This window comes from Leptidea sinapis, chromosome Z (genome assembly GCF_905404315.1).
Source record: "Leptidea sinapis chromosome Z, ilLepSina1.1, whole genome shotgun sequence".
Lineage (NCBI taxonomy): Eukaryota > Metazoa > Arthropoda > Insecta > Lepidoptera > Pieridae > Leptidea > Leptidea sinapis.
This window is the reverse complement of record NC_066312.1, coordinates 72,468-216,646: the sequence shown is the minus strand read 5'-3', so window position 1 is coordinate 216,646 and position 144,179 is coordinate 72,468. Positions and strand designations below refer to the sequence as shown.

The window sequence follows — 144,179 nt, the reverse complement described above, 5'->3', positions numbered from 1 at the left end:
GTGAGGCAGAGGGGGAATATAATACTATGTGGACAACTATGGTTAAGTTGTACACTTGTACATTAATAAAAATGTTAATGATAATAAAAGTAATGGAAAACTTAAAAGAAATTGATTTTAAAAATTATGCCTAAGACTTAGGTTTGATGACCGTCGTAGCCTGGCTGGGCCGGAATCCTGATGCACGCTGTGCAGGCCCCCGCGGGGAAAACACACACGGCACGAACTGCAACACACAAACACACACGATTAGCGTGCAGAATCGCGAAACACAAACACTGGTGCTAACTATCACGATCGTACAACCGGGAAATTAACACTGATAATAACAGCTACGTTATACGAAGGAACGTAGCAGGTGCGAGACTCAAAGAGTCCCGAACAATAGCGCGCGATAACAATAACTAGCGTAGGTAGCCTGAGCAGATAGTGCGATAACGCAGGTAATAAAATATTCGAAGGAGGACAGATAACGCGGCACGTGTGCTCGCGTTGCCTGTCTGGATCGAACTGTAGCGCATCGGCGTCACCAACCAACGCGGATCTTCTGCCAATGGTGGTTACTTTATGTTAATATGTTAAGTGTTGTAATTAAGGTAAAGAGAATTGATAAGTTGCGAATAATATTATGATTAATATTTTTTTCCATTCTAGATACGTAAAAATAAAAAAGCAATTAAAAGCTGAAATAGATGCCGAGTATAAAGAAGAGAAAAACTTAACAAGAGCACTGGATGAAAAAGGAAAACTCATAATAGAAATGAAAACTTCTTTGCAACAAATAAATCAGCTTTTGTCGAGTGTCGGTTTGTATAAACATATTGTATGATGTAGTCCAATAAACATATAATATGTCTGTCATCATTTTATCCTTGTTAGCTTCCGTTCCGCTAGTGCGGTATGGTGTTCCCCAGCCTGCCCAGTGTTCTTCAGCCTGCTCAGTGTTCACCAGCCTGCTCAGTGTTCCCCAGCCTGCTCAGTGTTCCCCAGCCTGCTCAGTGTTCACCAGCCTGCTCAGTGTTCTCCAGCCTGCTCAGTGTTCCCCAGCTTGCTCAGTGTTCTCCAGCCTGCTCAGTGTTCCCCAGCCTGCTCAGTGTTCACCAGCCTGCTCAGTGTTCCCCAGCTTGCTCAGTATTCTCCAGCCTACTCAGTGTTCCCCAGCCTGCTCAGTGTTGCCCAGCCTGCTCAGTGTTCCCCAGCCTGCTCAGTGTTTCGGAGATACGTAAGGTTCAACCTAGGAGCTGAAATTACAAATTATTATAAACACAGCTATTTTGAATTTCAAATGCATAATAATATATATAGAAACTTAGTGTCAGTAATAATATTAATATTATGTTACCAACAGGCGCCCCCAATGCACCCAGGCCGGATACTGTTCCACAGGCTATCAAGTATGCGGTAGAAGACCAGATACAGCCCATCCCTGATTTGGAATCTGATTGTTAGTGTTGTTATAATACGTGGTATAGCGAGATGCAGGTGATTGTCAAGTGCCAGTGGCTTCTTACCTGATCAAAAGTAAAGGCTTTGAGTATCTTTAGTAGATACATCAAACTACACAAACTGCAAATAAGTACAGTAGAAATACTTTTAAATTAATACAAAGTAGAATTGTTATAGTAACTTAGGAGAATTCGTAATAATAACAATTGCTTGATACCTTATGTATGATTGACTATCCGTACATGGCAGCAGCCTCCACTCAATATCCAAGTTTAATTATGCTGATACAGTAGTAGGGCCACGCTTACTTCCACATACTAAGAATTTAATACAACGTGTGCAAAACGCATGTGCACGCTACTGCTTCGACATTCCACGGCGTGCTCACGTAACACCTTATTTAAATAAAAATAAAATTTTAAAAATGGATTATCGTATGCATTTACACTTTGTTTCGCTTCTTTTCAATATAATAAAGTATAAAGTGCCGCTATATCTTTATAGTAAATTACATTGGTTGAAAGATAATAATAGTGAATACGTCACAAGAGCATCTAAGTATAGATAGATTACAAATGCCGTTACACAGGAGTGCAGCTTTCCGGGGTAGTTTCAAGTTTACAGCCACTAAATATTGGAATGACTTGCCACCTCCTCTCTGTGACCTGAAAACAACTTCGAGTTTCAAATTAAAATATAAGACTCTTTTATTTCAGAAACAATTAAGCAATCAATAACCCATAAGTATTAGAAAAACAGTAACTTCAATTTATAATACATAAAGTAGCATTACTTGAAACACCCTGTATCTTTACAAATTGAAATTACAATATTTTTCCCATGCAAACATATTGTACAAACCGACTATTATTATTTAAAATTATTCTGAAAATATTGGAAAATAAATTAATATTACCTTTTTGTTATGGCCAAATAACGTGTCTATTGCCAATTTATTTTTTATTTTTTCTTTCTTCTTATTCTCTTTATACCCTGTGTCCGCGAAGTTTACATTTTTCAACAATAAACTATGACTGTAGTTGTGTTATAAAAATTTATTATTTATTTTGCTAATATAGTTATAAAATTTTGCTTTTAGTGTAGAAATATGTATTTAAATTGTAATTTAAGATGTAGGAAGTATTTGTATACCGCAGTCGCTGTCCGTGCTGCGTAACACGGTGCCTACTGAAAATCAGTGTCGAGTCTCTGAAGGCTCGACGTATACTGAGTGGGCCTCCGATTGGCAATACTAAAGTGATTGCACTGCTCCTCAATCTAATTGTTTTATTTATTTTAATTTTACTAGGTCTGTTTTAATTATTTTTTAGTGGTTTTTATAGTTTAAGTTCATAATTTTGTTAACTTATAATTTTAATCTAATATTTTACGTTAAAATTACTTGTTTGTTAAAGTTATTATATTATAAACTATGACCTATTTTAGCAGTGTAATTATGTTGCCAATAAAGTTTATTATTATTATTATTATATAATATACTTTGTGGTTCAGTTTAAATATTATATAGGAGCCGAGGGCGACAGTGAAATCGACTTATGAGACCATGCAGCGCTAATACTAGAGCATGGCAGATGGCACATGGACCAATAAATATTATTAATGCGATGATGCTGCTCGTCCCACCTCCAAGTCACCCGAAAACATGTTTGAAGACAAAGCGAGCTCTTCATATTATGATACTGTCGTCGAACTATCTAGAATATAATATTTTGTAATTTACAAGTGACCTCTTAACATTTTTGTTGTTTGAACGCTGTTCTGTTTCAGTCGACAAGTTAATACTGGTGGCCCGCCAGAAGCTCACGGTTCTGATGAACGCCGTGTCCAAGATGGACGTCGGGCCCGAGGTGCGCCTGTATGCTAACAGCTTCTACCACAACATCCTGGCGCGCACAATGCGGGACAACTACAAGGATGAGGTGCTCGCTGAGGGAGGTGAGACGACGACCCTCATATAATATAATATATTATACACGTGCGACTTAAGAAAGACAGAACTCAGCCGCCTCCACTGCGTCCAGTATGTGCACCTGTTGTATGTATCACTTCACTATGTATTCATAAAATATTAGATATTTCATGGACTTATACTCTCTCTTAATAGTAAATATATTGATATGATTAAAACTAAACAGGGCGAGTCTCCAGAATTCATGCGTAACGCATCCAACGCAGATGGTCTCCACCTAATTGATCCTATCACGTCCACTGCAAAAGTATAACTTGCAGATCTTAAGTTCCAAAACTACCCGGGGCAATGACATTGTGTAGACTATGTGATGATTGATATGGCTTCAGTGAATTAGTCCATAATCAGGACTAACTGATGCCAAGTCATATAATAAAGGGGAATCCAAGTAATTTGAAGCAATAGCAATTGAAATCAACGATAACACATTGAAAACAGCACCTATGAAATTAATCTGAATATTTCTAACGATTCAAATATCAAAAATCTTGACTTGTAGCGTGTCGTGTGAAGGTTTAATTCGGCGGCAGGAATCAGTCGAAACAGCTCTTCGGAACACTCCGCGTTAAAACTGCGGTAGAAGACACATAATGAAGCGATGTCTCTACGCAACGCTAAGTGATCCAGCCGTTCACAGAACACTGGGTCACCGACAATTCGAGCTGCTCTGCGTTGCACGGGGTCAAATGGATCGAGCTGATACTGGGGTACTCCATATGTGGCCGTACCTGCGCTTTGTACACTAGAATGTGGGCCGACTTGAAGTATTGCCGTGCTCTATTTACGATGCTCAGTTTCTTCTAAGCCAATTTGGCTATTCTCTCCAGATTGCCGCGGAATTGGCAATCGCTCGAGATTTCGAGACCCAGTATTCCGATACTAGGCGAGGCTGTAAGAGAAGTATTGTCGAAGAGCGGTGATACGACAAATGGTTTTTTTTTGTGGTAAACGCGGAAACTTGAGTCTTCTGGGGGTTAAATTGGACAAGGTTCAATTTACCCCATTCCGCGACCTTCTCAAGAGAGGACTCGATAGAAGACACAAGTTTCCCCCGGAACTGGTTGACGATTTCCCTAGAGAGACCTGCATGGCCCATGTATACGGCATTGCCCGTGCTGTCGTCTGCATAACAATATATGTTGGAGGTGTCCAACATATCATTAATATGCAGAAGAAACAGTGTGGGAGATTGCACACAGACGTGGGGCACTCCAGCGTTCACGGGCTTAGGATTGGAGCAGTAACTAGCATTTAATTTAGCATCTAACCTACACAATCCAATAGGTGCCCATGGCGACGCTCGAGTAAATCCCTATTTAGTCTCTTGGGCTCCCATTATATAAATTGACATTATTTTGTCAAATGCTTGCCACTGAATCACAAATGCATAGATAGTGTTGATATCTATTAGATAACACTATATATACATTGTAAACCGCAAGTGTTGTGTTTATTAGATAGGTAAATATCTGCAACTTTACTCGGACATTGTGAATCAGCCCCTTATTCTTTGAATAGAAATATTTTCTATAATGAGATGACCAAACCTGTTGTTAAATTATCATTTTATTATCATGTGGGTGATGATAGTGCACACGTTCACTATCCAATTCTACATTCTAATACGGCACACCGAGTTAGTAATTAATAAGCTTGTAATAAAATTTATTAGTACCTAGGTAAGAGCAGCCTGTATAGTATGACATGCCAAGGGCGCTCGTGGAATGTTTGTAATTACGCTACTGGCTACGTACATTGCTAGTTATTGTTATAGTTCCATTGTTGATGCTGTCTAACCAATTAAAAACATTTTAGTTGTAAAAACATACTGAATTAGTGTACTCTCACACTTAGTGTAGTTTAAAGAAAAATGTTACCAAAACATAGACCTTCCCCTTTGATATTCTTATAAGGTTCTGTTGAATCAGCCTTCGTCTTTTTGTGACGACATCTGGCATTCACAACGCGCGGTTGTGGAGTACCAGACGTCAACATGATGCGGGTGGTATTTACTATTTTGACGTAATGTCCGGTGGTGGAATTTCGCCGCTAGAATCAACCCGAACACCTCCTCTGAGCACTCCGTGATAAATGAGATAGAAGATGCAAAGGGAACCCACATCCCTATGCAACGCCAAAGAATCAAGCTGATCGGAGATGATTTGATCGTCGATGATTGGAGCCGCTCTTCGTTGTATCAATGGCGCTCAAATGGAAGAAGCTGGTACTGATTAGCGCCCGCCCAGAGGTGAGAACAGTACTCCATGTGAGGCCTAATTTGGCCTTATATAGTTGCAGGCGGTGCCTGATAGTGAAGTACTGTCTCACCTTACTGAGTACACCAAGCGGGATGAACGTCGCTCGATATATCGACGCCAAGAATTTCGATATCGCTATACACTATATAGTTTGTGGCAGTTAGAGGAGTGATCTAGAATCGAAGGGAGACATCAGCTTAATTCATCCAGCAAATAACAGGTCTGCCTCCATGGGTAGGATGCAATTATTTACCGCATCTCATCCCGTACTCTGCTGACCTATAGTGCTACATGCGGAGGAAACTTCAAAAGCGAGGCCGTGCTAGGCGCGTGATCGGCACAGTGCTCCGGATCAGGCAGAGGTCTGACGACCAGAGAGGAGGGTCAACGGAAACTAGGATGTAAGGTCAAGAGAAGGTCCAATAGTAAAGGTGTATAATCTTCCACATCTGGGATTCTCGTTGGCGCAATAACCAATTGCATTAGACCATTAATAATGTTTTACAATAAGTAGTTATTGTTAGGTTCATACTCACACATTACGTAGCGGCAGCCAGCTGACCTCATACCGTACTCCAGCAACAGGAATATAATTTGCTGTTCAACAAAAATTATTTTATTATATTCATTTAATGTAATATTTTAGTTCTGCCGTATTTAAGAAAAATAAGTTGTGTTCATTTTGATTAGTTTAGACTTAGATTTAGACTTATTTAGAATAAGATTTAATGTAATTATTTAGTAGTTATTTCGTTGGCGATGCTAATAAATAAATAAACAGTATTGAGTGCGGTGCGGAATGTATGGCAGATGTAATACGACTACACTGACACGCCCTTGTCTGTTGGCAGGCCTGATAGAGTTCGAGATGGAGGACCCCAACGTGCCCAGCCACGCCGTCATCAAGTTGAGGAGCAAGCAGCTGGTGGAGGCCCAGGTCAGTGAGTTTGATGTGCCGGACGAGCCACGGAAGAAGTGACCTGGACTGTGTACTACGTCATTGAACGAATTTAATAAAACTATCAGCGGAACTGATTGTTGTATTATTAACAACCTATCAACCTACTAACTAGCCTACAAAAGATTATAAAATTTAACTTTACGAAGACCGTATGACAAAAGTATGTTAACGCTGAACAAATGGTCGTGGAGCTCACTTGAACGCAAGTGATCACCTCACTTGAAACTTATCCCAACCCGCCATTTTTTGGTCGGCAGAGGGCCATCATCTCTGCCGCGACCACGGAATACAAACTTATCACGAAAAGATGATGCCACAACTGTGAGTATTACCAATATGCCCCTGAATAACATGATTCCTGAATTCGAACCTTAAAAAGATAATATCAATGCCTGGCTTAATATTATACAATCATATTACGTTTAAAAAGCCTTACTCAGAAAACTTACAGTTTACACTAATACAGTTTTCACTTTGATGTATTAACAACAGCAATTGCAATGGCAATACGTTCATATTGTTTCTTAAAACATTGCTCAATTGTAAAAAAAATCTCATTCGTAAACAAAATTTTTCTGCGACTTATCTTTGCGTACCGCTTCAGTTTTTGTTTCTATTTTACCACCCTATTCTTCTTTAAATTATCAGTTAAGAAATGACCAGTACGTCTCCTATAGGCTACAAGTCAGAAGTCTTTAAAATATGCGACATGTTTCTATGTGCAATCTTCATTTCCTCGCGCCAACGTGGTGTACCGGTGAAATATGGCCCTAAGATAGTACGCATGCCTTCATCTTGAGAAGACAGAATATTATCAGTTATGTCAAGTACTGCGGTTATTGTACTACGACCTCTTTTGAACCCAGACTAACAGTTTTTTCTGTTCTATGACTGTAACTTAGGCAAAATATTAGAGGCGAGATAATCAGTCAGCTGAGAACACACACTTTTTCCAATAATCTTTAATAAACATGGTAAGATGCAGATTGGCCTTAAATCAGTCAAGCTAACAGAGTTTGATATTTTACGGATAGATTATCACTGTGTTAGAGTACTGAGTGACCTGTAACATTCACACATTCAACAGTTAATAAGAATTACAATCACCAACCTTAAATAATCGGCGATGATCATCTAAGAAGTTCTACAATCAAGTTACTTGTTATAAAATCCGATAAATACACAAGCAGCTACATTATCTTACAAAATACAAATACGACACAATAAACAATGCTGCATTGACTTGAATCTACAAATTGACGACGATATTCGATGTGAGGGCTATATCCTTACATATGAAATTGGCGTTTTGTATGGGAGGAACAAAAAGTCGAATATTTTTAAACATAATATTAATCAATATTATATTTAATTAATCAAAGTATGAACCATTGTTTTCTATGCACTTTTGCCATCTCATAGGAAGTTCATTGATCCCTTTACTAAAAAAACCAGTCGGACGGGAATCAATAAAATCCGTGAAGGCGATTTGGACTGAGTTAAATTTTTTCCCTTGCAAGAAGTTGTCCGAATTTCGAAATAAATGGTAATCTGTTGGAGCAAGGTCCGGGGAGTACGGAGGATGTCTTAGACATTCCAATTGAAGCTCTTCTAATTTGGTAGCCGTCTGTTGTGCAGTGTGTGGTCTAGCGTTGTCGTGAAGTAGCAGTGGCGTGGAGCGATTGACCAGCCTAGATTGTTTGGCCGCTAGCTTTTCCATCATGGTTTGCAATTGCTGACAATAGACATCAGCCATAATAGTCTGGCCAGATTTGAGAAAACTGCAATGAACAATACCGGCACTAGTCCACCAAACGCTTACAAGTAACTTTTTTGGGGTTAATTTTCGCTTGGGGCAGGATTTGGCTGGCTGATCAGGATCCAACCATTCCGCTGAGCGCTTCCGATTATCGTAAAGAATCCATTTTTTATCACAGGTAATGATTCGGTTTAAAATACCTTCATTATTGTGCCGGTTCAGTAATGTAACGCAGCAGTCGACGCGCGTTTGCCGGTTTGCTTTAGTCAATTCGTGAGGTACCCACCTTTCAAGCTTTTTAATCTTCCCAATTTGCTTCAAGTGAATTAAAACAGTTTTATCACTAACACCGCAGCCTGCAGCCAACTCGGACGTGGTTTGTGATGGATCCGCTTCCACAATAGCCTTCAATACTTCATTAACAACTTGGGTCTCAGGCCGTCCACGGGGCTTGTTCTGCAGGTCGAAATTTCCAGAACGAAAACGTTGGAACCAAAAATGAACTGTGTTTTCTTTTGCAACATGACCGCCATACACATCATTCACCCTTCGAGTCGTTTCCGCAGCACTAGTGCCACGGCGGAACTCGTACTCGTAAATAATGCGATACTTTAAGTTTTTCATTTTGTAAAATGAGTGACGCAAACAGAAAAAAACAAATGAATGAAGGTCATCGAAGCACAAATACATGAGTAAATAGCTGTGCAAATTTGAATTTGGAATTCCTTACCAAAGAGGAGAACATCGTGATTAAAGTGGCCAGTACGAAATACGCCAATTTCATATGTAAGGACCTAATATAAACTCTCTTAGAAAAAAGTGATTCACTCGATTATATGAAACGTGCAGTCATTGATAGATTATCATATGACGGCTATAATCTTGTAAAAAACGGAGATAGCCGAAATCCATTACATTTTAAGCAACTGTTCGCTTTCAAACTTTCCCATCCAGGGACCCCACCAAACTACAAGTACCTTGCTGTAGAACTACATTATTTCAGAGAAACTGTTTGTGTATGTGCATAAAAATCTATAATCACATCCCAAAAATAATAAGAGAGGTATCGTCAAATAGGAATTTCTCATCTAAATTGAAAATATACCTTAGTAAAAACTACTTATATTCATTAGACGAATATTTCCAACTAAAAACTTAACTATATACTATATAATACTGCTACTAATCTTTTGTTAAATTTATATTATTGTAACTAATGATTTTTTTTGTATTGCAAGGAATGTATTTTATAAAATTTGCACGTCATAAATGTGGCAAACATGTACTCAATAATATTTATATAACATCAATCTAACATGTTTATGCAAATAAAAACTTTGACTTTGACTTTGAAACTTAGCTGGATTATACTTTTTTAAACTTTTTGCTACTATTTTAAACTTAAGTCATATCACTGCAAGTTTCATACTGAACTAAATTTCAATTTTTACTCAGGCATTCTCCTCTTATTACGTAGTACTTACATCCTCTTTGACAATAGCGGTAATTTACGATCTCGTAGACAAAGTTGTTCCATGTCCAATACAGTGTTAACAAACACCTATAGACAGCGCTAATTATACCAAATATGTTGACACGGTAAAGAATAATCAATGGGAAACAATGTTGGTGACTTATTAAATCAAGAGGAAATACCAAATTTTGTAACTAATTAAGTCAATTATTAAACCAAATGCCCAGTCAGAAAATATAATGAAGCCATGCTTGCGTATTCGGCATATTTCTACAAATTAAAATAAATTAAATGACAGAAAATAAGCTTAATGAAAAGGTTCGAGCGGATACAAACCGCAAGTGAATACAGTTTCACTTCGTGTTTCCACAACATTTACGAATCGTAATCGAAGTATTTATACTACGCGAAAACTTATCATGAAAACGATACGATATGTTGTGATCATATCTTTGGCGCAATAATAGTAATAGTTCGATATGATGCATAATTTTAATTGATTTCAATTTTTGCTTTAAAAATTTATGTTGATGAAACAATATAAGTATTATTTCTGACTTAAAATTATAGTCCAACGATATATGATGATCATTAACTATTACAACCATTTAGCTGCGTCATGGACGGCCGCGTGTATATTGTAATGGCTTGTCAAAACAGAATCGGCATAGAGTAGGGTCATAGTATACATTGTCTAAGTATTATATAAAAAACAATATGGTACCTGTGTCTTTTCCGCGTAGATTTCGGGGCAACAGTTATTGCAGTAATGGCACTACAGAATCATTTGGACATACAAGCTGTCGTCTTTGTTACCAGATCATTCCAGTCCAGAAACTATCAAAAATCACGTCAAGTTGGTTAATTTTTGATAAATAACGAATTCCTAACGAGTGTCATGTAGAACTTTGAATCCGGATTGTACCGGTGAACATTTCTATTGCGTCTGTCAGCTCATTCTGCCATTTCTTTCAATTATTATTTACTTAATTTTGTCTCTTGTATTGACGGTTTTCGCCATGAGATTTCACATTAAAAACTGTCTGTATTTTTTTATATATAAAGAGGCTAACAAGTCATATCGAGTCGAGAAAATAAGACAAAAAATGAGTGTTTTTAGCGTACAAACTTGTATATTGTTAGGGTACAGCCGGACTAAATTTTGTCGGCCCCATTCAATGATACTATAGTATTAATATGATTGGGCCCATTACGAGACTTAAGCGAGACTTACGAGCGTAATCTCGATTTCAGACACGTATGTGTGATGGGGCGGACATTACTTGATCGATATTGGTATTCGGATATTAAAAAATAAAGTATTCGAAGACTTCGGATTAAATAAGTTTTCCGAATACTGCTTTATTTATTATCAGTAAGTTAAAAAAAACACATTTTTAGAACTTCAACATATTAATAAGGGACCATTTTTGCTTAATATAATCAACTAACTTTAACCATTAGTGGAAAAAAAATAATTTAAATTAATAAAATAATTTAAATAATTTAATTTAAATTAGCTAAAAAATACGATCAGCTTCACCGCTAGTAGGTCGAATGGTTTGTAAATGAAATGAAATGAAATTTTATTTGTAAGACACATTGTACTTAAGATGTTAACATAATATTATTCATAATCAAATATGTTTCGTCAATTGACATGCATAATATGTTATTAAATTGTCTAAACACCAACACACTACTGTTATGGCTTCAATAAGCTGGCTGATTGCATCAGGTTTAAGAGAGTTTAGCTGAAAATAAGATTGATTGAGGCTCGCAAATCTCTTCAACAGTAGCCCTTAAGAGAACTGGATAAGATGGTTCAAAATTAATATTTTAGAATTCGAAAAAGTAGTTTTTTCTTTGAGATTATATCAGCTAGGCTGTTCCAGTGAGTTTTGCAACCGAGGATCAATATCGAGCATATTGATTCATATTTGAACTCTAGGTATGAATTTCACATATTATTCATTTAAAGTAGGAGCCGAGCATTTGAAAATTCTTACTATTTTACACACTTTCCTTATCAAATCTTTGTAAACCAGTTTGGGAATTATTCTACGGCGGTCAGTTTCAAAAGTATTTGTTATGTTTGAAAAAACCATATAACTATATAGATGCTATTGGAATAGTATTAATGTAGCCAATATCCGAATGATATGAATATCCGGATATCCGAATTACATGCCCCCAAAACATGGCACTCATCAACGCTATCCTGACTAATATTATGGGGTCGAATATGGGCTTAATATTACCGAATATGCCGGAGGCATGTACTCGTATGTAGTTGGTGGTAATAATGTTGCGTAGCAACCCTTCGAAGTATATGACGAGAGTTGTCAAACTTCAAGACATTGTTAATTTCAACAGCTCCGTCAGCAATACTCGTAGCTCAGCGGAAAAGTGTTTACTTTAGACGATGTAGACCCGGTGTAAAGTAAAGACTCGTTCCTATAAGCGGAGTATTATTTCCAATATCTGACCCACTCCCGTGTCAATAAGTTAGTATTATGTGTGAACTCAATACATTCAATATTATTAAAATTACATATTATTATCATTTCAATTTCATCAAACTAAATGAACTGATTGAACTGAAATGAACTTACTAAGATGTGTATCATTCATTGGTCACCGCTTCTCCTATATATGCCTATACTTAACTCAAAAGTGTCTTTGTGTCGTTTGAGTCCTTTCTGCTTAACTACGTCCAATTTGATCAAACTCGGAATCTCGAAGTAATTCCGAAAAAACACTTTGTATGGAGCCATATGCAATTTTTAAAACTCTCCATATGCTTGGCATTAGTAAAATGTTTATGTACGGGCTATTAATGAAAAAGATCTGGCCGTCCACGTAGTGTGCGTTCGAAAGCTGGTCAACGGTAAGGGAAAGAATTCGAAGAAATCCTGTATGAAAACAAAAGATTTTATTTGGGGAGATGAAGATAGCACCTTGAACCATATCTCGTATTTTAAAAAATGACTTAAGACTTGCTGTCGAAGAGACGTACTGGTCATTTCTTAACTGATATTTTATAAATAAATATAATTTCTTAACTGGTAAGAATAGGGTGGTAAAGTTGAAAAAACAGAAAAAAATTTTTTACGGATGAGATTTTTTTTACAATTGAGCAACATTTTAACAAACAAAATGACCGTATTTATGCTCAAAGCTCTAAGGAATCTTCTCAATAAGTCGAAAGAGTGCAACGTGGGCACTATCTGACTTCAGTGATGGTTTGATGGGGTATTAGCTATAAAGGAGTGACTGAGCCATACTTTTGTGAAAAAAGTATCGTAACATCGGCACTAGTGCACCAAGATGCCATTCTTGAGAAGGTAGTGAAGCCCCTTAAGAACACCATGTTCAATAACCAAGAATAATCCTGCAAGATTCGGCGCCGGGTCTTAAAACTCGGTCTACGCAGTCTTGGTAAGAAACGAACGTTTCGGACTTCATCAGAGCTGAAGACTGGCCGTCGTCTAGTGCCGATCTTAATCCGCTGGGTTATGATTTATGGTCAGTTTTAGAGAGTACGGCTAGCTCCACGCTATGAAAATGTGAAGTCCATAAAATAATCTATACGATTTGCAGTGAAGAACTTTCCCATGGAAAGAGTACGTACTTCTATTGATAATTACTGGCCTCAACATTTAAAGGACTGTATGGCAGCCAATCGAATTAGCCTGACCACTTCGAATAAGCTTTTTATATTTTAAATTGTTTTATATTTATGTAATAAGCTAACACATTGTTAAAGTATTAAACGTTATTTGCAATAAAAAAAAATTTTCTTTGTTTCTTAAGTTTTACGTTTGTCAGTCTGACCCTATTTCCTGATCAAGATCTGTTCAGTCGGAGGTTTCTTACGTTTTTAATCAAAATCACACTCATATTCAGGCGAAAGTTTGTATGTTTTTTATTAGTTTTTGTGTATATTTGTTACTCCTTAACGCTCTAAATGGATTTATATGTTAAGGTAACCTACTCGTACGATGAGAGTAACAAACACTCAAATATAATATTTTTATGTACATAAAATAATTCGACAAACTGGTTTATATTAAAATGTTAAGCTCCCTGTAATAAATTGAATTTGAAACTTGTTTTTTTATACTTAGACATCTTTTCTTTTTGGCATAAATGTAGTGTAAGCGGACAACAACATATCCTTGTATGGCAGTTTTTATCAATATATAAATGTGGTAAATTGGACGTTCGTGTTAACGTAAATTTGACTAAAAATATCGACATTCGAAGGAGATTTCAATACTTTTAATGTTAAAAAAGTTTTAACATAATTTTTGAGCACGAATTTTTAAACGCTTAAATCCTTGAGTAGTGGTACATAAATCAGCCTCCAGGAAATGATTCAAGCAATTAATGACACTCGCCTTTGGATTGTAAAATTCTTCATATCTCTCTCTTGCTACCAACTGGGGCTAATTCTATTTTATTATCTCGTATACGGAAAAGCTGAAAAAGATAAGCTGTTACAGATTTGCGGTGTTAATAAGTATCAATTATCACTAAGTAACGATATATCTGTGTATATAAATAGCATTTGTTTGTAATTTTTCACGTTCTCGTAAGCCGTTCACATTTACCATCACTGACTTTTTGTATACAAAATTTCTGACTGAAAGCTGATCGGGTCCTTTCAACTTTCTCAGTGAGATAGAGATGTGATGACGCTGGGGTGCGCCAGACCAGAGATGACAGCAATACTCCATATGTAGCCGGACTTGCCGGGCCGGCTTGAAGTATTGCCGTGCTCTATTTATGACAGCCAGTTTCTTCGTAGCCAATTTGGATTTGCCCTCTAGATGACCACGGAATAGGCAATCGCTCGATATTTCGAGACCCTGTATTCCGATACTTGGCGAAGCTGTAAGGGAAGTGTTTATGAAGAAAGGTGATACGACATATGGTTTTTCTTTTGAGTTTGGACAAGGTTTAATTTACCCCATTCTGCGACCATCTCAAAAGAGGACTCGATAGAAGACACAAAGTTTCTCCCGGCACTGTTCTACGGTTTCCTGAGAGAGACCTGCATGGCCCATGTATACGGCACCACAAGTGCTGTCGTCTGCGTAGCAATGTATGTTGGAGGTATCCAACATATTATTGATACACAAGACACAGTCTTGGGGCACTTCAGCGTTCACGGGCTTATACCAAGAGCTGGCGGTTAATTATGATCTCCATGAATTTGGAGAGCAGTTAGGAAATATCTATAGTCCCGGAGGTTTGTTGGATCCAACTATCTCCTTGTTTTTTGATCGGATGGACAAGGATTGACTTCCATGAGTCAGGCACTACGCCTTTTGAATATGAGTGCCGGAATAAACGCGTTAGCACCGGCGTCAACTCAGGGGCACACGTTCTAGGCACGATTGGAGAAATGCCATCCGGCTTGCTCAACTTCCTGACGTCCAACGAAAACAGAGCTCGCCAAACAGTTTTCTGTCTGAACTGTACTTCAGGCATAGAGCTGTGACACTGCCGGATGGTTGGCGGTGCTTTCCGTTGTCTTCAAAAGTCGAGTTGGAGTGCACAGTGCTTATAGAAACAGGTTTCAAATTCGTCGCGAAGTTAATATTGCTGGGCGAACCAAAAACTATCCGTTTCCTGTTTATAGGAACCAAGCATTAGCGAATATTAATATTATTAATTATATTATAAATATGTCTGACCTCTAGTGGTTGCAATACAGCAATCCGCACGAACTATCGCAGTTATTCGCCAAAAATCTGTTTATTAGTTCCATTTAATATTTTTACCTTTTATATGAAACCATTTCTACCATTTGGTGTTGCATTTCGTTTTATTTATTCGAACAAATCTTTGAAGTCTTTCATTTTTTTTGTTTTGTGGTTAAGATTAAAGGAACTTTAAATGAACTGAAAACGATATGAATTACTGAAGCAGTATGATATTGATTTAAGCTTTGCCTTAGATGATCAAACTATATTAGTTCAAATATTAAAAAAAACTGATAAACAATTCAAGAAATAAAGAAATTGTAGATAAAGATACAAATAACGGAATGAAAATAAAAACCAAACACAATTTTAATTTCATCGCTTACATACTATAGTGTCAGTGTATTCTTTAACTACACAGATATGGTAGCACGTTGATATAATATGATATAATAATATAATATGTGAGGAGATGCCGTTCAAACGTGAAACGTCATGAGCTAGTTTGTTTGTGAGTCCACTTTAAAGTAGCTTCACTATGGAAAATAGATAAGGGCAAAATGAGTCAAGATATTGTTACACGTATCTATAAATGATAATCTTAAGTCTCTGATATCTGTGATATCGTTCAAAGTATAATATCGTTCATGCAATTTTATTACAATTAGACTGTTACAGTTTGACAGTGTTGTGTTTGCATTCCTTTAACGTTCACTTTATTTCGGTACTCGTATTACCAATTATTACATTTATATACAAGCACATTTACAAAGTCGGAGCTGTGTGCTGTAAGACATTCGTTATCGCATCGATCAGCTGCGTCGTTTGTCGTTCTTTCAACAAGTTATATTTTTACATTCAATTGTGGCCAGTTCTAGTTACCCCTCATTTGTACGATGATAACTTATCATAATAACATATTTCCAGATAAACTATTAGTATGGTGCAACAAGAGCAGTGCTAAATTGTCATGACCTACATCTATTTCATTTGAGTGAGTGTGAGTGAATTTAATTTATAATTAATTTGGAAATTGTTTTGGCTAGAATCCATATTTGTTAATGTTGTTTGGGCTTATACTTAAACATGGATAGGCTTAAACATAAAATCAAGAAGGAGAAATCCATTAAAGACAAAAATAGGAAAGATAGAAATCATGACTTAGAATCAGATGCTAAAAGTATACGCGAGAATCTTAAAATTAGAGAAATTCTTAGAAATGTTAAGATGAATAGTAGTATGCGATTGAAGGGACGACCGGGAAGTAAAATTATGAATAATAAAGATTTGAGTGACGGTGAGGAGTTTGAAGACAACTCTATAAAAGAAAATGTTGATATTGAGAAATTACCTAGTGCTACTAATACTGATGTTATAACTAGTCATGAGATAAAAGATATGTCGGATTATATTGATACCATACACGCTCACCAAGCAGATAAATACGAAGCAAGAGATCAAACCCACCCAGAGGAAATCCCTTACAATTTAAAAAAGACAGTATCAGATAGTGATATTACAAACATTCAACCACTAGGTGGCAGCTATTATGTAAATTGTCACCCCATAAGTCAAGAAAGAATCGACGAGTCGGAGGAAAGCATGAGAGACTTATTCGATGACGTGCCTACGTTCAGAAAACTATCCCTCGATCAATCATTATTGACTCGTCGGTTTGGTATCACTCAATCGGAGTTTGATTTGCACACCCTAGGTAAATCTCCATTAGAACGAAAATCTTCATTCTTTAGGAAGAAAATGGATAGTTTTTTAAGAAATACAACGGAAATATTCAGAAAGCAGTCGACGATCGGGTCCGAGAGGCCTGTTCAGAGGCGGGGCTCTGTGTCAGTGTCCTTACAATCCTTAGACGAGGACAGCTTGAGAAAGTCAATGGGACCCGTGAGTATATGTAAATATTATCAATATAGATGGAAAGATATTCTGTTCTAATGTATAACTAATATTTTTTTTAGTTTTCGACCAATTCCAAGTAACACTTATTATTTAATAATTAATATTTGTATGTCGTCATCCTTGTTGTACTCATATTGTTTTCAATCATCACTTTTCAACGGTTGCTTTGGGCACTAAAAATTTACAATTGATAAAATCCTGTAAGAAAGGAAGAAAAAACATTTATTCACTTAGTTCAAAGTGACATGAATGTAAAAGATTTTACCACCACTTCGGAGATTGACCTTTAAAGAGCAGAAGTAGCAAGAAACTCAATGCCCCTCTTATGTATTTATATTTACAGTTTCAGGATTTTACATTATATTTTATACAATATACTATGTAAAGTAATGCACCAAAATTACTAAAACATTTTGACTTACTTACATAGTATATTACCAATTAAAAAAAATAAAAGATAAACATTCCCGAAGACAGAACCGAAAAGGTACAACAAGCAGCGCCTGTTCACGAACAGCTATCGCTTCGAATATAGTGACCCGACCTACGACGCTGCCGCGAGCAATGCCATGCCCCGGGAACTCAACTAAATAAAACATAACAGATAATTGATATTCTTTCTCATGAAATACCTCTGAAATTCGTAAATTGCTATTTTTTCTTCTTTTCAATTTAAATTTTAAATGGAATGAATAATATATGTGATGCATTAAATAGATAGAGATATTAATAATAGAGATGATATTCTCTGAACACTGAATCACTTTTTATACGTAGTTTACAGAAAAATACGGTTTTTCTCGATTTCCGGTGAAATAACAAGTCCTATGGAAAAAAGTGAAATAGCAGTGTTGTAGGTTGTACAAATAGATCTACAACTTTTATTTATACACTCTTATCACCCTCTTATAATCTTATATTATATGAAAAATTCAAAAACCATATTTGTTGGTTTTTTATATTTACTTTTACAAAAAAAACTTTTCAACGCAATTTTGTGAAAAATTACTTTTTTACATCCCAAATACACTGTAATTTTTATGATTTCAAATACTTATTTTTTTTCCTTATTTAGATTTGACTATCGAATTTAGAAATTCAAAATGTATGTTTATTTTTATGTCAACGAAAAACGAAGTTTCCGGTTCCATTCGTTGAATAAGAGTCGACCGAGAGAACCCTAATTTTCAATCGAAAATGTGAAAGTGTGTGTATAAGTGTGTGACTAATTGTGTGTAGTGTTATTGTAGGTGTGTGATTTGTGATGTGAGTGTGAGTGGTGTTTAACGATTACAGGACGAGGACTATCTCGTCGGGCTTCTAACAAAGTGACAATATTTTGAGAACGTTGTAGGATCTTCTTTGAATGCCTACTAATTGCTATTTTAAGATAACTTATATATCTGAGTGACCTACGCACAATTTTAGCCTATCAAAAGGTATGATTCGGTGTTATATTATCCTTTTTTCATTTATAGATAGATTTGATTAATTGTTATCCATATTTTTTTCTGCTATGAAATAACAGGTATGAATTCGCTATTAAATACATTTTGAAGGTCCTAGGAAGCTTCCCTGATTTTTTCCTTTCATCGCGGTTGGCGCCATTCGAAAGGGCTTCACCAAACTTAGATTTTGAATACAATTCGGCGCGATTTGAACCGATAGATTTATAGAAATCTTAAAACAATTATTTAAAAAAAAATGGGAAAATGTTTTATTTTGGAATAGTTTTTAATTGGCTTTACCGATCGACTGAAAACGGCGTGAAAATCGGTGTATTCATTCAAAAGTAACTGTGATTTAAAAACTTATAAAATTGGGTTTTATTTAACTTTTATCACACTTAGTTTTTGGAGGCAATAATTGAGTAAATAGAGCTATATATACGTATGTATATAATGGTGCAATTGAGAATTATATATATAACATAACATACCGTAACGATTATAAACAGTTATTAATGTGTGGCGATCTTCCAGAGAGCGGTAACATTTTCCACGTAGTAGCACACTGCGGAGTGAGCTTCATTGCGGGTAGTTCCCAGGATGATACGATATGGGTAACTTCATAAATAACGCGCACACATCCATTTTAAAAGAAAGTGTATATCATATAGGTATCATCTATAGTATGTTAGTAGAACATAAGATCGTATAACTATGTTATTAAATCACTTGGCATCTTGCACTTAGAGACAAGACGTTGCTAGTTATGTATCCTTGTATCTCCCTGCTAGGTTTCAGGATAGAGTTGGGACTAGTTCACTCTCTGCAGAGCAGCGACGCAAAATTATGACGGACGATGGAGTGGAAACTGTCCACTTGCGTTTGTGTGTCCATACCAGAGGCACTGCACTGAACAGGGCAGCCCCACCAGCATAGCGCTGAGAGTCCACTGATTATAATACTTGACAATAATATAATTACTATAAACAGCATTATTTGAACGGGTTTGCTCCACCGTACAAACTTGCGTGCCAACATACTACGGGCCGCCTGCAATGGATCAAGGGACATAGTGGTTCGTTGGGTAATGATGCAGCGGATGAGCTTGCAAGGCGGGCATCGGCAAATACAGTGTCTGGTCCATTGCCACTTCTGCCACTGCCCTTCAGCCAAAGTAGACAGTCGAAGGTGGCGATACCTGCACTATCGCCCAAACTGACACGTAGACTTATGAGCCTCAACAGACATGACATCCGTATAATGGTGGGCACCCTAACGGGTCACACATCACTAAACAAACACCTTTTCACAATCGGCGTAACGGACAGTCCTAAGTGCAGAGGTTGTCTGACCGAAGACGAAACAGTCGCTCACGTAATCCTGGAATGTGCGGGGGTGGCCAACCAACGGGCAAAAACCTTAACCAATACAAGGTCGCTCCAAGAAGTCTGTGAACACCCCAGGAATGTTCTGAACTTCTGGAAGGAGCTGGGCTGGTTGGAGTAACCGGCCATTACTGCACGCAAAATGGACCCATGCTAGTGGTTTAATTGCGGAAACAGGAGCCCTATACCATACCATACCATACTACGGGCCGCCAGCACCTGGTCCTTTAGGCTGATAATCCACAACACCCGCGGTACTTGATCTGATAGACACGTTTGATCGCCTTAGAGGTCGTCAACGATCTTGATTCCTTAATCACAATTGGCCCCCAACAGGACGTAGAACTTAAACCTCCGTTGTTTTACAAATGAAGGTGATATTTGCTAAGATAAAACTAAAAATAGCTGCAGACTGGTAGGGGTTTGGAATTGACCCCCTATATGGGGTATTTTCGTCGATGAAATATAAATAAATAGTTACTACTCCTTAAGTTTTATTACTACATGCTGGGACACATTGTATAATTATATATAAGCATATACTTCCACCCATCTCAAGATGTTTATATATTTATATTGACTTATGTTGATGATTTTAAAAATTAATATTATTCAAACTTAGATAATATTTTCTACTTTGCTTGCTGGATTTAAGTTTTTTTAGCTATAATTTATTCAGTCATTAGACAATGTATCAGTAAAGTAATTTAGACTTTCATTTATATTTTTTTAGATGGAATGTTTTATTCGAGTAACGTTCAATAATCATTATCAAGTCAATAATTAACTCAAGGTCTTTCGTCGGTTGCTTCTACAATCAATACAATACCAAAGACCGCTGAGTTATCTATGTGGAATGCTTTACCGATATTTATATATGTTATACACTTATACTATAAAGGCCGCGACTATGCCGTTCAGAATGAAGCGTTATATTAAAGATAGTATTATTATATATATTATATATATTATATATGAGGTATAATTACTTTCAGTCGTTTCGCCAGTTTGTTGAGCGCCGCCGCTTCTCGACATTTTTATCGACCTGTTTGACAAATCGGCATTAAAAACAAGATTGGAAACCAAACAAAAATACTATGGCAGCCCCAAATAGTGCGGTTGTACTACGCACGCATAGACAAAATGAATACGTAGTACGGGATAAAAAATACATCTTTCGTAATTAATTTCGTAACGGACATAGTTACATGTCCGTAAAATAAAGGACATCTCCCTACATCGAAGAGGCCTTGCAAAAAGCGCTGGCTGATTAGGATATAAGAAAGGAGTGTTTCGGCAGTCTACCTACTGCCGAAACATAACAAATATGGAATAGAAAAGAGGGCAGTTACCAAATGGAGCAGGACAATGAACAAGAACACGTAACGGTACGTTTAAACAGTACGTTTAGTATTTGTATTGAATTTAATATATTATATTTTTTTAGTATTTGAATTTAATAAATCAAAGATTGACCTAAGTTACATGTTTTTTTTGTGGTTCCAACTTTTTAAGCATTTAAAATCGGGAACGGGGAATATAAAAACGAAAACTTAATGTTTTTTGTTTAATTACTTCTAGCTTGAAAATAAAGGACATTTAATTAAAATAGACTAAATTGACTAGGTGCATTATTTTTCTCTATTATTAATTACAATATTTTTTTCGTTCTGATTTTGACAATTCCATAAATGGTCGCGAATTGCTAAATTTACCATATTATAATATACTTATTACTATACCTAGCTATATAATTATTTTAATTTCTTTAAAAACACTTTAGGATTTTATTTTATTAAGGAAGGGACTCGCTTGAATCGAGTCGTTTTCGAAGTATGAATTTGTTTCAGCATCACTACACGGACGTCGTAGTTTCCGTCTGTCAATATATTCGTTAAGCATCACTACATTGAAACTAACATCAAATAAATATATTTATTCTTGAAGCTATAAACAATAAACTTTACAAATGTACTATCACAAAGTATTTAACACGCTCCTAATGAGGAGCTACATCTTATAAACAAGTACGGCGAGTGACAACCAGTGGCAACACTTTAAATATAACGTGCAGTACTTACTGTATGTTCCCGAAGCAATGCAATATTCGTAGTAGAGCCAGTAGATAGTTAATCCCACATCAAATATAATAATAAACATAATATTTGAGAGTGAATGGTCTATGTACGTAATTTATAAAACTATATCTAACTGCCTATAACATTCTATTGCATAATTTACATGCAGCGTATTCGATTTCATTTTGGGAAAAGCTTACGTATGCAATAAGATACATCGCCTAATTATAAAACATTACCTATGCTTTGTTTGAGACTAATCAAGTAGAAGATTAATCACAGTATATTTAGAGCAAATATAATATTATTAATATTAAATATGCAAATCAGCATAACGACCGACCTGCCAGCGGGCTGCGGCCGTGCACGTCACATACTCATGTTCACGGTCGGGTAAGCACGCCGTTTCAAACCAATGTGGACTGTAACGTCAACAACGCGACCCTATAGCTCACCGTCAGTCATAAGAGTGCATGGGCACTGTAGCGAAGTAGGGAAGAGCCGAGCTGTGCCAGTTTGAGATAAGGTGTAATGTAAACTTCGATTCATTTGAAATGACTCACAACACCTGCTCACAATAGCTCTTTGGATGTCTCAGAAAGAAACTTGTCATTGAAATGTAGACATTTTACAGAAATTCATACAAGAGAGAATAGTAAGCCCAACCAGTCTCCGGGAATCGACTGTATAACGTAGTACTTTGAGCGTTGCGATGGTAAGCCAAGAAGGTTACCGAAGACCAATAATTATTGAGACGCATAGAAGACGTAAAGTGTAAATCACGCTTAGATCCTCAACCAGGTGTCCGACTTATTTAACAAGGCTCGGTAGCTGGAAGCCCTGCTGAAGAGTAAGCAGGCTGTAAGGTCGCGTAGTGGATACTAATATAATAATCTCTACTAATATTATATGTGAATGTAAGTTTGTTACGTTTTCACGCCTAACATTGAATTCAATTTTAATTATAATATTTGGCACAACAATTACCTCACGTCATTATATAATAATAAAATCCTAACATTACAGCACAAAATATTTCATTGTTACATTATATTAGCATCTACACAAAATATACATGTCATATACATATTATGTAGTCAAAGTTAGATACAAGATCATAAAAAATAAAGTGAAAAGATATTTATGTCTCTTTACAAAAATGCTAATTTCGTAAATGTATAGGCATGGCAAGGTTGACAATTTTAGCTTAATAAACAGCGGTTTAAACGATTCGTACGGACCTACCTCACAAATCGCACGGATACATTTTTTCGTGCAATAAATGCTTTTTGGATTTTTACGCCAATACACCAAATTATAAGGCCGCATCACAAGATAGATGCAAAATGATAGTGGTAAGCTGACAGTGTGGTACCTAAATCTGTAATGTAATTCGTAGGCGCATCAGGGCATAATCAAATTTATTTACTCTTCCACAGACCTTATTTATGTGTGATGTCCATTTAAGTTCATTGACTAAAATAATACCTAAAAATGTAGTTTCCTTTTTTTTAATCCATAATGACGTCATTATATTCTATTTTTAAAATATTACGTAGAACATGTCATATAGTTTTTTTTAAGCTATTGCAAGCTTCTATCGCGGGCCTTGAGCGTGGGGACCGAATCCAGAAATTCCGTAACGATAATAACATAACACCCCCCCACTAGATGTATGTAGATATTTCGCCATGGTTGTTACAGTGTGACTAAAATAATATCTAAAAATGTAGTTTCCTTTTTTTAATCCATAATGACGTCATTATATTCTATTTTTAAATTATTACGTAGAACATGTCATATAGTTGTTTTTTTTAAGCTATTGCATAGCTTCTGTCGCGGGCCTTGAGCGTGGGGACCGAATCCAGAAATTCCGTAACGATAATAACCTAACACCCCCCCACCAGATAACAGTAAAAGCAAAAGTGATAACCGCTGTTCCACTGCAACTGTAACGACTATGTCGAAATATCCCTTATGCTTTTTGTGCAGAAGGTCCCAGGCTTGAGCCTGGGGTACGTCTTGATTTTTTTTTAATTTCTATATTTTTGTATCACGTTTTTTTAATTTTTATTATTATTTACATTTCTACGAATCCAAAATTGGACGAGGTAGAGCATTTTATGCAGCGCACTTTACTGGAGTACACTGAAGAAGGGTCGAAAATACTTGGTACAAATTTCCACTTATTTTGGCTGGCAATTTCAACATCAACTTCGCTGATAAAAAATCAGAGCGGTTGACAACATTTCTTCCAAAAAAAATGAATTTGAAAATGATTCCACAACAATCCACAACAAAATATGGGACCACCATTGACGCGGTATTTTCCAGATATTTAGAAGATATCACGTCTGAAACTTATGTTTCTTATTTCAGGTACCATAAACCTATAGTTTCAATGATAAATATTCCTGAATAACCTACAAGTATTTTAAGATAATAAAAATATTTTGAACAATAATAACTTCTCATTTATTTTATAAAAGAAAAAAAACAATATCAAAGTATACGTAGACCCCCCATTGTTCCGTGATCAGCGCCATCTATCGGAAACCGTTATGTTGTATTATACTCCATAGATTCAACGTTCGATTTGGTCATACGAAATAGTTTATGAAAGTGGCACTAGATATCGCATAATCGAACACTATTTCTTTTTAAATTAAACTTAGATGGAGTAAAATTATAATTTTCTCAATTTAGATTCTCAATTCTCAATCTCTCAATTCTTCATTATGTATATAACAGAAACCATTAAACCAAGCACGTGTACTATTTAGTACCTTTGTTTTTATTTTAAGCTATTGCATAGCTTCTATCGCGGGCCTTGAGCGTGGGAGAGGGGGCAAACGGGCAAGACGCTCACGGGATGGGGAGAGGTGAGGCAACCGCCCATGGACATCCGCAACAACAGGTGTGTCAAGAAATGCGTTGCCGGCCTTTAAGGTGGGAGCATGCTTTTTTCTTGTAGGTCTCTAAGTCGTATCTGTTCGGGAAGACCGCTGCCGGTAGTTGATTCCACAAAGTGGTTGTGCGAGGCAAGAAATTTCGAACGGTTGTGGAATGCCAGACGTATACGTTATGTGGATGGTACTTTGCACGTAATGTCCGGTGGTGGAATTCGGCCGCTGGAATCAACCCGAGCTCCTCTGAGCACTCCCCGTGGTAAATGCGGTAAAAGATGCAGAGAGAACCCACATCTCTACGCAATGCTAGAGAATCAAGCCGATCGGAGATGACTTGATCGTCGATGATTCGAGCCGCTCTTCGTTGTATGCGGTCAAATGGAAGAAGTTGGTACTGGGGAGCACCCGCCCAAAGGTGAGAACAGTACTCCATGTGAGGCCGAATTTGCGCCTTATAAAGTTGCAGGCGGTGGATTTTAGTGAAGTGCTCTCTCGCCTTACTGAGTACACCAAGCTTTTTTGGGGCCAGTTTGGCCTTCTCTTCCAAGTGACCACGGAACTCAACGTCGCTAGATATATCGACGCCAAGTATGCCAATACAGGCTTAGCAGTTAGAGGGAGACAAAGGGAGACTTTTTAGTGGTGAACGCACAAACTTGTGTCTTCTTGGGGTTGAATTGGACTAAATTTTGTCGGCCCCATTCCGAGACTTTTCAAAGCATAGTCTCGATTTCAGACACAAGTTTGTTCCGGTTCTCGTCGACGCAATCCCGGGACATTTTGCCCAGTCGGTGTAGGAAGCATACCCTCTGCTGTCGTCCGCATAGCAATGAATATTGCTGATTTGCAGCATATCATTTATATGGAGAAGAAACAGCGTAGTGGATAGCACGCAGCCTTGCGGGACACCAGCGTTTATGGGTTTTAAGTCGAAGCATGCACCGTTGATAACAACCTTGATGCTCCGATCTGCCAAAAAGCTAGTGACCCATTTGCACAACTTAGGATGGCAGTTTCGCTAGAGCGCTTTATGCCACACCCGATCGAAGGCCTTGCTATGTCCAAACTCACCGCCATCGACTCAACCGCTTTTGCCCATTTATGGGTGAGGTATACAAGAAGATCACCAGCTGAGCTACCCTGATGGAAACCGTACTGGCAGTCGCTGATCAGCTGGTGCCCCTCTAGGTATCCCAAGAGCTGGCGGTTGATGATCGACTCAATTACTTTGGAGGAAATGGGGGTAATGGCAAAACGGTAGTTGGACGGATTACCTTTTTTAGGGATCGGGTGCACTAAAGCCGCCTTCCATTATTTCGGGACTACGTCTGATAAGTAGGAGAGCCGGAAAAGACGGGTAAGGACCGGCGACAGTTCCGGAGCACATGTTCGCAGCACTATCGAGGGAATGCCATCGGGCCCGCTCAATTTGTGAATGTCCAAGGTGAGAAGCACCTTAAGCACGGCGCCATGCCGGATTTTTACCTCCGGTATGTATGACTCGCACCGCGGAATATCAGGTGGTGGTGCACCTTGGTCATCCAGAGTAGAGTTGGACGCGAAGAGGGAGCCCAGGAGATCAGCTTTCTCTTTCGCGTCATGGCCCAGCGAATCATCAGCCCTGTGCAGTGGTGGAATGGCTGGCTGGCAGAAGTTTCCTTGGACAGCCTTGGTGAGTGACCAAAACGCACGAGTTCCCGAGGGAAGGCGTGCAAGTCTCTCGCCAATTCTGCTAATGTGCATCGACTTCGCGTCACCAATAACTCTTTTGAAGGACCTGGAGGCATGATTGAAGTGTTTTTTAAGTTCGCTGGAATTCACATCCTTAGATACCACCGCATTGACCCAAGCCTGCTTTCGGCGAGAGGCCATTTTGCAGGAGCGGTCAAACCATGGTTGGGACCTGCCACCGATGGGCACAGAGGAGGATGGAATGAAGAGTACCATACCTTGCAGTACCACATCAGCAACAGCATCAGCAGCGGCATCTGGATCTCCCAGCGAAAAACAGATCTGCCTCCACGGGTAGGATGCAAAAAAGCACCGCATCCCGTCCCACTCTGCTGACCTATAGGTCGTGAGCGGTACGTGAGCCTACGGTGGTACGTGAGCCTAGCGACGTGGTGGGCGTTAAAATCGCCAAGAAACACGATCTCTGCAGTTGGGATCTGCTTCAACACGGAATCTGTAGCCGTTTGGATGTGCTCGAGGAGCCGGTCAGGCTCTGCGTTACCGCTATGGGACCTATACAGGCATGCGTAGATTCACGGATGGTCATCGCATTCTACACGCAGCCAGATGATGGATAGGTCCTGTCCTTCAAGAAAACTCAGGCGTCGAGAACAGACATCCTCCCTGACGTAAACGCACACGACAGCTCGGTATAAAGGAGTGTTCCAAATTATACCCGAAATATATATACGAAAGGTAAGATGAATCAGCCAGGGAGGATATCTGTGTCTCGGTTAAAAAGCGCAGGGCCGGCTTCACCGTCTTCAGGTGAAAGTGGACAGCATTTAAATTTGAGCGAAGCCCCCTGTTGCAAAAGTCCACAGGGAGTGTGGAGGAGGGTGGTTTGAGCCTCCTGCTCTATTTGCCCCGAGTCAGCGCAGATTTGCCTCCTCCAGAATACGCGGGGCAGCCACAATTAGATACAGGCCCTAATTGTGGACGCCCAGGGACGGATTATCCAGAGCTGCATAGCCTGGTACCGTCCTGGAGTAGTCTATTTTTAGTCCATGCTGCCATTTGTATTTGAGAGGGGGGGGTGTAGGCCTCCGGATACTCACTGGACGAAACACAGCGGCATAGCCGCTATTTCACGCCGGTTTCGAGTGGGAGAGTGGTATTTCTTCGGGCGTGCCGGCCCAATTCGGTTGTGTCCATGAGGACCCAACATAGCACTACCACTCCTAGTTCCTAGTTCGATTTAGTTAGATTTATTTAATGATTATTCACACCAAGCCATTTAATAATATTGTCCATGTTATTTATAATGTCATTGTTAAAATTCATAATATCAAATATTTTTGTCAGATTCAAAAATTATCGAAATATCGTCCGCGTATAGAATAGTAGATTGTTAATCGAAGGTCGAAAGAATCAATTCCCGAGGTATTTAGACGCCCGAGCGCAGCAAGGGCGGCTATAGTCATAGGAATTGATTATTTTATCCGTGTGAAACACTCTTCTTTTCATTTCGAATATGAGGAAATAAAACTAGTTGTTTATCTAAACTATTTATTGATAATATATAATAATATTAGTAGTACCTATTTAAAATTAAGTGTCAAATTAGGACAATTTATGTCGACTTTAAATTTTAAATATGGAACTCACCGCTTAAAGGCTGGGTCAGACCGGATGCGTATGCGTGACTTCGACGTAACAACGTCGTAGTCACCCGCGTAGTTACGGCGTGACCCAATGTCACACCGGGTTACGCATACGTCTTCGCTTACGCTTACGCAATCGAGCTGAGAACGCAACGCAGGCCCCGTGCCCGGCTGCAGCAGCCATATTACTGTTTTTGACGCTGTTGTGCACGATGTCTCACGAAGATTGGGTATATAGACCTAGTAGTTCATCTGACGAGGAAGAAGCAATATTACTACTATTGTGCCAGAATACATCTGCGTGTGCAAAAAGAAAATCTCCCATAATAAACTTTTATACGATTCATTTTTGTAGTCTTTACTTTTTGTATTGTATATATATTCATATTTACGCACAATTTCAATAAGGTTTTCTTTTTATCGCTATTCATTACTAATCAAAACAAAACAAAAAACCACTTTTTGTAATAAAATACAACTGATTGCAATTTCGCGCGTAGGGCAACGCACAGCAAAGGTACGTGCGTGTTCAAATATGTTCGGTGTGACATCCAAAATGGCTCGCGATTGAATACAACGTCATCAACGCGACGTTGCCGTTCTGCTCTGCGTAAGGTACGACGTAAGTCACGCAGCCTGTTTGTGACTTGGGAGCTGCGTTGCGTAGGGCTACGCATTACGTCAACGCGCACGTCTACGTTACGCTAGCAGTGTGTCCTGTGTCATACATTTCTATACATTACAACTCAGTGGTACGTGCGCGTCTACGCTTACGTCTACCCATACGCATCTGGTCTGCTCCAGCCTTAATTGTTTCGGCTTATTCCCCTCAAAGAAGGTTCCGCTAAATTCACACTGGCTGTTTAGAAAGTCACATGGCCGCAGTATATCTTTTTGTTTTTTTTTCATAACACTTAACAGCTGACAGCAGTTCGCTTTTAAAATTCATTCCGGCCCTTAGGTGGGAAGTAATTTGTATGAGTTTTGCCATCTCTATGAAGGGTATATAAGCAGTATTTTCCACCCAATAATCAGATCAAAACAACATAACTTTCCGAGTATGAGAAATGAAAATATTTTATTATTTGTAACGTCTATAATGTCTAAGATATAAAACAAAAATAGAATAAGCCCCAGTACACTTCCTTGAATTACAACCACTCTGGTTAAATGTACATTCAGATTTGTATGTTTCTTTCTCATTATTTCAATTAGTCCGAGTAAAAATTACACTTTGTTTCCTATTTTTTAAATATTATCGGAACCAATCTAACACAAGCGCCCGTATTCCATATGCCTCTTTATTTTAATAATAAGTCATGGGACACTCGATCAAAAGCTTTTGACATGTCAAAGTACAATACTGTAGTCAATGTTTTGAACAATTGAGTGTGATAAAGAATAGATTGCATCATTAGTTAGATCTATTTTTCTGAATGGCAAATTGTTCATCTTTAATTAAATGAAATTTATTACTGAACTCCTTTAACGGTAAACATATACATTTCATACAAACACATGATGGGTATGAGAATGGGTCTGTAATTTTCTGTTATTTTTATCTCCGTTCTTGAATAGGGGGCTAATAATGGATATTGCAAGTTCTTCAAGAATAGAACCATAACAAAAGAATATATCTATACTAATATTATAAAGCTGCAGTGTTTGTTTGTTTGTTTGAACGCGCTAATCTCTGGTACTACTGGTCCGATTTGAATGATTCTTTCAGTGTTGGGTAGTCCATTTATCGAGGAAGGCTATAGGCTATGTTCTTTTTTTCAAAATTAGGGATCCGTAATAAAATTGCTATTTTGTAACACAAGGTGTAAAATCGAAAACCTATTTTTGCGTGCGCTGCAAAAACTATTGACAATAGAACAAAATGATGTACAGGCTATAATATAGGCAATATTTTATTACTTATAAAACTATCGCGTGAATTATACTTTATATGGCAAAACAACGTTTGCCGGGTCAGCTAGTGTTAAATAATGTATCAGTACGGGTACCAATGCTGCTTGACATTGTTTAATTGCTTTTGAACATATCTCGTCATATCCTTCTGCAGTGGTAGTATTTAGAGACATAAGTTGTGTATATATTTCCGCTTCAGACATGGGTCTCAGGTACATAGAAGAGGGGTTCTGACTAATGTTGATTTGATTTTTGACAGCTTTGATTTTGATTTGCACTGAGTATACCAATATTATTGAAATAATCATTGAAAGATGTAGCTATTTGGGTAGGGTATGTTATTGTTTGAGTACCTAGTGGAAGTGAATCAATTTCGGTATGTATCCTCTGAGAATTTAACTGGTTTTTTGGATTGAATTTGGATATCCTACAAAAAGGCAATCGAAGTCCTAGATTGCACAATGAAAGATAGCAGAAGTAACCAGGGTATCATGGGAGGAATGGTGGTACTTTTAGCTGGTGACTGTAGACAGACCCTGGCGGTTATTACTAGGAATAGACTGACAGATGAAATAAATAAATAGCATAAAATTACATATTGAACTTAAGATTATAGGCTACAATTCATAAAGATATGCGTGAAGTTAAGATAAGCGTGTGTTATCAAAAATATAACGCTTAGTGTCAAGAAGTAGAAAAAAATCCTGCAATTTGCAAGCTTTTCATGTTTGCTCCGCATAGCCCGCAGGTGTTACAAAAATACGTATAATGTGTATCGGCTGAAATACTACATCCTTATTATAAAAACGAGAAATAAAAGTCATAATTTGATTACATTGTGATATAAAAATATTGTAAAAAGCATTATTCGAAACGTACACGTGCACGTGCGCCGAGCCCTATAAATATGGCCGCACTGTCGACAGTCGAGGCATTCGAGCTCAGGTCTCAGGCTGTCGTACGTTACGGACCTCTCTGGGAAGTTGTTACATTGCCTGTGGAAAATAGGAAGGAAATCAAATACGACGGGGTACGCCCCGGGTACAAAATTGAGCATATTTTTTGCCTCATGCTGGGGTATCTGGTATTGCCGTCCGCTTCTATGCGTGGGTCTTTAGGTACCATAGTGGTAACGCAGAAACGGATCATCTCATGGGCTGCGTTCAAGCGGAATTGCTTGCACAGATCCCCTTTGTGGAAATCGTAGTCTTGGCTGACTTCAACCCCAGCCCCAAGGCTGTGTGCTGACTCCCACGCTGTTTCTTCTGCATATCAATGATATGTTGGACACCTCCAACATTCATTGCTATGCAGACGACAGCACTGGTGATGCCATATACAGGGGCCATGCAGGTCTCTCTCGGGAAATCGTCGAGCAGTGCTGGGAAAAACTTGTGTCTTCTATCGAGTCCTCTCTTGAGAAGGTCGCGGAATGGGGAAAATTGAACCTTGTCCAATTTAACCCCCAGAAGACTCAAGTTTGCGCGTTTACCACTAAAAAAACCCCATTTGTCGTATCACCGCTCTTCGACAACACTTCCCTGAAAGCCTCGCCTAGTATCGGAATCTCGAGCAATTGCCAATTTCGTGGTCATCTGGAAGGCAAAGCCAAATTGGCTTCAAAGAAACTGGGCGTCATTAATAGAGCACGGCAATACTTCAAGCCGGCCCACATACTAGCGCTCTGCAAAGCGCAGGTCTGGCCACACATGGAGTATTGCTGTCCTCTCTGGTCTGGCGCACCCCAGTATCAGCTCGATCCATTTGACCGCGTGCAACCCAGAGCAGCTCGAAATGTCGGGGACCCAGTGCTCTATGAACGGCTGGATCACTTGGCGTTGCGTAGAGACGTCGCTTCATTGTGTGTTTTCTACCGCATTTATCACGGGGAGTGTTCCAAAGAGCTGTTTAACCTGATTCCTGCCGCCGAATTCCACCTTCGCACGACACGCCACAAGTTAGGATATCATCCTCACCATCTGGATGTGTGGCGGTCCTCTACAGTGCGGTTTTCAAGGAGCTTTCTTCCACGTACTACAAAGCTGTGGAATGAGCTTCCTTGTGCGGTGTTTCAGGGACGATACGACATGGGTACCTTCAAAAAAAGCGCGTACACCTTCCTTAAAGGCCGGCAACGCTCCTGTGATTCCTTTGGTGTTGCAAGAGATTGTAGGCGGCGGTGATCACTTAACAACAGGTGACCCGCTCGTTTGTCCTCCTATTCCATAAAAAAAAGCATCATCCGTATTTACTACAGAGCCCACAGTGTTGTATTGAAGTTCTGCGCCTTCGAACGCCTTCAATAAAGTGTCATTAATGACAGAAGCTTGGACCTTCTTAGGACTCAGAATAGCACGTTCACACAACCACTCCATGGGTTTATTGGGCACGTTTTGGACATCTGGGTAGATTCGAGCTATTAGGTCTTGAACGGTGTGCACAACTGACGCAAGTTCTGGTGGAATTACAATTTTGCCCTCAGTTATCGGATATTCTCCATTCCCTATTTTAAGCAAAACATCGAAGAATTCCCTGGCGCACACGTCGCCCTTAAGATGCACTCGCATGTTTTTTATAATGTTTAGTTTTTTAATTAAGGGCCACATATTTGACGCCTTAATGCATGCTTTGACTTCGTCAGCTCGAGTTCCCCTCGGCACTACGGGCAGAGTTTGACGAAAGTCTCCAGCTAATTAAACTGTGACCCCTCCCATCGTGAAGTTGTTCGCTCGGATGTCTTTTAGTGTTCTATGTAACGCTTCAAATGCCCCCTTTTGCGACATAATGCTTTCGTCCCAAACTATAATTTTGCAATCGCGCAACACTTGTGCTGCGTTGCTTTGTTTTAGGATATTTATTATGAGTTTCAGTATGATTAAGATTTAATAAGTCTGAAGTAAAGAAAGTAATTCAAGAGGCAGCCTGAAAGCTATGTGAGCAGTTTTGCCTCCCTCCAGTAGTATGGCAGCGATTCCTGATCACGCGACAGCCAAAGCGATACCCCGGTTATTTCTTACTTTTGCTAATATTAAATTTATAAGAAAAGTTTTTCCAGTGCCACCAGTAATCTAAGAAAAAATGTCCCCAATCTCTCTTTCTCGCTGGCTATAATTTCTTGATAAACGTTTGCCTGTTCGTCTGTCAATAATTCCTCGTGATGCGATACTACCTATCCCAGGGCGCAAGGGTCATAATGTGTCTCTCGTAGATATTCGCGATTATCCAGGCTTACTGCGGATCTTTTTGGTTTAGGTAAACGGAATCGATCCAAATTTTTTCCAGCTTGTGCTAAAACATCTTCGATCAATATCAAGCATCTGTTAAATACCTCATTCATGAATAACTCCGCACCATTTTGCAATTCTCTTTCAAGTTGCCGTTTAATGTCGTCCGAAAAACTGTCCCTATATTTTTCTCAAAAGCTTAAGTTGACAAAAACCTATCATAATTGTGAACAGTTCGCGCAGTTTGAAAGGAGAATCGCACAATGTAGCTTTGTCTAAAGTTGTGTCCCAATGTTTATCGTCCTCGAGCAGTCCAAGGGTGTTATACGCTAATTGAAATGTTGGATGGAGGATACCGTTGACAGTTTTTAAATATTCGAAGGATGTCGGCCCTATAACCTCATGTAGTAATAAGCGTAGGTGGTAGCACTCTGCGTTATTTGAATGTATCGTACAGCCCCTATCGAGAAAAACGGCAAAAAAAAACGTTTGTTTTATGTAAGCCACCTTAAATATTTATTTTATTCTGTTTTTAGTATAAATACTATTTATTGTTATAGCGGCAAAAGGATTTGCGCAAATTTCAACTTTGCAACTATCACGGTTCATGAGCCTGGTAACGGACAGTCAGATAGACAGACAGACAGATAGGCAGATGGACGGGCAGCAGAGTCTTAGTAATACTGTCCCGTTTTTGCCATTTGGCTACGGAATCATAAAAAAAATTGAGGTGGGCACTCCATACCATACATGTAACCAAATGTAAAATAAAATCAATTTAACCCCCTATATTCATAGCTCAAAAAAAGAGTTTCCCCATACACACTTTGCACCCCTATTTAGCTTCTGCCTGCGACTTCGTCCGCGTGAGTCTCGTTTAAATATTGTAGTGCCATACAAACCTCCACACCCCCCATTTCATCCCCTTAGGGGATGATTTCCGGAATAAAAACTATCCTATGTCCTTTCCCGGGTCTCAAACTATCTCTATACCAAATTTCATCTAAATCGGTTCATACAAACTTTGCACCCCTTTTTAACCCCTTTAGGGGTGAATTTTTCAAAACACTGAAAGTTATTTTCTTGTATTTAATAAGGAGTACATACGCAAAGTTTCAAGTATCTTACTTATAATTTTACTCCATCCCCATACAAACTTAGCTCCCCTTTTTAACTCCTTTAGGGGTGAATTTTTTCAAAACGCTGAAAGTCATTATCTTGTATTGTAATAAGGAGTCAATAAGCAAAGTTTCAAGTCTCTTACTTAAAATTTTACTCCATCCCCGTACAAACTTTCAACCCCCTTGTTACCCCTTAAAGGTGGAATTTTTAAAAATCCCTTCTTAGTGGATACTTACGATATGTAAACTACCTGTTCAGAAAAAAACAGCTTTCTAGGTTCAACGGTTTGGGCTGGGCGTTGATTTAAGTGAGTGAGTCAGTTAATCAGGACTTTTACGTTTATACACGTATATAGATTTTTGGTGGTTTCAAAAATTATCGGCCCTGAAGGCCTACCATCAACTTTTAATTAGCGATGCGATTCCGATCCAGTTTAGTTTAGGTTCCTAAACTGAATCGCTAAAATTCGTACCAAGAAGTGCCTTTTACTGAATGGCGTTTGAATCGCTTATGAAGAATGAACGAAATAAATTTGTGTGTGGTCCACGGTGTGAGAAAGAGATGACGCTCTACAGTCGTTGCATAAGTTTGTCTCATTTACTCGAACCATATGCGTTGCGTTTCGAAACCTAAAATAATATGTTTTTAACGGTTTTTATGCGTAGAAAATACTAAAAATATATTTTAAAATTGCGCTTTATTGCGTCTAATTATAAACCATTAAGCCCTTTTTTGTACTTATTACATAATAGTAATATAAATATATATAGTTCCTTGAATTACAAATTAAATGTTTGCTTAGGTGTTTTCGTAAAAATAACGAGTTATGAACACACCTCTATTGATATTTGATTTGACAGATAGATTTGATAGAGTACTTTTTTTTTTAATTCGTTCTTGCGAACAGGCTATCACCCGGGCCCGTACTGCCTCGTTTTTAGTATTTACATTTTCGGTATTTATTTTCAGTATTATGTTTAAAAAAAAAAGTCCAATTAAGTATTCTCATCTCATCTTACATCAATAAAATTTTCCTTTTCTATATGTTTTCACTATTTTTTTAAAAGTTATTAACAACACGATTCACTTTCCTCTAAGGAAGTATCAACTTTTTTCGAATCGCTCACTTTGATACATAAACTATACAGTTTAGGTTGAAATATAACCTCATGGTACGAATGAATGAACGAACTTAATCAATTTGCAATTCAATTTCATGATTCAACGTCAACCTAAAATGGATAGCTTAAATGAAGTCGTGGTACGCAATAGCAAAGCAGTTCATGGTAGGTCCGCTGGTCTATTACTTACACGAAAAGGCCCAAAAAATATGCAGTTATTATTGACACGGGAGTGGGTCAGGGATTGGAAATAATACTCCGCTTATAGGAACGAGTCTTTATTTGCGTTCACTTTTTCTGAACTTACACTTGCCGGTCTGCCGCTGTTCCTCTTGTGGGCGGCAGTACCTTCAACGCGTCACACTGCACCGAACACTAAGTCTCTTCTATCTTCTTCTTCTTGGAACACTTCCACTTTTCACTACTTCTTCTTTTTTTCTTCTTCTTCTTCTTATATACACTTTCGAGTCAGAACTAGAACTGCCGTAGGCCACGCTTAGTACGGCTTATATATCCCCGGATCTGTTCTATTTTTAAAATGATTCTCCCATTCCATCTTTAAATTTAATTGTACTAGAAAATCTTTTAACTATTTTTATCCTGCTTACACATTTTCCATCCCTTTTTTTCTGTTCGATTTGATCCTGACCTTACTAGAAATTTCCATTAACTTAACAAAACCCAAAAAATTGCATACACAAAGTAAACACTTTTCCGCTGAGCTACGAGTATTGCTGACGGAGCCGTTGAAATTAACAATGTCTTGAAGTTTGACACTCTCGTCATTTAAGTTGCAGCGTTGCTACGCAACACTGCCCCCCCCCCCTAAGACATGATCGTCCCGATCATCGTTGCTTCCGTAGTACTTAGCCACCCGATCAACATGTACGATTTTCGGGGGGCTTCGAGGGTTACGCTGGATCCTGAGGGTCATCATTTATCCTTGTTATTACTTTGTATGGTCCCTGCCAACTTGGTTGGAGTTTCGGAGACTTCCCCTTTCGCCTTACGGGATTGTGTAACCAAATCAGGGTTCCCTCTTGAAAACTAGGACTATTAGCTCTTCGATCGTAGCGGGTCTTCATCCTTTCACTTGCCTTAAGCCCAGTTGTTCTAATTTCCTCGTAGATGTCAACCATCGTTCCGTAACTCATCCACATATTCTGTTATACTTTTGGGAGTATCTGGTGGACAGCCTGAGAGTAAATCAGCTGGCAATTTCAATTCCCTTCCAAAATTGGCGTACGCAGGAGTCACCGTAGTCGTGTCGTGTATTGCGGATCTATACGACATTAGAAACAGGGGAATGTACTCATCCCAGTTATCCTGATGACTGTCCACTACTTTTGCCAGATGCCGCTCCAATGTTTGGTTAAACCTCTCCACCATCCCGTCCGACTGTGGATGATATGGCGTAGTTCTGGTCTTATGGATTCCCAAGATCTTGCAAACTTCTTGAAATAATTGTGACTCGAAGTTCCGCCCTTGATCACTGTGCATCTCCAAAGGCACACCGAATCTGCAGAAAACTTCATTCACCAGCTTCGTCGCAACGGTGACTGCTTCTTGATTAGGTAGAGCAAATGCTTCCGGCCACTTCGTGAAATAATCCATCACCACCATTATGTAACGGTTTCCAGCTTTGGTGTCTGGAAACGGTCCGGCTATATCCAGAGCTAATCTCTTCCACGGAGCCCCAACATTATACAACTTCATAGCTCCTCTGCTCCGGGTTTGAGGTCCTTTGACAGCTGCACAACTCTTGCATTTACGACACCAGTCTTCCACATCATCACGGCAATGCAACCAGTAAAATCGTTCTTTAATTTATGTGAGAATTCTTCTTATTCCCAAATGTCCACCTGAAGAACCATCGTGATAAGCTCTCAGGATCTCGTTCACCTTCTCCCTGGGAACGACCAGTTGCAGATGGCAATCCTTTCCTTGCGGGGATTCCCATTTACGGCAGAGCAACTCGTCATGCATCACCAAACTGTTCCATTGTGCCCAGAGACTCTTGGTAGCCGTACTGTGTCTAGCCACTTCAGACCATTTTGGTTTAAGTGATCCACTTGCTAGCTCCTCATTGCATCGTTGCTGCAGTTCTCGTCGATCGAATCTGTTCTGATCAGCCGGATCATAAAATTCTCTTTCTCCTCCTGACGAATGCAATGTTTGCATTCCATCGGACAAGGTCTTCTAGATAACGCATCTGCATTTCCATGACTTTTTCCTCCTCGATGCTCGATTTCAAAGTCATACTCTTGAAGTTGCTCAATCCATCTGGCCACTTGTCCTTCCGGATTCTTGAATTCTAGTAACCACTTCAAGGCGGCATGATCAGTCCTTACGAGGAAATTGCGACCTAACAAGTACTTTTTGACATGTTGTAATGTTTTCACCACGGCCAGTAACTCCCTACGAGTTACACAGTAGTTTCTCTCCGGCTGGCTTCGATAAAGATTTGCTAAATAATGCGATTACAACTTCTTGATCTCCTCTCTTCTGAAATAGTACACCACCAATTCCGGTGTTGCTAGCATCAGCATCCACTATGAATCTTCCCTCTGTGTCAGGATATCCGAGGATAGGTGATTCACATAGTCTTTTCTTCAACTCTAAGAAAGCTTGTTCGCATTCTTCATCCCAGGAAAAGGCTCTTTTCTCCTCCGTCAATCGATGTAAGGGCTTAGCAACATCGGAAAACCCTTTCACAAAGCGTCGATAATAAGAGCATAGTCCTAGAAATGCTCTCACATGTGTCTTTTCTGTCGGCGTCGGCCAGTCTTTGACAGCATTTATCTTGGCAGGATCCGCCGCAACGCCTTGCTCCGAGATAACGTGCCCCAAGTAATTCACCTGACGTTGAAAGAAGGAACATTTCTTTGGACTCAACTTCAAGTTGGCACCCTGCAGTTTTGTGAAGACTTTTTCGAGCTTCTTAAGATGATCTTCAAAACTTCGTCCCATAATGATTATGTCATCCAAGTAGACAAGGCAGGTTTCTCCCAACATACCTGCCAGCACATTCTCCATCAACCTTTCGAAAGTAGCTGGGGCGTTGCATAAGCCGAAGGGCATTTTTTTGAACTGCCATAACCCGTCTTCTTATGAAAAAGCCGTCTTCTCCTTGTCTTAAGGGGCCAGAGTAGAGAACCACGTCATGCCACAAAGTGAATCTAATGTGTCATCGATTCTTGGCAATGGATAACTATCTTTATTAGTTATATCGTTCAAACGCAGATAGTCCACACAAAATCTAGTTGATCCATCCTTCTTCTTCACCAGAACCACTGGAGAACACCATGGACTCGATGACGGTTCGATCACACCATTTTCTTTCATATCCCGAATCATGTCCTCCACTTCTTGTTCACGTGCAAACGGAATACGTCTTGGTCTTTGCCGTATCGGAACAGTGTCTCCTGTGTCGATCTTGTTTTTCACCAAACCAGTTCTTCCGATGTCCCCATCGTTCTTCGAGAACATCCGGGCGTAGCGTAGCAGGAAATTTCTAGCTTTTATTAACTGTAGCTTGGTAAGATTGTCATTACAGCCATTCAGAAGTTTCTGTATGTTCACATCCTGGCTTGCAGCTACGGTCTTCCTGCCTTCTTCACACTTTCTTAACCAAGCTATCTCCTCACAACCTCCTATCACTGTTCCTTCCCTAATGATTTGCTTGTCCTCATGAGAATTAAACACGGGAACCATCGCAATTTGGGAGTTTCCCACAACAGTTCTGGCTGGGATCCATTTTGTGTCCTATGTCTCTCTTTCTAGTAAAGCGCATTTACAAGATCTTCCTCTGTCATCTCTTGGCAGGACTACCGGGACTAGGGTCTGCGATCTCGGTTTTAAAGTAGTGTCTCGTAAGCAAAACACTTTCCCAAAAGTTCCGCCTTTTATTGGAATTTCTTCACCTCCATGCTTCAATACACCATGTTTCATCTTAATCGTACACTGATGATTTCGAAGAAAATCCAACCCAATGATACAGCCATCTGTGATATCCGCGATTACCACTTTTTGCCAGTACAACGTTTTACCGATTTTCATGGCCACGATCTTCTCTCCCTGGACTGGTATGTGCTGGCCGGTAGCTGTTGTGAGTGTTAAGTTTGCATTTTCTCGCATATGTCGTCTTCCGATGCTCTCTAGTCTTCTTTGGCTAACGACTGTACGTGAGGCTCCCGTATCCAAAGTGAAACGCAAGATTTTCCATTTATCATTCCCTCTATAACTAAAGTGTTTCCGTCACATGTCTGCTTAACGAAGATCCTTGGGGCTTTGCTTCTACTAGCCAGCGCCCACCCCACTGCCCTGGCCTTTTCTAGTTTTCCTGCTGCTCCAGCGGTGATGTTGAGACCGCCGCATCCTTCCTACGTTGCGTTATGCTCTCACGCCTGGGGCAAGTGCTCCTAATGTGTCCTCGCTCCCCACAACCATAGCATACTGGGTTATATGCTTGCCTTCGGCTGGAATCTGCTGGTACAATTTTGCGGAGTCTCAACGCCCGAGAATCGTGGCGAACCGCTTCCACTTCCAACGCATGTGCCACCGCTTCCTTCAAGCTAGTATGATGACTCAGTCGTACGGCTGCTCTTACTTCGGCGTCCCGTATTCCATCGATGAACACTTGGAGCAACATTTCTTCTATTGCAGCTGGCGACGACTGATATGCCTTACGCACTAGCTTCTCAGCTTCGACGGACCACTGCTGCAGAGTTTCGTTGGCTCTTTGACTGCGGTCCTTAAGCTGCGCCCGATACACATGCTCAAAGTGTTTATCACCATAACGTGCCTCCAACGCGTCAAGAAGGTCCAAATAGGTTACTTCCTCCTTCCCAGCGCCGAGTGCTTCCAATACGGAAAGCGCTTCATCACGGAGCGCTAGTGTGAGGGCAGAGTGTGCTTCTTGGTCACTCCAATTACTTGCTCTTCTGACCGTCTCTAATTGTAGCTTGAAGGCGGCCCAGGAAGACTTGCCATCGTAGGGGGGTACTTTCAAACTTCTGGTTGATGTGATTCCGCAGGTGACTCCTGGGTTGGCTGAAGGACCCCCACACACGACTTTCCTATTGAGCTGATGAATGGTTGCTTCCATCTCCCCCATCTTCCTTTCCACAGTGTCAATCCGGGCGATCTATTTTTCTACAGTGTCAATCCGGGCGTTCTCCTTTTCTACAGCGTCAATCCGGGTTGAGTTTTTCTGCACCACTGATAAAATTTCCTTGGAGAGCCCTTCATGCAGACCTCGCAGCTGCTCCTCCTGTCGACGTGCTTGCTCTTCCTGCAAGGCTCGCAGTTGCTCCTCCTGTCGGCGCGCTTGCTCCTCCTGTCGGCGCGCTTGCTCCTTCTGTCGGCGCGCTTGTTCCTCTTGCAAGCCCCGCAGCTGCTCCTCCTGTCGGCGCGCTTGCTCTTGCATCATGGCGGCCATCTGCTGCATGAGCGCGCTGATGTCTACGACAGGAGCCTGCGGTGCTGACACGGTCGCACTGAGTCCAGAGCGGGATGCTTGTTGTGACTCGTCCTCTGCAGCTGCAGCTGCTCCTACTCGCGTGGTCACTCCCTTCTCGTTCCTGGGCGCTAATGGCATCTTTCCTATCCCACTTCTGACACCAATTGACACGGGAGTGGGTCAGGGATTGGAAATAATACTCCGCTTATAGGAACGAGTCTTTATTTGCGTTCACTTTTTCTGAACTTACACTTGCTGGTCTGCCGCTGTTCCTCTTATGGGCGGCAGTACCTTCAACGCGTCACACTGCACCGAACCCAAAGTCTCTTCTATCTTCTTCTTCTTGGAACACTTCCACTTTTCACTACTTCTTCTTTTCTTCTTCTTCTTCTATACACTTTCGAGTCAGAACTAGAACTGCCGTAGGCCACGCTTAGTACGGCTTATATACCCCCGGATCTGTTCTATTTTTAAAATGATTCTCCCATTCCATCTTTAAATTTAAATTGTACTAGAAAATTCTTTTAACTATTTTTATCCTGCTTACACATTTTCCATCCCTTTTTTTCTGTTCGATTTGATCCTGAACTTACTAGAAATTTCCATTAACTTAACAAAACCCAAAAAAATTTCATACATTGGTAGGTGTATCGAACCCGGGTCTACAGCGTCTAACAAACACACGTCTAAAACACTTTTCCGCTGAGCTACGAGTATTGCTGACAATGATCAAATTAACAATGTCTTGAAGTTTGACACTCTCGTCATTTACGTTGCAGCGTTTCTACGCAACATTATATTATATATACCAGTATCTTTGTTATAATATGTGTTAGTATAATTAGTTTATATGTGTCACGCGGAGGCCACAGAAGAATGGCGTTGCAACACACTAGAGTTGAACACATGCTGAGTGGCTCCTTTTTTAAACAACACACGTTTTTATATTCTTAAGCTGCTTCATTTTGTTATTTGTGTGTGTTTATTAAATAAATGTTTTTCTTTCTTTCTTTTGATATTTATTTGCAGAATCTATTTTAGGAACACTAGAAAAAATATAAGACAATAACAATCTACAAAGTGAAAGTGTAGGTCTTTTGATGAATAAAGATGAATTATTATACGTAGTAATAATAAAATCAGCGTGTTTTTTTACAAAATATTTAATTTAAATTTAATTTAAGATGTTGGAAAACCTTTTTCGTCTTTATACAAAAAGAATAAGGTTTATTTACACATACTTTGAATTTAAATGGTAACTAACATTGTATTTCGTCCAAATAATTTTCAAAATCTCAGCGAAGAATAAAAGTATTAAATACAATTGGAATTGGATTTCCATACAACTTTCCTGCTCGCAAATCCACGCTCTAATTCCAGTCTCCAACAGAAAATCTTGTCTAAGCAGCCAAACTAAAATAAGTATTTATCGTACCCTAGTCCGTCCCTGTATAACCTACGCATGTCCCGTATGGAGCAGTACATGTAATACCAATTTTAAAAAGCTACAAGTTATCCAAAATAAAGCGGTAAAATATTCATACAATACCCCAATGTTTACAAATCTCACTAAATTACATAACAATATTGGCCTGCCTAACGTATATTCTTATATACACAAAGTTTCAAAAAATTTTTACCTAACAATCAATACTAAAAACAATAATAAGTTAATTACCAGCATAGGTAGGTACAACAAAAAAAAAAACAAAAAAAAAATATCAAAAGAATTTAAACATTATCGATAACTACGAAATATTTAACCCCAACACTTACTCAACTGGACTTGTCTAGTTATGAGTCATCACTCAACAGGCACATCTACTCGCGCAGTTACGAACTACGAAGCACTGTCTGCGTTGTTCGCGAGCTATTGTCGCCCGTATGCAGAAGCTACCTAGGGTGCTGGTGGCATGTGAGCGACAACGACGGATCGTCCACTCTTGCGTAGCACTGTTGTTTACAAACCTGATTCTGAGTTCTCACTCAAAACGACCCCGATGGCTTCTCGCCTTTGTTTCTTGCTGTTTTTTATGGACAAGTGTATAATTTGGATTATCTACCTACATTGTAGAAAATGTAATGCTGCTTAGGTACTGAAGCATACAATAATTATATAAGTTACCTGTTTGTTATTTATAATAATTAAGTATATATAAATTAAGTATTTGTAATTTTAAATTCCTTTAAATAGTTTTTGTAATACAGGCGATATCTGTTAAAAAACGTGTTACTACTGTTATTACTTGTATTTCTAGGTTTTAATGTACACTGGAAACATACAACTGTAATAATTATGATAATAAAGAAATTTCAAATCAATCAATCAATCAAATCCACGTTAGTAATGGGCTTTAACATAACTTTCCACGTGAAGGTGTTTCCTAGAAACTTGAGTCAAGTTTGTTAGTCAGCACTTTGTTACCATGCACGTCGCAGGTGTGGCCAGGCACCCTCCATATAATATAATATCAAGTAAATAACTTACAGTGGCGACCCATCAGCAGGCGAGCATCGCTCAGCTCGGCCTCTTCCTCCAGCACCAGCGACACCAGCCTGGCAGGCGGCCGGGAGGCCTGCAGGCGCACCGGCAGCCAGCCCTCCCTCGTGGCTGCGGCCAGTGCACTCAGTAAGATAGTCAATCATTCTACTGCATCCAATACGATATATGTGTCCCGGCATGTAGAATCAAAACTTAAGGAGTAGTAATCACAAACTAATTCATCAACGAAAATACCCCAGTCTGCAGCTTCATTTAGTTTTATCATAGCAAAATTCACCTTCATTTGTAATACAACTGCGTCTTATGTTCTACGTCCAGCAGGGGCTCAATCTTATAATATAAAATAATAATAAAGCTTTTTTTGATTCCATGCAAAACAATTACAATACATCTTACTTCTTTGTTACTATCTTTGGTTTGTATGGAACCCTTATGGGCGTCGTCCAATAAATTCCATTCAGTATTGTTTACTGCATTCTTTATCCAACTTTGCCCCGCCACTGCTACAATTTCATGTGCCCATCACTACTACTACTACAATCCTCTCTTTCTGATATCTCGAGGTCCGCACTAAATAATAATGTTGTGTGTTCATTTGTCATCAGTGTATCTCAGCATGCCCCGCCCACTTCCATTTTCTTTGGAGGAAGAAAGTGAGTGCATCGGTAATTTTAGATTAACTTCCGATATCTACGTTTCTCACTCTGTCTTTTATTTTTAAACCTAGACAGCTTCTCTCCATTCTCCTTTGAGTAGTCTGAATTGTGAATTGTGCTGAATTGTGTTTCTAGTTTCTAGATCAAATGTGTATGTACGGCAGCCATAGGTGAGGCATGGTAGAATTTCAGAATCCATTACTATTCTCTTGGTAGGCATTGGAAGCTGTGATTTGAATATTTCTCTAAGAGCCCAGTACTTCTTCCCGCTCATCGCTACTCTTCTGTCTATTTCTTCGGAACCTCTTCCTTTACTGAACGAGATCTGTTTGCCAAGGTATAGATCTGTTTGTATTTTTCTATATACTCGAGAAGTATATTATTTACTGAGATAGGTGTTTTGTTGTTCATGGTTTTTGTTTTGACTGGGTTCACTTCTAAACCAACTCTTATACTAGCATGGTATAGGTCGTTTAACATGTTTTCTAGTTTTTGTGCATATTCCGAGTGTAGAATGATGTCGTCGGTGAACCTTAGGTGGCTTTGAAAATGTCCATTTATACTGATGCCCTGCATAGAGCATGGTAAGTTTTTTAGTATGGTTTTGGAAAGACCGGGTCACCTTGTCTCGTGCCCTATTTATATTGATATTTTCACCGACTCTATCTAGTTTGCCTCTGCTTGTACTGTTGGCATTGATGTTTAAATATTTTTCTTTTATGTTTTGTGATCTTCCATGCTTCCCAGATGCTATCATGTGATATAGAGTCAAAGTTTTTTTTTGTATTCAACAAAAGCTACATACCCCTGGTCGACTACTTGTATATGATCCGTTGTACCGAAGCCACTCCTGAAGCCGGCTTGTAGTCAGTAGTAAAAATCTTGTAGAATTTATGTCTTCGTTTATGATACCGTCTGGTCGTTGACTTTGGATGGTGTTTATGAAGATATAATCGTATCAGAGCTTGATAGGAAAGTTGCGACAAATGACAGTAAGTGGCGCTACTGTAATATCTATATATACAATTTGAGGTTAATGATGAATGTCAAATAATATTTAAATATAAGTGCATAACGTCATTCAGTCACTCGATTTAACCAGCTTGTAACCTCGTTTTAGAGCTGCAGGAATGCTCAGCGTCACATGTGATCAAGAATATGTAGATCAATATCGTTTTATCAGTTGACCGCGTGCAACGAAGTGCTGCTCGAATTATGGGGGATCCAGTGCTCTGTGAAAGACAAGATCACTTGGCGTTGCGTAGAGACGTCGCTTCATAGTTTTTCTCAGTATTTATAACGGGGAGTGTTTCATAATCCTGATTCCTGCCGCCAAATATTATATTTGCACGACACGTCACAAATTAGAATTTCATCTCCACTAATACTTTCGCGATCGTAACATTGCCTTCTTTCATAAAAAGTCTAGGATTGAGCTACCTAGAGATCAGGCCGAACAATGCTTGGAGCTCTATAGAAAACTTAACGTTTCAGTGTCTTCGAATTTCCAAACGGATGCATTCAAGAGCCGTCCTGCATTTCTAAAACAATATTACAAAAAAGAACAATTTTTCCTACTTAACGTGTGCGTAAGTGTGGCGTGTGGACTCAAACCACAAAAAAACATCACGCCTCATGTTTATTTAAGTGTCTAGTCCATGGACATTATAAGGCAAGCTGCCATTTTCACAGCAAAATATATCGGCCTACAGTTACTGAAAATGTTCTCTAGAAAACTGCTGTAAATATTAAAATATTAGCTGATAAGGACTAAGTTTTAGACTAATCATGTTCTCATTTGTCAAGTCATTCTTTAAGTAAGTAATTTTAAATACTTTATTATCGATAAAGGATGATTATTTCTAAATAAATAATATTAAGCTTCATTTTTCAAATTTAAATAAAGAATTTACAAAAATAATATTATTAATTAATTAATAATAAAATTAATATAATAATATGTAGTCATGCTTTAAAAACACGTTAAAAAGTTGAGCTTAGAATATTAGTAAAAGTTGTATGGCAATTGTAAACATGATAGGAATACATACAGGATATATATAAGTGGCGATGAGGCTTATGCTGCGAGTGGCTTTGGAAGGCCGGCGATTAATTCAATTTGCAACTCACCGATTGTGTAATGAGAGCAGAATTATAGGAGGATAAACCACCATTTATTTTAGATGAATTTTCGAAAAGGAGATTATTGTATATTTGAATTTAAGTGGACTATATATAGAAGGAGGATAGAAAGATTGTGGAATATTACTTTACCAACTGATTGATGTAGTTTTTGTTATGTTAACATTTATAATTTTTCCAGGCATAAACGAGGCGTGTCCCGTCATGCGAGTCACGACCGAGCCTCGACTGAAGCTCCGAGCTACGTCCATGAGTTCTGGCTTAGATTACAAGCAATCGAAGATGACGGCCTTACATTCCAACAGGTATTTGTTTGCTTTTTATTCTGATCACCTGCAGTAGGTACCACCGACAGTTCCCACTACCGCAGGAAGGGGCGGCGAATGTTCGAGACGCGTGCTTCACCCGCTCTCGGTCGCCTTTACCACTTCATTGTGACTAACTGGCGTGCAGGTTATGAGGCATTCATTACCAGCGGTGCTTAGATACTTTCTTCCTCGTACAAGAAAGTTATGGAATTTCTTTAGTGGCGCGATGTTACCAGTTTCAAAAAAGCGCTTGCACCTATCTAATAGACCAAAAATTCTACGGTGATCACTTCCCGTCAGGTATGTAGTGCGCTTGTTTGTCACCACAAAAAACCTTCGAGTTTCGTGCGAACAAATTTTTCAAGATGATTTCGTGGTGGGGACCTATTTTGTGTCACAGCGGTTCTCAAAACTCGGCAAAGAATTACGTACGTATTGGTCCGATTGCTGTCATTTATTTTAATTTTCCAAAAGTTTTTTCCAACTTGGGGTGAATTACATAGTACTATAATAAAATATATACATAAGAATTTCGTCGGTTTGTTTGTTTATTTAAACTTCTTTATCTCTGAAATTAAAAGTGAGATTAGCAAAATTATATTTAAACATAAAAGCAATGTTCATGACATGACATGCAAGACTTGATACAGCGATACAAGTATTATCCAGATAATTGAAAAACCTGGGCTGCCCGGAAATATGAAATATAATATTAATTCTTACGGAAATATCGAACAGGCAGTAGGCACGTCCTGTACACATCGTAGGGTTTTAGGTCTGTGAAAATAATGCTGCCTTATGACCACAGCAGGAACGAGCGGGCTACACTGCTGGGCTACAACACCCGTAACAAAACTGTGAAGCATCAACCAAGTGCTGCTATTAAAATAATAAGTTGGTGTCGAGTATCAGCCCCCCTCCAGCCTGTACCTCATCACATACGACAGCGGTGCTGATAGAGTTATTTACTCCACGAGGGTATCGATTCTGTCGGAATAGGAGTATCCTCTGCTCTCCATATGGCATTTTGACGACAGTCATGGGGCGTTTCTAGTAACTCTTGCCCAGATTTTGTGGTCCACTTGAGATAATCTCGTGTAATGTTATGACTCATATAATACAGTATATGTTATAGACAGGGTTTTCCATTACTCACAGTTATGTTTCACTTCATTGTCCAGAGCGTCGTGGATGGCCAATGAGATGGTGAGCAGCTATGTGAGGCGTTTTATTCCGGAAGAGAAGACCAATAAATCGAGGCCTTACATCTGTAATCCAACAACTTCAAGAGGTAGACGACTCTCATACCAGCGCGCCGTCTCCAGTGAAGATCCGCCCGCTCCAGCGCCGTGGCTGCACATCGCCGGCGTGGAGGAGGAGGTATACAATGTATTGTGTGTCACACCTTCCCGGAGAGGGTATTTTATGTTGTTAGTGCGTGTGGATACTAGCAACAAATTATATTCCACACGTTTGCACTAGAGCGCGTGTGTGTTTCTATTTGCTGGATTGGAGTCTGATCCCGGGTTTGATTGATTATCCGCAGAATATAAGCATATTCAGCCACCGCGACAAGGGGGGGGGGGTGTTGTATGATAATGAGGCAGTAGGCCAAGAATGGCTCAAATAAAAGCTATGTCAGTAATTTATTGATTTGATACATATATATGTTACTTAATTGATTGCATCGTTAGCACGCTCGCCGCTGCACAGAGCAGGTGATGATGATCAAGTACGGTATGTATGCCATCTCTTACATGTTGTAATCTGTGGACGTGGTGTGAGGTGTCAGGCCCAATCTGCCGGCCGGTTACATAATGAGTTAACTAAAAAGTAAAATATACATACAACTATATTATACCTAGGGTGGCTATAAATCCTTTTACAAATTTAATTGTAGGTATTTATTTTTTATGACGTAAGTAATGTGTATTTATTTATTAAAGTCTCACTAATAACAAATAAAAGAAATCTATTTGAAATGACTTTATTTGTCTTCAATGCAGGCTGACCTCTAATGGAATCTACAATGGACTAATCTATGGACTTACGTTCTCTGGTAGGTCTGGTAGGTCAGTCTACAGCTCTTATAAAGTAGAGACCCTTGATTTCCTTGCGTAATTCGTATCATCAGTCAATTTGTCTATTCAATGATACGTATTTAACACGTTCTATACATAATAAAGACAATTCACGTCATACAAAAACAAAGCCGAGATATGGCACATGCCCCAAATAACACCATAATAAGCTTTAACTGCCTTAACTATATACATTACTGCGTTTACTCCAGTTCCTTACAATAATATTGGTCAATAGGCAGTAATGTTAACATTTTTTTCAGTTTCCTCAATCAAATTGAATTTGTTAAAAGGACTATACACCTGTGATGGTTCTGTCAGACAATAACATATTTTATAATTTAGGCTTCAATTTTACATTCAGTTTGGAACTAAAAATAAAGTGTTTAATATCCCGAGTAATTATTATGTATTTTTAAAATACTTTATATTATTCAAATAATAAAATCGATATAAATATAATAATTAATAGAAACATAATCGATAAAGAGTGACATCTTTATTGTAAGTACATTTAATAGGATCGATTTAATAGTATATAATATCTCGTTAACAAAATAAAATAGAATCGACACAACTCGTCATGTAGTGGGTCTATGGTATCTTTTGTGTATTAAATACTGTAGAGATTTATTCATTTATTCGTGTATGAGAAACAAACAGTATTATGATAAATGTTAACAAATCTTTAAACTCACACTTTCACCAGTGAAGTTTCCAACAATTTATACGACACTTTTAGTTAAAAGGTAACCAACGGTAAGATATAAACCACGAAATAAAAGTAATATAAATTAACAACTAATTACAAGCTATATAAATTACACAATACTATACATGCCTATTATACAATACTATAGTTAGTTACAATGAGTTAAGGATTCAGAAAAAAAATATAAGAATGGATTTAAAAAAAAACTAACTCCTAGGAACACTGTATTAGAAACTAAGTCTAGAGTTACATTATTTAGTTTAACTATTTGTTCAGTAAATGTAACATGTGGTAAAGAGAATTTAAATCATTTAGTTTTACCTTCATTCAACAAAAGATTATTTGCAGAAAACCAGTTAGAAATAACGTTGAGGGCATTATAAGTTTCAATGATCTCTCTGTCTTTTCTATTTACTTTAAATATAATAAAACTATGTCTGACATTTTATCTACTAGATATGGAAGATCATTGATATAAACTAGGAACAGGGAAGAACCCAGTATAGAACCCTGAGGCACTCCTATTTTTATTTAGGAACCTGCAGAAGTGACAATGTCGATGGATACTATTTGCGCCCGGCCGGACTATTAGGAAATTATCATATCCAAAGATTTTCCAGAGACTCCGTAGAATTACAATTAACGTACGATGATCGACGCAGTCGAATGCCTTCGAGATATCATAGAGCACTGCCAGGGCATCGTCCGACGCCTCCCAGGCTATCAGCACAGATTTGATAAGAGTAGATCCCTTATCTTCAGTTGACCGGCCTTTTGTAAATCCAATCGTAAAGCGAATACCCCGAATTTTATCTTTAGTTCTTGGGAATAAATAAAAGTCGCAGGGCGTCAGGTCAGAACTGCATGGCGGATAACTCATTATCTCGACACCTGCCATAGTCATATATTCAACAGTCGTTTTGCGGAGTGAGCTGAAGCATTGTCATGGTGAAGGAGGATCCTGCATCGAGGGCGCTGCTGTCGAATTTTTTCCAAGACAACAGGCAAACAGCGATTTCCATACCAGTCTGCAGTAACTGTCCTTCCATTTCCTAGCACAACAAGACCTTTCCGACCGAAGAATGAGGCAATCATCTATTTTCCTTGACTTCTTCCTTTCTTTACCTTAGTTGACCGATCTTAGTCTTTAGTTTTCGAGTTTCTAGCAATATATCCAGCTTTCATCACCTGTGACGATGTCAAATACAGCATTTGAGTCACAGCCGTTGAACTTATCCAAGATTTGGCGACACCAGTCCATGCGAAGGTGTTTCTGGTCGTCGGTTAACGTATGGGGATTCAATCTGGTACAAAGCTTCGTGACGCCTAAATGTTCGTGTAATATTTTTTTGAACTTGACTCATCCCAATGCCTAGGCTTGCCCGTATTTGCTAATAGGTCACTCCCTTATCTTCCTCTATCATGCGTCGCACAGCACTGATGTTATCTTCAGTACTCGCTGTTAAAGGACGTCCCTCACGCGGATCATCATTGAGATTGCCACGGCCACGCTTAAACTCGTTAAACCAATTGTAAATAGTGGCAGTGGAGAAGTGGCTTCATTGAGAAATGCTAATCGCAGCCTATCATAGCTTTGTTGTTGAGTAAGCCCACAACGAAAGTCATAATGATGTCAATAATATTGGCGCTGTATACAATCCCAGTAAAACTAATTTTAATAATTTTTTAGATCCTTTTTCTTCTCAGCTGAATCTAAGAAAAAGAGCTATAGTATTTGGTGATTTTAAATTTGACTTATTAAACCCCGACGAGTCAGTTGAAGCTTATAAAGATTCCCTACAAGAAAATGGTTTCAAAATTATCAACAAAATTGAATCTAGCAATTGTACAAGAGAAACATTTACTAAAAAATCTTTGATCGACCACATCTCTACCAACTTGAATGAAAATGGGTTTTACTTAGCTGTTATTGAATCATCGATGTCAGACCACAAACAGATTTACTTTGAAGTAAGGAAATATCGACCAGAAGCTAAAACAAATATATACTATGAAGTGGAATAAGAAATAACCATGATTACAACATTTTAGAGGATAAAATATGGACATTAATTAAACAAAACAAAACGCACAAAAATTTTTAATCCACCGAAGCAAGACTGGATAAATAAAAGTATATTAGATGATATTAATCGTAAAAACAGACTATGGCATCAACATAAAAAAATCCTGAAGCTAAAAGCATCGCAACCAATTTTGTAAAAGCTAAGAATGCCGTTACAATCAGAATCCAAAAATTGAAAGCTGATTACTACCACAAGAAGTTCTTCAATTGTCAAAATAAGCCTTCTAAAATGTGGAGTTTAATAAATTCTCTGAATCAAAATAAAATTCAAGTACAATCCGTACCCACTAAACTAAAACATAAAGACACGGTATTACTGAATGGAAATGATATCTGCCAGGCTTTTAACGATTTCTTTTCTACTGTTGGTTCATAATTAGCGGAAGACATCCCTATAAAGTACCATAACAATAAGACCTACACAAATGCTAGTATGGAAAATAATATTACGTACCCAGGTCTCAATAATATTAAATCAGCAACAGTAGATGAAGTAATTACTCTAATAAAAAACTTAGACTCTAATACAAGTGCAGGTATCGATACTATAAATACTAAGTCAATAAAATGCATCATGCCGTTACTAGCCGATGAACTTACAAAGTGCATAAATACCTGTTTAAATCAAGGCGTATTTCCAAGTAGTCTGAAAATTGCAAAAGTGACGCATTTTCACAAGTCTGGTTCACAACTGCAAGACCCAGAGAATTTTCGACCCATTTCGGTTCTTTTAGTATTGTCTAAAATTTTTGAGCGTGTTATATACGATCGACTTGAGACATACTTAAAATCTATAAATTTCTTATTTAGTAAGCAATATGATTTTAGACCGAAATCTAATACACTTTCGGCTGCAGCAGATTTGGTAACTTAATTAAAAAATAACATTGATGAATAGAAATATAGCATTGGCATAGACATAGACATAAAAAAAGCATTCGATACAGTTAGCCAAAAAAAATAGTCTTGATAAATTAAATGATATTGGTATCACTGGCGTAGCCTACAAATTTTTAAATCGTACTTGATGGATCGCCAACAAGTAGTCAAACTTGGCAAGTATGAAAGCAGTCAGGAAACTGTAATCTATGGAGTTCCTCAAGGCTCAATAATAGGACCATTGTTATTTCTGATTTATATAAATAACATTAGTAAATTGCAGCTCAAAGGAACCCTATCACTATATGCAGATGACACTAGCCTTTTTTATTTTGGTCATAAAATTGAGCCTATCATACAATACACACAAGATGACCTAAACCTGCTCAATGTATGGTTTCAGTGTAATTTACTGACGATAAACATATCAAAAACCCATTATGTTATATTCGCCGCTAAAATTAAAAAGATTCCAAATCATGTACCATTAAAAATTAATAACCAATTAATTAAAAGAACAGATAGTGAAAAATATGTAGGCCTTTTATTAGACAATCATTTAACATGGAAACCTCACATTGATAAGGTAAAGTCTAAGCTGACATCCCTTACTGGAACACTGCGTAGTATAACACGTTGTCTCCCCGAAATGTACGTTATATTATTTACAACTCTCTCGTAAAACCGCATATTGATTATTTGGTTGAAATCTGGGGTTCAGCTGCTAGAATTAATATAAATTTAATCCAAACTGCGCAAAATAAACATATAAAAGTATTATTTAGATATGATTTTCGGACATCAACGAGCAAAGTATACAAAGAAACTAAAATAATGGACGTAACACAAAGATATAAATATTACACATGTAGTCTTATTCGAAAAATATTTAGTAACGAAATACACACAGAACTAATTAAAAAAAAAAAAGAAAAAAACTTAAGAAGTTGTACTCGTAATGACTTAATGCTACGTCCACCAAGAACTAATTACGGTAAAAGGAACTTAACTTACGAGGGAATTCAGATCTATAACAAACTTCCAAATACTATAAAAGAAATTTAAAGTACGGCATTATTTAAAAAAAAGGTAAAAGCATGTATTATTATAAACAACACTATTTAATATAATAATTATACTCCATTCTAAGTATTAATTCATCTTAACTTTGTTACGAATAAAATAAATAATATTATGGTTTAAAAAAATGCTCGAATGCACAATAACTCATATAAACATATACTTATTTGTTTTAAGTTTTCTTATTTGTATTATTGTTCAAACCGTAGGTACTCGTATTATTTTAGTTTACTTCAACTGTTATCTTTATAAGTCGTTAGCCACATCCATTCCTTCTTATTCCGGATAAATATAAAATATGTTGATGTTGTTTTGTTGAGAAATTTTTATGTACCTTAATTTTTTGTAATTGTTCACTTTGTTTGTTATGCATGCTTAGTCATATAAACCTAAAGTAATATTATATTGTATATTTATGTAAAATTCTCATGTAAGTGATTTTATCTTAAATCTTATGAGAATAAATGTCTTTAAACCGAAACCGAACCGAGATATGGAGAATCAGCTATATTAGATAATAATTTATATAAAAATATTATTTATGTCTCTATGGGTGCGACGCGACGGTCTTTCAAAGAACTTAAATCGTTGGAGTGAAAATAAAACGTGGGATCTAAATGTTGTCGGAATTCTAAATGCTTAATGAATTTATTTTGAATACGTTCCAAGAAGTTCATATGAATATTATAGCAGGGATGTCACAGAGTACCTACTTTTAGTTATATTTGAAACTAAATACCTATACGTAATTCACGACAGCAAAGGAATTATATTCAATCCCATGTCGTCGATTTTTTTTAAGTCGAGTTAAGATATTAATTATATTTCCTTCGTATATGCTAAAACTATTACAGTAAGTTTATAATGAATTAACTACGTAGGGCGAAGTATTGTGTCTACATACTTTGTTACACGATACCTGTTCAGAGGTATACTCGTACGTGCTTTTATATTATCATCCTTTAAATCATGTTTGCTTAAAGGTTCAAAATAAATCTGAAAGTTATTTAACCCATAGGATTTTCCATTCAGGTGGATTATATATTATTATTAACTGACACTTAAAAGTAAAAAAAAAAACAAACTACGTTTAAAAAAACCGACTTTAAAATCTGAGAAGTATCAAATAAAAAAGTGTGTGCGTGTAATCTTTACGCGCGATTGAAGTAAATCTTAATAATTAATAACTTTAGAAATAATTAACAATTCGGCAACGTTCCTGTGATTCCTCTGGTGTTGCAAGAGATTGTGGGCGGCGGTGATCACTTAACAACAGGTAACCCGTACGCTCGTTTGTCGTCCTATTCCATAAAAAAAAATAGCAGATACATAAACATATAAAATTATATATACATTAAATGAAGCCGTGCTACCAACTAAGCACTCACGTATTACTGAAGAGCTAGGAGCATTGTTAGATTGTGTTTCTCGGAAACGCTGACGATATAACTACCTACATCTTTGAGCAAAGCACATACTTTTTTTAATTGATCTGATAAAGAACGAATATCACACATCAAAGTTCTACGTACGCAAAGAAAATGAAATTAAGTCGAAAAGATTTTAGAGCGATAATTTTTATGATTTTAAAAGTTCTCTCTCTCCGCAATACTGTGCCGCTTACCTTCAAATTGCTTTTAGGAGAGAAGCACCATGCTTGAGCAATGGTTTGCTGAATTTGAAAAAAGGCCTTCAACTGTCGTCAACGAAAATAATGTGGCTACTGCTAAGCGGCTAATTGAAGAAAACCCGTGGATTATCTGAGACTGGTATGAGCCAAATTCAGAAAATTTTACCTGGAGAATTGAAAGTTCGTAAACTTTCTTGTCGGTGGATCCCTCATGAACTGACAGCGGAGCAGAAGCGGGCTCGCGTGGAATGGTGCTCACAGATGCAAATGAAGTACGACCACGGACATTCTAATGTGTTTTATGACATTGTCACAGGAGACTAAACGTTGATTTATTGTTTTGAACCCGAAAAATCTTGTGAATGGCTGTTTGAAAATGAGAACAGGCCAACAAAAATGAGGCAGGCGAGAAACGTTGGTATAAACATGATCGCATTGTTTTTCTCAGCTACGGGTCCCATCTGCACAATTCTACTTGATCAAAAGAGTGTTAATGCCGAGTGGTATTCAACCATTTGTTTAAACAGGGTGTAAAAAAAGTTCGCAAAAAACGACCAAAACGACGCTCCTCATGACAACGCTTCTTCACACACGGCCAAATAAAACCCAAGTCATTTTTAGCTTTCGAAAAAATACAACTCGTCACCCATACTGCACAAACCCCGACCTAGCACCCTGTGAGTTCTGTATTTTCCCTAAATTCAAAGATTTGATGGGTGGTTTCACTTTTACCAATTTCGAAGAGGCAGTGATAGCGTTCAATCAGCACGTAGAAAACAAATCAAACCATAGATCAGAGTCTTCAGAGAGAAGAGAGTGGTCCTCCTGTTTTAAAAAATCGTTTGATAGCATGAAAAAATGCTTACAATGTAAAGGAGAGTATTTTAAAAAGCAATAAACACAATATTTTGCTTATAACATGTTGTCCTTTTAAATTACGCAAAATTTTAGTGTGACTTACGTACTAGCGACTATTTTGGACGTCGCTCCACATATTAACAGACACATGTAAAATGTAGAAGCCGGTGTTGACATGTGAATGCTATTCCGCATGGAGCTCCTAAAACAGTTACAAGTTAGGCTGAATACCTGATTGTTATTTGTATTTTCTCGTTAGGTAATGGTTAATAGTCGTTTATAATAACCCCGTCCAGCGTAGGCGGTATTGAGAGGAGGTGGTGTAGCGTCGCGCCGGTGTGGTGCGCACCACCCGCCCGGGTATATAAGCCCGAGCAACAGGCAGCAGAGCAGTGCTGTGAGACTCTCCACCGAGTCTTCGATGACTAGTGATAACACCAACTCCTCTCCCGACTGTCGAGGTACCTATCTGGTTTTTGTTCTCAATTTTTAGTTTCTTATTCCAATTTAGATTATCATAATCGCGGCATCAGCCGATGCTTACTTCCGAGTAACTTCAAAACTTTTACAAAATATGTTCGCGGTGTTTCGAATAAAACTGAAACTTTTATAAGTTGATCGGTCTCAAGTTCCCATAGTAGATTGAGAGTGGCCCATACATACCCATGTGGTGTCTTGTAAAAAATACGAATGGAATTTAAATTTGAGCTGAACTTTATCGTAATCTACTCCTTAATGGATACTTTCTACCACGAGGTGAGCATATTTTTCAATATCAAAATAATTTATTTGAGTGTCATTGATCGAACAACACTTTCTTAAAAAAAAGTACATAAAATTGCAAGTTATGCCTATATTATGTATATATTACAATACATTGGGACTCGTTTGAAACAGTCATTCTGGTCGTAATGTGTGCGATCGAAATCACAAACGTTAAAGCAAATAAAAGTTTGCCTAATGCTGAGCCATAAAGACACTTTTGAAATTTTGAAATTTGATGTGAAAAGCTAAAATTATGCAATAATATTTTTACTTACTAAATATATACTTAAATACGGCCCATTGCTATTTTGGAAAATTTGTCTACAAGCATTTTCCGTCCACATCTCGGCTTTACTTAATATCGGCACCCAGCACCCTACCACCTGTTCACTTGTACACCTGTACACGTCTTGGCCACATGTCCATCCGTTCAAGTCAATTTAACATGAACTGTACAGTTCAAGTTTAATTACCTTAACAATTAAATAGAAGCTCCGAACAATATCAGGTGAGATACATGATTCTGATATTTGAAAATTGTTCTGAAAAGGCTCCGACGCGCGACACTAATTTATTCCCTACTAACGAATATAACGACACAATATTGTACATAATATTATACAATTCTAGCTGACCCGGCAAACGTTGTATAGCCATAATAAAGTAAAAAAAAAAACAATAATTAAATTTTTTGGGGTATAAAAAATAGATGACGACCTATTCTCAGACTTACCAAATACATCGTACATAAAATTTATCGTACAATATCGTATAATAATCATTATATTCGATTGCTATCTTACTATATTCTATGGCGTATCTGTGCATCGAATAGAATAATAATATTAAAATCGTGATACAAAAATAGGTGTTGATCGTAGACAGGTGAAAATTTGAAGTAGAATGTAATTTTTAATGGTGATTCATGATAAAATATAAATAAAAAAACTGATATTTAGGGGTGGGTGGTTCTTATCATTTAGGGGAATGAAAAATAAATGTTGGCCGGTTCTCAGACCTACCCGATATACACACAAAATTTCATAGAAATCGGTTCAGTCGTTTCGGAGGAGTTTGGTAACAAACATCGGGACATGAGAATTTTATATATTAGACTAGCTGACCCAGCAAACGTTGTATTGCCGATATTAAAATCGCGATACAAAAGTAACTGTTGATTTTAGGTGGGTGAACATTTGAAGTTGTATGTATTTTTAATGCTGACTCATAATAAAACAAAATTAAAAAAAAATTGGTGTGGACCACCCTTAACATTTAGGGGGATGAAAAATAGACGTTGTTCGATTCTCAGAGCTACCCAATATGCACTCAAAATTTCATGAGAATCGGTCAAGCCGTTTCGAAGGAGTTTAACTACAAACACCGCGACATGAGAATTTTATATACTCGTTATAAAATAAAATAAATAAAAAGCGTTTTTATTTGCTCCTATGAACTAAGTAACATTTTGTTTATTGAATTAGTAATTATAATGAAATAAAGTAATTTTTGTTAGTATTTATTAGTTAAAGTAATATTTATTTCATTTCTTCCATAGGAACCCCCGTGCGGGTGAAGGCCTCCTCCAGGTACCTTAAAATTTTATGTTTATTTATTTATTTATTTTATTTTATTTATTTATTTCTTATTAACAAATTACATATTATAGGTAATACAATTATTGTACATACATAAACTCATTTGAGTTTTACAGTGCACAATAAGGTCGTCGGAAGACATATAATATTATTTAAATTTAAAGTTTAATACTTAATTAACTACTTAAATTAAATTACTTGTTTTTAAAGAAAAATGAAACGACTTAAAACTATATACAAATATTAATTATACAGAAGAAAAACAAAACAAAACAAAGGCATAAACATTTAGGTGCTAAGAAATTTTATGAACAACATTACAAACTAAATAACTTACAAATACCTACTTTAAAACTGCGACTCTTTCCGATATTCCATAGAAACCAATTATGTATATTTAATTTGTATTCTTTTTTACTAAGAAGTCCACACCTCTGTGTCCTTCGGTCTCTCCATAGTGGTAAAATATGCACCAATTTAGTTCTTCAATTTTTTAACCTTTTCTCTTCACTTCGGACAGTCCTATCACGTCCCATTTGACCCTTTGAAGGGCATATTCTGGCTGTAACATTCTATTTTTTTTTCTAAGTGGTCTCATATTGTAAGTACATATGTAAATTTTTTGTTTAGTATTTGAAACGTGGTATGTTGTAACTAATTTTTTAGATGGTTTATTCCTGGACGGTTGTTGTCATACTCTTCCTCGGTGACAAGCCGTGTTGGAAGACGTTCCGAAGGTGGGGGGGGAGGGGGGGGGGACGCGGTTGATCGCTACTTTTTTGTATGAGTAACAGTGAGTGATTCCCACTACTTTGTAGGCTTCTAGACGAACTTGGATTATTTACAGGTGTCGGAACAGAAATCTCACCTATTTCCCCATCTTTTTTTTAATTTTATTTATTAGATGTTAAAAATTGTATGGCGGTCATTTTGGATTCAAAGATGATTTATAACAGGCTCTTGTTATCTTTGTCACTTCATTTTGTCATTATTTTTTCACCACAACAAAATGTTGTTGTGAACTATACTGATAATATTATAATTCACCTTTTGAGACATCGTCTACAAACCACCAATTAATATCAAATACTCGGGATACCTACTGTACTGTGGTATTGTAGTACTTTGTACAGCTATTGTAGTGCCGGTTTATGCGGTACAGATTAATTAACACAAACACCGCCTTGGCACTGTATTCACATAAAGGTAGGCGCACACTTACCATGACACGGACGGTGAGTTTATTGAAGCGCATAACTAACTTTTATATTATTAGATCATGCGAATAAACGAGCAAGACGTCTGATGGTCAGTGATATGCCCTGCCCGGTATGATGCTGTAACGTCACGATTCTTGATTGAACCTGACATTCTGAGTGACATTGCAGTTGCGCTCGTCACTTATATACATAAAATGTCACATTATCCCAGTACCCAGCTAGCTAGCTAGTAGCAGCGCACTATAGCGTCCTTCAAACCGAAACACAATAATGCTTATATATTACTGCTTGATGACAGAAAAAACTGTGTAGACCATGATACCTGGCCGGCAACTTGTGCCAGTTGCCTCTCACTGGTGACTTACGTGGGTTTCATCCTACTGTAATTTTTTTTGGTTTCAAAAATTATCGAACCTGGTCTATTGATGCTAATCTCTATTTGGATTTCGATTTGAATGCCGTTGTAGTCAGTTAAGGGATGCATAAGGGAAGTCTAAAAGCTTTGCCGCAGCTGAAAAATTTGGGTCTGTAAGAAAACTTTTATAACTACTTTGTGCCGGAGTATCACTTTCCATTAGTCGAATAAGCATTTGAGGGGCTTCTTCTGCGAGACTTGAATAGCCCAACTGTACCCTTAGTGGAAAAGAGAAGCAAAAAGTTAAAAAATAGGACGCTATCTTACTTTTAGTTGATGAGTGCCTGCACTTGGAATGAAGGATGCCGGCGGGTCGCGATAACAATATTGTTATGACGATCGACAAGCAGGCAGAGGCATTTCAAATGAGAAATATCTATAACTATGTAACACAGGGGGCACACTAAAACTTTTGCATTTCTAGCTAATCGGAACTGTTTGAATTTCGAATGTTATATTTTTTTGAAACAATGAAACCTTCATAGTAATAAAAAAAAATTGGCGGGAAATCATTTGTGAATTGTCATCACACATCAAAGTTCTACGTACGCAACGAAAATGGAAATAAGTCGAAAAATTTTTTAGAACGATGTTTATTATGATTTTAAAAGCTCTCTCTCTCCGCAAGACTGTGCCGCTCGTCTTCAAAATACTCTTGGGAGAGAATCACCTTGCTTGGGCCACGGTGCTCAAGCAAGGTACTTCTCTCCGAGGCGGTGGTTTGCTGAATTTGAGAGAGGCTGGGTTTCTTCACATGACAAATTTCGTGAAGGGCGACCTTCAACTGCCGTCAACGAAAATAATGTTGCTACTGTTAAGCAGCTAATTGAAGAAAACCCGCGGGTTACCTATGAGACAATTCGAGGACTGTTGGAGATTAGTATGAGCCATTATCAAAAAATTTTACAAGAAGAATTGAAAGTTCGGAAACTTTGATGTCGTTGGATCCCTCCTGAGTACAGAGAGCAGGAGCGGGCTCGCGTGGAATGGTGCTCATAGATGCAAATAAAGTACGACCACGGACATTCTAATGCTGTTTATGACATTGTTACAGGAGACGAAACGTGGATTTATTATTTTAAACCCGAATAAAAACAGTAATCTTGTGAATGGGTATTTGAAAATGAGAACAGGCCAACAAAAGTGAGGCGGGCGAGAAACGTTGGTAAAAAACGATCGCATTTTTTTCTCAGCTACGGGTCCCATCTGCACAATTCCACTTGAAAATCAAAAGAGTGTTAATGTCGAGTGGTATACTACCATTTGTTTACCCAGGGTTTTAAAAAAAGTTCGCGAAAAACGACCAAAAAGACGCGTTCTCCTACATCACGACAACGATTCTTCGCACACGGCCAACAAAACTAAGTCATTTAACTAATTAACTAAGTCAATTAACTAAGCACTCAACACATTGGTATGAACGGCGAATTAAAATATATTTATATATCTGAACTGCTAAGCGCAAAGCAGAAATACTTATACTTCAAGGCGCGACAGCATGCTAAAACACATCATTACGAATATTGTTGGATTAAAAGCGGCAAGATCTATCTGAGAAAACACAAGACAGAACCAGCGTTGCTTATCCGTAGCGAACATCAACTGACGGAGCTCACTGCACTGCCGGTGACCGGTCTGCTGGACGTGCCCGCGTCCCCCACCCACCTCACTCCAACCGGTGACGCTGACAACTGACGGTGTCTCCTTAGCAAACTCAGTACATGTTCAAATACAAATTATACACAACTTATACACATCACAGATTTACTTAACAATATTTACATTCATTCATATAAATTATTTCGTGCACTCCCATTGAGATACTTAATAACAAAATCATTGCAACGTAAATATTACTATATTAAAATAAAAACTTTATACGCTACTAGATTAATCATATTACTGATAGGTTTATATAAAACTTCCTATTTTATAATACCCAAATTGGCCTCTAGAAAACTAGCTCACGTTCGATCCCTTTCAAAATAATTTAGCATCCGATATAAATCGACATACTACGGTGTCTTGTACACAAGTGGCTAATATTGATGGCTTTCATAGCACTTACATAGCGAGCATTGATAATACCTTAATATACTATATAATATACTAACTATGAATATCAGAAGTATTAACAAGAATTTAGACGATTTTCTTATTTTTACAACCCGTCTTAAACTTAAACCAGACATTATTATTTATATATGACTGAATGCTGGATAAAACATGTAATTAATCCCCCACTTATCGCGGACTACTCAAGTGCTCATACACAAAATAACTATAATCAAAATGATGGAGTTATTGTTTACATAGCCACCCACTTGAACGTTGCATCTTTTGAGACTTCAATTTCGGAGGCTAACTGTCTTGTTATTTCATACAACGATATTCATATTATAGCAATATATAGACCCGCGGCCTTCTAAAGTCCACGGACGTTCTTAGATTCATTTAGTATGTTCTTAGAAAGTGCTAAATATAAACGAATTATTTTAACGGGTGACCTAAATCTAGACCTTCTTCCGGATAGTCTTTGCACTTATAGCCAGGAATACCAAAATATTCTTGCTCTCAACGCCCTCGTACCAGCAATCGATTGCCCTACTAGAGAAATGCGTTGTCTGGATCATTTTGCTATAAAGAACATAACACATTCCCATACATTTGTCTTTGAACCCCATATTACAGATCATGCTCCTATTCTATTAAACCTTAAATTAAACAACAAAATAATTAATACCTCGCCTGAATACAAAACTAAATACACATATGACTACGATGCCATGTAGGAAGGCTTAAGAAAACTAGACCTGGAAAGCTTTTATAAATCAAACGATACTAATTATACTGCAAACTATCTCGTAAAAAATGTTCAAGAATTAATTTCGAATAATACGCTAATCTCAATTGTCTCTAAGAAATTTAAATCTATCAAACCATGGATTACGTATAGTATTCTCAAGTGTATGAGGAAAAGAGATCGCCTGTACAAAGTATCTAAAAAATCGCCATCCGATCTAAATAGAATAACTTATACTAGGTATAGAGATATCTGTAACTCACTGTTGAAATCACTTAAGCGGCAATACTTACGAGGAAAATTAGAACAAAACACGGGTAACTCTGAAGGTACTTGGGACACTATTAAAGAAATTTGAAACTTACCTACTACTAATGATCTCCCTACTGAATTATTGAATACTAAGTCTACCCTAAGAGAATCATTAGCAGAAGTAAATAAATACTTTACTAATATTGGTAACAACCTTGCCTCATCAATATTTAGTAAACTAGGCGAACACAAAATTGATTGCTCTGATATGGCCTCAAATAATCCTCTCGGATCTCTTATGCTATACCCTACTGATATGGTCGAAGTGAAATGTATTATCCTCAAACTTAAATCAGCAAGTGCTCCAGGTTATGATAAAATTAACTCTTATTTTGTTAAAAGATTTATGAATTTACTCTTAGAACCGCTTGTTCATTTAATCAACTCAAGTCTTTCTAGTGTCATTGTCCCAGAGGTTTTTAAACAGGCAGTTGTAATTCCGGTTCATAAGAGTAGTGACAAAAATGTTGCTTCAAACTATAGACCCATATCATTGCTGAGTGTTTTTAGTAAGATCTTGGAAAAAATAGTTAATATCAGATTAACCAAGTTTCTTGAAAAATACAAGCTACTTGCGCAAAACCAATTTGGTTTTCGGTCAAATCATGATGCAGTACTTGAGGTTACTAAATATATCACTAGTACCCTAGATAGTGGCAATAAATGCATAGGCGTTTTCCTAGATCTGCAAAAAGCATTCGATATAGTCTCAATTCCTATCTTACTCAACAGACTTTCCAATTTGGGAATTAGAGGAATAGCTTTGGACTGGTTCAAAAATTATTTTAATGGAAGACAGCAGTGTATTAAGATAGGCGATCTTACTAGTGATCTTAACACCATTGACTATGGAGTTCCCCAGGGAAGTGTTTGGGCCCTACACTATTCCTAGCTTACATCAACCCTCTTTGTAAGATTTCTCCCACATCAAGACGTATCGTTTGCTTTGCCGATGATACTGTGGTTTTATTTCATGGAAATCAGTGGGATGACGTGAAATTGTTAGCTGAAGAAGGATTGAGCCAAATCACGTCTTGGCTGGAAAATAGTTTACTAACTGTCAATACTGCTAAGACTAAATATATGTGCTTCAATATCTCCAACAGAAATAATCCTGACGGACAATTTACTCTCCCAATACACACGTATCCTTGTAACCGGAAAAACAATCGATCTTATTGTAAATGTAACATCCTAGCCAAAGAAGAAACCATAAAATACCTTCGTGTTACGCTAGACGAACACCTTAATTAGACGGCCCACATTTATAATACAAAATATAAAATAAAACGTCTCATTCCATTATTTAGAAACCTAAGAGACGTGGCACCAGTCGAGACAACTATGATGGTGTATCAATCTCTCTGTGTTCCAATCATGACCTATTGCATTTGTGCGTGGGTTGGAGCTGGCAAAACGTTTATGCTTCAGTTAGAACGAGCGCACAGAACTCTACTAAAAACAATTTTCAATAAGCCGTTTAGGTACCCAACCAACCAATTACATGAAGAGAGTAAACTTCTTAGTGTCCGTCAGCAATATATTTATGGAATAATTTCAAGATTTCATGTAAAAAGTAATATAAATTCTAATGATAATAACAGAATAAACACATTTCGTACCCCAATCACTAAAACAGGCTTTGCTCAGTCACAGTATGAATTTAATTCGGCATACGCTTACAACTACTTCAGTAAATATAATAAAAATATAAGTAAAGTAAATAAATTCTCGTTAACAAAATCTTTAAAATCATGGCTAATAGTATTAAAATACGAAGATACAGAAGATGTTCTTAAAATTAAAACTTAATATTCAATTACTAACATTTATTTAATCTTGTGCACAGTTTGACATACTAACAAATACTTAAAAAAAAACACACACACACACACACACTTACACACACACGCACTCATACACATACACGCACACACACATACCTCTTTTTAGTGAGTTTGCTAATTGTGTTTAATAATGGATAGCCTTTCGGAAGGACCTAGCCTCTGCAACTCAGGGTATCCTATCGCAGAGGGTAGGGCACAAAAACATTTTGTACCACATATTATTAGTTGAATAAAGGATTATTATTATTCTTATTATTATTATTATTTTATGCTTCCGGTAAAGTACAGCTCGTTACCCATCCAGCACATAGCCCCGACCTAGCACCCTGTGATTTCTGTATTTTCCCTAAATACAAAGATTTGATGAGTGGTTTCATTTTTACCAATTCCGAATAGGCAGTGATGGCGTTCAATCAGCACGTAGAAAACAAAACAAACCAGGGATCAGAGTGATCAGAGAGAACAGAGTGGTCTTCCTGTTTTAAAAAATGGTTCGATCACATGTTTAAAAATGTTTACAATGTATCGGAAAGTATTTTGAAAAACAATAAACATAATATTTTGCTTATAACATGTTGCTTTTTTAAGTTACGCAAAACTTTTAGTGTGAACTACGTACTACGGTTTTAACTCCCATAAGCTGACCAAACGAGACCTATACAACGTGTTACAAAATACCCCGTAAAAATATAATTGATTATCAAAGTCAAAAAATTTGTCATCCCTAGTAAGCCGTCATGTCAGGGAAACAGATTATTAAACAGAAAGACCTACGTTAGCTATTTTACATAATAATTGTCTACTTTAATAGTTTTTCTATTTTTGATTCATAAATGTTTGCTACCTCAATACAAGGATGTCATTATACTCAAGTGCTGGCTTCATAAAATGACAAGGTGGAAAAAATAATACAGAGTGTATTTCCCCTATTGCCCAAGTATTGCCCGAGCGGTTTTCGCATCAATAACACCGACGATGGTACGAAATGCCACATTACAAGCTTCCACATATAGAAAGAAATTTGCTTAGTCTAACTATAACTATAAATTTAGAATAGAAACACTTTTACAAACACATATATAAAGATAAAACATACATTTTTTGATTCGTAGAATCCTTTGCAAATGCACTTATTATGCTTTTTATACTACCACTAAAAATATCAAATCGGCTATCACAATTATACATATTGAACAGTTTTGTGACGCGTGGTATGTAACTGTTTATTCTATATTGAAAATGACTGGTAGGTACGTAAAGTAAATTATGCTTTCTTAATTTTCCACTTGAAGTTCGTAACGCAATCATGCTGAGGAGTTCAGGACAATCCACCTCACTTTGGGCTATTTTACAAGGAACCTAATATCTGTCGAGTCTCTTCTACGCTGGAGTGGTAACAGATGAAATTTCTGACAGCGCTGAGGGTATTCAACTCTAGGTACTCTAAATTTATAGCAGATAAAATGAGTAAATTTCTTCTGAATCTTTTTTTTATATTCTTTATATATGTGACATAACAAGGGTTTCATATTTTAGACGCGTATTCTAAGTGGTTTATCTAATACGAGTAAACAATATGTCGGAAAAACAATATATGCACAACAGATGGAAGGTAAGATATGTCAGTAAGTTTCTTCATACTTCACATTTAAAGGAGGTCCTACTTGTATTAAATATATATATATATTCCACTAAGATTATAATTAAACTCCTAGCACATTCTACTTAAAGAAGCTCTTCGACCTGCGTGAGTTCGAGATGAAGGTTACGCAAACAACTAAACCAAACTCGATGTTCATGATGAAACACGAAAATTAATTTGAGACAAGAGATCACAAGAATCGTCAGAAACGCAAATGTATTTTAAGGTCATCATATCTAGCATTAGTTCTCATCCATCATTCTATTCTCAAGCGTAGGGCGCTTAAGGAAGAGAATGCGATCTTCGTACGGCTGATATCTTTTTTTGAGACGAGTGTATAGAATTTTCGTGAATTTACACTGTAATGATTCAACGCTCCATTTATAAATGTCGTATATGTGGTTCCAGACTGATGACTCACAAGTATTTCGTTAAGAGTCAAGTAACTCTCTTATATTTTAACTTTTTTTATCACGTGGTAAACAAAACCTAACATTCGAAATGCATTATTTGTAATAGCTAATACATGTTCGTCAAATAATAGCTTTGAGTCCAGGATTATGCCCAGATCTTTTAAACTAAATACTCAATTAAGAACTTTATTAGAAAGTGTTATCTAGTTACGCATTCTTGTGAATGATATTATTTTACATTTATCTGCAGCGAGGGATAATTTATTTAATGTACAATGTAAAGCAAATCTATTCATGTCTTTTTGCAACAAGAGACATTCAATGATTGTTTATACATCTGAAAATTTTAAATCATCATTTTACTATGCTGAATACATTTGTTGATATCGTGAATGAAGATTATGAATAGAAGAAGACCCAAGGTAGACCCTTGCGGTACCCCAGAACTTATAGCACAAGAGGACGATAAGTAGATTAATGTCTATTCTCAAGGTACGATGCAAACGTAAAAGGTTGGATCTAACGCCGTTAAGGTGGAGCTGGTGGTGGCAAATTTTGATGATCTACATTATCAAATACTTTACGAAAATCTGTGTGAATACTGTCTTCAAAAGAACCTTAATCCATAGTCTCGAAAATGAATTGAGAGTAAAGTAATAGATTCAACAGTTCCTGATATTGCTGAAGTCCTCCGTAAGTGTGGAGTGGGTTACCGTGGTTTAAACTACCAGTTACATCACGAAATATTATAAAATATAAGCCTCCGCCGCATCTGTCTGTCTGTTGGTGATAAACTCAAAAACAACTTCACTGATTTTCATGCTAATTTCACGACTGCATAGCGCGGTTCTCGTGGAAGGTTTATAATTTGTTAAGTTTTTGTATACAATAACGATATTTATTGGAGGTGTTAGAAAAAAATAGCAGCCTGGGAACTTTCAACGAAAATGCTGTCTAAATAACCCTTTGAGATATTATAAAATATAATGTATGGTAGAAATATGTATCTAATATAGATCTACTAAAAAGTCCAAGATGGCATATTATGTCTATCCCTTAAGGATAACATAGGTACTATTTCCATTTTAATACCTTAAAAATTGACTATTATAAAGCGTTAATGTAAAAGCTGTTTACACAAATACCATATTAATCTTTATCATTTTTTATTACCACATAAAATAAAATCATCCAGATATACGTTTTTATTTCATTTTTAAACTCATTAACTTCGATTACACACTTCCGATTGTTTTAGACTAAATAATTCCCGAACATCATTTTTTTCCATTGTCGGGACACCTTATATTATATTTCATTCCAATTGGACAGACAAACAAAAAGTTACGATAATTAAATCGCGAGCGGACGCTATACCTTATTATAAAATTGTGTGGAGTATCGAGACTTTGAACGTTACTATAATCATACGAACAACTAACATCATAATAATTAATGTTATGTTAATTGAGATGATATAATATTTTCTATTCTTAATGTTTTTTAGTATAGTTTAGATTTTTATCATAATGTTTATATTTATTATTAGAGAGACGAACTGATTTGGTCGCTTCTCGGTGTCGGAAGTCGATTTGATTTGAAGCGATTATTGTATGGAACCACAGCAATCACAGAGACGTTCGGTTTTTTTAATATCAATAATTAAAGACAATCAAACGAGCTTCAAGTTAGTTTCGTAATAACGTTAAGTTTCACCAGACGCTGTCGTCGTCACTATATCGCAGTTGTTCACTGGTAGCGGGTGCCGGTACTTGTGGTGAAACGTAACATGACAACATTCATTTTTCTATCACAGATGTCTGTCCGCCTGTCACTATATAAACAGCAACAATGAGTGGTCGGGCAGGCGCCCCTCCGCCGCTCTGTGTATGTGCCGCATGTCCCTGTTGAACGCCGCGCGACCACTAGTGTACTTCTATTAGCCGGCCGGCCGGCAATCGACATTCACTTAAACTGATATTAGGATAAGATGTCATCCCCACTATCTGACTGTGTGGCGGTCCATCACAGTGCGGTTTCAAGGAGCTTTCTTCCACGAACCACAAAGTTGTGGAATGAACTTCCATGTACGGTATTTCCGGGAGGATACGACAAGGGTATCTTCAAAAAAAGCGCGTACACTTTCCATTTAATTTATATTGTAAAATAAACTGCCCAACGCCAAGTACGCTGACTGCGATAACCGCCATCGTACCACAGGTCACAGCTCACCGCGCCAAACTAATGTCTTATTTACACGAACCTTACATTGTTACCGTTTGAAACGTTAAAGTTCAGTCAAGTTTACAAGACACTCAAACATCTAAATAGTATAAACAATAACATGAGTCTCGAACAGTTGGGTTAGAATTAGTGGTGAAACCGGTCCCAGATGTGATCAATGTGGTTAGTGGTGACTCAGTAGATGTGTTATGTAACCTGTCTCATGTCCACCGCAACACATCTGCTGGCCACCAATGTAGTAATCAGTTATAGACAGCGCGCAGTGAGCCACAGTAGTGCCTTGTGATGAGTGAAGTACTCTCGCGAACAAACACTTGCAGTGTGGGGACCACGTGGAGCGCCATTGGTGGCTTCGGCTCAGATCGATGTAGACCCACGTGTGGCGGGTCGGGTCCACTCAGCTCCCAGCCAGCATCGAGCACGTTAACCTTCCTGCGAGATCTCACTCCTCCTAGTTGTTGACGATTCTCGAAACGAATTTTCACTTAGTCCTTTGATTGTGACGTTGATAAGAGCTGCTCCCGGGGGAGAAAAAACACCTGATGACACTTTTTGGAATGTAGTAAATGGTTTAGTAATAAAAACACTTATTTGACCCCCTGGCCCACCGAGGATACACTTAAGTCATAACTCCGCTCTTCGATAATATTCCCCTAAGATCCTCGCCAAGCATAGCGCTAGCTTCTGAGATCTTGCCTGAAGACAGGGCCTGCCAGACAGGCCATACAGACAGTACATATAGCCATAGTACTGTCTGTATGGCCTATAGCAAAATCAAATTGGGTGCATATACATCAAGGGTAGCACAGCACTGCAATACTTAACATCGGTTCCAATGATAGAGTTTCTTGTCTCTATGAAGTCACGTCAGAGCGCAATCATCCAGTCACATGTGGATGTGTTTTGACGTCGCACGTGTCCGTTTCTTAGTGGTTTATTGGTTTATTGGTGGGAAAAAGGGGCGCAAAATAGTCTGGTAGCCAATAGGCCATATACCTAGTGATAATGATTATTTATTTAAATCTTAGTGAGCTTATTTCAAGTGATCGCTGAAGCACATCACATGGTGAGCGGTGAGTGCCGTGCACAGCTGCCACGAACTGCTGCGGTGTTGCGTGTGCTTTAGCTCAGGCTGCAGGCTTCCTGGAGCAATGCCTGGAGTACGTCACCACACCGTGACTGGCCCTCGCTCGCTCACGCTGTTTATGATTTTGTACTACATATAATATCCTTCGGTATTCGGTACCTTCACATAGTGTGTAATATAATATAGGTGATGTGTTGGTATTCACTACCAAGGTCGGGACGGTGTACGTGTCCAGCGAGGGCAGCAGACCGTGCAGGTGGTCATGTGCAGCTGGTGACGCCGCGACATGTTGCAGGCCAAGCTGGAGATAGAACACGTGCTGGCCCAGTTTGATGATGGAGGCATCCCCCCGCTGCCAGGCTACGAGCGACCCGCCCTGCCGGAGCAGCTCGCGCGACTCAGGGAGTGGGCGGCGGCGGCGCCGGAAGCAGGTGAGGCATTGGTGTGGCGGCACTAGCGACAATCAAATGTTTCGAAAATCGATATTTAAAATATTTAATTGTACTCATCATCGAGGTAACAGATAAATGATTATATTTATCTCAAAAAATGGGAATGGCCATTTTAAGCTATCAAATCGCCCGGAAATTTACGTTTATCTAAAAAAAACTATTTTTTTCTACTTTTATCAAAATACTAAAATATCAAAAAAGATGGCTTCTTTTACATATAAAATGAGTAACACAACGATATTTTACAATACAAACTACAATAAGACGACATAATTGAATGTGAGGAATCAGTACTGCCAATCAATTTGAACCTGTTCATAATAATCTATATATTTGTTATAATATAGTTAAGTGACAATGTTTTAAATTAAAGGATAATGTGAATAGCTTTTGTTTTATAATGATTGGGCGTGTTTTCATACAGCCTATACCTATTCATTGGATGTAGTAGCAAAATATATAATATCGTTGCACATTGCAATTCTTAGATATACAAGTACACGTTACATGCAGTGATAATAATAACAGTATTAATTAAAAAATATATTATTTGGTAACATCTATGTTATTGTAAGATGTCAAAATACAAATCAACTTCCATTTGTATTTACGCGTGCCTTTTTCAATTTGTTTCTCTCTGTTATTCCATTTTAACCCTTTTTTATTTCGTTATTGTTTTTCAGCCCTTAGATTTAATTCCTAAACAATGTGCTTATAATGTATAACCCCAAAAATAATTCGGAAGATTAGAAAAATTTATTTGCAATTCAAAAAATATTTTTTTAGGAACCCATTCTTTTCTAAGCCAATTTCCTGACTATTTTCTTATTTATTATACTGTAATAATAATACTGAAACTCTCTTACATAAATTATCTCGCCCCAAACTAAGCATAGCCTGCACTATGGATACAAGACAACGATATATTTAATACAATATACTTACTTAAGCATACATCCATACATCCATGACTCGGAAACAAACATTCATATTCATTATATAAATGATTGCACCTACCGTCATTCGAACCCGGGACCTCTAACTCACGCAGGCAGGGTCACTAACCACTGGGCTATAGGGGACGTCTATACTTCATATTGAAATCTCAATATACTTTCCTGTGTGTGCACTCTGTTTCTGCCATCAATAATTTATTTTATTTATTTTTGAAGTGATAACTCCTTGTGGGTAAACCGCTTCGTTATGTAACGCTATACTTCCCTCAGAAAAGAAAATAATTTACACAATTTTTAAGAATTACATAGGGCACACTAAAAGTTTTGTAGTTCTAGCTAATCATAACTATTTCAATTTTTAATGTTACATTTTATGAAACATTGCAAACTTCTTAGTAATAAAAATAAAGAATTGGCGGGAAATCATTTGTCAATTGCTATTCATCACAAATCAAAATTCTACGTACGCAACGTAAATGGAATAAAGTCGAAAAGATTTCAGAGCGGTGATTTTTTTATGATTTTAAAGACTTCTCTCTCCGCAAGACTGTGCCGCTCGTCTTCAAAATCGGAGAAGAGAGAGAAGAGAAGAGGAGAGAAGCATCATGCTTAAGCACCGTGAGGCGATGGTTTGCTGAATTTGAGAGAGGTTGGGCTTCTTTACATGACGAATTCCGTGAAGGGCGACCTTCAACTGCCGTCAACGAAAATAATGTTGCTACTGTTAAGCAGCTAATTGAAGAAAACCCGAGGATTACCTAGGAGACAATTCGAGGACTATTGGGGATTGGTATGAGCCAAATTCAGAAAATTTTACACGAAGGATTGAAAGTACGGAAACTTTCTTGACGTTGGATCCCTCGTGAACTGACAGTGGAGCAGAAGCGGGCTCCCGTGGAATGGTGCTAACAGATCCTAATGAAATACGACCACGGACATTCTAATGCTGTTTATGACATTGTCACGGGAGACGGAATGTTGATTTATTGTTTTGAACCCGAAAAAATAACAGCAATCTTGTGAATGGCTGTTTGAAAATAAGAACAGGCCAACAAAAGTGAGGCAGGCGAGAAACGTTGGTAAAAAATGATCGCTTTTTTGAAGTGAAACTGGGTGCATGACGGTAAGGGCCGCTGCGCAAATTTATGATTTCAACAATATGGATATCGAATTCGAGGTTCACGAGGGTGCAGAGAACGAATTCGGGATTATTTTTTAAATTTTGTATCTATATGTGCCAATAAAGTGTCACGAAAATGTGGGACAATTTTATCCAAGAAGAGGGATAGGCAGATTGAGACCGATTGAGTAAGAGTGAGAAATAGCGAACTTTGCATAAAGCACATGGCACCGCTAGTAAGTAGAACAACTTCGCTATATGCGTTGTATCATGCAGGTATAGCGCGCGGCAGCGAAAACGTAGAACATCTTCCCCAATAGCTGTGTATCGTGCAGGTTTAGCGCACCGCCGCGAGTAAGTAGAACATCTTCCCTCCTAGCGTTGTATCGTGCAGGTGTAGCACGCGGCCGCGATAAAGTAGAACATCTTCCCTACTAGCGTTGTATTGTGTAGGTTTTGCGCGTGGCCGCGAGTAAGTAAAACATCTAATAATTTGTAATATCCACAAAAAACATTTGGTCTAGAGAAAAGATTAGGATAATTGATATAGAAGAGATTTAAAAATTTGTTTTCCAAAGAATCTTCACTTCTGACATGGGTACTTTGTACGCACGCAATTTTTCTCTCAGCTACGGGTCCCATCTGCACAATTCCACTTGAACATCAAAAGAGTGTTAATGCCGAGTGGTATTCTATCATATGTTTACCCAGGGAGTTAAAAAAAGTTCGCGAAAGACGACCAAAAAGTCGCGTTTTCCAACATCATGACTACGCTTCTTCACACACGGCCAACAAAACTAAGTCATTTTTAGCTTCCAAAAAAGGACAATTCCTCACCCATTCAGCACATAGCCCCGACCTAGCACCCTGTGATTTTTGTATTTTCTCCAAAATCAAAGATTTAATGAGAGGTGTCCCTTTTACCAATTCCGAAAAGGTATTGATAGCGTTCAATCAGCCAGTAGAAAACATGTCTTCAGATCTGTGGTCCTCCTGTTTTAAAAAAAGCTTCGATCGTATGAAAAAATGTTTAAGATGTAAAGGAGAGTATTTTGAAAAGCAATAAATATAATATTTCGGGTATAACATGTTGTTTTTTTAAGTTACGCAATAATTTTAGTGTGACCTACGTACAACTTAAAGGCTTTAAAATGGTTTAAAAAAAATAGTTTCAAATTGTTCAGTATTATTTAAAAGTGTAACAACACAAACTACCTCATCAATAAACAGTTAATACTGGTATTTTAAATCGCGCTAACTATATTTTCCACCGAATCAAGTGGTGTAAATGACATACGTCATACAATATAAAAGTTTCGTTGCTTATTATGGCCACTGTAATCCAATTGTTACTGTCATAGAATTAAACGTGATAGTTATAATGAATATACGCAAAATTCTTAAACGTATGGATTATGTACATATACAAGAATTAATAATAATAAAATGTGTATGGTCATACGTGTACTCAGAGGCAGGGTTATAAATAGCGAATATTATACAACTCTCAGTCATTATTTCTCAAATCGGTCAATGATACTGAAACCTACAAATACCTTGGTATGCCAGAATGTCTGGGCTTTTTAGATAGGGACATTAAACGGGTGGTGACGGTAACGTATTCTTTAAACGGTGAACTAAAGTTTTAAAGTGAAAAGAAACTAAGTTTTTTATGACGAAGTAAACAAGCAAACTTAGCGCCAATAACCTATAGTTAAATAGTCATAAAACTAAACATATTAAAATTTAAAAATGTCAAAAATGTAGATGCGAATATTTTATTCAACGGAGAGGTGGTAAAACCATTGGAATCTGCTATATTTCTTGGAATAACTCTTGATTCCAAATGGGGGCACCCATATTGAAGGATTGGCGTATAGGCTTAGATTTAGATGTTTTTAACGTTTGTCTCTTAAAGGTTATTGTAACATAAACGATATTCTTAATAATATTAATACCACAGACTGGAAATAACGCGAAGTGAAATTGTAATACATATTTTTATGAAAAACATCTCGCTGAGTTTCTTGCGCCCGTACATCTCAGCTCTGAGGCAGTCTATTTTGAATGGGTGGTAGTTTTTGACGTTCAATAAGTGATTTTGAATCCTATTTTGAATAAAAATATTTAAATTTGAGTAATTATTTGAATCTGGTCGAAATAATGTACGTGCTTTGAACAGCTGGGAAATGCACCTATTAATATACACTCAGTTAATATACACTCGGCATACTAAAGTGGACTCAGACCGAGCTTGACGCCCGAGATAGAATGGTCCGTATACTACTGACAACATACCGGATGCACCATCCAAACTCTTCTCTGGTGAGATTATACATCCCACGGAAATGTGGAGGCCGCGGGTTTCTAAGTGCCAAAAACCTGCATAATCGTGAGCTATATTATCTCAGGGAATATTGCCTACGTAAAGAATGGGCAATGCATCGAGATATTTATAATTATGAATAATTTTTGAAAAATGAATAATTTATACTAAAAGCAAAATGGTCAAATGATAAGTAGAGGTGTTCAGTGATTTTTGTTGAATATATTTTAGATGAACATTCTTCTTTTTTGTTATATGGTTGAGTTCCTGTGACAGTTTTCATCATGCTCGCTTAAATGTCACTGCTTGTGGCGGCGACGTGGGACGGGTCGTTCCCTTCCCTAAAATATGGTCGAGGGAGGCGATGGCTGGCCCATGCGTCATGGTCGTGAACGGGCGCTGCTTGCGGTGGCAGGATGATCCTGGTGCCGGAGACTCGGATTCAGATTTTAAAAATTTATTGTGTGTATGGATATATAAATATTTATTTAGTTATAATCGCTTATAAAATGCTCACAGAATACCTTTATTTATTTATGGTCTATGTGGATGATGCAGCTACTGTACTCAATAATCTTTGTATTAATTTACATTTACTTTTTTGACGTACTCGTGTAAGACATTGACTATTTGACGTTTGAATGTGTCTGTTGCATCATTTTACATTTAACATATTATATTGTAGTTTGAAACGATTTGTAAATCGATGTACTTAAATGTAAATCTTGATATAAAAGAGTGGCAATGAGTTTCTTGCTACTTCTTCTCATTACCTCAACCCTTTACGAAGTAGCAGATTCAATAAAATAAATATTTTATTTTTCTGACATTCATAAGTGGCATTGCCGTGACCTACGTGAATAAATTGATTTTGATTTGATTTGATTTGATATTGTGGCAGTAGATAATTGACTTACTCCGCTCTATTTATCTAAAGAGAACTGGCGAAAATCGGTGATACTCAGTACTCAAAATGGCTTGAATGTATGTAGGGGAAAAGAGCATCACGGTTTTATCGGGCTTTCTACCGGCCTGATGTAGACTTCATTTCGTCTGTGTCCTGGCTGCGATCTACGATATTTTGGGAAACTGAAGGATTTTCCTGTGCAATTGTTGATGAAGTTATCAAGACGAATAACTACCGGAAATACATCACGAAGGATGGCACAATAGACATATGTCGAGCGTGTCATCATCCTGGTGGGTCCATCGCATATTATTTCCGGTTGTTCTCTTCTTGCCAGTGGAACTCATCAGTAACTTGCTCTTCCGTCTTTGTCCCGTAGTACACGTATACTTCGGAGCCAGTTATCGAATACAACCGCGCCAACTCTACTAAGATCGATCTATCATCACGGACAGAACTATCATTGCTAATAAGCCCGACATTGGTTGGTAGATCGGTTAGAGATATTACCGTTCTGTGTGATGATAGCCTCGTGAAAGTTGAGATAGACACATTGTCTGAAGTATCTAGACCTAGCACACGAGGTTACTATCATATAGGATGTAGATTCAACATTAATTTTACCGATAGTCGTTTCCATAAATGGTCTTATAGCAAAGAGCCTCGACCATAATCTCGAGAGGCTCTCACTTAATAACTAGATTAAGGGTCAGATACCTACAGGATAGAAGGTAGCTATTTTGGGAACGGTAACAAGTATCATTCGGAAGTTACCTAACTCTATTTTTATATTTAAATTGATAATTTTGTTTTTAAGAACTATGTTATAATTATAAATATAGGAAATAAGATTAAGTTGTAATAAAGTATATAATAATATTTTTTTTTACCAAAATTAAGATACAAAAGTAATAGTGTTTAGGTCAATGGCCTCAGTTTAGTAAATAATCAGCAAATTGTTGTTCTTCAGTATCATCGCGCATATTTTCTTCTCCAAAGTCTTAAAAATAACCATACCAGAAATGTAATAATAAAATGTATCAAGTGTTTTTATTATAATTTCATGATTCCAGTTAGATTTTACAATAAAATGTGTCCTGTTGACAATAATAAATTATTTACAATTTTACTAGCATGATACGATTGTTAAACATCACCATATCCAGTGGGCCCAAAACAAATTGTCTCCTTTCAAATGTTTGCAGATGACTTAAAAAAATATCGAGTTCAATTTAGTTCAATCTACAGAAGATACGAACATACTACAAAATGATCTTGATTGGAACTGCGATTGGTGTGTGTAATAGAATTGTCTTAAATTTCTGAAAATGTTTTTATTTTAACTTTTCTCGGAACCAAAAAATTCACAAACTTACTTCATAAATGTGTGTCCACTAACAGAAGTTATAATGCAAAATTTAGGCGTCATGGTTGACACAAAATTAGATTTTAGAGAGCATATTGAGTACATTTGCAAAAAGCCAGTTCATATTAGAGGTTAGAATAGGTACAGTCCAAATTTTTATATTATCTCTCATATTTAAGTTATCTTTGTCGTCAGTTAGACTTCTACGAATCTACACTTGTGCATTTTGATATGATGCCTCTTGTACAGCGTAGGAAAGTTTCAGACCTTTGTCTTTTTACACAAACTGGTCAGTCATAACAAACATAGACAGTCCTCTATTATTAAGGAAAATTAACTTGGTTGTCCCACGTCATTACAGCCGTATTATTAATAAGAAAACGTTCAGTCTACCCACAACACGCACAAATTATGGGTAAAAATTCTAGTTTGTATCGAATTTGTTCTCTGTAAAATAAAGTACTCTGTCAGAAGGTAGACATATTCAAACAGTCAGTCCCCAGGTTCAGAAGACTTCTGCTAAAAAAAGCAGATTGATGGCTTGGGGTCTGTGGGGTTGAATCCCATTTTTAAACATAATAAAAAAATTCTCACTGCATGAAAACGGATAAAACGAAATTTTCAAAAATTTTAACCCCATTCCGATTTATCGCCTCCGTAACCTGCATACTAAATGTCATTAAAGGAGATTGAGCCGTTACCGAGCTTCAAATATATATAATATACATATACTAGAATTGCTCGTTTAAAAGTATAAGATAGATATTATAATATATTCCATGAATAATGTGTCTCTTGTTTCAGTTAAAATTGCCAATTACTTTTATTTTATGGGATATTTCTTAATCTCAATATTTATATCAATATTGAGTCACTTCTAAAGTCGTTTCATTATCCATCCATTCATCCAGACAAGATATCCAGTGCTCGACGAAGGCCTCCCCCAAAGATCTCTACGACGATCGGTCCTGCGCTGCCTTCATCCAACCTACTCCGGCGATCTTGACTAAATCGTCGGTCCATCTTTGCTGGGAAGGTCCGATCATAGCCCTCTCCATTGCCCTCTGAGTAACAATGAGCTTTCTGATAAATATAATCCATAGTTAGCGACCACGTCTGCGTTCCGTATGTCAACATTGGCAACACAAATTGGTTAAAAACGTCAGTCTTAAGTCACTGTGGTATATTGGACGAGAAAATTTTACGGAGCTTCCCGAACGCGAGTGTGATTCGACGAGTGACCGCTTTCGCGAAATTGGATCTGCCAAACTAGATTATTTGTCCAAGGTAGACGTATTCGTCAACAACTTCGAGAGTACAGTTCCCAACTGTTACGGGATAACTTTTGATTGTATATTTTCTCATAAAACCATCTTATATTTAAATGAGCAGCCCGTCAACAAATGTCATGTGAAGGTCGCGGTGAGCCAAGTGGGGACTGCCACTCCAGCCACAAGTGACGTCAGCTTGTTGATTTCAGACGCGGAGCCTCACGAGCGCAGCAAACAGGCCGCCGTGCGGGAGCTGGTCCTCACCGAGGTAGACTATCTGCACCATCTACAAGTGTTGACCGAAGTGAGTCCTACCTGTTGTTGATGACAAACTTTTATTTAAATAACAATTGAAAATGATCGTTAGGGGAGACTTGCTCGATGTTACAGAAGTTAGTGCTTAGTTAATTAATTAACTGGAGTAACCACTGTTTTTTATTAAGTTTCAGCTCGTCACTAAAAACGTTCTTTAGTACCTGTATGTAGTAATGTAAAGTAAAATTAAAGTTAATGTAATGTACACGGGTCATTCCTTTATCACGTTAACAAACACTGAACACGAAATGGTTTTCAAGTCAATTTGGATGTTGTAAAAACGAGAAGGTGCGAGGAGTTTCCCTGGATAACTGTATAACCTCCTACAGGGCATTTTATGTGTAGACCGAACAGCTGCACTAACCTAGGATGGCTAGGCAGGTGGGCAATTAAGGGCTACATCTGTGTATGTAAGGAGCTACATCTGTGTATGTAAGAAGCTATATCTATGTGTATAAAGAGCTACATCATTTTATGTAAGGAGCTACATATGTGTATGTAAGGAGCTATATCTATGTGTGTAAAGAGCTACATCTATGAATGTAAGGAGCTACATCTGTGTATGTAAGGAGCTATATCTATGTGTGTAAAAAGCTACATCATTTTATGTAAGGAGCTGCGTCTGTGGTATGTAAGGAGCTACATCTGTGTATGTAAGGAGCTACATCTGTGTATGTAAGGAGCTACATCTGTGTATGTAAGGAGCTACATCTGTGTATGTAAGGAGCTACATCTGTGTATGTAAGGAGCTACATCTGTGTATGTAAGGAGCTACATCTGTGTATGCAAGGAGCTACATCTGTGTATGTAAGGAGCTACATCTGTGTATGCAAGGAGCTACATCTGTGTATGTAAGGAGCTACATCTGTGTATGCAAGGAGCTACATCTGTGTATGCAAGGAGCTACATCTGTGTATGTAAGGAGCTACATCTGTGTATGTAAGGAGCTACATCTGTGTATGTAAGGAGCTACATCTGTGTATGTAAGGAGCTACACGTTCAACTTATAAGAATTTCTTTTTATGTCTCTTGAGTCTGTTAAGTAGTTGGCAAACTACACATTATGTGACTATATCTGTCTATTATTTTCACTGTCATTTCTTTATTTCCAAGTTGGGCACACTTCGGTTAGGTTTCAGCATAAGTTAGAAAAATCTCCAAATAAATGAATATTTTTGGAAATTGTCTTTATAAAATATGATCGTTTTTGCCCGTTGGACTTAACTTTTGTGAACGACTGACCGAAAATTATTAGGCAAAGGGATGGATCCCAAGATCGCGACCGGTCGGAGTCGCTCCGCTCAGGTTTAGATTTAAAAAAACAGATGTAAATGTTGTGCATACAGGTCCACCGTGTCATCTACCCAGGCTACACAACTATCACAGTTGCACGTCATTTGCGATACTGTTCATAAGGTTGCAATTCCCTCAGTCATTTCTCTCTATTTTGTTTTTCCGAGTAATCTGAACAGGCCTCACCACGCTCGCTCCGTACGTCGTTTGAAAACATTTCAACCCTTTGTTGATGAGCTGAGAGACTAGCTAGGGAAATGTTGTATTAAAGTTGTCCACACTAAGAGTTCAGCGGTATTCTTTGGAAGGCATGCGGCTATGTGTTACGACATTCGAGTATGAAACATAGCGATAAATTTGATACGTCCTAGCCGATCCTAATGATGTCATCACAAACTCCAACGTGAAACCGAAAACTAGTGTTACACCGCCTTCTAAGGCGAAGGCGAGGGCTCACATGTTCGAACAACGTGATATACATTATACGGGACGAGCTACAGGAGATGTGCCTCAGCTGTTAATCCTTAAAACACACTTACTAGTAACATAGGTACTAGAAGCGACTGCGAGAGATAGTTAGCGAAAGATCGAGGTTCGGATTCCTAGTTCGCCGGTATTCTTGCACACATCTACAAGTCGACAGCAGACAGCACTGTTGACCAGCGTGGAGCTGAAGGAATCAATCAATGTGCTAACTATTATTGATTTAACTCACGCAGTGTAGAGTTATTCACGAAGAACACCAGGTGCAGAACATTTTAATATTTTATAGAATATGTTATCTTAGTAGAAATCTTACACAATTAGGTAGTTTTAAAACTGAATTTGACTTTAACAATTTAAAAATTTAAATCAACTTCTGACCTTTGTTTCAAATTCTTAGATATAGGCTCCTAGAGTAGGTATTATACCAAATATCGTAATCGAAAAACGATTTGGATTTTAAAAAAATCAGATAGATATTCAAAAACAAATATTTTTATTCAAAAAAATTTTTAACAAAAAAACAACAGACTTCAAAAACACTATTTGAAAACAATAGATATAATATGCACTAAAAAGTATAAAAATAATTGCGTATTTTTATACTATCTAAATAATTATTCTAATTCTAGCTACGATTATTGTCATCTTTGGAATCAGTGTCCTTCCGCCGCGACTAGCTCTCGCCTCCTCACAACTCAAGCACCTATAACTATGTATGTAGTAACTAATCTATCTTGGATGACACCGAAGAAATATAGCAGATTCCACCGGTTTTATCACCTCTCCGTTCAACAAAACACTTGCATCTACATTTTTGACTTTGGTGCGGTAAATTTAATATATTTAGTTTTCTTGCTATTTAAAAATAGGTTATTAGCGCTAAACCAGTCAGATAGAATATCGTTCACTTCGTCTTATATAGCTTGGTTTCTTTTCACTTTGAAAATCAGTGAAGTGTCGTCCGCAAACAATACTTCCTTATGTTTTTTCTCTATAAGATAAGGAAGATCATTTATATCGATAAGGAAGAGGAACGGTCCAAGAATAGACCCTTGTGTTACCCCCATACTGAGAGGAGTCTCAGGAGATCTCCTGCCATTCACGTCGACCTTCTGAATTCTTTTGTTTAGATATGAAGTCAGAAGATCGAGCGCAGTTCCTTTTATGTCCTATAGCTTCCTGGCGAGCGTTGAATGTTGAACACAATCAAAAGCCTTACATAAATCACAAAAGATGCCAAGTGCATTCTGTGATTCCTCCCAGACATCAAAACAATCGACGACCGGCGTCCGGTCTTTTTCTTTTTTTGAATAGGCTATTAGGAATGTATAGGTTGTGTTCCATCAAGAAGACAACTAGTTTTTGGCCATTATACTTGTGGGGATATGTTTCTTATTTTTAAGGAGTTAGTTAAATACTATGTTACTTAAGAAGAGTTATTAGTTTTTGGCCATTCTTTCGATTGGCATCATAAAAGTAGGAATGTTTTTTTTTACATTTAAGTCGATTCGATTCCCAGACGAGACAAGTAATTTTTAGAAACTCTTTGAATGCAGAATTACTATCTTTAAAAATAACATAAAGTCTTCTTTCAGTAGAATAGCCTATCTTCGATATTTAAGGTACTTTCCCTTCATGTCCCATAACTTTGGGACACCCTGTATACCCTGAATATTTAATATATTAACCCTGAATAAATTTTGATTTGTTTGATACTATACTATTACATGGTTCATTGCAAGAGGTATTCCCTATTGTCTCATGAATTAATTTAAATAATTTAGAACATTTTCCAAAGTCTTACTTTCATTATCAATGTCAAATATAGACTGCTCAATAGAAGCAGTGTGATAAACCAAGTTTTTGGCTGATTGTATAAAATACAATCTACAACGAATCGTTTTTTTTTTAATGGAATAGGAGTACAAACTCGTACGGGTCACCTATTGATAAGTGATCACCGCCGCCCACAATCTCTTGCAACACCAGAGGAATCACAGGAGCGTTGCCGGCCTTTAAGGAAGGTGTACGCGCTTTTTTTGAAGGTACCCATGTCGTATCGTCCCGGAAACACCGCACAAGGAAGTTCATTCCACAGCTTTGTAGTATGTGGAAGAAAGCTCCTTGTGAACCGCACTGTGGAGGACCGCCACACATCCAGATGGTGGGGATGATATCCTAACTTGTGGCGTTTGTGCGAAGGTGGAATTTGGCGGCAGGAATCAGGTTAAACAGCTCAGTTGTTTTAAATATATTGGAATAATATTTCTCACATACAAATTAGATTTAATATAATTATTAATGTCAATAAGATGGAATTTATTTCTATTGTTGAATATTAACATGTCAAGTGATAAATTCAATTTATATCTGTTATCATTTTCGGATTGTGGCATCTGTGACCGTAGGGGAATGTAAACAAAACAAAATTCTTAGCAAATCTAAACACTCAAATCAGTTGTGTTCTGTTTGTATTTCCCCTGTTTGGAAATGTCTGTATGAATCCATGCCAATAGGCATAGCCTACCTACCATATTTAGACTCTAATTAATATACCTACACTAGATTCAAAGATATTTCAGATAAATTTAGTTCTTTTATTCTGTAATCGAACTTCTATTGAACACCCAACCAGTAAGATTTTCGTTACGCGATATACTAAATACTCACAGTAAGCAGTTCCGATAATTCTAAATAGATTTAAAGCACTAAATAACACACGAATAAACCACAGCAAAAAAATGTCATATTAAAAGTAAACTAATTGAGAAAGCTTATTATAAGGTAGTTGATTATTTTAATGACAAGAATGCTTGGTCCTAAAAATATCATACCTATATTGCTCTCAAATGCCCTTGATTAGTTTTTAATATATATGTTTGACATTAATGAGTGTAGTCTGTATCGATACTGTATAAATTTTAATTTAATTTGTAATGAATGACATTCCTATATTTTATAGAAATATTATTTGTATTTTTTAATGATGACGTATAAATTATTATTGTAATTATTTGACGTGAAAAAGTGTATTTTGAAATACCTATTTTCAATAAACTGTATTGATTTGATTTGAATGCTTACTGAAGCCTAGTAGAATACGTTCAATTTCTTTAACAAAATTTATTTGTCAAGGTAATACGACCACAGCAAAAAAATTACAATTACTATGTATATTGTTCTTATATGTGACCATCGCAATTTGACATCTTTAACACATCCGGGGTAAGCAAGCTTATGACACTTCGAAATTACAACCGAGCTGTCACGGATTAAACCAACGAAAGAAATGATACCTACATTAAGATTTATGAGTAATTATTATGACGTGTCTCGTTCACTTAATGACCGAGTTTCAACCTTATTGCGCTCCCATAAGAGTGTTGACATCGCACATGACGTGATTCATGATTGTGAGATATAAAATATGACATTTCCGGAAATAAAAATATATTGATAATATTGTTTGCAGATGATACATCACTATTATTAAAAGTTAAACGACATGCAACTATTATTGAAGATATAAATAATGCCATTTCTAAGGTAAAACAATGTTTCAAAGTAAATAATCTTCTTTGAAATGGTAAGAAAACGAAATGTTTAAAGTTCATATTACCAAATGTAAAAAATATTAACCCACATATTAAATTAAATGGAGACATGTTGGATCTTGTAAATATTCTTGGGTATAACTCTAGATGAGAAGCTTTAGTGGAGTGACCATATATTATCTACCTTGGCAAACAGATTAAGCTCAGCAGCATATATCGTTAAGAAAATAAGAGAACGAACTGACATAGATACGGCCAGAATAATATATTTTAGTTACTCCCTCAGCATTGGTGGAGCTATGGTGCCCTTCTGTGGGGTAATGCTGCCGAGATCAATACGATATCTGTGCTGCAGAAGAGAGCTGTTAGAGCCATTTATAACATGGGATCTAGAATGTCGCTAAAGAATAAGTTTGAAGAAATAGGTATTATGACAGTGGCCTCACAATACATTTACGAGAATGTTTGTACATAGGAATAAAAACAATTTCACAAACTAACTGATTTACATAGTATTAATACTAGAAATAAGGGTAGACTTGCTTGCCACAAGACTCCATGAAGTCAATAATTCAAAATCAAAATCAAAAATCAAAATCAAAACGTTTTTTGAACTCATAACATTGATTTACAATGGCTTAAGTTCAGTCATACACTAAATTTCATAATAATAAATAAATAATATCAAACAGATAAAATTAAAATCAAACAAATCAAATAAGTAATATAAATAACATCAAACAATTAAAATCACATAAAACAAATCACACTTTAAGTAGATCAATTCAATTCCAGCTGCTTTATCATTTAAATAATCTTGGATATTGTAATAGCCTTTGCTGCTTAATTTACTTTTTGTGTAGGCTTTGAATTTATTTATAGACATATTTGCTATATGTTCGGGGAGTTTATTATAGAAGCGAACACACTGACACCTAAAGGAATTACTGACTTTATGGAGTTTTGTGGCAGGCATGACAAGTCTACCCCTATTTCTAGTATTAATACTATGTAAGTCACTTAGTTTTGTGAACTTATTTTTATTCTTTTGTACAAACATCAAATTCTCGTAAATGTATTGTGAGGCCACTGTCATAATACCTATTTCTTTAAACTTATTCTTTAACGAAATTCTAGATCCCATGTTATAAATGGCTCTAACGGCTCTCTTCTGCAGCACAAATATCGTATCGATCTCAGCAGCATTACCCCATAAATACCATAGTTCATAATGCTGTGGAAGTAACTAAAATATACTATTCTGGCCGTATCTATGTCAGTCAGTTCTCTTATCTTCTTAACCGCATATGCTGCAGAGCTTAATCTGTTTGCTAAGGCAGATATATGGTCACCCCACTGAAGCTTCTCATCTAGAGTTATACCCAAGAACACTGTCTTATTTACAAGATCCAACATTTCTCCATTTAATTTAATATGTGTGTTAATCTTTTTTACATTTGGTAATATGAATTTTAAGCATTTCGTTTTCTTACCATTCAAAAGAAGATTGTTTACTTTGAACCATTGTTCTACCTTAGAAATAGCATTATTTACATGTTCAATAGTAGTTGCATGTCGATTAACTTTAAATAATAGTGATGTATCATCCGCAAACAATACTATATCATGTGTGTTCTTTATAAGATAGGGTAGGTCATTGATATAAACTAAAAAAGAAATGGTCCGAGAATTGAACCCTGCGGGACACCCATTCCTAACACGGAGCCTGAAGACCTTACACTATTAACTTCAACATACTGTATCCTGTTATTCAAATATGAGATTAATAAATTTAATGCACTTCCTCTTATGCCATAGTGTTGCAATTTCCTGATTAGAATTTCATGTTGGACGCAATCAAACGCTTTGGAAAGGTCGCAAAAGATTCCTAAAGAATCTTGTGAATCCTCCCAAGTACTAAAAATATGTTCCATTAATGCATCACCTGCGTCAACAGTTGAACGTCTCCGAGTGAATCCAAATTGTTTATCATGTATAATTTTATTTATGTTAAAATGAGCGCGTAGTTGACACAGTATTAGTTTTTCAAATATTTTACTCAGGGTAGGCAAAATTGAAATAGGCCTATATGTATATTTCAATTTCAAGTTCCTAATTTAACATACCCTGAATATTTTGGTGTACCAGATTAACAACATTATTACAACAAATAAATTTTGATTTGTTTGATACTATACTTCTTTTAAATGTCAATGTATTCGTTTCTTTAATAAACTTCCCGAACAGATAGCAAATTTGTCTATAAACAAATACAAGGGCTATTACAATATCCAAGATTATTTAAATGATAAAGCATCCTGGAATTGAATTGCTCTACTTAGTGTGATTCGTTTTTATGTGATTTTAATTATTATATTTGATTTGTTTGATATTAATTTTAATTTTATCTGCTTGATATTATTTATTTATTGTCATGAAATTAAGTGTATTTACTGAACTTAAGCCATTGTTAATCAATGTTATGAGTTCAATAAACATTTTGATTTGACTTGATTTGATTTGTGGTACAGAGATTTCATTCGAACAAAAATAAAAATTGTTTCTTTCAATATGTAGGCTGATACTAATTAATATTACTGGAGATATCTATGATGGTGAAAATTTTGTTCGACCGCTATGAACATACAAAATATATATATATTTTATGGAATAGGAGGACAAACGAGCGTACGGGTCACCTGGTGTTAAGTGATCACCGCCGCCCACACTCTCTTGCAACACCAGAGGAATCACAGGAGCGTTGCCGGCCTTTAAGGAAGGTGTACGCGCTTTTCTTGAAGGTACCCATGTCGTATCGTCCCGGAAACACCGCACAAGGAAGCTCATTCCACAGCTTGTAGTGTGAGGAAGAAAGCTCCTTGAAAACCGCACTGTCGAGGACCGCCAGATGGTGGGGATGATATCCTAACTTGTGGCGTGTCGTGCGAAGGTGAAATTCGGCGGCAGGAATCAGGTTGAACAGCTCTTCAGAACACTCCCCGTGATAAATGCGGTAGAAGACACACAATGAAGCGACGTCTCTATGCAACGCCAAGTGATCCAGCCGTTCACAGAGCGCTAGGTCCCCGACAATTCGAGCTGCTCTGCGTTGCACGCGGTCAAATGGATCGAGCTGATACTGGGGTGCGCCAGACCAGAGATGACAGCAATGCTGTGAGGCCGGACCTGCGCTTTGTAGAGTGCTAGAATGTGGGCCGGCTTGAAGTATTGCCGTGCTCTATTTATGACGCCCAGTTTCTTCAAAGTCAATTTGGCTTTGCCCTCCAGATGGCCACGGAATTGGCAATCGCTCGAGATTTCGAGACCCAGTATTCCGATACTAGGCGAGGCTTTAAGGGAAGTGTTCTCGAAGATCGGTGATATGGCAAATGGGGTTTTTTTTGTGGTAAACGCGCAAACTTGAGTCTTCTGAGGGTTAAATTGGACAAGGTTAAATTTTCCCCATTCCGTGACCTCAAGAGAGGAATCGATAGAAGACACAAGTTTCTCCCGGCACTGCTCGACGTTTTCCCGAGAGAGACCTGCATGGCCCGTGTATACGGCATCACCAGTGCTGTCGTCTGCATAGCAATGTATGTTGGCGGTGTCCAACATATCATTGATATACAGAAGAAACAGCGTGGAAGATAGCACACAGCCTTGGGGCACTTCAGCGTTCACGGGCTTGGGATTCGAGCAATAACCGTCGACAACGACCTGTATGCTGCGCCCAGTGAGGAAGCTGGAGGTCCACTTGCATAAGCTCTCGGGAAGCCCAAATGAAGGAAGTTTGGCGAGGAGCGCCTTGTGCCATACACGATCAAAGGCCTTCGCTATATCCAGACCAACTGCCAGGCCTTCCCCCTTGCTTTCAATAGCCGCCGCCCATCTATGTGTTAGGTATACCAGAAGATCGCCAGTCGACCGACCATGGTGAAAGCCGTACTGCCGGTCGTTGATCAACTGGTGACCCTCAAGGTATACCAAGAGCTGGCGGTTAATTATGCTCTCCATGATTTTGGTGAGTAGGGAGGTAATAGCAATAGGCCTGTAGGTTGCCGGATCCGAACTGTCTCCTTTTTTTGGGATCGGATGGACAAGGGCTGACTTCCATGAATCAGGGACTACGCCTTTTGAATAAGAGTGCCGGAATAAACGCGTTAGTATCGGCGTCAACTCAGGGGCACACGTTCTAAGCACGATTGGAGAAATGCCATCCGGCCCGCTCGACTTCCTGACGTCCAACGAAAACAGAGCTCGCCTAACAGTCTTTTGTCGGAACTGTACTTTAGGCATGGAGCTCTGACATCGCGGGATGGTCGGAGGGTTTTTGTCGTCAAGGGTCGAGTTGGAGGCAAAAAGAATGTACAGGAGATCGGCTTTCTCTTTTGCCGTATGGGCCAGGGTGTCATTCTTCATGTGCAACGGCGGCATGGACGGCTGGTTGAAGTTACCAAGAGCAGTTTTCGACAACGACCAGAACTTGCGTGTTCCGGTCGGGTAGCTGGAAAGCTGCTCGCCAATTTTGACGACGTGCTTCGATTTCGCACGGGCGATTTGCCGTTTAAAAAATCTGGAGGCACGGTTATATTTCCTCTTCAGAACTTTGCAGTTCGGATTTTTGAGCCCAGCGCCGCAACCCAAGTTCGATACGCTTGTTTTTTGCAGTCAGATGCTGCTTTAACTGACGCATCGAACCAGGGCTGTGATCTGCCACCGATCGGTACTACAGAGCTTGGTATAAAAATATCCATGCCCTGCAGTATCACATCGGCTACTGCAACGGAGCAGGCACTAGGATCATCCGAAGGGATACAAACCCTGCCCCAAGGGTAGGATGCAAAAAAGGAACGCATCCTATTCCAATCTGCTGACTTGTAGTGCCAAACGCGGCGGGTCGCTGGTGGTCTGCGACGTTGGCGTCGGATAGGCACTATACTCCTGACTAGGCAATGGTCGGACGTTCCGAGAGGGGCGTCGACAGAGACCTGGTAACCATCGGGATGTGTAGTCAGCAGAAGATCTAATAAGGATGGCATGTGGCTATCCACATCCGGGAGCCGCGTTGGCGACTCAACCAATTGGGACAGACCATAAGCCAATGCAAAATTATGCACAGATCGCCCTGCGTAGTCTGTAGTACGTGATCCTAGCCATTCGGCATTGTGCCCGTTGAAATCACCCAAGACTACGATTTGAGCGGAGGGGATCTGAGCAAGCACGTCATCAAATGCAGCTTGAACGCAGCCCATGAGGTGATCCGTTTCTGCGTTACTACTATGGGACCTGTAGATACACGCATAGATGCGGACGCGGTCTTCTAAATCTACGCGGAGCCAGAGAGTAGACAAAATTGCCGAGACGGCGACGGCAGATATCCTCCCTAACGTACACACATACCCCGGCATGAGGCATGAAATTATGCTCAATTTTGTACCCGGGGTACGTTAAATATGACGTATCGCTAGGTCGAGATATCTGCGTCTCCGTAAGGAAAGGGGGGAATGGCCTCCGGTCCTCGACACTAACCTATGCGAAACATAGCGGCAGTAGGCCGCTACTTCACGCCGGTATTCTGTGCGAGTGTGGCAAGTAACCCGGACGAGTCTGGCCCAATTGTGCTGACGTCATAAGACGGCAGCGTGACTCTCCCACTTTCAAAAAGCCCGTAGTCGCCTCTTACGACACCCTTGGACCTGGGGCTACCCTATTCTTTTTACGGGCAGCACAGGGCATATTAGTATATATTATATTAGTTTGGAATGATAAGTTGACCGATTGTTACACCTCTATCTGCTTAAATATTAATAATCGCGTTATAAATTCGGAAAATGAAATTGCAAATGAATTTTATAAATACTTCTCCGAACTCCTGATTATCACAACCAAAGACTTTAACTCTTCACCAATAGCAGCAAATAATAATTATGCTTAAATTACACGTACCAGTATATTCCATCGATTTGAAATTTAAGCATGTTAAAGGGAGCGATATAGTAAAAATCTTCAAATTAATTAACCTAAAAAATACAAAGGATCTATGGGGCCATTCGACTAATATTGTAAAATACATACTTGACATTATAGCACCTGAATTAGCAATAATATTTAACGAATGCATAGATGAGGGTGTGTTCCCTGACCTCATGAAATATAGTAAAGATATACCTTTGTTTAAATTGGGCAGTTCTTTTGAACCCGCTAATTTCAGGCCTATTTTAGTGCTGCCTGTTTTAAGTAAAATTTTTGATATTGATACTATAAAATGAACCTGTAAATAACGGTGTGGGTTTTCACTATAAATTAATTTAATACTGTACTTTGAAATTGTAAAATGTATTGTGTGAGCTGTTTGTTATCCCAAAGAAATAAATAAAAAAATACTTTTGCACTTTTTACTCCAGGTAATTTCGCCCACACTTTGTGAAACAATCTCGCCTCCTATTAAATATATATATTATGGGCTGTCGTCAGAATAGAAGTGCGGTATTACGATTAATTAGTAAGCTATCCAATATTTTGTCAATAATTTTAAAACTTGTCAGGTATTCATGGGCGCAGCTCTTGCCCTCCAAGCATCCAACAAACTGAAGTTCGTCGATATACAGAAGCTATTCTCAAACATACCCGACCTTCTTCATGCCAGCATAGCGTTCTGGAAGGAGACGTTTAACTCAATGGTCGCCGATGGTCTGCAAAATGCTGGAAGGTTAGTATTTTAAATTAATAGTGGTTAGAAATTATTTAAATTAAATGCAAGTCTTGTGCAGTCTTGACATAGCCGATAGCAATGACATAAGAAAGCTTGATTGAATATAATGAAAATTTGAAGCGGTCAATCAACTAAGACAAATGTTTTTAATACAATGGGTGCCAAAGTTAGTCTCTCGCGAATAAAAATTTAAACAAATTAAAATAGTGCCAATTCGAATCGAGCGTAGTATGTTGAAAATAAGAAAATAATGCACGTGCCAGCGCACTGTGGCGGCTTACTGTTTGGTGGCGGCGCTTTTCAAAGGCAACGGTCGAACTTCCGACGGCGTAGGGTAAGACATATTCTTCTATCAAGATTCCTTTAAAGAGTGTTGTGATCGATAAACACAAAACTGTTTAAGTTTAATTTGAAATTGTTATGAAATGATTATTGTAAAAACACTACACCCTGAGTAAATAAAGCTGAACAGCTTTTTTAATTTGTTGCTATATATTATGAAATAGAACAATAACAATTTATTACTTGTTTCACATGTCACATAATTTGAAATTTCTTATCAAAATTTGTACCAACTTACCTGTTCGCAGCTCAGGAAATCACTCAGAAAACAGTGGTTTCGTAAGTATTGAACTTACAAAAATAAACTATTTTTTAAAAAGCTTTTCATTTCAATAATTTATTAATCGTTAAAAATATTAAAATATTCCAGTGATGATATGTTACATATCAGTTGTGATCTCCGATACAATATTAGCGTTAGTCATCTATCATCCACGTAATATGCTCAAGTTGGCGGTGCCGGCGGTTAGGTCCAAACTGTGACAACGGGATAGATCTACAAGCTAATTTAAGTTTTTTTGTCAATTGAAGGTTCAAACCAGAAATGATGTTTGATGGATTTTCAAATTTACGGAAGCTTCTGGTTCCGTATGAGACCTACCTCACCGACCAGAGACACATCACGGAGTACTTACGAGCACTGCAGGCTGAACAGGAGTTCACTCTCTACCTGAACTGGTGTCATGCTTACAAAGAGTGTAACCGGTAATTTATGTTCATTTTGTTAACACTACAATTAAATAATAATTATTTAATGTATATATATATATATATACAAGTTGTTAGTTAGTGTACTTCAAATTCACTAAAAATCATAAAATAAAAAACATTTTAACAAACTATTCCAAAAAATAGATATAATATGTACTAAAAAGTATAAAAATAATTGCGTATTTTTATACAATCTATTTCTAGTTACGATTATTGTAATTTTTTGAGTCGGTGTCATCCAAGATAGACTTTTAACTACATACATAGTTATAGATGAGATGTGCTTGAGTCACGAGGAGGTGAGAGGCGAGAGCGGGTCGTGCGGAAGGACGCCGATTCCAAAAATTACAATAATCGTAACTATGTAGAATTAGATTGTATAAAAATACGCAATAATTTTTATACTTTTTAGTGCATATTATATCTATTGTTTTGGAATAGTGTTATTAAAGTCAGTTGTTTATTTGTTAATTTTTTTTTAAATAAAACATTCCGTTGTATTTGTGACGGTCCCCGCTCAAGTCCTATTGGTTTCATTATTTAATGTATAATTGTTTGCGATGTACATTAACCACTCGGGTTATAACAGAGTTATGTTTCATAATCCACAGATTACAGTTCAGTGACCTGCTGATAAAACCCATGCAGAGACTAACAAAATACAGTCTTCTCCTTAATAGGATAACGACATACTGTGGGGACTATGAACAGAAAGAAGCCCTTGTAGCTATGGTACGTTATCGGTATCGGGCCTGAGGTGAATTTAGCGATGGGATAAGTACATTTAAAATTATATTTTTACTAATAAATGTAAAGCTATGTAGAACTTCTTCCTTCCCCACCCTGAGATTCACATCAATATTGTGACGAGCTCTGGACAGTATATCCCCACCATCCCTTCTCTTTCTCTAATCATGTCTATTTTATAAAATATAGTAGTAACGTAAAGTATAATGGTAGAGTTTTTTATAAATAACTTTAATGTAAATCTTTTGTGGAATTTTGTTGGTAGTAAATAAAGGTTAAAGTTATATTTTTATCAGTTAACTTTTATAAATAACTCTTATGTATATAATTTTGTTTGTTATAAATAAAGATTAACGAGCGGTGACTCCAATCACAAGCGATAAGCTTAACGGGAGACACCTGCCCCTAGTTTTGAAGTTCTTTTTGTTATAAAAAAAATATTTATTTATTATTATTTACTATGCTTAGAGAATGTTCCCCTGAGTTAATTCCGGATTCAGTACTCGCAATGAAAAGGCTAATCAAGAAATCATGGAAGTCAGTACTTGACGATTTGATCAACAAACTATGTATTTTTATACTTTTTAGTGCATATTATATCTATTGTTTTCGGGAATAGTGTTTTTGAAGTCGGTTGTTTTTTTGTTAAAATTGTTTTGTTCTCTAAAACGATTCCTTAGCCTTTGTTATATCAGTAACATGATAATACATGGCTGTAGAATCTCGTCGGAGCACCAAAGTTAGCCGCAGACAGCGAGGACACGTGTACCTCCATAGCTCTTTATAATTATGTGTCGCACAACGAACTAACAATACCAGTTCTGGTCATGTCAATTTGACCCCGTCTGGTATGTGTAGGTACATTAAAGGGCTCGTCAAGCAATCTAATTAGGGCGCATGCACTATAAATTAAACTAAGGGAAAACTCACTTAGATTAACTTATTTTCAGGAACAGAATGCAAGGGATTTCGTGGCGGAAATCAACAGGAAGCTGCGCCAGCAAGAGGAGACGGAAATAATGGAGAAGTGCGCCCGCTGTATCGAGCCCTACGAGCCGGTGAGCGCCGCCTGCTCATGAGCATATTGTTATCAATAGAGACAATCCTTACAAGTTACAATCATTTCTAACCTAAAGTCCTAATTAAAGTACATTTAAATCTTATTACGATCCTACAGGGTCGCACACATTCACAATTTTTTTCGCAAGCTCATAACAAAGTTCCGTTCACAAGATATTGTCATTATATTCTGTGTTTACCGCGCGGAGAGCTGTGCCGCCGGCACTTCTTCATTTTACTTTGAGTCTGAAAAATTCACTGATTTGTGGAGATTTTAATATCTATTAGAACATTCCTCCGTGTTAAACTAAGTACATGCGGAGGAATTGGAGCCAACTAGAATAATGGTGGGAGGCTCCTTTGCACAGGATGCCGGCTAGATTATAGCTACCACAACGGAGACTATTGCTGCCTTGAAGCAGTAATGTGTAAACATTGGGATTCTATTTTTTTTCCAATTAGTGCAATGTCATTAGTTTCTGCAAATGTTACTAAATGTTAAATTAATTTCCAATTTGACTATGTTGATATTTTGGATATTATAAAATATTTTTAAGATATAAATGTAAAAAATATGGCAGACCTCTGGGGATATCTGTGAAAGTAGTGAGCTCTCTAATTAATATATTAGCACCCGATCTAGCCTTGATATTTAATAAACGTACACATTTCCAGGCCTCATGACAGACCTCAAACATAGCAAAATAATACATTTATTTAAGTCGTTTTGTACAATGGATCCCTCAATAAAATTGAAATAAGCTTAAGCTTATTTCAATTTAACCTACCTTGAGTAAAATATTTCATATAAACATGATGAACAATTCGGATTCACTCGCGGCCGTTCAATCATTGACGCTGGTGTTGCATTAATGGAACATATTTTTGGATGATTTGGAAGATTTACAAGAATCTTCCGAATCTTTTGCAACGTGTCCAAAGCGTTTGGTTGCGTTCATCATGAAATTCTTATTAGGAAATTGCAAAACTATGACATAAGAGGAAACGCTTTAGAATTATTAGTCTCATATTTGAATAACAGGGTTTAATAAGTTCCATAAACGATTTCATTTTCATTTTTAATTTTCACTCACTAATACTTCCAGGCGTAATAACATATTGTTGTCTATAACGGTTCAGCTGCCAGGACATTGTCAATTGAACTATCATAGGCGTGAACTGCGGCGCGGGCGTTGACAGTCAGGCCGGCAAGGGCTGCTTGCTGATAGCGTAACAATATAGTTTAATATTGTACTTTATCTATCCGACCCTTACAATGTACTGAAGGCCGTAGTGCCCGACTGGAAGTAAGCTCTCTCTTAATCCACGCTGTGTTACAGGACCACAAAGACGAGGAACTAGACTTGATATTTCGGAAGTTCGCGGCTGCCAACATCATGGGAGAGGTGCTCAATACTCGCGGACAACAGATCCGCTCTCTGGTGATGGAGGGATACTTTCGGTTTAAGGACCACACAGTCAAAGAGGCAAGCATTATACATTTACGTGATGGTATCCACAAGCCCTTGCGTAGATTAATTAGTCAGAAACTGCTTGTGTTGTAAGATATTTTTCACTGTCGTGTAACCATCAATATAATAAACATGAACTATAATTTTTATGTCTTTCTATTGTAACGTGATGGTTTGTGTGTAATTGTTGTTCGTTGTATTGCCGCGTCTCGCATGCGAATGATGTGGGTGTAGTGTACAACCAAATCTGTTTTATAACAATAACGTTTTATATTCTCTATCGATGTTACGTTATAGACGAAACCAATGACGTCTTTGACTTATACTGCTATGATCAATGCTATGATAAACATACCTCCCTCATACCTCCCTCATTCCTAAATTCCTGGATGTTGGGAAACAATTGTAATTGTCAGGTCGATGTAATCAGATGTTAAACTTGAGGCGACATTGATAGTTTGGGCTATTTTATAATTATAATTTAATATAATTGTTACTAATACATTGAATAATATATTATATGGAAGTGTCTCTGTAAAAAACACATAATAATATAATTTTGTGGGGTCCTAATTTTGTGTTAGCAAAGCTATAAGCTCCGAGCTGAGCATCTCAAGGGCACGTACTGGTCACACCAGCGCTGTTGAAGCGAACTTATTCAACATTCAGCGAATAATGCGATATGTGAACTAATTTTCAGTTAAATTCTATCAGAAGCCTGTATGTCAGTGTAAGATTTTTCCCACTATATTCAAACAAATTTGTTAACTTGCGACAATCTATAAGGCGTTAAAAGTGTTAAAGTTACCCTGCGTGTTGAACCGCAATATGGTCGTTATCAATCGTTATCTTTACTGTTCAGTGTACAAGGACATGGTTGGCACTGAGCGTCAGAGATACTGAACTTAGCTTTGTAATAAACCATAGAGCAGGGCCGATGTAAGAGACGCTATAAGATGACCGTGGTTACGAATTTAATAGTGACATTTGTTCCAGACGGAGGTGAAGGTGTTTCTGTTCTCGGACATGGTGCTGGTGTGTAAGAAGCAGAAGGGCGGCGTCCCGTACAGGATGATCCGGTAAGACAGGCGTGACGTGCGTGACGCGTGCACTTGACGCGTGACACACGTGTTAACGGTCGCACGTGCTTGTTGCAGGCCGCGTTACTGGCTGCAGCGCCTGTCCTACCACCCGCGCCTCAACAGGGCCACCAAGCAGCTCTGCGGACTCAACTTCTTACAAGTCGATGAAACGGGCGCGTCCATCTCGTGCTTCTCACTTTCAGAATCCACAAAAGACTGTCGTCCTCTCCAGACTTTTCTGGTAAATTATATTATTATTTTTAACACGCTCTAGTTAGCTTTATACGTGTGTTAGTTATCTGTGTAATAGAAACTTTGAGCAGGATTTTCAACTACTATGAAATAATGGACTGAATTAAAATTTTCCACACATATCAAGATCCGATCACAATACAATAATTATTTAAGCAGTCTGTTCCACTTATGTATAATATAGCTTGATATGTTTGTCTGGTTGTATTTAACGGAATCTTTGAACGTGATTTTGGTATCCTTCAAAATCTCTTTAGATTAATTTCAAACTTTGCATACTGATCAAGGATTGCTTTCAATTTAATCATTTATATACCTAGCTTGTACTATTCTTCATTTTTATTTCTTTATTCAGGATTTTCAGGATAAGCGTTTGTTTTTTATCCGATAACCGGTAGTGTCTTTGTGCCAAAGACTATGGCGCGTGCTTGTTTCTTACTACGGCATTATCATCATTTAAGATGAAAAAAAATTAAATGAAACCAAATATAAAGTACAAAAAAAAATATTGAATAAGCATAAACTACGACTAGTGTCATTAAGTAACAAAAAAATTTAATTGAAAAAAGCATGGGATGTACGTTATATTATTATATAAGTATACAAGTATTTTAAGATATCTTCAATATGCAAAAACAAGCGGCATGGTCGTTCTATCCTTTTCTCGAAGCAGATCGGGCCATTGTCGACCCCCAATAGCTTCGTTGTGAGTAGAACTATAAGCCTGAATTTTCAGCCACCAAGCAAGCATTGTATGAACACAGTATATTTCAAATTCCATTCATTTAGATCAATAGTTTAAGAATTATAACTAGTCAGAGTTTCTTAATATTGACACGAGATTTTGTCTGGGATTGGAATAATAACTCCAATTAAAGGAACGAGTCTTTATTTACCAACTTCGTCGCAACGGTGACTGCTTGACTCTTGGTAGTCGTACTGTGTCTAGTTTCTTGACGCCTTTTTGGCTTAAGTGATCCACTTGCTAGCCAATGTAAAAGTGGTTGAAGATCCTTATCATTTTCCTGAGCTCTCCTAATTGAATCGTTGCTCCAGTTCTCGTCGATCGAATCTGTTCTGATCAGCCGAATCTTAAAATTCTCTTTCTTCTCCTGACGAATGCAATGTTTGCATTCCGTCGGACAAGATCTTCTAGGTAAAGCATCTGCGTTTCCATGACATTCTTTTCCTCGATGCTCGATGCCAAAGTTATACTCTTGAAGTTGCTCAATCCACCGGTCACTTGTCCTTCCGGATTCTTGAATTATAGTATTTTGAATTTGCGACCCAACAAGTACTTTTTGAAATGTTGTAATGTCTTCACCACGGCCAGTAACTCCCTACGAGTTACACTGTAGTTTCTCTCCGGCATCGATAAGATTTGCTTAAGTACGCAATTACAACTTCATGATCTCTTCGCTTCTGAGATAGTACTCCAAGACTTCCGGTGATGCATCAGCATCCACAAAAAATATTCCCTCCGTGTCTTGATATCCGAGGATAGGTGATTCACACTGTCATTTCTTCAACTCTAAGAAAGCTTGTTCTCATTCATCACCCCAGAAAAGGCTTTTTTCTCACGTCGTGAAGTTTGACAATTCTGGTCATGTACTTCGAAGCATTGCTACGCTACAATATTACTAATACCTACTGACTGACTGACTGATGATCAAACATTTAAGGCACTTATAGAAGACATGGAAGTTTTAAATTTAGAATATAGAATAAATTTAGTGTATAAGTCAAGGAAAAACTATTATATTTTGCAATATTGGTCCAGTTCTAGATATACCAACTGAATACTCAACTTTGTAATCCCATATAAAATATATGAGATAACAAAGTTTTTGTGCTTGTGTGGCAAACTTGCGTGTCACTTTTGAGAGTTACGAGTCTGGGCGGCTTACATCAAATTAATGTCGATATTGGAAGTATTAAAGCGCAGGAATCCTCAGTTTGTGAATACAATAGACAAAGAAGCATTCTCAGTCTACAATTGTCAAAAATGTAGCTTCAAATTTAGAATATAATTAATAGTGTTTTATATTAATTAATATAATAATTTATCTTAATATTATAATGTAATTTTGGGCCACTTTTCTAGATACACCAACTGCATATTAAATAACTTTGCAATCCCATTTAAATATACGACTATAATGAATTACACTACATTTGCAGTGAATAAATCAGTGTAATAATGGAATAATAAGTTTAAGTAGGTACCTAAATATTAATAAATAAGCAAGAATGGCCCCAAACGGGTCATAGAAAAATAATGGGTTAAGACGCTTGGTATCGTGCGTCAACCGAGATAGATAGCTCCGTCCAAACGGTGAAGGTCATTGGCGTGATCCTGAGCCTTAAGTAATTTGTTAATTTAAAAAATAACTTTAAGTGCGGCTGTGAGTGCCGTACATTAGATCAATTAATCCCCTGTGATTAATATTGATTCTACTTGCTTTAATACACTGGGAATATTGTCTCATTGAAAAAAAAAATTAACAAAAAAACAACCGACTTCAAAAAGACTATTCCAAAACAATAGATATAATATGCACTAAAAAGTATAAAAATAATTGCGTATTTTTATACAATCTAATTAATTAATCTAATTCTAGTTACGATTATTGTTATTTTTGGAATCGGTGTCCATCCGCCGCGACCCGCTCTCGCCTCTCGTCTCCTCACCACTCAAGCACATCTTACCTATAACTATGTATGTAGTTACAAACCTATCTTGGATGACGCCGACTCCAAAAATTACAATAATTGTATCTATAATAAGATTAATTAATTAGATTGTATAAAAATACGCAATTATTTTTATACTTTTTAGTGCATATTATATCTATTGTTTGGGAATAGTGTTATTAAGTCGGTTGTTTTTTTATTTTTTTTTTTTATTTTATGATTTTAAGTGAATTTAAATATCCGGATAGCATAAAAAAGATTCGGCCGAGTATCGTTAATTTGCTCCTAAGAATTGATGAGTTCCGTTACTTTGTCATGGATACCGTAGTCATAACCTAACCAAACTCTCACGAAACTATCTTTGAAGTAAATCTTTTCCTAAAAAAAGATTCATCGAAATCGGTTGGCGCGATATTGAGTTATTCGTCGTAAATTTATCATCCACTTTGCTATACGTGTGTATAGCAAATGTAAGACTTTTATGGTTTTCTTATGGACGCCATTATCAGATCTGGACCAAATTACATTGGGACCACACGGGAAGCACCAGCTTTCAAATAAAAAAATCGGCTCACCCAGTCAAAAGCTTTGAGGTAACAAACATAAAAAAACACACCGCCGAATTGAGAACCTCCTCCTTTTTTGTAGTCGCTTAAAAATACACTGGTTCTGGACACTTAGCTCATTGTAATAACTTCACAATTAATAATACAAATGGAGCACCAGAAAACACGTCTAGTTTATTAATTGACCAGGAACGAAGCGAACGAGACAGAGAATGAAATAGCATATATCTATATATTTGAATAATAAACACCTTGTTAAGCTTGATATTGCAATTAATTATCTGTTAGGTACATTGACAGTATTTATAGTGAATGTGATAATAATGTTACATTTGTTTAACTAATGTTTGACGAGTGTGAGTGAGACGGCGCAAATTTTTTTTTTTATGAAATTAAGGGACGAGACCTGCAGGACGTTCAGCTGATGGTAACTGATTCTTGAAAAACCTAAAAATTCTGAGCGGCACTACAATTGCGCTCGTCACCTTGAGACGTAAGATGTTAAGTCTCATTTGCCTAGTAATTTCATACGGCATAATATTACTAACTAATGCAAAGTTTTTTTATTTTTTTTATATGAGAGGGGGCAAACGGGCAAGAGGCTCACGGGATGGGGAGAGGTGAGGCAACCGCCCATGGACATCCGCAACAACAGGTGTGTCAAGAAATGCGTTGCCGGCCTTTAAGGTACGGGAGTATGCTTTTTTCTTGAAGGTCCCTAAGTCGTATCTGTTCGGGAAGACCGCTGCCGGTAGTTGATTCCACAAAGTGGCTGTGCGAGGCAAGAAATTTCGAAGAAAACGCGCGGTTGTTGAACGCCAGACATCTACGTGATGCGGATGGTACTTTGCAATCTCCGATGGTGGAATTCGGCCGCTGGAATCAACCCGAACAGCTCCTCTGAGCACTCCCCGTGATAAATGCGGTAGAAGATGCAGAGAGAACCCATGAATGCAAAGTGAATGCCACCGAGCGACCTCTTGTCGCAACCCGTGCCTGGAAATCTTACCTATGAATTTTCGATTTTGGTTATTAATTTTGATTGCTATGTATATTAGTTTAACCACTGAAAGGCTTACTTCAACTAGTTAAAAAGGTCCTAAAAACAAGAGCTTACCCATATTTGATCAATCACTACGACGGAGAACAAGTACCAGAGAAATATTTTTTCTCTTTACTTCTTTTCTTAGATGAATAATGAAATAGAAACTACAAAAATCCTGAAAATCCTTAATAATTTGAAGCTGTGGGATCTGCAAACGCTGTGAATGACTTTCAGAGAATCAATCTGGTAGAAGATGAGCAGACTGATCTTCAAAGAATGATCGCAAATCTTAATGCGGCTCAAAAAAGAATCTTCAATCTTCAATATGAATATATTTATAAAATGGACACAACTCTTAAATTGTATGTATTATGATAATTTAAGGAAAGATAATTTATTAATATGTATGATTCTTGAATATGTACATTAGAATTTTGTGTATGTCTAATGGGACATCTGCATTCGAACCGGAGTCTTCTGCTTTCCGAATCACCCAATGTTCCATCTTAGCTACTACAATCTTGTATATAGTGGCGAAATTTACCCATGTATTCTAATGTTATTATAGCTGTTTCTCATTAAAACACGGATAAAATTACATTTTTTTAATTGAAACCTAGCTAATTCGCTTTATCGCCCCCGAAATCTCCTATATACTAAATTTTATGAAATTGTTTGAGCCGCTTACGATATTCAGATTATAATTATATAATAGTATATAGATTACTAGCTGCTACCCCGCGACTTCGTCCGCGTACACACATGAATGAGCACGTAGTAGCGACATTTCAATTAAAATCTTAAAAACAAAAGAACACTTATAACAAATAATATGTTGCCACACTTTTTGCAAATAATGATGTGTTCTGCAAAGTCGTACTACATTATTTTATTATATCAACACTTTTCGAAGCGCACGCGATGTAAATAATATTTTAGGTGATTTTTTTACACCTTGTGTTACATTATTGGATTTTTAGTAAGGATCCCCATTCTTTTGGAAATACAATATAGGCTATATTGTATATGTTACCCAGGGATAGTGTAGCTTCCTAACAGTGAAAAAATTGCTCTAATCGGTCCAGTAATTTCGGAGCCAATCCAATGCAAACAAACAAACAATCAAATCTATCCTTTTTATAATATTAGTATAGATATACAAGAATTGCTCGTTTAGAGCAGTTAGTTTAAATAAGATAAAAGTAGCAATAGTTTTTACATTGTACTATGTCTAAAAATACTGCGAAGACGGCTTTGACAACAATTTATTATGGATAATGGAACAAAGTAAACGTTAACGAATATGGCTGTATGGGCTTTAACCCTTTGTCTGTCCTAACAATCTACTCTATTCCATTTGAGAAACCGGGAATTGTTAACGGGTCATAATCCAGTCAAAGAATATTACAATCGAATTTCATCGTGTAATCATTATATTATGTTATTTAGATTCATACTACTACTACCTACCTACAATTTTATTTTATACTTATTTATTTTGTTTCATTGTATTTATTATTTTACTTTGGAAATTACCATTAATTCCCACTGGAAAAGCTCTTGCTATTTCATATTTTGAATGAAAGTATATCAAACATATACATATTTTTTTTCGTTTATTTTTTTTATGTAAGATTGCATATACATTAAGTGGTTGATACTTCCCAGTAAGTTGTCTTAGTGTGCGTCCAGACTGCGAGCCTAGCGCGGTTGCGACGACGGGTGCTAATTATCAAACACAAGAAATGCGCCTTTGTGTCCATAGTGCAGTGACTTAGGCGGAAGCCTAGCGCGATGGGCTCGAGCGAGACAGCGCGCGTTGTTTTCAAACGTTCGTGTCCACGCTTTCTGGCCACACTACGGGCCTAGCCAACATGCGATTTAATGCGCGGGTGGCGGGGATATCAAACCAGTCCGGTCTTGTCGCTCGGCGTTTGCGCGTCTGCTTATTATTTGGTTTCATTTAATTACACATTTTTGTAAAATGGCGTTGAATACTGAACTGTTTATAAGTGCAATTCAATCTAAACCACCTATATGGCAAACATGTACACCACAATAACCGCAGTATTACAAGAAAGTTGTGGAAAGAAATAAAAGAACAATTTCCTGAAAGTGAAGGTAAGTTTAATATTATATATTTATTACATTCTTAAAAACTGTTCCCAGAAATAATTTGTGAATTTTATCCTAACATTTTTTGCTCTTCGTGATGGATTATTATTTACTCCGAGGTTTCTCTGATAATTTTGATTTTCATTTATTGGCGGGTTAGACAGCACATGATCAATATCCAGATCGACATCGACGTTTAAATCCATTACAACATTGTGCAATATACACGCAGCTTTTATTATAGACAAGGCATTTTTCCTGTTAGTTTCGATAGGTTTTAGTAATATTCTCCATTTACATGTTAAAATGCCAAATGCACACTCGATTGTTTGTCTAGCGGTAGACAATCTTATATTAAAATTTTTTCTTTCGTTATTAAGTACTCGCTCGGGATAAGGACGCATTAAATAATGTTTCAACGGATATGCTTCATCACCCACTAGGACGAAGGGTGCAACGACATCAGAATTTGCTAGTCTCTTTGGCATAGGAACTTTGTATTTATTTTGTTCTATAAGTTTGTATAGTTTTGATGCAACAAAAGTACCACCATCACTTTGCTTGCCTCGACCGCCAACTTCAACTGCTATAAATCTCCTTTTTGCGTCAGCTACAGCTTGCATAACAATTGTATTTCTTTTTTTATAGCTCCAATGTGCCGAACCACTTTTAGGTGTTTTTTTTATCTCGCAATGTTTCCCATCAATTGCTCCGATGCAGTGGGGGAAATTCCACGTAGCTTCAAATCTTCTGCAATAGCTTTCAGACGTTGTTCAGTAGGTGTCGGCATGTGAATAGGAACTAACTCAGTCCATAAAACACGGCATGTTTCGAGAACTATTGATGCAAGGGTAGTTTTCCCCATACGAAAACTGTAAGCCAGTGCTCTAAACGGAGTTCCAGTTGACAGAAACCTGAAAAATAGACGTGAATTAAACATATTATTATTGTTACACAAAAACAACTGCGCAAGAAGTGGAAAAATCTTCGTGATCAGTTTCGAAAAGAAAAAAAGAAATTCCCTACTCCGCGATCTGGTGACGGTGGTGACGATATAGAGAGTACCTGGCCATACTTTCAACTTATGCAATTTATAAACGATGACATAACACCCGAACCCATGACGGGAAATCTGCATGATAGCGATTCGGAATCCATTAACGAGTCCTCTCATAATACTGAGGAGACATTCACTAATGTGACTAGTCCAAGTTCATCAACCAACAGTCGCTCAAATGCGCCAAAGCGCAAAACTGCCTCAGATTATAGAGATGAGCTTATAGAATGCGAACGTAAAAAAATTTATCTAATAGAACAGAAAATGAGCTCTACTCATGAGCAGCTGGAGAAATGTGACGATTATCATTTTTTCATGAGTCTCCTGCCTCAAATGAAGCAATTTAGTGAATTACAGAAGTTACGAATTCGAAATAAAATGTCCCAAGTCATAATAGATGAGACAGAAAGGATGCAGTTTTCTTCTCATCAGGGGTTCGAGGACAATTATAGAGGAGGGTATTCTACCGGAAACTACAATAATTATTAACTTTATGATTACCAACAGCTTTTAACACAACTGACAGAATTAATTGCATGTCGCACACGCCTAGGCCTCAGTCACCGCGCATTCAGTGTGGACGCACACTTAGAACACTTGTTTTATTTTAATTTTATTTATATTCTATTCGGAAAACTTACAGTTAGGTTATTAACAAGTAGGTAAGTATATAATTCTAAGATGGAATATATGTCATAGGATATATTTTTAGGTCAGGATTATTTTATTATATAAGTACGCTGTCGTTCAGCAAAAGTAGTGCGGACAGTAATAGTGATAGTACTTAATACTTTATCATTTCTTCTACTGATCAATTTCACGTGATCTAGCGGAAGTGACGGGTGGATAACTGGTAATTACCAAGGAACTAAGTTTGTGATAAATATTATATTTAATATTTCACTGAAGGACCTATGCTATGAACGCAAATGTGGCTATACAGTACTTACCAACCGACCAGAGAGCCAGCCTACAGCGAAATAACTGTGAACGGACTGAAGTCATAAAAGCTACCAAAAACCCGGATCTATTGAGATATTTTAAATGGAGGCCTTAACTCTTATTACAGGCATGGGATTATAAGATCCGGCTGGCACTAGCGACCTACGAGCTGAGTGTGTGGGCTGCTCACCACCCGGAGAGGAGCCTCAACGATATTCAGGTTAGTTATATACATTATTTAATAATGGCTGATGCTTATCTCATCTACAATACATCATAAATCAAACACACATCAAAAATGTCTGGGTATATGTTTCTTCACAATTACATATTACGAATTTTAAATCATAAAATATGTATTTGAACTCATTCCATTTTCTATTTTATTCTGCCAAGCTGTGCCTGGTTTTATCACTATTATATTGTCATCATTAATATAACGGCATCTAAAGCATCTTTTCGGCTTAACAAAATTTATCAACAACATACCATACGACATTATTGTCATTTGATTCTATATTACCTTTTTTCCAAGATGATCTTGTAAGTCATTGCTGATTACGAGATACACATTAATTTGAATATATTATTATAATTAAATACCTAAGCTACCTTACCTTTATAAAAGGCATAAAGGCATAAAAAGCATTTATTTTCTCAAAATTGATTCCTTTAGAATTCTTTTTGATGTCATTTCTTAAACTACTATATACTACAACCGCTTCGGAAACAAATGGCGCTCTGAGAGAGAAGAAGCGGCGCAAGAAACTCTCCCAGCATTCTTTTTTTTGCGCTCTTTTCAATAAAAATATACAATATTGTACAGTAATTTCTATCGCTATAAAATAATCACAATCTAGTCCCAGGCTGTCCGATCATTTAGATATTCAGCAGTGGAGTAATAGGATTTACGACAGAACCATTTTTTTATAAAACATTTAAATTTATTTATAGATAATGCCTGAACAGTGGCCGGGACTTTATTGTAGAAGTGTATACATTTACCCTTAAAGCTATTATGTATCTTATGAAGCCTACTAGAATTAGTTACAAGCAATCCCTTATTTCTAGTGTTATAATAATGAAAATCACTATTAAGAGCAAAAAGGTGACGATTTTTGAGAACATATATTAAATTTTCATAAATGTACTGACAATGAACAGTCATAATATTTATTTCTTTAAATTTTTCTTTGAGAGACTGTCTATAACCAAGCTGATATATAGCACGAATAGCTCTCTTTTGCAGTGCAAACACTATATCAATGTCAGCAGCATGACCCCATAGTAATATACCGTACGTCATGATGCTGTGAAAATAACTAAAGTACACTAATCTAGCGGTCGCAACATTCGTGTACTCTCTAATCTTTCTAACTGCATATGCCGCAGAGGTGAGTCTATAAAACTAAAACTCTTTCCATTGGTATTTTTTTTTGATCTATTTAAAAATAAACAAATAATATTTTTTTCAAAATGTCCAAAATAAACATCAAATAATTAAAACACACCTTCTTAATTTAAAATGTTCTAAAAACTAAATTCCTAATAATAGAAGTGGGAGGCTCCTTTGCACAGAAAGCCGGCTAGATTATGGGTAGGTACCACAACAGCGCCTAGTACTACCTTGAAGCTACTGCTTACACATTTCGCTCACATTACTATATTGTGTAATCATTACTGTGTTTCAGTCTGAAGGTCGCTGTATTTAGTGAAATTACTGGGCAAATGAGACTTAACATCTAAAGTGTCAAGGTGACGAGCGTAATTGTAGTGCCGCTCAGAATTTTTGGGTTTTTCAAGAGTCCTGAACGGCACTGCATTGTAATGGGTAGGGCGTATCAATTACCATCACCTGAACGTCCTGCTCGTCTCGTCCCTTATTTTCATAAAGAAAATGCAGCCAATATTTTATGGGACCAGGTTGATCCTTGTAAATGTTTAAATCTTTAGTTTTTCACCAGTTTACAGCATCCATGTAGATTTGTGGAGTACACACATATATCCGTGAGTGAGTTTTAAGGCTGACTTTATATCACTAAAATCACTGTCATTTTGTAAGAAGCTATGACCATAAAACATAAATCGTAACCCTTATATAGTACGTATGTTACGGTATGAACATACAGAACATTATCAAAAATGTATTGAAAAGCAACAGTCAAAATGTTTATTTCTTTAAATTTTTCTCTTAATGATTCTTTAGGACCTAGTTTATAAATCGCGCGAATAGCCCTCTTCTGCAGCACAAAGATAGTATTAATATCGGCCGCACTGCCCCATAACAATATACCATAGGACATAATACTATGAAAATAACTAATGTATACTAAACTCGCCGTATCTATGTCAGTTAACCATCTAATTTTCTTAACCGCATATGCTGCAGAACTAATCCTATTCGCCAATCCTTCAATATGGGGGCCCCACTGCAATTTTGAATCAAGAGTAATGCCAAGAAATACAGCAGATTCCACTGGTTGTACCACCTCTCCATTTAATAAAATATTCGCATCTACATTTTTGACATTTGGCGCGGTGAATTTAATATATTTGGTTTTATGACTATTTAACAATAAGTTATTGGCGCTAAACCAGTACACGATGTCAGATAGAGCATTGTTTACTTCGTCATATAAAACTTGGCTTCGTTTCACTTTGAATATAAGTGAAGTGTCGTCCGCAAACAATACCACCTTGTGTTTTTTTTTCTACAAGGTTAGGTAGATCATTTATATAAATTAGGAAGAGGAAGGGTCCAAGAATAGACCCTTGTGGTACCCCCATACCGAGAGGAGTCCCAGGAGATCTCCTGCCATTCACCTCGACCCTCTGAATCCTATTATTTAAATATGAGATCAGAAGATCGAGTGCAGATCCTCTTATACCATAGTGGCATAGCTTCCTGACCAGCGTTGAATGTTGAACACAATCAAAAGCCTTAGATAAATCACAGAAGATACCAAGTGCATTCTGTGATTCCTCCCAGGCCTCAAAAATATTCCTGATGAGTTCAACACCTGCATCCGTAGTCGAGCGTTCCCTAGTAAAGCCAAAATGTATTATATGAAGTAACTTATAAGTGTTAAAGTGAGTAAGCATTTGGTTTAAAATACCTTTTTTTCAAAAATTTTACTAAGGGTCGGCAACACCGAAACAGGGCGATAGTTATTCGGGTCAGAAGTGAGTCCCGATTTAAATATTGGTGTAATTTTACTATACTTCAGAAGGTCAGGTTACACGCCATGGTCAAAACAGCTATTAAAAACTAGTGCTAGATATGGTGCTATGACTTCAATAACAGAACTTATTATTTTTACAGATATTCCCCATATATCAGCAGTTTTTTTCATTTCTAAGGATCTGAAAGTTTTAATTATTTCTGCTGGGCTAACAATACTGAATATGAAATTTTGTTTACATTCCTTAACATTTTCCAAAAGAAGTGACTCGGCAACACTGGTGGAGGAGACGGGTGCTTGAGATGGAAACTGGAATGTCAGAAAAAAATTCTCAAAAGCAGAAGCTACTTCCTGCTCAGAGTGGATTTTTGTATTGTTTATTATTAGATTATATTCAAACTTGCAGTCTTTCGCTCTTCCAGATTCCCAGTTAATAACTTTCCAAGTCATTTTTATTTTATTTGAAGCATTTTTAATTATTTCTCTATTATGCATTGACTTAGCAATAGTACATACTTTCTTAAATAATTTTGAATATTTTTTCATCATGATTACATGATGATCTCTCACTATATAGTTTATATAACCGTTGTCTGCTCCTATGCATACCAGCTATAGCCCAGTTATTAAATGACAATAGACCACCCGAGTTGTCTGTCTTTGAAGTAAATATAGAAGCAAACTCTGTTTTAATTATTTTAAATAACTTACCATACATCTCATTTGGAGTACTGTTATAATTCAAATACAAGTTTGAGAGTTTTTCGGAAACATTGCCTCTATATTTCTCCATTCGCCTATTGTTTACCGGAACAAACATAAACTTTTTAGTTGAAGTACATTTGTTTGCTTCAATATTAAAGGAGGCTAATTGACCAAAGTGGTCGGAGCTCAGTTTACTAATTATTGATTGAGAAATAGGTTTATAATTAGTAAAAATATTATCAATACAGCTTTTAGAGGTGCTGGTTACTCTAGTAGATTCAAAGAAAATATTTGATAAATTATATGATTTAAACAAAGATTTGAATCTAATACTTGTCGTGGATTTTTCGAATAAGTTAATATTAAAATCACCACAAATCATAATATATTTCTTAGATTCTGATAATTTTGATAGAACCTCCTCCAACACACTCTCAAATAACTCATATAATGCATGGGGGGGTCTGTATATAGTTACAACAATGGCACACTCAAGCTCTGCACAGGCTTTTTCAATGGTACGTTCAACAGAGAGGCCCACAATATCTTTACGGTCTTTTAATTTAAATGATTTACTTATAAGTATAAGAGAGCCGCCACGTATTGCCTTTTTTCTGCTAAACACACTTGCCACCTGATGACCACTGGAGTTAAAAATGAGCTCATATTTTCTAAGCCAGTGTTCAGTAAGACATAAGATTTCAATATTTTCATGGTTCATTAGTAACTACAGTTCCAGTTCTTTACCTAACAATCCTTGCATATTTTGGTGCATCAGGTTTATGACTTTACGATTATTATGTTAACTATTACTTGTACATTGTGTATTTATATTGCTAGAGGAGTCCCCTATTGTCTTATAGTCCCCTATTGTCTTATATATATTTTCCGTCTTTTATAAAACATGCTACCCAGATATACGAATTCTGTAACTTGATCTACCCTTCCATCTTCAATCGTAATTCGTAACACTAAGTTAAACTTTTATCCTTCTCAAATACCATCACTTTAATTTTTCTTTCATTTGTTCATCATTTGTTGCAACTCATTCGCCGATGATGCACAAATGACTTGATCATCAGCGTACAAAAGGCACTTACCTAACAACTTCCATATTGATCCCACATTAGATTTCTCTCATTTCATTCTGCTACCCTGCTGTATGATTCATGGATATTTTTTTTATTGTAATATTTTTAAGAAAGCCAACAGCTAGTTGTACACACATTAAAATAATTAACAAACATAATTCATTAGAGGTAATAACAGGCTTCCACATGTAAATATGAACAAGTATAATAATATTAAATCTAACATTTTAATTACAAACAAACAACACAAGTATAATTAAAAATAAAATATGAATAAGTTGAACAACCTAGGCGAGGATATTGAACCTGCCACCATCACACATATTAAATCAGCTTGTATAGGCACCATTAATCCAAACGCAGGCTCCACAATCCCTGTACACAGATTTCAGAACCCTCATCTGAAAATTGTCCAACCTTTACATAGATAACACCTGCCATAATTAAATATAATACAATAATCACAATTTTTTTTTTATCAAATAATAAATTTAATATTTATAAAGCAACAGCAGTGTAGTTATATATTATTATCAAATGAGTCCCCAGTGATATCGGGGCGCGGCCGTGTCTCTTCTGTATGTAATGTATAACATCAATAATATGTATGTGGCTGCAGGCTCCCAGAGCTGGTGACCCCCTCCTCGACAGCGAGGCTCGGGAGACAGTTGCCAGCATGCGCCGCGCCCGCCTCACCGGCTCCTTGGACGGTCAGTACAGTCACGCAAATGTGGTGAACATGGTATAATGAGTATCCTATAATTGTAAATGTGTAAATTGTAAATGTGTAACTCTTAATAAAATACTTACATTATATGAACACTCATTAATAGTAAATGTATTAAAGTCAATCGAACACTTACAGCGGTCTCGCTTTAGTTAATTTTTGGTGGATAGCAACTCTACTCGGGATTGTCTATAAGAACCACCCCTGAGTTACGGTGTTCTAAACTTTCGTGAGACATTATTAACCTTATTTACTCACGTTTTATCGGTGTGGGTACCGACTAGTACGGGACTATTCGGAGGTCCGTCATAGGGGTGAGTGTGAGCCGGTGGTCAATAAAATATCAATATAATAAACTCCGTATCATATTTTAATTAACATAAAGTAGTAGGTGCTACAGGGTCGCCATAGTCCGCATCACTAGCAGGTGTCAACATGAAGGTATCGTGCTCCACTACGATCCATTTCATCATAATTGTTGTTGTTATAATCTCATCCAAGTGGTAGTCACTGGTTACTGGTCACCCTTGAACCTACTTCAAGTACAGTGTTCTAGTGAGCACGTGTCGACCCCGGCTCTATTAATAAATGTTTACTTATTTCAGGACTTTTCAAGCACAACGTCCGGACGGGCTGAAAGTGACACTTTTTTTATGGAATAGGAAGACAAACGAGCGTACGGGTCACCTGGTGTTGAGTGATCACCGCCGCCCACATTCTCTTGCAACACCAGAGGAATCACAAGAGCGTTGCCGGGCTTTAGGAAAGGTGTACGCACTTATTTTGAAGGTACCCATGTAGTATCGTACCGGAAACACCGCACAAGGAAGCTCATTCCACAGCTATGGAGGACCGCCACACATCCAGATGGTGATGGAATAATATCCTAACTATTGGCGTGTCGTGCTAAGGTGGAATTCGGCGGCAGGAATCAGGTTAAACAGCTCTTAGGAACACTCCCCGTGATAAATGCGGTAGAAGACACACAATGAAGCGACGTCTCTATGCAACGCGAAGTGATCCAGCCGTTCACAGAGCACTGGGTCGCCGACAATATGAGCTGCTCTGCATTGCACGCGGTCAAATGGATCGAGCTGATACTGGGGTGCGCCAGACCAGAGATGACAGCAATACTCCAAGTGGGGCTGGACCTGCGCTTTGTAGAGCGCTAGAATGTGGGCCGGCTAGAAGTATTGCCGTGATCTACTTATGACGCCCAGCTTCTTCGCAGCCAATTTGGCTTTGCCCTCCAGATGGCCACGAATTTGGCAATCAGTCGAGATTTCGAGACCTACCTGGGTAGCATGTTTTATAAAAGACGAATTTCGAGACCCAGTATTCCGATACTAGGTAAGGCTTTAAGGGAAGTGTTGTCAAAGAGCGATGATACGAAAAATGTTTTTTTGTTAGTAGTAAACGCGCAAACTTGAGTCTTCTGGGGTTTAAATTGGACAAGGTTCAATTTACCCCATTCCGCGACCTTCTCGAGAGAGGACTGGATAGAAGACACAAGTTTCTCCCAGCACTGGTCGACGATTTCCCGAGAGAGACCTGCATAACCCGTGTATACGGCATCACCAGTACTGTCGTCTGCATAGCAATGTATGTTGGAGGTGTCCAACATATCATTGATTTGCAGAAGAAACAGCGTAGGAGATAGCACACAGCCTTGGGGCACTCCAGCATTCACGGGCTTCGGGTTCGAGCAGTATCCGTCGACAACGATCTATATGCTGCGCCCAGTGAGGAAGCTGGAGGTCCACTTGCACAAACTCTTGGGAAGCCCATATGATGGAAGTTTTGAGAGGAGCGCCTTGTGCCATACACGACCAAAGGCCTTCGATATATCCAGGCTAACTGCCAGGCCTTCACCCTTGCTTTCAATAGCCACCGCCCATCTATGTGTTAGGTGTACCAGAAGATCACCTGCCGACCGACCATGGCGAAAGCCGTACTGTCGGTCGTTGATCAACTGATGACCCTCTAGGTATACCAAGAGCTGGCGGTTGATTATGCCCTCCATGATTTTGGAGAGATATAGCACTAGGCCTGTAGTTTGCCGGATCCGAACTGTCTCCTTTATTAACCGGCTTCAAAAAAGGAGGAGGTTCTCAATTCGTCGGTATTTTTTTTTATGTTTGCTACCTCAAAACTTACGACTGGATGAACCGATTTTGATAGTTCTATTTTGATTTGAAAGCTAGTGGTTCCCGAGTGGTCCTATTGTAATTTGATCCAGATCTGACAGTGGAATCCATGAGAAAACCATAAAAGTCTTTAATTTTGCTATACATACGTATAGCCAAAAATAACAATAATCGTATCTAGAATTCGAGTACGCAATTATTTTTATACTTGATGATGGACAAGGGCTGACTTCCATAAGTCAGGGACTACGCCTTTTGAATAAGAGTGCCGGAATAAACGCGTTAAACGTTCTAAGCACGATTGGAGAAATGCCATCCGGCCCGCTCGACTTCCTGACGTCCAACGAAAACAGAGCTCGCCTTACAGTTTTCTGTCTGAACTGTACTTCAGGCATAGAGCTCTGACACTGTGGGATGGTTGGCGGTGTTTTCCGTTGTCGTCAAGAGTCGAGTTGGAGGCAAAAAGAGCGCACAGGAGACTGCCTTTTTTTGCCGTATGGGCCAGGGTGTCATTCCTCATGTGCAACGGCAGCATGGACGGCTGGTTGAAGTTACTAAGAGCAGCTTTCGACAACGACCAGAACTTGCGAGTTCCGAACTTGAAAGCTGCTCGCTGATTTTGACGACGTGCTTCGATTTCGCACGGAGGCACGGTTATATTTCCTCTTAGAACTTTGCAGTTCGGATTCTTTTTGCCCATCGCCGCAACCCAAGTTCGATACGTCCTGTTTTTGGCAGTCAGATGCTGCTTTAACTGACGCATCAAACCAGGGCTGTGATCTGCCACCGATTGGTACTACAGAACTTGGTATATAAATATCCATGCCCTGTAGTATCACATCGGCTACTGCAACGGTGCAGTCACTAGGATCATCCGAAGGGAAACAAACCTTGCCCCAAGGGTAAGAGTCAAACAAGGAACGCAACCTATCCCAATCTGCTGACTTGTAGTGCCAAACGCGGCGGGTGGTCTGCGACGTTGGCGTCGGATAGACACTACACTCCGGACCAGGCAATTGTCGGACGTTCCAAGAGGGGCGTCGACAAAGATCTGGTAACTATCGGGATGTGTAGTCAGCAGAAGATCTAATAAGGATGGTATGTGGCTATCCACATCCGGCAGCCGCGTTGACGACTCAACCAATTGGGACAGACCATACGCCAATGCAAAATTATGCACAGATCGCCCTGCGTAGTCTGTGGTACGTGATCCAAGCCATTCGGCATTGTGCCCGTTGAAATAACCCAAGACTACGATTTCAGCGGAGGGGATCTGTGCAAGCACGTCGTCAAATGCCGCTTGAACGCAGCCCATGAGATGATTGGTTTCTGCGTTATCACTATGGGACCTGTAGACACACGCATAGATGCGGAAGTGGTCCTCTAAATCTACGCGGAGTCAGACAGCAGACAGGTCCCTACCCTCAAAATTGCCGTGATGGTGACAGCAGATATCCTCCCTAAGGTACACACATACCCCGGCATGAGGCAAAAAATTGTGCTCAATTTTGTATATAAATATCCATGCCCTGTAGTATCACATCGGCTACTGCAATGGCGCAGTCACTAGGATCATCCGAAGGGAAACAAACCTTGCCCCAAGGGTAAGAGTCAAACAAGGAACGCAACCTATCCCAATCTGCTGACTTGTAGGGCCAAACGCGGCGGGTCGCTGGTGGTTTGCGACGTTGGCGTCGGATAGACACTACACTCCGGACCAGGCAATGGTCGGACGTTCCGAGAGGGGCGTCGACAAAGACCTGGTAACTATCGGATGTGTAGTCAGCAGAAGATCTAATAAGGATGGTATGTGGCTATCCACATCCGGCAGCCGCGTTGACGACTCAACCAATTGGGACAGACCATACGCCAATGCAAAATTATGCACAGATCGCCCTGCGTAGTCTGTGGTACGTGATCCAAGCCATTCGGCATTGTGCCCGTTGAAATAACCCAAGACTACGATTTCAGCGAAGGGGATCTGTGCAAGCACGTCGTCAATTGCCGCTTGAACGCAGCCCATGAGATGATTGGTTTCTGCGTTATCACTATGGGACCTGTAGACACACGCATAGATGCGGAAGCGGTCCTCTAAATCTACGCGGAGTCAGAGAGCAGACAGGTCCCTACCCTCAAAATTGCCGTGACGGTGACAGCAGATATCCTCCCTAAGGTACACACATACCCCGGCATGAGGCAAAAAATTGTGCTCAATTTTGTACCCGGGGTACGTTAAATATGACGTATCGCTAGGTCGAGATATCTTCGTCTCAGTAAGGAAACACAAGGCCGGCTGCGCCGTCTCAAGGTGGTAGTGGACGGCGTTTAAATTGGAGTGAATTCCCCTGAAAAGTCCACGTTGAGCGTGGAGCGGGGTGCTGTGGTGTACTGCCTCGTTTGTGCTCGGTCATGCGCGATTCTGTGCCCACCCCAGAATACGTGGCAGAAGGGCAGCCCGAGCGAGAGTGCTCGGGGAGGGATCATTTTTCGGACCGCTCTCATATTTTGTTTGGGGGGGGGGGAATGGATGGCCTCCTGTCGTCGACACTAACCTATGCGAAACATAGCGATAGTAGGCCGCTATTTGACGCCAGTATTCTGTGCGAGTGTGGTAATTTACCCGGACGAGTCTGGCCCGATTGTGCTGACGTCATAAGACGGCAGCGTGACTCTCCTACTTCTAAAAAGCCCTTAGTCGCTTACTTTTAAGAAACATCTCCAGAATAACAAATGTTACACTCATTCCTAATTTCAAATCACTTGAGGTTTAAAAAAATCAAAATCAACCAAAATTCCTTTATTCGTTTAGGTCATAGATTGAACTTATAATTATTTAAGATATGCATCTACCAACTCTTCGCAGAAGTTGATTTTAATTGAAAAGAAGTATCCAAAGAAAGAAGAAACCCATTTCCACTTTTTAAAAGCAATATTTATCGCTTTACCATTTCGATACCAAGTCATAATAAACTCAGTTTTATTAAATATACACATTGCTATAATATGTCTCATTATATTATTTTTAATAAAAGCTGTGTTATTAAACTAAACACTCACGTATTACTGAAGAGCATTGTTACATAGCTATTATTTATATATTTTAATAAAGAATGATATAGTGTTGTTATAATATTGATATTGTTATATATAAAAAGGTTTTTACAGGTCAAGTCATTATCAGTTTCTTGATTTTCTTTTTTATTCGTATTTATTCATGAAGTAGTAAAATGTTCCTGGGACTTCGCAATTGTATTGAACTAATTATTATTTCATGTTATATTTTATACAAAATTCATTAATACCCTTAACATTTTAAACATTTTCATTCACAAAATTAAATAGTTAAAATAAAACCGTGTGGTGTCAAAGTTACTTATTACAAAAATATATATTTTGCTGAATTACTAAAAAAAAATTGGCAGTTTCCATTGAATTCCACTGTCAAAAAAAGGGGTGTGTATTCTTATGTATGCACGCAAGAAGTTATACTTCTTTGGCGTAACAAAACAAGTCCTTAAAATTATTCATTTTCGTGCTATTCTATGTTTGTAGAAAGAACTATATTGTAAAAATCCTGAAATAAATTATTTAATGATAACGAATACGGTTGTATTGGCTTGAATCCTTTGCCTGTCTTAATAATGGACGAAGAAACCAAAAAAATTAATTAATGTCGCAAACGTCAAATCAAATCAAATCAATCAAATCAAAAACAGTTTTTAGAGACTGAGCGTTTGGCGATTAAATAAAACAACTGCTTGACTGTGAGGAATATGTGGAAGATATATGGAAGATATATTTTATTAAAAGGTTACACGATATAAATACAAAATCCTTAAAACTAGTTACCCAATTACAATCGTTACTTAAAAAATATTTACAAGTTCAGAAAATACACACCAATACTGGAGCTTACATTTTAACCAATAGTAAAACGTTTCATTCAATAAGATTTGAGAATAATATTATGTGTTCTATCACGCTCTAAAACTAATGCTATCGCAGTTTCTGTAAACTCGCGTCGAAGCTCGATCATACGATGTCAATGAGCATTCCGCACCTACGGCTGTTGCTCATTGATTAAAATTGCATGAATAGCGATCGACCCCCAAGTACCGACGCTTCATTCGAGGACGCTCGGCCTTGCTGTGCGGTTGTGTAACGCGGAGCATATGACTGATCACGTGAGTATGTCTGCGATCGTCGAGAGAAAGTACGATGCTTGAAACTTCACTGAGATAACTACTGGTGATCTGTATGATTCTATGAGTTGATGTACAGCATTATGAAATGGTTCTTATCAGAGCTAATATTACGTTATACAAAATAAAATGTTCTTATCAGAGCTAATACTACGTTATATAAAATAAAATGTTCTTGTCAGAACGAATCTTTTGGCATACGCTTATTACAGTTATTATGCACCATTACTATTTCTACGATCTATAATGCTACGTTACAAGTTAGGTATTAGACATTTGTATTAATTGATATTATTGGTTGTAGGTACAGCTACAAGTTTATTGAAAGTAGGTATTTCAAAATACACTTTTTCACGTCAAATAATTACGATAATAATTTATACGACATCATTAAAAAATACAAATAATATGTATACAAAATATACGAATGTCATTCATTACAAATTAAATTAAAATTTATACAATATCGATACAGATTACACTCATTAATGTCAAACATAATATATATGAAAAATTAATCAAGGGCACTTGAGAGCAATAAAGGTATGATATTTTTAGGACCAAGCATTCTTGTCATTAATATAATCAACTACCTTATAATAAGCTTTCTCAATTAGTTTACTTTTAACATGAGATTTAAATCTATTTAGCGTTAAGCAAGTTACGTCATCAGGAATTTTATTAAAAAATCGTATGCAGTTCCCCATAAACAACACATTAAAAGATTAAAAACTTTTCTTTTAAACTTTTTTAATATTTTTATATACGAACATAATATTTGAATAGATATATTGTGAGGGTACTGTGAGTACATTAATTTCTTTAAATTTCTGTCTAAGAGAGTCTTTGGAACCCAACTGAAAAATTGAGCGAATTGCCCTTTTTTGTAACACAAATATATTGTTTATATCAGCCGCATTGCCCCACATGAGGATACCATACGACATGACACTATGGAAATAACTATAATACACAAGACGTACGGGAGGTTCGTCAGTCAATTGTCGTATTTTATGAACAGCGTAAGCAGCTGAACTAAGCCTTGTTGACAGAGCTGTTATATCCCCATTGGAATTTTTTATCAATTGTTACGACTAGAAACACAGTACTATCTAGAATTTCTAAGGGCTCGTCGTTAATATTTATGATTGTTTCATAGTCTTTCACATTTGGCAAGGCAAATTTAACGCATTTAGTTTTCTTTGGATTAAGTACAAGATTATTTATGCTGAACCAATTCATAACTTGAGATAGCGCATTGTTAACATCGCTATAGTTTTGTTTACACCTATCAGTTTTAAAAATTAAAGAGGTGTCATCAGCAAATAGTACTATATCATAAAAAGATTGAGCATAAAACGGTAAATCATTTATATATTAAGCTCTCAGGATCTCGTTCACCTTCTCCCTGGGAACCACCAGTTGCAGATGGCAATCCTTTCCTTGCGGGGTTTCCCATTTACGGCAGAGCAACCCGTCATGGATCACCAAACTGTTCCATTGTGCCCAGAGACTCTTGGTAGCCGTACTGTGTCTAGCCACTTCAGACCATTTTGGTTAATGTAAGAGAGTTCTCTTTCTCCTCCTGACGAATGCAATGTTTGCATTCCATCGGACAAGGTCTTCTAGATAACGCATCTGAATTTCCATGACTTTTTCCTCCTCGATGCTCGATTTCAAAGCCATACTCTTGAAATTGCTCAATCCATCTGGCCACTTGTCCTTCCGGATTCTTGAATTCTAGTAACCACTTCAAAGCGGCATGACTGATCAGCAAGGACTGATCCTTACGAGGAATTTGCGACCCAACAAGTACTTTTTGAAATGTTGTAATGTCTTCACCACGGCCAGTAACTCCCTACGAGTTACACAGTAGTTTCTCTCCGGCTGGCTTCGATAAAGATTTGCTAAAGTATGCGATTACAACTTCTTGATCTCCTCTCTTCTGAGATAGAACTCCACCAATTCCGGTGTTGCTAGCATCAGCATCCACTATGAATCTTCCCTCTGTGTCAGGATATCCGAGGATAGGTGATTCACATAGTCTTTTCTTCAGCTCTAAGAAAGCTTGTTCGCATTCTTCATCCCAGGAAAAGGCTCTTTTCTCCTCCGTCAGTCGATGTAAGGGCTTAGCAACATCGGAAAACCCTTTCACAAAGCGTCGATAATAAGAACATAGTCCTAGAAATGCTCTCACATGTGTCTTTTCTGTCGGCGTCGGCCAGTCTTTGACAGCATTTATCTTGGCAGGATCCGCCGCAACGCCTTGCTCCGAGATAACGTGCCCCAAGTAATTCACCTGACGTTGAAAGAAGGAACATTTCTTTGGACTCAACTTCAAGTTGGCACCCTGCAGTTTTGTGAAGACTTTTTCGAGCTTCTTAAGATGATCTTCAAAACTTCGTCCCATAATGATTATGTCATCCAAGTAGACAAGGCAGGTTTCTCCCAACATACCTGCCAGCACATTCTCCATCAACCTTTCGAAAGTAGCTGGGGCGTTGCATAAGCCGAAGGGCATTTTTTTGAACTGCCATAACCCGTCTTCTTATGAAAAAGCCGTCTTCTCCTTGTCTTAAGGGGCCAGAGTAGAGAACCACGTCATGCCACAAAGTGAATCTAATGTGTCATCGATTCTTGGCAATGGATAACTATCTTTATTAGTTATATCGTTCAAACGCAGATAGTCCACACAAAATCTAGTTGATCCATCCTTCTTCTTCACCAGAACCACTGGAGAACACCATGGACTCGATGACGGTTCGATCACACCATTTTCTTTCATATCCCGAATCATGTCTTCCACTTCTTGTTCACGTGCGAACGGAATACGTCTTGGTCTTTGCCGTATCGGAACAGTGTCTCCTGTGTCGATCTTGTTTTTCACCAAACCAGTTCTTCCGACGTCCCCGTCGTTCTTCGAGAACATCCCGGCGTAGCGTAGCAGGAAATTTCTCGCTTTTATTAACTGTAGCTTGGTAAGATTGTCCTTACATCCATTCAGAAGTTTCTGTATGTTCACATCCTGGCTTGCAGCTACGGTCTTCCTCCCTTCTTCTCACTTTCTTAACCAAGCTATCTCCTAACAACCTCCTATCACTGTTCCTTCCCTAATGATTTGCTTGTCCTCATGAGGATTAAACACGGGAACCATCGCAATTTGGGAGTTTCCCACAACAGTCCTGGCTGGGATCCATTTCGTGTCCGATGTCTCTCTTTCTATTAAAACGCAATTACAAGGTCTTCCTCTGTCATCTCTTGGCAGGACTACCGGGACTAGGGTCTGCGATCTCGGTTTTAAAGTAGTGTCTCGTAAGCAAAACACTTTCCCAAAAGTTCCGCCTTTTATTGGAATTTCTTCACCTCCATGCTTCAATACACCATGTTTCATCTTAATCGTACACTGATGATTTCGAAGAAAATCCAACCCAATGATGCAGCCATCTGTGATATCCGCGATTACCACTTTTTGCCAGTACAACGTTTTACCGATTTTCATGGCCACGATCTTCTCTCCCTGGACTGGTATGTGCTGGCCGGTAGCTGTTGTGAGTGTTAAGTTTGCATTTTCTCGCATATGTCGTCTTCCGATGCTCTCTAGTCTTCTTTGGCTAACGACTGTACGTGAGGCTCCCGTATCCAAAGTGAAACGCAAGATTTTCCATTTATCATTCCCTCTATAACTAAAGTGTTTCCGTCACATGTCTGCTTAACGAAGATCCTTGGGGCTTTGCTTCTACTAGCCAGCGCCCACCCCACTGTCCTGACCTTTTCTAGTTTTCCTGCTGCTCCAGCGGTGATGTTGAGACCGCCGCATCCTTCCTACCTTGCGTTATGCTCTCACGCCTCGGGCAAGTGCTCCTAATGTGTCCTCGCTCCCCACACCCATAGCATACTGGGTTATATGCTTGCCTTCGGCTGGAATCTGCTGGTACAATTTTGCGGAGTCTCAACGCCCGAGAATCGTGGCGAACCGCTTCCACTTCCAACGCATGTGCCACCGCTTCCTTCAAGCTAGTATGATGACTCAGTCGTACGGCTGCTCTTACTTCGGCGTCCCGTATTCCATCGATGAACACTTGGAGCAACATTTCTTCTATTGCAGCTGGTGACGACTGATATGCCTTACGCACTAGCTTCTCAGCTTCGACGGACCACTGCTGCAGAGTTTTGTTAGCCCTTTGACTGCGGTCCTTAAGCTGCGCCCGATACACATGTTCAAGCTGTTTATCGCCATAACGTGCCTCCAACGCGTCAAGAAGGTCCGTATAGGTTACTTCCTCCTTCCCAGCGCCGAATCAGAACTAGAACTGCCGTAGGCCACGCTTAGTACGGCTTATATACCCACGGATCTGTTCTATTTTTAAAATGATTCTCCCATTCCATCTTTAAATTTATATTGTACTAGAAAATTCTTTTAACTATTTTTATCCTCCTTACACATTTTCCATCCCTTTTTTTCTGTTCGATTTGATCCTGAACTTACTAGAAATTTCCATTAACTTAATAAAACCCAAAAAATTCCATACACTGGTAGGTGTATCGAACCCGAGTCTACAGCGTCTAAAGTAAACACTTTTCCGCTGAGCTACGAGTATCGCTGACGGAGCCGTTGAAATTAACAATGTCTTGAAGTTTGACACTCTCGTCATTTACGTTGCAGCGTTGCTACGCAACAATATCATTCACACTCTTATTTAATTTTTTAAAGGCATCTTTTAGTACCAATTCAAAATTTTCATAAGAACCGCTTGGGGGTCTGTATACACATATTATTATATATTGCTCCAGCTCCACACATGATAATTCTATAGTTTGTTGAATAGACAACGCAGTTATGTCATTACGGTCTTTATTCTTTATGTTTTCTTTTATTAAGATCATTGATCCACCTCTTGAGGCAGTATTTCTAGTGAACGAACTAACTAATTTAAAATTTTCAACATTGAATAATAATTGGGTTTATCCAACCAATGTTCTGTAAAACATATGACATCCACATTAAAATGGTGTAAAAATAAACTTACTTCTAACTCTTTGCCAAAGAAGCCCTGTACATTTTGATGAACTATTTTGAGTTTATTTATTGGCTTCTTTGTTGTCTGATTTAAAAGTTTAAATTATTGGCAATATAAGTATTGTTAGAGGTATTTCTAACTTGTATACAATAGGTAGTTAATGTGGGAATAACTGGATCATAAATATTTAATGCTAATAAAGAAGCAATTTGCTTCTTATAATATTTAGACAGGTACATTGTATCCTGAGTCAAATTAAAATTTGATGTAAATTTATTTATGTCAAATAAAAATATAGCATTGCTATGATGATTTGTTATTACAATATCTAAATGCAAATTCAAGTTATACACAAACCTATTATACTGTCTATTTAAATTTGAGCAATATGGTAATGTGCATAACATGAACTTGCATTTATACATTGCATGCATATGTAAAAATCTATGTACCACATCATCCAGATTATATTTCTTCACATTTATACTATTTCCTACAATTAAAATTACTGTTGTATATTTGTTGAAAGTTCTCTCATCTCGATCAATAATATCCAACAACAGACTAAGGGATGCTCCCGGGTAACATAAATTTATAACATTTTGTTTTAAACATGTATTGACAAAATATCCTAAACCTAAACCTAGCTGGTCAGACTATATTATGGTTTTTCTTTCTTGAGGATCTTCTGAGTACTTATCATATACTGATGTATTCTTAATGTGTTGGTTGTCGTTATTTCATTTCAGTGGTGATTTGTTTGTACAATTCTCATTAAACTTTCTACGTATTATTTGTCCTCTTCAGAAGACTCATACTTGTCATTTAAGTCACTAAATGCCTTTAGAATGGTCTGTAATTTTTGTTCAAGTTTGACTTATTCACGTTCAAAGTTTATATATAGGTCTGAATGTAATAAAAATAAAAATAAATTTCTTTATCCCTTAATGATAATTCACTTTGTAATTTAATATTTTGTTTTCTGTATTTTCTACTCTCAATATAGGCCTTGCATTTTTTTATCATCTTTTGTTTTTTCTTAATTAGTTTGGTGAGTCGAATATTCTTTTTAGATTTAGTTTTGCATTGTAAATGAATACTGTTCACATCCCTAAGAACTGAATTGCAAATTTGTATAGTACTGTTGGATTTATGGGTCTCGATTGTTGCTTGTAATGAAGAAATGTTTAAGTATGCTTCATTCAACTCCTGTTTCAGCTGATATATTATACTCAAGTTATTTTCGTGTGACTCCATGCAACTACAAAGAATTTGCGATTGTTCTAACAACCTATCACGTTCAGCAGTCAGGTCTACATTTTTTAAGTGAAGCTCAGTGAGCTCGTTCTTGAGTTTGGCTAAACGGATGTTAATTTCCCTTATTTCAATGTCAGAGACATCTCTCTCCTCTAATAATTTGGAATTTAGCCTAATAGCTTCAGAGAGCTCGTAAATCGTAGCATCAAGTTTTTGCCGTAGCTCCTTAATAGTGGCATTCCTTGTGCCTGCAGCCATATTATTAATATTATGTGCTAATCACTAAATCTTATTGATAGTTTTTGAATACTTACTGCGCCGTAATCGCCTCAATCTGCTAGATATTAAGCACTATTTTTGCACACAACCGTTCCTACTATTTTTCGGATCACCGTCCATAAAAAGTGGTTCCTCACTCAAAGTTGTTTAAATTACATAATTTAACCAATTACTTGTTTACGCTTTAGTCAAATAAACGTTCTAACAACAATATAGATTTATAAACATTTAACAATAAATTTAATCAACGTTTTACCATGCTCTATTAGTTATTTTAACTGAACTTGTGTTTACGTATTAATCGCTAACCGTCGCGCTCGCTCAACGAAGTTTACAATCAAACAGAACAGAAAATAATCCGAATTACTCTCAATTTTATTAAAATAATAAGTTTTTGAATATGATGTTCATGCTGCAGGGGCGGGGGCGGCGCCGGCCACCTGCCGACAGACCGGGTACGGGACGTCTGGCCACCAACTGTCTCCCAGGTAATTGAGAGTTTAAGCATTTCTATTACAGAAATCGTGTCAACTTTTAAATATAATTCTATTATATATTATATAGATTCAATATAATTATAATATGTGAGCTGCCCCCCACAGCAGAGCCGATCGCGGCTTGCACCAGGCCCCCTCCCGCGCCGTTCGCGACTGTGAGTATATTAAATATTTAAATAATTTTAATTATATAAAATATCAAAACTAAAACTATTATACGATGGTATTTTGTAAAAATAAATCATTTAAAAATTAGTTCGGTGATGACACCAGCTAACTGGCGTCATTCACCTGGGATCATAAGTAATATTGCTGCAACGATATTGTATAACTGGGGGGGTATCTACTAATAGTCTAAGATCCCACCGCTGAATTCTGCAGGATCGTGTTTTTTTTGATTTAACTAATTTTAAATAAACGTTTATGAATTAAGCAATGTATTAGCCATAGGTTGCCTGTAAGAAATTGGCTGCAAGTACCTGTAATTATTTTTTTGATGTATATTACACCCATATGTTTTTTTAATAAATTATACGTCATTTTAAAGGAAATTATGTAAGGAATTGAAAAAAAAAATGGTTGCCGGCTCTCAGTCAGCCGCGACATAAAGGTTGCCAGGTGTAAATAGGTACATTGTTGTTGATAAATTGTAGTGTTTTTTTTTTATAATTTTAATACAAAATTGATGTTTTATACAGTATGGTCTGCATACCTATGAAATAAATAAAAATATAAGTAATACTAGTCCACAGAACTATCGCAAAATTAATTATTTAATTAAAAACTTTAAATTGAAAAAGTGAATTTTTCAAAACAAAATAAATATTCAAATAAATATACTAAGAATTAGCAGTACTGTACAGACGACGTTCATTGACCTCTGGATCGTCGGCTTCACCTTTGATTTGTTTGATTATTTGCGACGAAATAAAAATTCTCTATGTTCATTCTTACGAAAACTTTTTTAATTCGGTATAAATGAACTGAACTGTAAATTCAATATTGTGCATCTTGTTTTATATTCAAAATTCCCAAAAAACCCGTATTCGCAAACGTTAAATAAAAACTAAATGTCAAATTTACCGTAAAAGCAATCACAATTAACAAACTTAAAAACACAATTTACACATGCACACACATACACATACAGTAGTAGAAAGTGTCCATTTCAGCTTGATTCCTTCGAAAGGCAAACATAATCTATTTGTCCAGAAGACTCGCGATACACTTGTCACTGATTAGTGATGACTGAAGTAGTAAACATTCAAATAACGAAAAAAATGAGTCTTTAATAGGGAATACCTCACAATTATAGTTTATCGATACTTTTTTACCATTATTAAGCTTCCATTACGAAATACCTACCCAAGGATAGGATACAACTATTTTTGTGTTATTCGAACGTTATTATAATTTTAACAAATTATAAACTTAATGAACTTCTAGCAAGTATTTTTTTACGATTTAACTTACGAAACTACTGTTTTATGAGTTGTGGGAGACTAAAAGGGTTTTTTGATGTGACAGAGTCATGCTGTCGTCCTATGACTACAGTACGATCGGACCAGACTCGTTTGGATTAAGTTCCTCACTCGCACAGAAAAATGAAAGAATAAAAATATGGGTAGGTGTGTTTATTGGGGAGGATATCTGCTGTTAACGTTTCGGCAATTTCAAGGATAGGGTGTACTCTCTGGCTGCGAGTAGATTATGAAGACCACGTCCGGTCATGTCTACAGGTCATCTGGAAAGTGTCAAGGAAGCCAAATTGGCTTCAATGAAGCTAGGGGTCATTAATAGATCACGGTAATACTTCAAGCTGACCTAGATTCTAGCGCACTCCAAAAGCGCAGGAATACCAGATACTGCCTGTATTGTTGTCACCTCTGGTCGGACGCACCCCAGTATCAGCTAGAACCTAATGCCCGCGTGCAACGCATATTTGCTGGAATTGTCGGGGATCCAGTGCTTTGTGAACGGCTAGATCATTTGGCTTTGCTGGGAGTTTCCGAACAACTGCTTGACCTGATTCCTGCCGCCGAATTCCACTTTCGCACGACTCGCCACAAATTACGATATCATCTTCACCGTCAGGATGTCAGGCGTTCCCTTACAGTGTCTTTTTTAAAGAACTTTCTTCCTTGATATAGATATCTTTAAAATCAGCCTGTACACCTATCTAAAAGCCCGGCAATGCTCCTGTGATTCCTTTGGTGTTGTCAGAGAATGAGGGCGGCGGTGATCAATTAACATCAGGTTCCTGTACGCTCATTTGTCCGTTTAATAAAACCTGAGTAACAACGGGTAAGTTGACACAGTTTTTAAAAATTAGATTGCTTTGTTTGTAAGACATTAAAAAACGTTATTGTTTATTTCTCCTTTGTTTATAATAATTATTTGTTTACTACTTAAACAAAAAAAAAATAATTTAAATAAATTCATTTTCATTTCATTTCATTAAATACACAAAGTATTTAAGTTTAAGTAATTTAGTAAGCGTAGTGTTTTAAGGTTTTTTACGATATTTCTAGAAACACTGTGCGCTAAGTATTTAAAGTTAAATAGCTTTTTGAATCGGGTATTATTTCCTTTAAAAGAAGCTATTTATCGATAGGTTGCGCCCTACCTTAAGCCCGTCCGCGTTCTTTTACTTTAGAAAGGTCCGACACGTTGGAAGACACCGCGAGAAGCGAACAGGCAACATCGTTTGTGTTCTATCCGACAAACGACCAGCGTCTTTGAACATGAAGCACGCGGGTTGGCAACATCGCATTTTGATGTGCAAAGATTCAAGTTCATTGAATCATTGAGTGTTGACCCAGTGACCTCGTGACCCGATTGTACAATGTACAGCATGTTAATATTCGTTCAAAATTAAGTCTACTTTTTGACCTAACTAGTGCACTGATTTTTTTCATGTTTTGTATATCGTCAGCAAATGTTATAACAAGTATGTGGCAACATTTGATTCATAGATGTAAAATACATACTGTATATTTACCATATACGATAAACCATGGTTGCAGTTAAAAAATAGCCGCAAATATAGAATGCCATGATTCTAATAAACGTATCTAGCCCCAGTTAAGTGTGAGCAAGTATAGTATAGTTTTGTTAATCACTTTTACGTAAATTTAAAGGAAATTAGTATACAACAACATGTTCAATAACCAAGAATGGTCTATCCAGCAAGACTCGGCGCCGGGTGATAAAGCTCGGTCTTCGCAGTCTGGCCGTCGTCTAGTCCCGATCTCAATAAACAAGAGCGGGACGCCCGGCGAGATTGTTTGATCTCACAATGCATGATGTTTCTCCACTGAAGAACCAAAAATGACACGCGGGAAGTCGCGCCAGTTTGAGAAGCTAAGCGAGCGAGCGCATAGCTCTAAAACGCGTCCCGCGTGTTTTTGACCTCAGTTTGAACAGAGCTTTACACTTACTTAGCAATCTCTCCTTGCGGTGTTTTTTTAACTGGCAACCATGGTTAGGCGTATTATAGTAAATATAAAACTTCAATTTTGTAAACACGTCCCTGCAAAATCGAGCGGTGGTATCTTGGAATATAAGGTATAAATTTAAATCGAATGAAGTAAAGAACAATTTTGTTTTAAATTCAATACTTGTAATGAATAACGTATTTCATTTGTTCAGGGTTAATATCATCATAGTCATTTATTTTTTAGCTTTTTATTTTTTTTCAGATCAAAGTAAAAAATATGTACATACGTATTGTTAGGTTTTACAGTATATAAATCGGCTCGTTGACGGGACGCTGTGGAGACACGTGCGCGTCACTACCTCATGTGTCTTGTGGGGGTCTATCACGGACAGAAACGCCCGCGCCCGTCACTTCCAGCTCACGCCACACACCACACACCACACGCCACACGCCACACGCCACACGCCACATGCCACACGCCACATGCCACACGCCACACGCCACATGCCACATGCCACAGGCCATTGGCCACACGCCACAAGCCACACGCCACACGCCACACACCACACGCCACACGCCGCTAGCTACACACCACACGTTCTTCTCATCCTCACAATCTGATGTGTGGCGTTCTTGCTCATTTCCTTGTTTTTATATTTCTCCCAAGTACAACCAAACTTTGGAATGACCTTCCTTGCGCGGTGTTCCGAGGACGATACTATTTGGGTTCGTTCAAACAAACGTTTAATTAGCGCGTGAATTTAAGTAAAAGTTCATCTTTCAGCGGCCGAATGTACAGAGGTGGTGCTACGAGACAGCGGCACAGAAACAAGCTTGCTTCAGCCTTTGGTAATTACTTTAACTCACTCGCTAAATATTCCTTAATAATAAAATCTTCTTTGCAAAAAATAGTCATACTATTTATTTTTTTAAATTTTTCTTTGAGAGACTGTCAATAACCAAGCTGATACCATAGCACGAACAGCTCTCTTTTGCAGAGCAAACACTATATCAATATCAGCACTATGATAGCCCTTCTTATTATAGAAGTTGCCACAGCCCCACAGACTATAACATGTATAGACTAAAAATTAACAGAGCTGCTGAATTTACCTTGTTAAAAACTGATATCACCGATGTTACTATTTGTAGTGTGTACGCAAAAGAAAAATACTCTAATATCGGACAAACAAAACATCCTTTTCAAAAACTATGAATTGACTATGAACAGCTCCACAAAGATATAAGTATTGAATCATGGGAGGAAATCTGTAATGAAACAGAGATTGACCCAACCAAACAATATCCACAATATAAATAAAACATAAAATACAAAATGTCAATTCAATTCAGAACCAGTAACAGCTTAGTATTAAATAACAATTGACAATTAATACTAGTAGTAGCATAATCCTTGAGGGGTTAAAATTATTGTAAATAGTCACCGCTATCAGTTTCGGATTACATTTGATATCATAATAAATGATAGCACGTACAAATGTTACCGACGGAGATCTATTGTTCAATGAGATACGATCATTAAATGTAGCTTTTAACAAGTATGGAGGGATATAATTGAAATTCTAACGGTAGTATTTGTACCCGTGAATAATCACATATTTTTAAATAATTACAGTCAGAGTCATAAATAAAAACTTTTACTGAGTGTAAGTAATGTGTTTGGTTTCAGTTGCGCTTCGGGCGCCCGTCATCTCCTCAGCCGAGTTCATCGCAGTCCCCGTCGAGTGTTAAGCCTTACTGCCTTCAAAGCCTCCCCGATCTGACCTTTGAGCACAGCTTCGCTAACAGAAGGTTATTATTCATAAAAGTTTGTTGCCATTGGGTTGTGACATACGCGTGAGTACACTCATGTTAAGGTGAAGAGTGAGGAGAAAACACGCAAAGTAGGTGTTTTTAGGCAAGTTTTATGGTGAATATATACAATTTCGAGCCATGAACACAAATTTATCGTGTTAGACATACCCTTAAGTCTAATTCTTAAGTTGCCAATGCTTGTTTTTGGTTATAGTTAATAATCCAGAGTTATTTTTAACTACCACTTTTATTTACAGTTAAACACGCTTTTTCTCGGTATGACGCATTTGTTTAGTACGAAACTCAAATGTTTATTCTTATAGCTTGTACTTTTATTGTGTAAGTCCATTAATTAGGATTAGTAATCATTAACAAGGATTATAAGCATATAACTGTTTGCGCCTTATTTTTTGACATAAGAAAAGTAAGAAAGTATTCGCTCGCAAAATATGATCAGGCGTTACATATTTCATGCTTGTCATCATTCACATACTTCAATCAGCGTGATGGTTATATAATTACCTCTCACCTTGCTGTATCAGGCAGTGGTATACTATTGATTCTGTTTTGGTGTAAAAAATCATAAAATTAAAAAAAATCCGAGTTTGGTTGTCAAAGTGTCAAGATTTAACATTGAAGCTCTAATAGTTTATAAATAGTAAAAAGTTGTTAAAAGTTCTTAAAAACCTGTGGTTTATGTTAAAACAAGTAGTGCAAGTGCCAATCCATTGAATTGCTATTAAATTCACTAGTTTTAACAAGAGAAACTTCATTAAAACCACGGTAAAAAATCACTATTATTGAATTTTCTAGATTATGAATCATCAACAATCACCAACCGCTGCTGTCAGGTAGCATTGACATTAATTACAAATAAGTACTTGACAGCGGGGTGAGCTGCCAACTGCCAACGAGTATACGAATATCGCCACAGACAAAAGCAGTACAATAATATTACGTTCCGTTTTAAGCATACAACATTAAACATATTTTAACTTTATTACTAGAAACAAGTTATCTATGGATCTCAATTTACACCAATTATTTCTGAGGTTAAAGCTCGAAAGGAAGAACCAAACGAAAGAAATTACAACTAAATTAACTGAAAACATTGACGAAAAGCTTCAGCCAATCATCGAAGAAAATAAAAACTTAAAGATTGAAATAAATAATTTGGAAAATAATGTAGCTTGGTTAGAAAAGGATAGAAAGAAACACAATATTGTGATATTTGGAATGGAAGAGTACGAGAAGTCCAACAAACAATTAATTACGAAGGTCATAGATGAAATAAAAAAGTTAGAGATAGAATTAAGTGTACAAGAGATAAATACTGCGCATCGAGTTGGAAAGACTCCAGCTGATAGTAAAAAAGCTCGGCCGATCGTAGTAACGCTTGAAAATACATGGAAGAAAATTGAAATTTTAAAAAGCAAAAAGAAATCAATAAGTATTTATATAACAGAAGACTTCTCGAAAGAGGTGTTAGAGAAAAGGCGCTCGTTACAAGCTCAACTGCAATAAGATAGGAAAAGAGGGAATTTCGAATAAAATACGACAAACTAATAATTAAGAACAATAAGAGTCATGAGAAATGAAAGCGTACCCCATCTACGCCATATAGCTCTAATGCTTCTTCATAAAGTCTAAATGTAACAGAGTCTAAAAACTACACACCAACATCAAAATTTAGTATAGTCAATGCTTTCGATATTATACGGGCTCGCTCTAATTCTTTTAACCAAGGCACGGACCAAAACAAGTAGCAATCATCCTTACTCGGCAACCGAACTGTTACAGACAACATTAAGAATAACTACGAAAATCTTTCTCCAAGCCGATTGGTCATCGCGGAGGAAAATGACCAACACCCTCTAAATTGTAATTGTATCTTCACAGTTAACTACCCTTCTAAAAAAGACAAACAAATATACATATCAACATTAAATGTACGATCCATTTGCTCACCAGAAAGGTTACTTGAATTTGAAAAAGCACTCGACGATATTAAATGGGACATAATAGGTTTAAGCGAAGTGCGAAGAATCGGAGAGTGTATTGAAGAATATGACAACTACCTTCTATATCATAACGGATAAGCACCAGGCCTTTACGGAGTTAGTTTTCTATTAAAATAATATCTGTCCTAAAAACTAGAAGAAATAATTGGTATATCCGAAAGAATAGCAATTTTAAACATTAAATTACCAACATCAGTAAAAGACGAATCATGGACAATCGTACAAGTATATGCTCCCACTGAGCCTACAAATAATAAAAATTGAAGAATTTTTCGAAAAATTACATTCGATCAACCATTATATTAAAAAGAATGTCATAGTTGTGGGTGATTTTAATGGCAAAATAGGACAACGTAAGCCCGGCGAAGAACACATAATAGCCAATTTTAGTTATGGTATACGCAGTAAAAATGGTAATAAAATTATCAGTTATGCCTTACAAAATAAACTAACAATTCTCAACAGTCAATACAAAAGAAAACCTAATAAAAAATGGACCTGGATGTCACCTAATGGAAATTATAAGAACGAAATTGTTTTTATTATCACAAATAAAGCGTGATGTTTTCTAATACACATGTTTTGAACAATTTTAATTTTAATACCGACCATAGAATGGTAAGAGCTTCACTACAAATAGTACCAGCCAAAAAGTCGAGAAGGAATTATAGAAACACCAAGCCAATATAACAAAGGATTACAAGAAACTACAAAATAATCTGTCCATAGGTTTAAACCAGGAAGACAAAAACAATGAGGATATAAAGAACATTATAATTCATTAATAATTAACCTAATAAAGGAAACAATAAAATGTAAACCAGAAGCAAAGACCCTATCAGAAGAAAGTGAGAAATTGATAGAACAAAGAAAACAGTTGATTTCAAAAAAGGATAAGGCCAATAAAACTAAAATTGCAGAATTAAGTAAAAAAATAAGATCTCAAATACGAAAAGATATAACTCAGAAAAGAAATAAAACTATACAAGATCACATTACCAAAACTGGAGGAGTAAGAAAAGCACTAAAAAAACTGATGAACAAAAAGGATTGGGTAATTAATCTCAAGAATTAGAAGAAAGATTCCCTATTCCTAGTAATTCTATTAGTTTTACTAATAGAATTACTAGGAATAGGGAAGAAATGATAAGAATTGCAGCCGAGTTCTATCGTGATCTGTACAAAAGTTCTAGAAATTATCGAAACTTAGCGGAAAATGTTAAAGACAATGAATATGATGTTATTACAGACAAAGATCCTCTACCGGAGATCCTTATTAGTGAAACTGTTTCAGCTATCAAATCATAGAAAAACGACAAAGCACCAGGACCTGACCAAATATCAAATGAGATGCTCAAAGTCACCTCTCCTATAATAAAACCCAAGCTCACTGAACTATTTAATCAAATCCTGAACACTGAAAGCATTCCGGCAGACTGGACTAAATCAACTATAGTACTAATTTATAAAAAATGTGAAAAAAACTCATATTGGAAACTATAGACCCATAAGTTTGATGGCAAACATATTATATGCAATTTTCTCCAAGTTATTACTATCAAGAATCTCTAAGGTATTAGACGAGAACCAACCAAAAGAGCAGGCAGGCTTCAGGACAAAATTCTTGACTGTGGACCCATAAACACACAGTAAAACAAATATTAGAAAAATTTAAAGAGTAGAATTGTGTATATTATCTAGGTTTTATCGACTACAACAAAGCTTTTGACCCGATAGAACATGATGCAATATGGAACTCTCTTAAAGTTCAAGAAGTTCATAGAAAAATAATAATTATTTTAAAGAATATATACTCCAAACACACAGCTCTAATAAAATTGGATAAAGCCAGCAGCGAGTTCCCAATAGAAAGAGGAGTCCGACATGGAGATCCTATATCTCCCAAACTATTCTTAGCAGTATGATAGCAGTATAAATGATATTCAGAAATCTTGAATGGGAAAGTGAGGGACGTAATATAAATGGGGAAAAACAAAACCACCTACGATTTGCGGACAATCTAGTACTATTTTCTGAGTCTTCAAAGAAACTAGAGCTATTTTTATTTTATTTATTTCAATCATGCGTTTGATAAGTACACCAAATAACAAATATTCTCGAGTCTAATGTAGGTAACTATTATACTTTGCAGCGTAGTAAGGAAAGTTCGAATTTGACTTCAAAAATACTTGAGATCATTGGCATAGTTATAGATACGTAGCTCTACATACGCAAGTAGTATGACCATGAGTTCTTATGTTTAGCATAAATATGTTTTATTTCAATGAAATAATCATGTTTTTTTAGGGGTATACCAAATAACATAGATTCTCGAAGACAATGCAGAGACGTGGTGAGTATTTATATAATGTATACAATGTAACAATTTGACAGCATTATTTAAACAGTCAGGATTAGAAAAAAATACGTGTTGCACTCCGGGTGTGCCAGCTTCTGATGGTTAAAGTTTTGTTTACTTCTGTAAAAACCTTAAAAAATAATATTAATATATATATTATATATTCTTTAACGTTGTGCATTTTTGAACATTTTGCGGGGGAATAATTTCGCACCAATTGCTTTATTTATCAGTATAAAAGTACGAGCATTTATGTGGTTAAGTACAATATTCATCTATTGCGCTATCGTCCACAAAAATGATAACATATATTAGGTAGGTACATAAAAGATTTAACACATCGGAATTATTACAACTATTTAACATTAAAAAGCTTATCTCTCAGAAAGATTGACTTTCATCCATTTTTTTAATGGAAAAAGGAGGACAAACGAGCGTACGGGTCACCTGGTGTTAAGTGATCACCGCCGCCCAATTTCTCTTGCAACACCAGAGGAATTACAGGAGCGTTGTTGGCCCTTACGGAAGGTATACGCGCTTTTTTTGAAGGTACCCATGTCATTTCGTCCCGGAAACACCGCACAAGGAAGATGATTCGACAGCTTCGTAGTTCGTGGAAGAAAGCTCCTTGAAAACCGCACACATCCAGATGGTGGGGATGATATCCTAACTTGTGGCATGTCGTACGAAGGTGGAATTCGGTGGCAGGAATCAGGTGAAACAGCTCTTCGGAACACTCCCAGTGATGAATGCGGTAAAAGACACAAAATGAAGCAATGTCTCTACGCATCGCCAAGTGATCCAGCCGTTAACAGAGCACTAGGTCCCCGACAATTCGAGCTACTCTGCGTTGCACGCGGTCAAATGGATTGAGCTGATACTGTGGTGCGCCCGACCAGAGATGACAGCAATACTCCATGTGTGGCCGGACCTACGCTTTGTACAGCGCTAGAATGTGGGCTGGCTTGAAGTATTACCATGCTCTATCTATGACGCCCAGTTTCTTCGGAGCCAATTCGTGACCGTGGAATTGGTAATTGCTCGAGATTTCGAGACCTAGAATTCCGATACTAGACGAGGCTGTAAGGGAAGTATTGTCGAAGAGCGGTGATACGACAAATGGGGATTTTTTGTTGTAAACGTGCAAACTTGAGTTGACCCAATCCGCGACCTTCTCAAGAGAGGACTCGATAGAAGACACAAGTTTCTCCCGGCACTGGTCGACGATTTTCCTCGAGAGACCTGCATGGCCCGTGTATACGGTAACGCCCGTGCTGTCGTCTGCATAGCAATAAAATATATTAAGGTGTCCAACATATCCTTGATATGCAGAAGAAACAGTGTGGGTGATAGCACACAAACTTGGGGCACTCCAGCGTTCACGGGCTTAGGATTCGAGCATAACCTTCGACAACGACCTGTATGCTGCGCCCAGTGAGGAAGCTGGAGATCCATAAGCTCTCAGGAAGCCCAAATGATGGAAGTTTTACGAGAAGCGCCATGTGCCATACACAATCAAAGGCCTTTGCTATATCCAGACTAACTACCAGGCCTTCCCCCTTTGGTTTTGTTTGCCGTCGCCCATCTTTGTGTTAGGTATACCAGAAGATCACCTGCCGACCGACCATGGCGAAAGCCATATTGTCGTTGATTAACTGGTGACCCTCTAGGTATACCAAGAGCTGGCTGTTAATTATGCTCTCCATGATTTTGGAGAGCAGGGAAATAGCTATAGGCCTGTAGTTTGCCGGATCCGAACTGTTTCCTTTTTTTGGGTTGGATGGACAAGGGCTGACTTCCATAAGTCAGGGACTACGCCTTTTGTATATGAGTGCCGGAATATACGCGTTAGCACCGACGTCAGCTCAGGGGCACATGTTCTAAGCACGATTGGAGAAATGCCATCCAGCCCGCTCGACTTCCTAACATCTATCGAAAACTTAGCTCGCCTGATAGTTTTCTGTCTGAACTGTACTTCAGGCATAGAGCTCTGACACCGCGGGATGGTCGGCGGTGTTTTTCCGTTGTCGTCAAGGGTCGAGTTGGAGGCAAAAAGATATAATATAAATAAAGATTTCTTAAGGACCCTTAAGAAGTTCCTCACATGGTAATATAGACTGTGGATTGCAATTGAAAGAAAATAAGAGCTAGTTTCAAATCTAAAATTAAAAAGCAAAATGTGTAACGAAACTTTTTCCATATATTGTTGCAATGATACTATAATTTATATAAATATAAAAACAGTTGCGAATGCAGTAGCAATAGGATGTGGCAATACGCAATCAAATGAATTGTTAGCAGCAATGGATTTGCCCTAAATATCTTTTAATATATTTAACAAAAGAATGGACACAGTCAACAAAGTTTGGGAAAAAGAATTAGCCATTTGGATGAATGATGCTGCTATAGATGAATGGTGTCCCAATTATTGACGTTATAGCAGATGGCTGTTGAGGTATAAGGTTACTTAAAAAAAAACTTAACGCTATCCGGCACAGCTGCAGTAATTCTGAAAAGAAGAGGAAATACTATTTTTATGTCTGTGAAAATATATAAGTCTGCACATATGCCCAAGCTGCACGAAAAATGTCACACCTAAGGAGCACAAACGCTACAAAACTTATTCTGGTAAATATCGTAAATACATATTTTTTAGTGGAGAACAATAATTATTTGGGGAATGTAATAATTACATTCATTAAGGAACTTCCACTGGTATGGAGTCTACAATTTTAGTAGAAGGATTCTAAAAAAGCATCCATATGTACAATTTGATTTATGTACGATTAATATCAAATGGTGGCGCTATGCAAAGTTTTTACAGGCTAGGCCATTTATGAAAACATAACGATCGAAAAAATTTAATGCGTGGACCACCTGCTAAGGAAGTAATTTATAAAGATGACGAACTTTGAAATACTAAAATGAATAATAAATTAGTAAAATTTTATACAGATTGCATGCTCCCCCAATTGGTTGACATCAAATTAATGGACGGAAATTCTAGATGCAACAAATTGCGTAAACTATTCACAAATGTTTATTAATTAAATCATTCTATATTTTTTATTACATAGCTATGTAGCAGTACCTACCTGTGACAAACACCCACAAATAATTTAATATATCTAATATAATAATTATAATCTGACGTAATACTTTCGTAGAACTAGAAGTCATGCATGTTAGCCGTAAAAGCTTTATTCAAATTATTGATTTGCTGTTAAAAGTGCGTTGAAAAGTATTTCATAATACTGTACGCCGAGTCATGGAATCGCGCATATTTTTATTATGTTTATATTTACTTATCTAAACATACAAGCGTTACCAGGTAACAGACACGTTCACTCACAACATCATCAATATACCATTTAATTATCAAACAAATTTCGCCGCGCGGTCTGACTACGCTACACGATATATTATACACTGTGTTAAAAAAACCTGTACAATAATTGACTCGGATATGAAGTAGAATGCGGAGGCACCACTAAAATAAAACCAAAACCCCTTAGATTAAATGCTACATATTAAATGGTTACAAAAATCTTGAGAACCCCTTACTTATTTATTCTACCAGTAAATGAAGGTCATCGCCCTGAACTTGATCCAATGGCGTAAATCTAGCGTCAGCTGAGCGGCCAGCACGGGCGACTCAAACGAAAAAGGCGGGGCATCTCGCCTCGCACCTTGTTCCTTGACCGATGATCCGATCCACACGCGGAAGCTCGCGTATGGCTCGGATGTGCAAATTTTGCGCTCGCGCCAACTGATGATTTATTGCGTCGACGCATGAATTTTGATATTAAGTATAGTATTAATTAGTTATAGTTTATTATTTTTTGTTGTTGTGTAGAGTATTTGACATGCTCATTTATTTAGGGCGCTATAATTGTAACTACAGCGCAGCTCGTAAAGTTCAACGAACAAAGTTATGCACTTGACAGTTGTGTCAACTACTACATGCGACAGTGCACTACATAACCATGCAATAATTTATCGGGCGCCGTTCGAGAGTATTTCCATGAAGAGAACGGGAGTCGAGGGATCGGGCGAGCTGGTGTCGCCTAACCACTGCGGTCTCCCGACCTCACGCCGCTCGACTTTTACCTTTGGAGACAAGTGACAGAATACGTGTTCCCAAAAAGCCCGAATCGTTACAGTATTCGGTACGATTAAGACTGACACGCCAGTGTAACAATGTCGTGTAACGTTGGACTGAATGTATCGGAGTCAGTGGTGGTCACGCGGAGCAACATCTTCGGCCGAGAGACGCTGCGCAAGTTGATATAATAATCTGAAAACTGAAGACTTGTCGAATGACGATCCGTTATATTTTTGCGAGCGCTCTTTCCAACTGAGCCAACTGTTCGAATGAGGTATCGTTGATAAAATCTTGTACTCATATGCTTTGTTCAAATCAACTTGAGAGAAGAGAGCGCTCGCACGGAACGCAAGTCGATTAAGAATCTCAGAATTCGAGATACCCAGCTGTAAGTCTGTAAATACTTGTATATTGACACCCTAAATTTGTTTCAAAACCTACATATGGTAGGGTGTAAGCAACTATTAAATTTCAAGGTCAAAGGTCAATTGATAATAGATACAAATAGCAAAAAAACCCATAGGAAATGAGATAATACTTTGATAATACTTTATTTCATTTTCTTTTACACCCACTGCAAATAACTTAAATTACTAAATGTACAATATTTATTACATAATACCAATTATTTACATCTTTTTATCGCTAATTGAACATTGAAAAACGGTTTGGCAGTGATATTAAAAGAGGTTGACCTCTGACCCCGAAACTAGTTAAAACTGTATCTTCAGGTCAGATATTTCCAAAAAGAGCGCAAAAAACCGATTTTTGTGACCTTTGACCCTGAAATTTAATAGTTGCTTACACCCTACGATATGTAGGTTTTAAGACAACTTTTAGGGTGTCAATATACAAGTATTTACAGACTTACAGCTGGGTATCTCGAATTCCGAGGTGAACATACTATAATGACTAGACTATTATATGTGATAGTGTGGGGTGTGCGTGTATGATGTGTCTGTGTAAGTGTTTGTATTGCAATCTGAATGAGTTATTTCAAGCAAGGTTTTTTGAATTAGATTGGTAACGGAATGTGTTTTGTAAATATTGTGGGTGAAAAATCAAAACGTAAATATTTCAATATTTAGGGAATGAATGATATGGTAAGACAGGCCTATCATAATAAAATTTAAGTTTATGAATGAATTCTAATTTAGACGCTGTAAATGACACCCATGAAGAAAAGTTTGTAGATTTCATAGGCGACATCGTGGATTTTGATTTAGATCCGATATTCGTTACTGTTGACCCTGAAAACCATGAAAATGACACCCATGAAGAGAAATTGGTAAAATTCATAGATGCCATCTTGGATTTCGATTTTGACCCGATATTCGTTATTTTTGAACCCGAAATCCATGAAAATTACACCCATGAAGAAAAGCCAATTGTTGCCAATTTTATAAGCGCCATCCTGGATTTAATATAGACCTTATATTTAGAGATGAACTTATAAATCACTAATTCTTCAAAGAAATACAGAAACATAATTTTTAGAAAATCTGACTGCGTACAAAATATGTAAAGTATCAAAGACAGAATTGTAGAGCTTATAAAAAATAGTCATGTTCGTACAGCGATCTTTCCGAGTACGAGCTGCTGCTTACATCGGACACAGTGTCGACCCTCGACGGCGGCCGAGCGCAGACTGACGTTTTTGCGATAGATCTATCTGTGCAATGCGTACGGAGTGACAAAATAAAATAACCCTTAATACCACACTTTTAAGCTCATGCTTATCAGAAAAATTTATGAATTTTAGTCGATTCATTTTTATTTTTTTCTGAGATAATTTATAACATATTCATTCATTTATTTCCCGTATTTTTGAAAATATTTTATCTGCTTTCCGTACGTATTTTTTAAGAGACAAAATTATGTAAGTAGTAGCAGAAAAATGATCCTGAATGAAGCTCCATTTCGTCAATGTTGTGTGAAGAGGTAACAGATAATCGTTTTTACGACATAAAATATCAAAATTTCAAAGCAAAAATTTCCCGCAATTGGAGATAAAGAAGTAATCTATTTGTAGCACTTTTTAGTTTTGTTAGATTTAGTTTCATTTCAGCACAAACTCTACCGTAAAATATCTCATTTTTGTCGGATTCGTAAACGCGTCCTTAAGTAGGTACTTAGTGATTATAGATATGTAATAGCGGGATCTTCTGACAAATTATATCATGTAACATAACTTTTGGTACCGATAAAAAAAAATTGAATTTGAATTTTATTTTATTATTTAATTTGCAACAGGAGTGAGACAACAAGCAGTGAATCGGGGGCGGGCGGGGCTCAGGGACGCCGGCAGGCTAGGAGCCGGGAGTACGAGCACACCTCCGCCGTGTGAACGGTTGAGGCGAAGAAACACATTGGTTGGTGCCGCGCCACGAGCCGCACCTGGGACCGGCTTCTGAACACGCCGGCGACCTCACCTCACCGTCAGCAGCGTTGGGACATCTTATCAATTGGACCCTAGTTCTCTCAACGGGATATTGCAATGCTTTGTGTTCTCTATTTATTTAATATTTAATATTAAGATATTATAAACGTATGTTAAATAGTTTCATAAACAACTTAGATTCCATTTAATGAATTTTATAGGTACTTGTATTGTAACTGTATTAATTTCAAATTGTTTTAAATTCGATTAGTACTTGTGAACTATTTCAATGGTAAGTATATTTTGTATAGTCCTTACGTCATATTCGTGGAGTTCTCATTTACTTCTGATCTAATTTCTCTCTGTATGATCCCCGCGGAGTACAAGAATAGGGACGTGTCAGGTTCATAGGTGTTTAAAGAGGTGATTAAGGGCTTCTAAGTGTGGGAGAGTCACGCTGTCGCCCTACGACGATGGCTTGAGCGGGTAGACTCCACTGGATGAGTGATCACACTCTCATGGAATACCAGCATGATAGAGCGGACAAATACCGTTATTTTTCGGTAGGTTAGTATGGATTAGTGTTGAGAACCGGAGCCCAGTACCGAAACGCTCCGCCAAGATATGACAGTGATCCTGCTAGATATAATATCCTCGGGGAGTGTTTCCGCTTCCTGCCACGGTCGGAGCGACTTGTAGAGCGTTCTCGTATGGGCTCACTGTCGTATTCTGTAGAGGGTGACGGTCATCCGGACACCCTGGTTGGCCAATCAACGTAAACATCAAGGAAACTTCAGAGGAAAAGGTGCCAGCTTATACCATATGACCGCTAGTCTGTTTCTAGAACCTTTCTGCTCTCAACAATTATGGATAGCATCATGAATCGCCAGGTCTATCTATAACTCCTTCAGGTGATACATTAACGACCGAATGACTTTCTCTTTCTCTTTTGACTATTCTCAATCGGTTTACGATTTACTAATCAAATCAAGTGAAAATCAAGTCTTGGCAAAGTTAAAGTACTATAATAATTCAAGCCGGCCGAAATTCCAGCGCTTTATGAGGCGCAGAATCGGCCAATATGGTTTACTTACCCATTGCTTTCATACCTGGTCTGGTTCACTGTATTGACAGTTTGACCCAGTTACCTGCACGCAACGCATCGTGTTCCGCGTGAGACGCTCACCGCCAACCACCGAAGACAATGAAGTCACCAACAGCACGGCACTCCGCCCCTCAGCCGCCGACGTGGCACTCGACACCAACCAGACGCCATACGCTACCGGCGTCGATACCAGCTCTCAAATCTCGATCGACTGCCAATTCCTTGGTCATCTGGAAGGCAATCCCTAGTTGTCTTCAAGCAATGTATGAGTCGTAGTCGGAGCGAGCCCCGTCTGCCGCCCGGTTAGCACGTCCCCCGGCCAGCTGTGACTGTCGGCCGGTACTCCGCGGCGCCAGTTTTCTGTGAACTGGCTTGATCATTGGACACGACGCACACACGTCGCGTCACGTATGTCTCCTACGTCATTTATATCGCCATGCATCCAAACTGGACTGTGGCTCTACAGTGCAGTTCCTTAAGGAAGTTTGTTTCGCGTGCGAACTGTGGGGTACACTTAGCTCCGCAGTGTTAGAAGGCCGAAAAAACATGGGTTCCATCAAACAAGAGTCCCACCAGTGAGCGAGCGGCGGTGATCCCAGCTACCACCTGCCCACCGTGACCTTGTTCGTGCTCCAGTCACAGCATTTCGAATGACATAACAGATGACTATGAGTTACGAGCGGGAGCGTAGAGCGCTGTCAGTGAGCAGTAATATGCTCGCCCGCAGGTTTGCGCGAAGCACAAATAATGTTAAAGTGTTATTAATATTGAGTGCATTCTGCGAGTCTTTTTAATCGAGCGGCTTGTAGGTGTCGCATTCGTGCGGGAATTATAGCGTTCTACGTGTCACATACAATAATGTGTTTAGGAGGCTGTTGGGGCTACCGTGGCGTTGAAGTGCTCCTGGAACGTTTGCTGATGCATCTGTGGATGTTTTGCATGCCACAATGGGAAAAAAAGCGGTCTCCATGTTGCAGCGTCTACGTGTTAGCAGTAACAGCATCCTAAAGATGATTTTGCCAGAGCTGACTGTTCCTTCCAGAAACTAATAATATTTGACTAATAATACTAACATAGTTCACAAGAAATATTGTTACTATAGAGATCTCTTGATTTAAATAAATAAGTAAAATTACTAACCAACTGTATACAGGTAATATAATATTATATAATATAACATACATACTTATACGGTAACTTACGAAATGGTGTCTATTAATTACTTAATTATTACTTTAGCATATTTATATGTAAACATAGATATCATGACGCTCATAGTATACGATGTAGAATAATCTAGTGTTTAGATTTATTTATATAAAATATAAAACATAAAAACGGGCAGTGACACATGGGTAATGTTCGCAGTGTAAATTAAAATAACAGATCAAATTACAAAGTTGTGTCAAAGACTATAATATTATAACAGTACAAGTAGTAGTAGTTCTGTCTGTAAGTCAGTCGTGTGGGTGATGCTCATTGATATGTTATATATTAATATATTATCTAGTTGTTATAGTTTACCTTGGTCTAGTCAACTTTAATGTTTGAATGAAATTGATTTGTAGTCTAACAGTAATAATAGAAGTCTATATTCTCATTTGTTCTAATACGAGTAAGTGACGGTGCTATAAAAGGTACTTAGAGCTTAAGTATGATATACATTTAAAATTAAAGATATCTATACAATATTAGAAGTTTAAGAATGAAATTGCTGATGTATACTGAAAAAATAAAATTCTTTTTTTAAATTAACATATATTTTATTTAATCAAAATAATTAACATTATTTTCTAACATTGCTGCCATCTAATAGGAAGGTCATTTATGCCTTTGCTATAATATAACTATGGTGATCTAGATTCGACAATCTGTGTGAAAGCATTTTGAACTGCCTTCTGAGAAGAAAACTTTTATCACTCAGAAAATTTTCAAAATAACGAAGAAAATGTTAGTCCGTTGGAGCAAGGTCTGGCGAATACGGAAATGAAATGAAATTTTATTTGCAGGAAACATTGTACTTAAGATGTTAACATAATATTATTGAAAATCCCAATATGTTTCGTCAATTCACATGCAAAATATGTTACAAAATTGTCTAAACACTACTGTTATACCGTAACATGTCGGATTTCACAATGCAATCATTAATATTTATAAAATTAAAATTTAAAGATATAATATGAGACGTAAATAACTTAATAATTCATT

General features: G+C 37.6%; 2 protein-coding genes across 3 annotated transcripts in view; both read left to right on the top strand.

The window, feature by feature from the left end:
- Positions 1-6,726, top strand: part of LOC126978748 (uncharacterized) — a 48,560-nt gene extending 41,834 nt beyond the window's left edge. Inside the window, exons 8-11 of the mRNA XM_050827796.1 lie at positions 655-806; positions 1,349-1,444; positions 3,235-3,402; positions 6,546-6,726. Of these exons, the coding sequence (XP_050683753.1) occupies positions 655-806; positions 1,349-1,444; positions 3,235-3,402; positions 6,546-6,673 (544 nt within the window). The 3' untranslated portion in view covers positions 6,674-6,726. The remainder of the gene's footprint in view (positions 1-654; positions 807-1,348; positions 1,445-3,234; positions 3,403-6,545) is intronic.
- Positions 6,727-71,193: 64,467 nt separating this feature from the next.
- On the top strand, positions 71,194-143,723 carry LOC126978747 (pleckstrin homology domain-containing family G member 6-like). 2 transcript variants are annotated; one of them, XM_050827795.1, is made up of 16 exons: positions 71,194-71,228; positions 79,405-79,499; positions 91,389-91,552; positions 92,411-92,602; positions 93,220-93,340; positions 94,306-94,413; positions 95,755-95,901; positions 96,883-96,965; positions 97,044-97,209; positions 105,767-105,859; positions 111,237-111,327; positions 124,666-124,735; positions 124,850-124,899; positions 128,968-129,032; positions 129,874-129,995; positions 140,737-143,723. In XM_050827795.1, the coding sequence occupies exons 4-16, from the start codon at positions 92,442-92,444 to the stop codon at positions 140,828-140,830; spliced, it is 1,371 nt and encodes a 456-aa protein (XP_050683752.1). In that variant the 5' UTR covers positions 71,194-71,228; positions 79,405-79,499; positions 91,389-91,552; positions 92,411-92,441; the 3' UTR covers positions 140,831-143,723. The 2 variants fall into 2 exon arrangements, 1 of the variants encoding a protein (XP_050683752.1); XR_007732693.1 differs by lacking the exons at positions 71,194-71,228; positions 79,405-79,499; positions 91,389-91,552; ... (4 more) ...; positions 96,883-96,965; positions 97,044-97,209 and adding an exon at positions 103,437-103,646.
- Positions 143,724-144,179: the final 456 nt, after the last annotated feature.

Coding starts and splice junctions, on each gene's coding strand:
- LOC126978747 (XM_050827795.1), top strand. CDS start 92,442: ATGATGTTTGATGGATTTTCAAATTTACGGAAGCTTCTGGTTCCGTAT. Junction 124,900..128,967: donor CTCCCGCGCCGTTCGCGACT/GTGAGTATATTA, acceptor TTCATCTTTCAG/CGGCCGAATGTACAGAGGTG. Junction 129,996..140,736: donor CACAGCTTCGCTAACAGAAG/GTTATTATTCAT, acceptor AATTTGCAACAG/GAGTGAGACAACAAGCAGTG.